This window comes from Pseudorca crassidens, chromosome 20 (assembly GCF_039906515.1).
Source record: "Pseudorca crassidens isolate mPseCra1 chromosome 20, mPseCra1.hap1, whole genome shotgun sequence".
Classification (NCBI taxonomy): Eukaryota; Metazoa; Chordata; class Mammalia; order Artiodactyla; family Delphinidae; genus Pseudorca; species Pseudorca crassidens.
In genome coordinates, this window is record NC_090315.1 from 26,108,684 (window position 1) to 26,212,879 (window position 104,196).

General features: G+C 40.1%; 1 protein-coding gene across 4 annotated transcripts; it reads right to left on the minus strand.

Annotated features, from left to right (window-relative positions):
- Window positions 1-30,200: 30,200 nt before the first annotated feature.
- On the minus strand, window positions 30,201-102,078 carry NETO2 (neuropilin and tolloid like 2). 4 transcript variants are annotated; one of them, XM_067717896.1, is made up of 10 exons: window positions 101,673-102,077; window positions 90,416-90,472; window positions 87,488-87,628; window positions 86,577-86,825; window positions 81,656-81,700; window positions 81,445-81,572; window positions 58,131-58,359; window positions 36,045-36,158; window positions 34,315-34,908; window positions 30,201-32,141 (listed from the first exon to the last, which is right to left on the minus strand). In XM_067717896.1, the coding sequence occupies exons 1-9, from the start codon at window positions 101,704-101,706 to the stop codon at window positions 34,328-34,330; spliced, it is 1,578 nt and encodes a 525-aa protein (XP_067573997.1). In that variant the 5' UTR covers window positions 101,707-102,077; the 3' UTR covers window positions 30,201-32,141; window positions 34,315-34,327. The 4 variants fall into 4 exon arrangements, with proteins under 4 accessions (XP_067573997.1, XP_067573998.1, XP_067573996.1 ...); XM_067717897.1 differs by lacking the exon at window positions 30,201-32,141 and having other exon boundaries at window positions 32,844-34,908; window positions 81,677-81,700; window positions 101,673-102,078; XM_067717895.1 differs by lacking the exon at window positions 30,201-32,141 and having other exon boundaries at window positions 32,844-34,908.
- Between the last annotated feature and the right edge of the window lie 2,118 nt (window positions 102,079-104,196).

A 104,196-nucleotide genomic window follows, 5' to 3' on the forward strand; every position in this document is an offset into this window, starting at 1 on the left:
TCATTCATTATACAGCAAGCATTTACTGAGCCCATGTTTCCACCCTCAAAGGAGGGAAACTTCTAGTGGGGCACCACCTGTACCCCACACAATTCCCTCGAGGGTCTGCATCACCTTGGTTTACAAAGCACTTTTACAGGAAGTTTCTCGTTTGTCCTCTAGGCAGCCGAGGGATGGGATTGATTTTTCTCCATTTTAGAGACAGGAGGCAAGGTCCAGAGACCCCAAGCATTGCTCCAGGTGACCACAGAGAGTGGTCAGACTAACAGCCTCTTTTCAGACTAAAACTGTATAAATGTAGTGATTTGATAAACATATCAGGAGAAAGTGGTCTTGTCTGTGGAATAAATGAGAGAACTGTGGAAAACTGAAGAGGCTCTGTGCCTCCGGCCCACGGGAGGCTGAGCTACTGCTCCCCTTGCTTGTCTGTTTTTGAGGTAATCATGGTGGCTTCCACAACTGTGGGCCCTTTGTGCTCTGCCACTCTGCCAAGCCTCCCACACAGATGATCACTTAATCCCCACAGCAGCAGCACAGGCAAGTGCTCAGGGAGGTTGAGACACCTCCCCAGGGCCACACAGCTGGGGGGGTGAGGGCTCTGAGTGCAGGTCTCTCTGACTCTTGCTCAGCCTGTGAACAGTGCTCAGTGCCTGTGGGTGTTCACGGTGTTTGTGGAAAGGCCGACGGGTTCTTACCCTGCCGGGTCCTGACTGGTTCTCTCTGGGCAGCCCTCCCAAGTGCGAGGCAGCTCAGTGTGTACTGACCTGGCAGAATGCCCACGAGGCCTTGAGTGAGTGCAAAAGGAAGTCGTGGAACTCTGCAGACCAGTGCACTAAGAACAAAATGTGTGGGCTCATATTTTTGTTTATATGAGGGATAACTCTGAGAGGATACTAGCCACCATCTCCAGTGGTCACCTGCAGGGAGTGGAATTGGAGTAGGGGAGGTTAGGGAGAACGTCTGACATTACTCTTTGATATTGGCTGCTGTCTGAGTTTCTTGTAACAAGCCTTATCCTTTAAAAACCTTGGAAATGTAATGTTCGTAACAGTAAAAATGTAGAAACAACACAAATGCCCCCCACCAACCCTGTAGGTCTTCCCAGTCCACCTAGTCAGGCTGCCCTCCCAGCCCAGCCTGGGATGGGGTTGGAGGCTGAGGCACATCCAAGAATGAGAATCAGTCCAGAGTTGAGTCAAAGGAAAGAGAGTTGTGCGTCCGTGTCAGGGCCCCCCGTGGCTGCTGTGTGAGTGCATGCACACATGTACCAGCCATGTTACCTTCCTGCCCGACACACACAGCCTCCAATCTGGCCACTGCTCAGGGCTGGGGGTGCCCAGGTAGTCTCTGCCCCAGGCCCCGTCCCCAAGGACCCTCACTGCCAAGACCTGACTTGCCTGACTTGCCCCTCTGCCTCACCCTGCTGACAGGAATGGGCTAGGAAGGGGACTCAGGATCGTTTGCGTCCTGGAAGTTCAAGGCCCTGGGCAGCCAGCAGTGGTCCTGGGCTTCTTCTCATTCCTTTTCTCAAGGGAAGAAAGTCTTCCTCCAGGCCCCCTCCACAGGCCTCCCTGTCTCTGGAGTAGCTGGGAAGTGTGAGCTTTGTAGGATCCCACTCTGGTGGGAAGCGTGCTGATATGTGTGGACACGTGTGCGTATAAAACTCTGGGGATGTTGTTCACGGTGGTTATCTCTGGGTGGGGGATTGTGGGTGGGCCTCACTTGCTTGTTTCCTCACATTTGTGGTTCGTATTTGTTTAATTTGTTTTTTTTAAAGTTTGTCCACAGCCCCTGAGATAAAATCATCAAGAGAGGAAGCAAGAGAAGGAAAGTAGGAGAGATACACGAAAGGCAAGAAGGAGGAAAGGAGAAGAAGCAAAGAAGAGAGGATAAAGTACAGAGAGATAGAGAGGGTCCAGGGGAGCAGAGGTGAAGGAGGAAGAGGCAAAGGGCAGAGAGATGGAGGTGAGCCCTGCGGGGCCTGGACTGAGGCCTTTGTGTGACCCCCAGGGTGGTAGCAGCTGGTGTCCTCAGAGCCCGCAGCGAGGCCGGCCCAGATTGGCCTCGCCACTGCTCACAGGCTGCCACCAGATGGCACCGCAGTCCCCCCCTCCAGGCCAGCCTCCCAGACCCTCTTCAGCCCCAGCACCTCTGCTGGTGATGGAGGTGAGAGATGCCACAGGTGGCCAGAGCCCAGTCTCCAGGCCGAGCAGCTGGGTGTTAGGAGACGATCCTCTAGGGTCTCTCGCACTTTTGCACCTTTTGTGAACAGAGGCACTGACTGCCTTTATTCCAGATGACCATTTCTAGGATGTTTGAATAGCAAACAACCTTAGAAGTGAGTGATAGTATGGGTTTCCCTGGTGGCGAAGTGGTTGAGAGTCCACCTGCCAATGCAGGGGACACGGGTTCGTGCCCTGGTCCGGGAGGATCCCACATGTCGCCGCGGAGCGGCTGAGCCCGTGAGCCATGGCCGCTGAGCCTGCGCGTCCGGAGCCTGTGCTCTGCAACGGGAGAGGCCACAACAGTGAAAGGCCCACGTACGGCAAGTGAGTGATAGCGTTTCCTTCTGGAGTAAAGATGTGCCCATTGCACATTATAGAATGTTCTGTTCCCCTAAGTTCCAGGTTCCTCTTTTGGAGGTTTACATTGCAAAATACACACAACTTTCTATTGTATACTAGAGTCTTTGTTCTCAGAAACACAGGAAAGCTGTGTTGCCTAGTGGTGAGGAGGTCAGACTCTGAGCATAAGCTCAAATCCCAGCACTGCTGTGTAGCGTGTTCCATAGGCATGTGACCTGCAGAATGTGACCTGAGAGTAGTAGACACTCAGAGGAGACAGTGGGAAGAAAAATATTCGGCAATTTCTATTTTCAATGAACACAGGAATACCTTATGAACCAGCAGTTTTACTCCGAGGTAGATACCCAAGAGGAATACATCCATATGTGTGCTGAAAACATCTACTAGGATGTCCAAAGAAGTGGAAACTACCCAAATGTTCATCAACAGTAGGGCAAGATGCCAGGAGGCTGATTTCTCTTTTTCTGTTTGTTTGTGATTGGCAGTGCAACCCCCCTCTTCCCCCGCCCCATTTTCAGTAAAGACTCTTCCACATAAATGTCTCCCGGGAGCCTCTAGGGAGGGCTGCGTTGCATGCTGAGATCAGCACTGAGTAGACACCACAGCAGCCACGGGGGTGAGACACAGGTGACCTGGAGACACCAGCAGGGGCTGGAGGTGGCCCTGAGCGCAGCCATCCCCAGGGAGTCACAGAAATCTGGGGGAAAAACGTTGGATTTCCTGTTCACAAGGGATGGAGGTCCCAGCCAATTTAATTTAAATTTCAAAGAAGAGCATGACTGCAGCTGGCATCTGGGCTACACACACAGCAACTGTGAGAGATGGGGAGGAAGGCTCTGCACGCCCCATTTCACAGAATAAATTAGCCCCGGAGAGATTCAGAAACTTGTCCACGATCACACAGTGGGTTGGTACTGAGAGATTTCAACCACCTTGGCTAAGAACACCTGGAGAGGATTTGTGCCCTAAAAATACAGTTCCTGTCACCTGGCACCCCAGGCTGCCCCAGCTCTTGCCCTTTCCAAGGCTGGAAAAGTTCACTCAAGTCTTCCTCTTCATCTGTGAGCTGCCTACATGCTTCTGGTAAACTACCTTCTTTGGCCTAAATCCCTTAGCTTGCCGTGACTTACCCAATTAACAGATGGATATGAGGCCGGCCCTGGGCCCAGCTTCAGCCTGGCCCTGGGCATGCAGACCCAGCCGCTGTCCTGGAGGAGCTCCTTGTCAGGAGGGAAGCCTCAGCTGAGATGCCCGAATGACCATCACCCTCAGGGAGCTGGTATGGAAGCAGTAGGGGCTGGGGGAGGAGGAAAAGTTCCCTCATTTTCAGTGACGGGACTCAGATCTATAAATAGTCATCAGAAATAGAGCAGAGAAAGAGAAGTCATTCGTGGGCTTACATTTAATTCAGAGGTGTCCTTTTTCTTCCTTCTGAGATAAGCTATTTGATTCTTTTCAAACTGAAAAAATCAAAAACCATCTTGAATTAAGATTAATCAAAAACCAAAGAATCTATTCAGCCCCCTCAAGGCCTCTTGGGACAGAGAGCCACATCTTCGGAGGCCCTCATCTGGGGGCGTGCACAGGCGGATGGCTGCTGGGTATGGAAGAGGGCCAGTGAGTACCGGGCCCCTTCCCCGCTTCTCCCTCCAATAACGCACCCCAAACTAATCAGCACCAGCAGCCAGAGGGGAGAGATTCATTAGCAGATCTGGTTTTGCATAATTTAGTAGTTGGCATTAGCACATTAAGTCTGCTTGGCTTCCCTCATTGTAATGGCCATTAGAGGAAACGTGAGGAAAACACAGGCTCATAATCCCAGCAGTTTTCTGGAGATGATAATTAATAACAACAGCAATAAAGTGCTAATAAGACTTTGCAGTTCTCTCTTCTCACTTTCTCTTGCATGTTCCTCCCAACTGTAGCAAAGAATTATCGTCCATTTGAAACCGAGATGGGGGTGGGGTGGGGTGCAGCTAGGGAGGGAGCCCTTCCTCTCTGCTGCCTTGGCATGTTCATGGGCCAGTGAGTGACCTTAGGAGGACCAGGGCTCAGGCAGGACCAATAGCTGAGGCCCTGCTCCATCCACAGCCTTCTCAGTGGGAACCTCAGTCCTCACTTGGCTAAAGCAAATCCTATTAACAATAGCAACGATAATAAAGCTAATATTTGTGGATTACTTCCAGGCACCAAACGATTTACTTATGCACTCTCTCATCAATAACTCACAGCCACCCATGGAGTGGTAACCAACAACAGCATCAATTCACTGGTGAGGAAATTGTCTCACAGAGGTGCAACAGACACCAACTGGATTGGCTTCCAGGCCCTCAGTGAGTCTCCTTCTCTGGGAATGATCTGGACACACAGGTGGTCAATGGCTCTGACTTTGTCATGTTGCCCTGCCCCTTTGGCAAACCTGACTGGGCTAGGAATGGGCTACTGACACAAGCTTGGCCAATCAAAGCCCCTCTCTGGGACTTGACAGGCTGGAAGTAAGGCAAGGGAGCAGTCCCCCTCTGGTGATGGCTGGAGCCATGGCAGCCCTATTCTTCCCATGTGGAGGGAGTCAAGAAGGCAGATGACAGGTAGTGACAGGGCAGGGAGGGGTGAGCAGCACCCTGTGGTATTTGAGTCCTTTATTCTAGTTGTCCCTGAGGAACATGGGTGGTGAGAAGGCCCAGTATCCTCCTGATAACCCCCTTTTTCTGGAGCTGGTTGGATTCAGGTTTCTCTCTCTTGAAACCACAAGTCCTAAGCTTGCCCAGGGTCCCCCAGGAAGCATGTGTGTGGCAGGGAATGAAGTCACGTTCCCTCTGCACCAGAGTGTCCAGTGCGTCCTGGGCCTCTCCTCTCAGGACATGTCTGGGGGATGGGGACAGCCCAGGCAGGCCACTAGTTCTTGGTGTCCCCTGGCAGTGGGGCCTGTGGGTCCCTTGCCTGTAGAGGAGCCCCAGGGAAGGGCTAGTGAGCTGAGGCTGAGTCCTCGGCTGAAACCCCAAATCACTGCACGAGGGTGGCACAGGGCTCATTCACACCACCCCCATGCTTGGGCAGCTGGTAGAGCTAGCCTTTTGGGGCTTTGAGATTTTCAGAGAGAGGAAGCCACGGCCATCTTGGGATGAGGGGTGCGGGAGGTGAAGTTGTCCATGAAGCAGCCTCTGTCTGGTCCTTGCTCTGGGCCCAGCCTGTGTTGCCTCTGAAAGCCCCTGGGGGCTCTCACTCCACCAATCAGCCTGGAGTGTCCTCTGCCTTCCCCTGTGCACTCCTGGGCCTCCCTGAATGAATCCAGCAGGTGCTTTTCAGGCTCTCTCCTCCCCATCCCCCAAGCCCCTTGTGAAAAGAAGGCCCTGGGCTCCTGCTGGGCTGAAGGATCCCCTTTCTGGCCTCCTGAGTGGGCAGCCCAGGGGTGTGGGAGTTGCACTTAGACTGCTCAAACCTTGGCTCTAACACCTGCTGGTCTTGTGCCCTGTAGGGCTGTCCTTTGACCTCTCCATGCCTCAGGTGTCTTAATTTGCAACAAAAAAAGGGCAATGACAAAGTAAGTACCTGCCTTAAGGAATGAGTGTTAGGACTCAAAAACAGTACAAATAAAGTGCATTTACAAGTAAAGCCAGTGAATTCAATCAATGCTAATTAGTAAAGATGGGGAAACTGAGGTAAAGAGAGGGAAAGCAATTTGCCCAAGGTCGCACTGCAGCCAGGACAGGCTGGGACCAGAAGCCAGGCGCCTCTGACCAGCAGTTACCTCCTGGAAAGACCCAGAGACAGTGCACTCACCTCCCACACCCGGAGCCCTGCCATGCCCCTGAGAAATGGAATATTGCCTGCCATATCAGTAAACAAAGGATGTCACAGTCATCAGCGATAGTAGCCGCCACAATCACAATGGTGAGCTGGTGAACCCTGAGGAAACTCAGGGTGTGAAAACACAGGATACCAGCCCCAGATAGCCGAGGTGCATATCAAAGGAATGATTTCAGTGAGCCCAGACTTGCATCTTCCCAGACACAGAAAAGCGCTAAATTCCTTAACTTGAGATGTCTGGTTTTCTTTAATTAACAGTAATCCTTTGTTCCTACTACCTGCCCTTTGCTGCAAAACTTCTATGAATCCTAGCTGCCCACCTCGCCTCCTGGGAGGAGTTCTCTCATGATCACTTGAGATGCTGCCTCCCGGGCTTGAAGTCCTCAGTATGTCCCCCGAATAAAACATAACTCTCAACTTTTAGGTTGTGCATATATTTTTTTAGTCAACACCCCCAACCGAGGTGTTATATTTGTCAACTGCCATGGGAAGATAATGACACTGGGAAGGGGGTGATGTGCTTCTGAGGGTTAGAGTTTATAAAGTGATTGAATCTATCCTGGTGAGTCAGACAGAGATTGGTGATTTATTGGCATTTCAGAAAAAGCTGTCAGCGCACCCCAGTCAGCAGCTCCCTCACAGGCACAGCACCAGGAGGCTCCCACCTACATCCCCCGGTGGTGGGCCGTGAGCAGCAGCCTCAGGCGCCCAGCAAATGCCGGTCACCTTGCTGCCCAGATGCGACCGAGGGCTCCCCGAATTCCATGCTGAGGGCGTTGTGGTATGCACTCCACCCCTCCCTTCCCCACCAACATCCGCTGAGTGTGCGTGTGCAAGCCGACTTCGGTGAGTGGGGCAGGATGGGGGTTTGGAGCAGAGGACGATTTATTGCAAGGGCCCTGCAAGGAGGCAGCTGGCTCATGCCCTAAAAAGCCCCGAGCTCCCTGAAGCGTTGTGGCAAAGTATTTTTAAAAGCCAGGTGTGGGAGGGGTGTTGCAGGGTATGTGATCAGCTCATGCACAAGTCTGTGATTGGCTGTTGGTTAGGGAACAGGGTAGTGTCATCGGGGTTAACATTATCAGTCCTTAAGCTCCAGGAGGCCTGGGGCTATGTGCTCATGGTCATCAAATAGTTAACATCTTCCATTTGGTGAGGGGGTTTCACACCTGTAAAACAACTCAGGAAATATGCATCAAATACTACTATCTAGTTACTTCAGAGAGGAGCTAAAGCAGAGGACATGGGGGAAGGCCTGTCCCGGGGAAGGCCCCACACGGTCCTGCTCTGTTACACTGGCACACTAGGAGGCCAGGGCAGGGCCACGGGGGACACTTGGAGGAGGGCCAACATCTTCATGGTTCACAAAGCACTATTAGGTCCCATGTGTCACTGACCCACACCTGCCAAGTGGGCAGAACAAGTATCACTACTCCCCCCAATTTACAGGTATGAAAACCAAGGCCTGGAGGAGATGCGATGACTTTCCTAAGCTCACACAGCTGAGTAATAGCAGGGCCTTGACTGGGGCCCCTACAAGCCCATATGGCACTGAAGCTGAAGCCAGCCTCTGTACCCTGACACCAAATTAATTCTCAGAGACGGAGTTTTGGGTGAAGCATAAAAGAATAACTTAATTGCTTTGCCAGGCAAAGGGGGCCACAGCACACTAATGCTCTTAAAACTGTGTGTCTCATACTTCCCTGGTGGTCCAGTGGTTAAAACTCCACACTCCCAAGGCCAGTGGGCTGGGTTCGATCCCTGATCAGGGAACTAGATTCCGCACGCCACAACGAAGATCCCACATGCCACAACTAGGACCCAGCGCAGCCAAATAAATAAATAATTAATTAAAAATAAAACAAAACCCGACAAAACTGTGTGTCCCTACTTGGAGGGTGTAGTGAGGGGTTTCATAGTAATGGTTCAAAGAGGGCGTGATCAGCTCGTGGACATTCTTCTGACTCGGTGGTGGTGAGTGGGAGTCCGCATCATCAACCTTCTTATTCCAGCCGGTCTGGGGTCAACGTGCGTGTGGGCAGCATACCCTTAACTTCTCCCACCTGGTACAGGTTTCAGTATCTTCAAAACAGCTCAAAGATATTGTTAAGTGTATTCCTTGAGGGGGAACCAGGACCCTGCCCCAAAGATGCACTACTGTTTCGTTTGACTGTCCCTCCCTTGTTTCGGCAGCCCCTCCCTTCCCTGATTAGCAACTGTTTGAACCTGCTCATAGGAGCCCAGGGAAGGTCCTGGAGGCTGAATGAAGCCTATTTCCTGCAATCAAGAAATGGGAGACACAGAAAGGCTTTTGTGCCCAGGAGCCCCACAGGGCCCTGCTCTGTATCAACACCTCTGGGTGAACTCAGTCCTGTAGGCACACAGCTGGCAGCAGAACTCCATCTACCAGTTATCTTGGTGTACAAGTCATACAACTGTACTCACAGCCCTGGCTGGACTGGAACCATGGTCTCTGAACTCCAAAACCCCAGTTCCTTCCACCCCTAGAGCAGCCCAGGAACAATGAAGGGGCAGTAGGGAGGGTCAGAACATCACGATAAGCATGAAGGTGAATGTGGTTTGAGAAGTTTGATCCTCTGCCCTCTGGTCCTGGGGGTGCCTGGTTAGCTCTGGAGGAGGTGCTGTCAGGTACACACTGAGCACTGCCCTGAGGAGGAAACACTTCTCAGCTGTTTGCCCACCCTGACTGCCCAGCCAATGTCCAGAGCTTGGTGGAGACCTTTTTATGCTGTTTACTAAAACAAACAAACTCTAAAACACTCCCATCTCCTGTGTCACAAGCCACAGATGGCCCCAGAAGATGGCTGTCCATGGAATGTGGTACTGTCTTGAGGAACGGGTCCTGCATCCCACCCCCTCCTACTTTCTAGAGCTGGCAGGGGTGAGGAAGTGTCCCCCAGTGAGGAGGACAGGACCCCCTCCTCCACTGCATGAAGCTCACTGGCCCCATCCCTGCGGCTTGACTCCTTTGTTGCAAAACTTCTATAAATGTTAGCGGGAGCTTGGGCCAGGCATGGCTGGGAGAGGAAAGAATGAATATACAGCCAAAGAGATGTCCATCATGGTGAGCAAGGCTCAGCTCTCAAGGCCAGTAAATTAGGGTTAATCTTGCAGTAACTCTTCCGTTACCTGTGTGTCAATCTGTCCCTCTGTAACAGAGAAGAACAAAATCTGACTCCATGTCGGATCTGTTTCTTTTACTTTAACCTTAGCTCTCCATTACTTTTTGTTACTATAATCACTAAAAGGATGTTGTCTATAGCTATTGGCATATATAATGGCCTCCCTTGGGGAACCCTGCCTCTCTGCCTAAATGTTAAAGTGCCTTTGTTCAGCTCACAGGGAAGCATTCTGAACCTGCCCAACTGTGAACGGCTGCAAGAGGAAAAGAAATTAACACATCCCCTCCCCAAGGTTGGCCAAACCAGGAGATGTTTTGCAGGACTTATGGCCTTTTTACTTTACTTCCTCACCTCCTCACCCTCTCTGCTCTATAAAAGAAACTAGTATCAAGACCCCGATAAGATGGTACTCTAGGACATCTTCTCAGACACTTGGCTTTACGAATGAAGTTGCTATTTCTTGCCTCAACACCTCATCTCCCGATTTACTGGCCTGTTGAGTGGCGAGCAGAGGGAGTGAGCTTGGACTCGGTCACACCTCATCTATCTAAAACCAAATACCCACTTTGGGTAGAGAAAGTGCATGCAGATACTGGGGGAGAGGCTGAATCCGTAAGGCAGTTCTTAGTCTGCACCTGGTCAGTATCTTCAAGCCCACGGGACTCAGGGAAGCCAACCCACACCTCCAAAGACATGGAAGACTGAGGCAGAATCATACATCCATTGATGAATTGCCAGTGAGAATTCTAACTGCTGGGCAGAGGTTTGTGTGGCCTGACCAGTGCCTTCCCTCCTGCTGTTCAGTCATGTGGCAGGCCTGGTTATCAGAAGGGGTCTTGGTGTAAGCAAGCAGGACCCTATGGTGCCTTCCTGGGACAGGCCTTCCCCCATATCCTCTGCTTTAGCTCCTCTCTGAAGTACCTAGATAATAGTATTTGATGTGCATTTCCTGAGCTGTTTTGCAGATGTGAAAACACCCCACCAAATGCAAGGTATTAACTACTAGATAACCATGAGCACATAATCCCAGGCCTCCTGGAGCCTAAGGACCGAAAATGTTAATTGCTGTGACACCGGCCTGTTACCTCACCATCAGCCAATCAGAGAACTGTGCATGAGCTGATCACATGCCCTGCGACCGCCCCCCCACCCCACCTTCACCTGGCTTTTTAAAATGCTTTGCCGAAATGCTTCGAGGAGCTCAGGGCATTTTAGGGCATGAGCCACCTCGTCTCCTTGCACGGCCTTGCAATAAACCTTTCTCTGCTCTAAACTCTGACATTTTGGTTTGTTTGGCCTCACTGTGCGTCAGGCACAAGAACTTGCGTTTACAATGGTGGGCGCACAGCGATGATTTGTGCATTGGGAAATGGTGGTCTGAGGCAACTTCCATTCCTAATGTGGCCCTGTTTTCCTCCAAAAGGCATTTCTTTCTTTGATCAACTGAAATGGGGCCACCATTTCCCTTGGGCACTGCTCAGGAGGGCCTGGTCTGTCTGTGATTCCCCTTTCCTATGCTTTCAGAGCTGGCCAAGCCCTGTGATAGAGACAGTCTGTCTTTAGACAGGTTATTAGTACTTGTAACCAGGCTATGGTTGGTCTTGTGGACTGAGGGTCCATCTATCTCTCTAGGGTGACAATGCATAGTTCTGCTTTGCTCTGAGCTAATTTCATAGTTTTAAGTCTCAGAAAGTGACCTTCCTCCTTGCTTTCAGGTCTTTAGGGGCACCCTACTTCACCCACCGTGCACCCCCCTGCCCCACTTGGCGTAGAAATGAATAGCACGCAGTCCCTGCCTTCCTGTAGTTGGGAGGGAATGGGGAGCACACTTGTGACGGATGGGGTCTCTCCCTACTCCCTCCCTGTGCACAGCAGGCATATTGCTTGCTTGCAGGGATGTGGGCAGCCAGCTGAAGCCGTGACTGGGCCTGGTGGGGGAGACTCGGGCCATGCTGCTGGGAGAGAGGTGAGGCCACAGCTATGGCATCCTGGGGTGTGGGGGCCTTTGGCTGGCCTTCCCTTTGGGAGCCCCACACCCCTCCTTGATGTCCCTGTCTCAGGCTGCCCTCCTTAGGCAACATGAAGTCCTGGGATCAGGTGGTGTCGAAACAGGAGGGAAGGGGGCAGGGCACAACTTTTGAAAGAATGACGTAGCCCGAGGACATGGCATAAACTAATTAGAACCAAATGGGTCCAATATGCCGGATAACTTCTACTAGACCTTGAGCCTCAGTATATGCTCACATCAGAAGGCTAAATGACACACCCACAGGTGCCATGACAGTTCCCAGGCCCACCATAAGGATCAAAAAGTGGGTGGTGGCCCAATTCCTGGGAATCCCCGCCCCTTCCCAAAATAGCTGGAATACTCCTCCCACTCATTAGCCTGTGAAATTACCCACCCCTATAAAAATTGACAACCCCATACCCTGGTGCCTTCTCACCTTCTGAGATAGCCCACACTCTGTCTGTGGAGTGTGTTTCTCTCTAAATAAATCCACTTCTTACCTATCACTTTGTCTCTCACTGAATTCTTTCTGCGATGAGACATCAAGAACCTGAGCTTCATTAAGTCCTGAAACCAGGTGTGTGATCTCGGTTAAAAGACCGTGGGTTCAAGTCCCGATCTGAGTTGCACGGTTTCATCTCTGCCTCTGTCTGTCTGTCTGTCTTTAACTCCCCCCCTCCGTAACCCCGGCCATGGGAGCACAGCTCTCCCTTCCTTCCAGAAAGTAAGAGCCTGCAAAGGGCTCTGGGAATATCACTGTTTATGCCACACTGGGTTTGGCTTGAGCTCAGAGAAGGCTCCACTTTATTCTTTTAATTAACTGACATCTCTGCCTCCTGATGAGTTCTTATCAAGAAAATTGCTCTCAATCATTTATAGCTGTTTTCCTTTTCAAGGAGTGCCTGATTCCCAGAATGCTGCCCTAATTGTATTGCAGCTGCTGAGAAGTGATGATGGCAGGGGCTGGTGTGTATACCTGCATGCGTGTGTGTGCATGTGTGTGCGTGCGTGTGTGCTTGCATGAGTGCATACATGCATGTGTGTGTGTGTGCGTCTTTGCTGACTGGGGTCCCAGGACTGGGAGTAGGGAGCTCTTGGTGACTCCTTCTGGGCCAGGCACAAGGCAGAGGTGGGCCCTTCCTGTACCCTCACTCCACCTCAGCCTCGGTGCTGGGTCTGAAGTGGTGCCTGAGAGACCTGGCTGCCCTCCTGAGCCACATCAGCTGAGTCTTTGAGCTCAGGCCTGCCTGTCACTGAACGGAGGGCGAGTTGGGCAGGGGTGGCAGAAGCAGACTGGTTGTGTGAACTTCTCTGAGAGTTGCCTTAATCTGGGCAGGGCAAGGAATGTTGTATTTGTGTGTTCGGTAAGAGGAGAGGTCAAGGGGCATTACCTGAAGTCACACAGAAAGGTGAGAACACAGTCAGGGTGGGAACACAGGCTCTGCCCCCCGTGCTGGCCTTGCTGCCCTCCTCCCTCATTCCCGCTCTGATGCACCCTGCTGGGAGCACAGGTGTGACAGAGCACATCCACTTCTATAAGTACCTGAAGAAGGACAGGGAGCTGTGAAAACAGGAGAGGGGAGAGTGAGCATTGGCGACTCGGTGAGAGACCCATGTCTCAAGACTGAGTGCCTATTTTTTTTTTTTTTTCTTCTGTACGCGGGCCTCTCGCTGTTGTGGTCTCTCCCGTTGCGGAGCACAGGCTCCGGACGCGCAGGCTCAGCGGCCATGGCTCACGGGCCCAGCCGCTCCGCGGCATGTGGGATCTTCCCGGACCGGGGCACAAACCCTTGTCCCCTGCATTGGCAGGTGGACTCTCAACCACTGCGCCACCAGGGAAGCCCCGGAGTGCCTATTGATCAGCTAATATGCGTTCCACAAAGTATAGATAACCACCTACGATGAATTATAGCCCAACATGATTACCTGGAAGTCATCAAGTAGAGCACCCACACGAAAGCGTTCAGAGAGCTCAGAGCCCAGGGTCTGCAAGACAGGTGGTCTGGTCCCTCCACCAGACATCACCTCCACACGACAAGGATACTGTGTTAGATGGAAAGGGACCTAAGGAACGTAACTACCAGATGCAATTTGTGATCCAGGATTGGACACTGATTGGATGAAGTGGCTGATCAGTTGGGAAATCTTGATGTTTGGGTATTACACAACATGAAATTTATTAAAATGGAAGGGAGACTATTGGCTGAACAAAGGAGGCTGGGAAACTCTGTATCAGACAAATCCAAATTGAAGGACATTCCACAAAACAACTGACTGGGCCAGTCAAAGTGTTAATATCCTAAAGGACAAAAGAAAAGCAGGGGAAATGTTACCATTTGAAGGACACTTAAGAGACACAACAGCTTAGTGTAACAAGTGACCCTTGATTAGATCCAAGATTTGAAGGGCACTACAAGTCCATCTCCGGAAGATCAGGAGGCGTGCGTCGCAGACCCCCTAAGCCTAAGACTAACCCTAACCCCTCATGCTGCCCAGCCATAGAGAGTGGCCAGCAGCCAGTGCCTTCAGATCTGCTCCACTGAGAGAGCTGCCTCACCCCAGGTCAGGCCCTTCCCAGGGCAGCCCCGTGCAGTGACTGACCCAGGAGGGGCTGTGGAGCCGTGTTGGCTTCATACAGGATACTCTGATGGGCAATTCTCCTTCCAGAGCTTCCCCACTCGGTAGACCAAGACTTTGCCAGGCCTGTGTGGTTCCACTTCTTCCTCTGCCCAATCCTGCTTCCACCTGCTCCCTTTTACAGGCGTAGATGCCTGATAAGCATCTTGCACCCCAAACTCCATGTCGATATGTGTTGGCTTCCAAAGAACACAACCTGCGACAATAACTATAAAGGTCAGTATTGGGCGATTAGGGAACTATGGTCTGTATATTAGTTAATAGCATTGTATCAGCGTTAAATTTTTTGAGTGTGGTGGTTGTATGGTGGTGGTATAGGTTACTGTCCTTGTTCTTAGGAGAAACGCTGAGGAATTTGGGGGAAAGGGCCATTCTATGTGCAGCATACCCCACATGCTTAACATGTATTTATAGATCTATATTGCTATATTATCTATATAGATATCTGGATAGAGATATATACATATCTATATCTGGATAGAGATATATAGAAATTTATATATTGGGGACAGAGGGAGACAGAGACAAAACAAATGTGGCAAAATGGTACCAACTTACGATTCTAGGGAAAATGTTTACGGATGCTCATTATACTAGTGCTTCAAGTTGCTGTAGGTTTAAAAATTTTCAAAATAAAAGTTGAGAGAAGAAAACCCAATGTGCAATATGACTTCATTTTGGTAACAACAATACATGTACAGATTTGTACATGGAAAAAATCTGGAAGGCTATATACTAAGGAGCTAGAGTGGTATTCTCTGAGTGGTTGGAAATGTGTTCTTTTCATTTTTGCTTGTCAGGATTTTTTCATTTTCTAAAACTCACATGTTTTGCTTCTGTAATAAAAGATTATTAAAACAATGCATAAAGGCCTATGGTAGAGGTAAAGGTGGGCCTCCCCCTGGTCCAGGAGGGCAGTGGTCTGGAGAAGGGGGCTAACTCCTCCACACGCCACCCCCAGCAAGTGAGATTAAAATCTCAATAGTGTCCCTTCCTCCATTGGCTGTTTCAGCCTCAGGCTGAAATGATATTGGCTTGAGAAATGAGATCATTTGTTGGGAGATGACCACTGGGTACCAGATGGGGCTGGCCTACTTGTGGATGTGCTGGCCTGGTTGCAGGTTCAGGGCAGCCAGAGTCTGTCTCTGGCCACTAGCCACATGCTATTTTCATTTTCCAGCGCTGTGTTGGCATGGGGGAAACTTATGAGTATTACTCTGAGTTACATCTCAAATTGAAATTTCCATTCCTCTTGAGTGTCATTGTGCAAATATCAGTTCTGATATTTTTGTAACCTTTTAAAAAAAAAACACTTGGGCTTCCCCGGTGGCGCGGTGGTTGGGAGTCCGCCTACCGATGCATGGGACACGGGTTCGTGCCCCGGTCTGGGAAGATCCCACATGACGCGGAGCGTCTGGACCCGTGAGCCATGGCCGCTGAGCCTGCGCGTCCGGAGCCTGTGTTCCGCAACGGGAGAGGCCACAACGGTGAGAGGCCCACGTACTGCAAAAATAAAAAAAAAAAAAAGCTTTTTCCCTCTCGTCACATTGCTTTTGGTCTGAACAAGTTTTCTCAGCAATACAAGTTTACAGGGAAGATTACATTTAAATGCTTCCCGTGGAAGACTTAACACTTCCTCAGAGCCCCCCTCCTTGTGGCCCAAGGCTCTCCTGGAGGGCTCAGGTGAGCAGGGAGGTAGCACCACCCTTAAGGGAAGGACTTAAGGGAGAGCCTAGGGCTGGGTCTCTCTTCTAGGGAGCCAGGAGGATGCAGGATCAACATCCTCATAAAGAGAAAAGACTGGGCCCTGAGGGGAGAGGGGCGGAAAGAAACAGGAGACAAATTGGCTAATGGAAGTTAAAACCAGGCCAGGGGAAGAGAGGGAGGTGGATGAACGTCTAAGCAGAGTTCACGTGCCAGGGTGGCCCCTCGAGTTCCACCTTCTCAGTCTGGGCATCTCACCCCTTTCTTTGACCCAGTGCTCCTTGAGGGCTGGCCGGCTCGGGTGAAGCCTGGCATAGTCAAGATACCGTCTATTTTGGTGGCCCAGCTCTGGGAACAATCATCAATCAACAAACATTTACCACCCCCTTCTTGTTTGCTAGGTGCTGGATGAAGCTTTCTTTGACAGCTCATCTGACCCTTCTCTAACACCTTGAGGCACCACCAAGCAAAGCACGAGACTATCAGCCCCCAGGAAGCTTCTCTTGTTCCGCAGGGGCCATACTCACCTCTCCAGCTGGCTTGGGACAACCTGGATGATAGGCCTGAATGTGTCTGTTTCACATTCAAGTGAATGTAATGAGGACAGCCCCTGGGGCTGGGGTTATGGGATCCTGGGCACTGGGTTGGGTCTGGCTGGGAGGGTGTTTGCACAGAGCAGCAAGCGCTCCCATGACCCAAAGTGCAAGACAGGTCACCTGGATGCCATCCAGGTCCTGCAGCTCAGCAGGTCATCCAAACAGAGAAAGAGAGTTGTATCTATTAGGGTTCTCTGGTTACAAGCAAGAGAAACTGACTTCGGTGAACTTAAGCAAACACTTAACTGAAGGAAAAGTGGAAGAAGCAATCTTTGGGGCAGATGGAAATCAGCACAGCTCTGGGGATGTGACATCAGAAACAGTGAGGTGTTCCCACCAGGAAGCATGTGCTTCATCTGTCCTCAGTCCTTCTAACACTCTGCTCAGGAGGGCCAGGCCCCATCAAGACTGCATGCAGTGGGCAAAGGGTGGTTCCCCAGAGGAAAGGGTGCAGATAGAGGGAAGGCAGTGTCCACGGATGTTTGCACTCTCAGCCTCAGCTCAACTGAGTGGGAGCCTCTCCTGCACCGGCTGGGCTGTCTCACCTGGTCCCTGTCAGCCCTTCCTTCAACACCAGCTGGTTATCCTTTCCCCGTGCCTTGGAGTCTATGCCTGGAACTTTTTGGTTTCCTGGGCCGCCCTGACCTGGTTCCTCTTTGTTTGGCATTTTGCATCCATGGGTCCAGGCTTCTCACCTAACTTAGTTCCAGAAACTGGTCCCCTTGCTTGCCTGGGAGGGGAGATCAGACAAGGATCTCAGGATATCTGAGCTGTCAGCAGCCATAGATATGATCGAGAACTCAGAGGCCCAGAGCGGGGGGAAAAGAAAGGTTGTTAGGGGTGGGGAGTGAGTTAAGAGCAGATTCACAACTATAGCCCAGGTTTCTCTGTTTTCTGTACAAGGTATTTTTGTTTTTAATTATAGAAGTAATATACATGCATGAAATGAAATCTAGAAAATATATGAAAGTAAAAAGCACTCACCCCAATAACCCACCCATTTATAGTTTAAACCTCAGTCTTTTGACATCTAGTTCACCTGGGGAGGCAATACGGAAAACTGATTGAGAGAATGGGCTCTGGAACTCTTGCATGGTCAGTTAGGAGCTGTGTGACTTTTGAATGTTGATTAACCTCTCTAAGCTTCAGTTATATCACCTGTAAAATAGAGGTGTTGTGAAGAAAAGGCAGAGCAAAGTTTATAACACAGTAAGTACTTAATAAATCTTAGTAAGTGTTCAATAAGTATTAAAGTTTGTTAATATCTTATGCCCTTTCCATGCTGCCATCTGTCTGTCCCAACTCTTTCCCTGAATTCCTTAGGCAACTTCTCATCTCAATTCTGGGCTTCTGGGGTACCATCCATTTATCTTGGGAATAATTTTTTTACCCACTGCATGCCCTAAAAAGTAAATCAAACATCTAGGACGTTATATTGAGCAGTTTGGGTGGGAAGTGTGGGGAGCATAAAAGACAAAACGCACGTAGGAGCAGATAGAGTGCCATGTTGGACCACAGCCACTCAGCTGTGTCTGCTCTCCTCTCCCAGTAATAGCACCCTCACCCCCTTTTCCTTTGGGAAAGACTTCTCCTACTCTGGGTGATTTAAATGGGGCTGTCCATCAAAGCCAAGGGGGAGGGAAGTGACCCAGGCCTAGCCCATCATAATATGCCGACCCAGTGGCCTCAGGAAGTGGTATGGTAATCAGCCCATGTGATTTCTCCCTTCAATATTTTTGATCTTTGGAACAAAGATGCTTGGAGAATGTAAGCATGTACTTGCCATGTGCAAGAAGCCTGCCTGCAGGGAGAGAGAATGAGTTCAACACTGAGAAGCAGATGTGTGCAGAGATGAACCTGGAAGTGTCAGGTCCCAAGTTACAGCATCTGAAGCCCTGGTTCCTGCAGAACTTCTGTATTATGTGAGTTTTCCCAGTATTCTTCCCATCTATGGGAGCCACATAAATTTCCAGTTTTCACTTAACTGAATTGTATTAGGCTGTTGTTGTTTCCAAGTCAGAGTTCTGACTAATACAAACGCTTTGTTTGTAAAGGTGGGAAGGTGGTTGTGTGATCATTCATAACTTTGTCCACTCTGACTCTGATGAGAAGGCACATTCTCCCCAAGTGGGTAGCATTCCCATCATACTGACCAAGATCACGGGAACCCCAATCTTTTGGGGTTAGGGCTCATTGATTTCCTATTCAAAGCTCTCTGGAGATATACTTGGTCTTACTGGTTGCTGATGTGATCTGCAGCATTCACTCCATCAAGCAGAATTTGAGTCTCTCAAGTCTTCAGAGTTATTTGAAGAAATACAGAAATCTCTTCTATTTTCTTTGGCGCTTGTTCTATTCCCTTTCATCTCCAGCTCAGCACTATGAAAAGGTGTGATGTTGTGCAATCCTGGACTCTGGATGTATATGAAAGTAAACAGACATATTCTGAGCAATCAGGATTAATAATGTGGCACCCACACTCTACTCCCTTCATCATCATATAATTTTTTTAAAAAACGTGCCCAGATCGGTGAAACCTTCCAGGGAGGCCCATGCAGTCCTCTCTGCCTGGTGGGGTGCAAGAAGAGAGCTGCTCACGGTTACTCAGACACACAACAGGCTCCCAGTTTATGGTCAGCTTCATGAGTGCCCCTGCAATCTGAGTCTTCCCTTTGTTTGGGAAGTCTGCCCACTTTCTCATCAGGTTGTCTCTCTCCTCCTTCTGAAAAGTGCCCAGAACACTTCAGGAGGTCTTCTGGCTTAATTCCTTTCAGTGCCAGTAAATCCAGCATTTGTTGTTTCTTACATGTGCCCTTTTATTTCTTTGAGTTCTCAGTATAGTACTTGGGGACAAGAACAGTGTATGCTGAGATTTCCTTTAAGAACATCATAGAAAAAAACAAGGAATAAGGGGCTCAAGGGCAGTTTAAAGATGCTGGGGCATGTCTAGCATTTCATCATCAAGTTGAGGAAACAGAACTGAAAGGAATATACTTTGTGGTGTGTACTTTCTAGGATAGAAAGACTGAGAGAGGGGTGACCAAGTTAAGGTTTTTAGTTTCACAAAATTCATAAGAAGAAATAAAAGAGGATTTTTTTCGCTACTATTTCATTTACCTTTGCTCTAATCTTCATTATTAACTTCTTTCTGCTACCTTTGGGTTTAGTTTGTTCTTCTTTTTCTAGCTTCTTGAGGTATAAAGTTAGATGGTTGATTTGAGATCTTTTTTATTTTTTATTTTTTGCGGTACGCAGGCCTCTCACTGTTGTGGCCCCTCCCACTGCGGAGCAGAGGCTCCGGACGCGCAGGCTCAGCGGCCATGGCTCACGGGCCCAGCCGCTCCGCGGCATGTGGGATCTTCCCGGACCGGGGCATGAACCCGTGTCCCCTGCATCAGCAGGCAGACTCTCAACCACTGCGCCACCAGGGAAGCCCTGAGATCTTTTTTAATGTAAGCTTTTATGGCTATAAACTTCCCTCTTAGCACCACTTCTGCTGCATCCCATAAGTTTTGGTAGGTTATATTCTCATTTTCATTTGTCTCAAGATATTTTATAATTTCTCCTGTGATTTCTTCTTTGACCCATTGGTTGTTTAACAGTGTATTATTTAATTTGCCTATTTCTGTGGATTTTCCAGTTTTCCTTCAGCTATTGATTTTTAGTTTCATTCTATTGCAGTTGGAAAAGATTGTTTGTATGACTTCAATCTTCTTAAATTTGTTAAGAATTGTTTTGTGGCCTAGCACGTGGTCTATCCTGGAGAAAGTTCTGTGTGCACTTGAGGAGATATGTATCTGCTCTTGTTGGAGACAGAGGCTCCTTCCTCGACTAAACTTTATTCAGTCTCCTCTAAGATCTCTAGGCCCTGACCTTGGCATCTGTACTTTTTGGGCCTGCATCACCCAGTTATAGCAAGAATCACTATCAGCTAGTTTAGAGAGAATTCCTCCATCCTTGATATCTGATCACCCTCAATCTCTGATCAAATTCCTCACATCCCCACCATTCCCCAGGCAATGTCCGATCACCTTGCCCTGCCTTCACCAAGAATACTGTTTAAGTCTGTTGAATAGGACTTCCCCTTACCCTTGATGTTTCCTTTTAGTAATTTTTCATCCACTGAACCCCAACCTGCTCCTTGGTTATAAATCTCCACTATTCCATGCTGTATTTGGAGTTGAGCCCAGTTCTACACTGAAGTCTCTTTTCCTCTATTGCAATAGTCCCTGAATAAAATGTGTGTTTACTGCTTTAACAATTGTCAGACTCTGTGTTTCTTTAACATTGGGCAGAGGATTTTTTTAATATTCACATAAATAAACAATAATGTGCAGGTGCCCACACAGACTTTTGACTCGATTTGTTGGCATTTGCAAATGTAAATGATGCTGTGACAACTTTACCACAGATGAGTCATTAGTCATATTTAAACAAAAAAGTAACCAAGACTTCCAACTGATGCTCTGCTGGGCCTCTCTGGAGCTCCATAGGGTCAGCAGAGGTGGTGGACCCCACCAGAATGCAATGATAAAGTGATAAAGAGAAAAATCTTAAAAGCAGTCAGAAAAAGAGGCTCATTATATAACAGAAATAATGAATGACCACAGACTTCTGTCTGAAACAATGCAAGCCAGAAGACAATAATAATCCATCTTTAAAATGCTAAAAGACAAGGAAAATCTGTCAACTTAGAATTATTACATAGCCAGCAAACATGTTTTCCAAAAATACTTTTTTTAGACAAACAAATGCCATAAGACCTGTAGTACAAATGGCACAGGAAATTCTTCAGGCAGAAGGAAAATGATATCAGACATTTGGATCTTTAAAAAGGAAGAAAGAGTGCAGGAAATAGTAAATGTGTGGGTAAATATAAGAGATTTCCCTTCACTGAAAAATTTTTATTTATTTATTTATTTATTTATTTATTTATTTTTTTTGTGGTATGCGGGCCTCTCACTGTTGTGGCCTCTCCCGTTGCGGAGCACAGGCTCCGGACGCTCACACTCAGCGTCCATGGCTCACGGACCCAGCCGCTCCGTCCCGGACCGGGGCACGAGCCCATATCCCCTGCATCGGCAGGCGGACTCTCAACCACTGCACCACCAGGGAAGCCCTGAAAAATTTTTAAAAGGTAATTGATTTCAGGCTTCCCTGGTGGCGCAGTGGTTGAGAGTCTGCCTGCCGATGCAGGGCACACGGGTTCGTGCCCCGGTCCGGGAAGATCCCACATGCCGTGGAGCGGCTGGGCCCGTGAGCCATGGCCGCTGAGCCTGCGCGTCCGGAGCCTGTGCTCCGCAACGGGAGAGGCCACAACAGTGAGAGGCCCGCGTACCGCAAAAAAAAAAAAAAAAAAAAAAGAAAAAGATAATTGATTTCTTAAAGTGAACGTGATAACAATGTATTGTGGACTTTATGGCCTAAGTAGAGTTAAAATGTATAACAATAATAGTAGACAAGATGAAACCTACTGGTGTAAGGTTCTGACATTACATCTGAAGTGAAATAAAATTATTTGAAGATAGACTGTATAAGTTAAGGATGTATATTGAAAACCTTAGAGCAAACCACTTAAAAAAGAAGCAAAGCTGTCATAGTTAATAAGCCATTAAGTCAAGATAAAAATGGAATGATGGGGGAAAAAAGCCTAATACAGAAAAGTCAGGAAAAGAGAAAAGTAATAAAGAGCATATGGGACAGATGGACCACACAGGAAAAACTAGCAAGATGGTAAATTGAAACCTAATTTAAAAGTAATTATATTAAATGTAAATTGTCTACATTGTCAGGGTTATAATGTACAGGTCTATCATGGTTATGCTGTCAGGCACAAACTGGGTAGTTTTATAATGATTCAACAAGAAGACAATCTTAAATGAGTATGCTTACAACAGAACTTCAAACTACATGAATGGAGAAATAGATAAGTCTAAGTTATAGTTTGAGATTTCAAAACACTTGTCTTAATAATTGACTGAAAAGCAACAGATATGTAAAAGATTTAAATAATGTAATGAAGATTATAACCATTTAATGATATTTGTTTAGAATATTACACATATATGTATAAAATCTGCCTATTTTTCTGATTGTTTTTAAGATTTAAAATACTACATGCAACTTCAGAACATATATTCTTTTAAATATCACATGAAATGTTTACCAAGAGAGACCATATGCTGGGTCATAAAATGAGTTTTAATAAATTAAAATGACAGAGATCATATAGGATGTGTTTTTTAACCACAAAAGAATTAAATTAGAAATCAGTAATAGAAACATTGCTAATAACAGAAAAGTCTAAAGCCAATGATAAATCTTCCACCTTAAGAAGCTAGAAAGAACAATAAACCCAAATTAAGTAGAAAGAAGAAAACAAAACGACAGAAGTAGAAATCAATAAAATTTTTTAAATGGACAAATAATAGAGAAAATCAAATAAACCAAAGGCTGGGCCTTGGTAAAGATCAGTAAAGTTGTAAATTTCAGCTGGACTGATTTTAAAAAAAGGAGAAAAGATGCAGATTACTATTATCAAAAATGAAGGCAGAGACATCACAGCAGATTCTACATATATTTAAAGAATAATAAGAAAATATTATGTCAATAAAATCAACAACCTAGGGCTTCCCTGGTGGTGCAGTGGTTAAGAATCCACCTGCCAACACAGGGGACACGGGTTCGATCCCTGGTCCAGGAAGATCCCACATGCCGCAGAGCAACTGAGCCTGTGTGCCACAACTACTGAGCCCATGCACCTAGAGCCCGTGTTCTGCAACAAGAGAAGCCACCACAATGAGAAGCCTGTGCACCACAATGAAGAGTAGCCCCCATTCGCCACAACTAGAGAAAGCCATGCACAGCAACGAAGACCCAATGCAGCCAAAAATTTAAAAATTAATTAATTAATTAAATTTTTAAAAAATCAACAACCTAAATGAATGGACTCAAGAAGAAACAGAAAACTAAACAGCCTTATCTCAATTTAAAAAAATAAATTTCCCATTAAAAATCTTCAGACAAATAAGATATCAGGCTTAGATGGCTCCACTGGTGAATTTTATCAAACATTTAAGGATGAAATACCAATTCTATGCAAAATTAGAAAATGCAGGAGAAAGTAAATTACCTCCCAACTCATATCATGAGGCTTACAAACAAATATTCCTGATAAATGTAGATGCAAAAAATTCTTAGCAAGTATTAGAAATTAAATCTAGCAGTATATACAAAGTGTAATACATTGCAACCAAGTAAATTTATCCCAGGGATGCAAGGTTGATTTAACATTTGAAAAATCAGTCAATGTCATTTATCATATAAAAAAGAGGAAAACTATATGATTACCTCAATAGATGCTGAGAGAGTACTGGATAAAATTCAACACCTGTACAAAATAAAATCTCTTAGCAAACTAGGTATAACAGGGAATTTCCTCAACTTGATAAAAAGCATCTATGAAAAATGTGTACCTAAATAATACTAAATGGTGAAAGACTAAATGCTTTCTCCCCTGAGATGAAAAACAATAAAATAACAATAAAAAAAACAATAAAAGGATATCCACTCTCACCATTGCTATTTAACATCATACTGACAGTCCTAGCCAGTGTAACAAGGCAAGAAAAAGAAATAAAATGCATACATAATGTGCAACTGCTTTTATCCATAGATGTTATGTTTGCATATATAAAAAATCTAGAGGAATCTATAAAATGCCACTAGAATAAGTAAGTTTAGAAAGTTTGTGTATAAAGTTAATGCACAAAAATCAACTGCATTTACTTAGTTGAGGCAGCCAGGCTCCTTAGTTGTGGCTTGCTGGCTCCTTAGTTGTGGCAGGAGGGCTCCTTAGTTGCAGCATGTATGTGGGATCTAGTTCCCTGACCAGGGATCGAACCTGCGCCCCCTGCATTGGGAGTGCAGAGTCTTAACCACTGTGCCACCAGGGAAGTCCCTCTTTATTTTGAATTGAAGCACAGTGGATTTACAATATTAGTTTCATGTGTACAACATAGTGATTCAAAATTTTTATAGATTATACTCCATTTAAAGTTATTATAAAATATTGGCTATATTCCCTATACTGTACAATATATTCTTGTAGCTTATTTATTTTATACATAGTAGCTTGTACCTCTTAATCCCCTACCCCTATTATGCCCCTCCCTCATCCCTCTTCCCACAGGTAACCACTAGTTTGCTCTCTATATCTGTGGGTCTTGTTTCTGTTTTGTTATATTCAGTTTTTATTTATTTATTTATTTTTGGCTGCATTGGGTCTTCGTTGCTGTGCATGGGTTTTCTCTAATTGTGGCACTCTGGGGCTACTCTTCATTGGGGTGCATGGGCTTCTCATTGTGGTGGCTTCTCTTGTTGCGGAGCATGGGCTCTAGATGTGCAGGCTTCAGTAGTTGTGACGCATGGGCTCAGTAGTTGTGGAGCATGGGCTTAGTTGTTCCGTGGCACGTGGGATCTTCTCAGACCAGGGATCAAACCCGTGTCCCCTGCATTGGCAGGTGGAATCCTAACCACTGCGCCACTAGGGAAGTCCCTATTCAGTAGCTTTATTTTTTAGATTCCACATATAAGTGATAACACAGAGTATTTGTCTTTCTCTATGTGACTTATTTCACCAATCATAATACCTTCCAGGTCCATCCGTGTCATTGCAAATGGCAAAATTTCATTCTTTTTTATGGCTGAGTAGTTGAAGTATTTCTTTAAAATAGAATTCAACAGCTTTTGGTTGGTGTTTTTTTTGGAAACCCCTTTGTTTAAATTAATTTATTTATTTTTGGTTGTGTTGGGTCTTCGTTGCTGTGCAAGGGCTTTCTCTAGTTGTGGCGAGCGGGAGCTACTCTTCATTGCGGTGCACGGGCCTCTCACTATCGCGGCCTCTCTTGTTGCGGAGCACGGACTCCAGACGCGCAGGCTCAGTAGTTGTGGCGCACGGGCTTAGTTGCTCCGCGGCATGTGGGATCTTCCCAGACCAGGGCTCGAACCCGTGTCCCCTGCATTGGCAGGCAGATTCTCAACCACTGCGCCACCAGGGAAGCCCTTTGGGAACCCTTTAATCGCGTTATAGCAGTGGTTCTTACCTGGGCTGATTCTGACCCCTCCCTCCAGGGGACATTTGGCCATATCTGGAGACACTTTTGGCTGTCACAAATGGGGGTGGTGCTACTGGAGTATAGGTCAGGGACACTGCTAAACATCCTACAATACACAAAGTGGTCTCCCTGTAACGAAGTATCATGCGGCCCGAAATGTTAACAGTGCTGAGCTCGAGAAATCCCATTCTCTAGGATAAGAAAATTCATTTTTTCAAAATTAGATTTTCTCACTCTCCCCTCTAATTAAAAGGAAATGGAACTCCATTTTGTAAGTCATAAGAAGCAGAAATGATGTTATCACATGGTGATGCCAGTCACAATACTTCTGATGTCCATAATTATTTTCAGAAAGTAAAAGTGCTTGATAACATCTTCAGGAAAAACACAAACTTCATATATAGGTAGTATAATTAACATTGTAAAGTATTAAAAATCAACTTACCTTTGGTTCACTGATAAAGTTCCCCGAACATAGCGACTACCATGGGCTGCTTTTGACTGGAGTTTCTTTATGAGATTGAAGTTTCCCCCAAATTGTTAATTGCTTTCAGTTTCCCCATCTCCAAGAAAGGCAAAAAAGGTACCTGAGAAAGAAGTTGTTTCTGTTCTTGTTTTCTTGCTACTGGCACATTAGTATTCGACAGTGGTACTGTACTAAATTCTGGGGCTGCTACTGAAATGTCATTAAATTCCAACTTTACACATCTGGCATGCCGCCAAATGCAGCTCAGTGTGTTAAAGTGTGGATTATGGCCCCAAAAAATCAATGCTCTAGAATTCTGCGTTTATGTAAACCTACAATTAAAAAGTGGGCAATCACTTTCTTTGCTTATCTGATGCGGGGAAGAGAAGCGAGTTGTTTTTCTAGGGTGGAGAGGTGAAAGTGTCAGCTTAAAACAGAAGCATTCCCTGGCACATCCTTTAAGACATAGCTTTTGATAGACAGTTTCTCTGTACACCTCTCAGCCTAGCACTGACCTGCACTGGTCAGGGAAGGTCCCTCATTTTCACAGACAAACTTTGGGAGTTTCTTCAGAGAACCTGGTTTGGTGTTGTAGAATTTCCTTAAGAAATGTGTGAACATTTGTGAGTAATGGGAAAACAAAACAAAACACTGGATCCTCATGAAAGAAGGTAGCGATAGCACGAGAGGACAGTTTTTGGACAGTGCATGTGTGGGTATGCTTATTTTAAATGACAGAGAGGTTATCCACAAGGCTCCCAGTGGAAAGGCAGGCACTTCTCCCAATCCCGCAGAAAAACAACGTAAAGCTTCAAGCAGTATAGTCACTGCCTGCCATCTAGCAATTAAAAATGGCAGGATGGGAAGACTAGAGATTCATTCGGCGCCTCTCTTGCAGAGATCAGGGTATTAAGGTGGAGCTGCCAAAGCAACAGGTACTATCCTACTTCTAGAGGCTAAGGTTTGACGCATTCATATTAGAAAGGGATTTAGGACACAGTTCTACCCACAGGGCAAAACAATGTCAGCAATAGCAGCTTCAAATTCAAAGGAAATATTTATACACAGATACAATGAAAGATACAGTTTATCTTTGTAGCAGGTAGCTGTGGCTGTCAGTCAGCTGCTGAAAACAATTTCAGAAAAAAAAACTGCAGAGTTGGTTTTTCGATCATTTTGACCAAAGCAGAGCAAAGCGAACCAAGGCAAAGCAAAGCAAAGCAAAAAAAAAAAAAAAAAAAGGAAAAAAGAGCATTCTCTTCCAGGAAATCTATTATTTTTCATCACAACAGAAAAATCTCTGTATTGAAATGTTTTGGCTACATTTCTCATTTTGGGGGTAGAGTGGTTCTGGACATGAAAGATTTGTATTTCTCAGTGCAGTCCCCTCAACCTTCTTTTTTTTGCGGGTGGGGGTGTGCTCTATTGCTTTCTTAATCAGCTTTCCCAAGAATCACCTTTTCAAGTGGAGTAATGATAGAGCTATAACTAGCTCTGCAGTCTAGGAAACTGGGTGTTAGTGTGATTGGAAATATGAAAGATTTTGACTGAATTATGGGAATACTATATAGAATTTGAATAGAATTTTATCCTTTATTCATTTTAAGATAATTTTATCTTACTCAAAGGAGACTTGATAAGTGATTTAAAAGGGGCACTATTAGAGAGTTAGGATTTAATTGTAATCTTATTTACATTTCAAATGCAGAATCAAATTTCAGTATCTTTTGCCATACTTGAGAGAGAACGGATTTAGTTAAGTGTCTTTATTTGTGGCTGGGGAGGCTAAAATAGCTGACAGGTACTCATGTAAGGGGAAGATTAGCTCTCCTCATTCCATGCTGCCAGGTTCAAGATGTGCCCACTGCACTGATAGTTCTGCAAACATATAACATCGTGTTAGATTCCATCAATACGTTTACCCCAGGAGTGAAACAGGGACATGCCACTGTCTTTTCTAGCTTCGTATTATCTATGGCTGCATAACAAATTACCCCTAAGTTTAGCAGCTTAATGCAACATATACTATCTTGGGTTTCTGAGTCAGTAATCTGGGTGTGGCTCAAGGTCCCTCACAAACTATAATCAAGGTGTTGTCTGTGGGCATCTCATGGCTCCAGTGGGGGGAGGAACCTCTTCCAGACCCAGTCACGTGTTGCTGGCAGGATTCAGTTCTTTGCAGGTGGTTGTACTGGGGGCCTCTGTGCTGTTGCCTGGAAACCCTGGTTTCTTGTCACATAGGCCTCTCCATAGGGCATCTCAGAACATGGCAACTGGCTTCCATCAGAGCAGGAAAGCACAAGAGTAATAGTGAGCCAGATAGAAGACAGAGTCTTTCTGTCACCTAGTCTCAGGAGAGACGTGTCCTTTTTGCCGTATTCTGTTCATTAGAAGCAGGTCACTAGGTCCAGCTCACATTCAAGGTCAGGGGATGATAGAGGATTGTGAATACTGGGAGGTAGGAATTGCTGGGAGCCATCTTGGAAGCCTCCTACCACTTATTTAAAGCGTTATTCTTTCTTTTTTTATATTAAAAACTAATGACTGAGAAAGTAAGGTTACCTTCAGACGCTGAATGTGACAGGCAGAGGCCACATATTTGAGTCAGTTGCAGCAGGTTACTTGTGCACATTTTCAGAGCTAAATTGTCTCCTGAGGCGTTACACGTAACAGACTGATAGTTACTCAAAGGTAGAGAAAACTCCCCTACGATTCACATGACTATTTTTGGGTTCAAAATTTGTGAATGCTTCTCTGAAACACCACTTAATACAAAGCTTAATACAAATCCTAGACAATGTCATCAATGGAAGAATAGAACAAGATTTGAAAAGCATGTTCAAAACCTAGATTTTTTGATGGAAATTCCTTCTAGCAATCAGCAGGTACTCAAAATGTTTCAATAAAGAAGGTACCGGCTCAAGTGGCCTGCTAGCACCAGATGTTACAGAGTATGACAAAGCTTGGAGGGTGAGACCACTTTTAGATAAAAGCTATTTCTTGATCCTACATAACACAAAAAGTAAAATTGCTCTGTAACTATTTGCAGAGACAGACCAGTGGTAGCTACCTTTCTTTTCTTCTCCTTTTGCTCCTTGATCTGTGTGACTGAAAGACTCAAGAGTTTTTAGCTTTCTTTGCTTTCTCCTCAGGATACACCTTTCATGAGGTCTACCCACCCACCCTTACTAAGCTTGGCTGTGTACCTCAAAAGGACAACGTGTTCTGACAGCCCACTCTGTGGAAGATCTCAGGGCCACTTCAGTGACCAGAGGCAGCAGCCTGGATACTGCAGGCAACCTAAGACCATCTTGTTCTTTTTTTTTTTTTTTTAAGTTCCTCACTTGAAGATTTATTTGAAAACTTAAAATGGTGTAATAGCCTGAGGAAGCTTTTATTTTTTATCGTAACTATGATTATTTTAGTTTGGAAGTGACCAGATAGGAAATGCCAACTTTGCCTGGGAAGGAATTTAGGATTCTTTGCGACTTCTAGAGACTTTGGAAATTGAGGCAAGCAAGGAAATCAAAACACAAGTTTTATTCCCAGTTCAAGGGTCAAATTCTTTACTGTGATATATCAAATCGAGTATTAAGCATATGAGAAGTCTTATATGGTCTGGAAGTTCACCTCTAAAAGAAAAATCATTGCTTCAAAAGAATATACTCAAGACAGTACATACTAAACATGCACCCCAGTCATTAGCTTCCTGGGCTTTTGTAGTCATTAAACCAATCACAGAAATATATGGAAAAGTTGCTTTAAAAAAAGCAAATTCAGAATTACGAGTTTGTTATTAGTAGAGGTATATAAAACATGGACAACTGATTTTGCAGAAAGCTAAAAAAAAGATATCCAAGGTCAGCTTGTCATATTATTTAGCTCAGAACTCAAATCATTCTCCAAATTCAAGAGATACAGCACACACAAGTGTTTTAATTTCTAGAGTATAAGTTTTCCCCTTTAGATTTAAAAAAGATCACAAAAGCAAAACACTGAAAGCTCTTTCTGTCCAGTGTCAAGGATATAAATTGTTAACAAACGTTGTTTATTAAGAATTCACAGTAATTGTCTTGTAGAATTTGCAGGTGACAAGAAATCGTGGCAACAAAATTGTAGAATAACAAAGTGTTACATAAGGAAAAAAAAAAGTAAAATATAATGCTTTGAAAGAAATTGTTGTAGAATAAATTACATTTTAAATCAGAATAACTGACAGCCTTACATGAAACATCTGGGCTGCTGTTTAGAGTGGCTTTTAAAACATATAGCCAGCTAAAGCAGGGAGAGAGCAGAAAGCAAGGAAAGGGCGCTGGACTAGCTCTGAGATGTGGGCACTGCATTCTCTTCTCTGTGCTTCAGTCTTCTCATTAATAAAGTTGGAGCAGATAATCTTTCTTGTATCTTCAAAAAAACCAAAATCTCAAGGTTCCTTCTGATCATGAACAATACAGCAGACACCATTTTGTAAGAGAGCATACTCTTCTCTGATTGAGAATTATTCCTGTAGTCACAACTAGGCTTTTCCTATCCTGTTCATCAGTTGACACACTCCTGAAACAAGGAAGCGTCCTCACCAGACAATAGCAGAACTATAAAAATGTTCAGGCATTTAGGAGGTTCTTTTAATGCCTAATAATCATATGAAAAGTGACAAAGACACTGACACAAGCTATTAACAAGTCAAAATAAAAGGAATGTTTTTGATCTCTTTTGTGATTTGAAATGTGGAAAATCCTTTGCTTTTTGTTAAACCTTTGGGGTGAACATCTCCCCTCACAAAAGGTACATCATACTTTATTCCTACACACTTCAGATGTTGGGATTAGTAGGTTTCCTGAAATTTGAGGGCACTTGAGGATTAATACCTTGTGTTAAATTTGGGATCAATGGTGTCACAAATGACAGTGCTGTACAAGTGCACCTAATGCTGCTTCTGAATTGAAGATATTCTCTCCTCCAGATTTGCCTTTTTTGTTCTATGTTTAACACTGGGTATTATATTCTCTGTGAAGGGTGTAATAACTTCCACAAGATGGCTAAATTTCTTCTTAAATTACTAAAATTTATGGCTTTCACATTAGTAAACAATTTGCAAAGTTTTCTCATTACCTCAAAGATGAAAGACTATATATACAGCAATTAGCATTATTCTGGAAATAATGCCTAAAATTTATTAGTTTCATTCTCTTCTCTTCATATCATATACTGCCAAATGTTTAACTAAGAAATAAATGAGATCTAATACCCACCTATAGTTCAATGAATAATAATAAGCCAGTCTCACAGGTGTAGAGAACTAACATATGGACACCAAAGTGGGAAAGTGGAGGGGGTGGTGGTGTGGTGTGATGAACTGGGAAATTGGGATTGACATGTATACACTGATGTGCATAAAATAGATAACTGATAAGAACCTGCTGTATAAAAAAATAAAATAAAATTCAAAATAGCATAAAATAATAAGCCAGTCTCAGGCTAGCTTAGCTATTGATCGTCTGGTTCTTTAGTTCCTAGCCTACACTGAGATGATGTGTCTTCACTGGGTTAAGATTTACCATTATGGCCTCTCTCTGTATTTTGCATTTTCTTTAAATTATGAGGAAATGTCGGTCAATATGAAGACCCTCCTTTCTTTAGTTTAAGAGAAAACTAGCCTCTTGCAGATAAGTTTGAGTTTTCTACCATGAAAAACAAAGATTTCATTTGTTTTAGCAGCAAGAAAATTTAGAATCAAATTTGTTGTCCAAGCTTTGCTGAGTTGCCTGAAATCATGTACTTCTGTGCTTTTTTAAATGTTAAATGTCTTCTTTAAAGGCTTTGTATTTTGTAGGCCTCTTCATACCCTTTTAAGAGACAGCAAGATACAAATTTCAAAAATAAAAATACAGGGGCTTCCTTGGTGGTGCAGTGGTTGAGGGTCCGCCTGCTGATGCAGGGGAAGCGGGTTCGTGCCCCGGTCCGGGAGGATTCCGCATGCCGCGGAGCGGCTGGGCCCGTGAGCCGTGGCCGCTGGGCCTGCGCATCCGGAGCCTGCGCTCCGCAGCGGGAGGGGCCACAACAGTGAGAGGCCCGTGTACCACTAAAAAAAAAAAAAAAAAAAAAAATACAGTTACAAGTGACTAGTTAAGCATATTGTATTATTTTCTACTATAGATGTTAAAGACGATTTAATAGTTTTTTTTAATGGATATAATTTTACATAGAAAATATGATAATTTTCCTTTCATTAAGAATGAGATCACAGTTATTATTTTATTAAGGATTTACTAAATACTGTCTGGTGTGTTACCTACTAAAATGCCTTTTCAGCTACTGAAAGAATTTAGCTACCTAATCTGGCTCTGGTTCATTAGTTCATTGAACACTACATTCGTTAAGTCTTTTTACCTTCCCAAGTTATATTTTTAAAACAGGAAATTATGCTGACTTTAAAAAAACTTAAATCAAGACAATACTATTTGTAGGCTTTCCTATCTTCTGGATGGTATATACTTTTTTAAAAATAAAAAATGTGATATAAAAAGCATTTTGAAGGAGTATTATACATGTATCATGTTTAAGGTCACAGTTTTCATTAATCTGAGAAAACATACAGATGTGATACTTTAAAAAAATCAGTGAAATCCAGTGAAACTTTAATTTCTCATTTCATTGAGAATTTAACTACAAAAAATATCAAAAAGGAGAATTTATCTTTTAGTTATAATTCAATAAATGGATTCCTTTCTATATATATCTTAAGATCGAAAATCTCAGTGCCATAAATAACATGATTGAAGAATCATGTAACAATGTATATTTTAATATCAGATTTGTGTGGTGATTTAGAACAATAAATATCACACAGTGAAAAATTTATCATAAACTAAATGCAATAACAAGAGGAAACAAATGCTTATGTACACATTACCAAGGTCTTTACAATAAATTATAGTGTACAGTTCCATCACAGCATATTGGTATACAAAGTCACTAACGCAAACATTGGAAGAAATCTGTCATGTAGCTCTTTAATCTTGATTTAATAAAGTTTGTACAGTATCAAATAATATCAAAAGTCTAAAAAAACACAATGAGTTTTTATATCATGTTTATAAATTATTGTTTATATACCATTAAAAAAAAATAAGGTCAAAAGTGCAGTTTAAAAAAAAGTGGAAATTGTTATTCTTGGTAAGAACTAGAAAAACGTACTGTCCCAAGTAAGAAGCAACCTAAAGGCTTATACAGTTTCTTAGGCATTTTCCTTTAACTCTCAAACAACCTTGGTTACCATATCCTACAAGATAAACCAATACAAAGGGAGTGAAATAATCTTTTTATAAAAATAATACAAAACACAGATCTAGTAATGAGAAACACTGGAAATAAATATAATGATAGGCCTCCCCCCAAATGCATTAAATGACTTTTTGCTCACAGGAATGAATGTGCTATCACTGAATGTAATAAAACTTGGGAAATTTCAAAGCATTTCTAAAAATTTTAATCTATGTCAAGTTTTTATGTATAACTGGCAATGGTGCATACATCCCAGGATTATGAAACTTTTTCGTATAACTAAGACAAAATATGACTTAAAGGTGCTAAATCATATCACAGAAAATAAAGACTAAGGATCCAGTAATTAAAAGGCAGCAGTATAGAAACTAGTCAAGAAGAAAGATGGACAAAACACAACTCTGTGTCTTAATTGGCACTTATCACAGTAACTAGTTATATTTTGACAAATTCTAGAACAAATGCCTATATTGAAATACGTGTGATACATGAACCACTTATATAAGAAACTGAAAGGGTAAAATTACTGGCTTATAAACCAAATTAAATTTAGAGAAAAGAAAAAAATAAAAGGAATGTGAAGAAAAATCTTACTTTTAAACTTATTGTGGGATCAAAACATTGACAGAGCTGTATCAATCAGGAGCGGTCTTCCTGCTGCTAAGACCCGCAGGCAGCTGAGCCTGGCGCAACACCACCCCTCATCTCTCCAAATGCTACTATGTAACTGGTGCTTTGTTTGTAGGACACTGAGCAATAGAGGCTTATTTTTTGTTTTTTACTGAATGGAATAAGTTCCCAGGTTGGGTTAACATATATAGACTGCCTGAGACAATAAAAACTTCACCATTACATTAGGTTAATGGGAAATGAAGATCTTCCTGGCTCTGACAGGAGAAAAGGGGTGGCTGCTGAAAACAGTATGGGTGCTCTGTAGGCTACATACGTACATACTTAATAATTAATGTCACCTTCAGTAGAAGATTAAAAATCGATGGATATGGATGCTTGTGCAGAATCTTCCCGCCCTCTGACATAAATTTCACAGGGAATCTCTTCCATTACTCTGTCTTCTAGGGCCTGTTCAGGGCACTCGTGTGCCTGCTTGAAAGTGTAGCTACTCTTTTTGAAGGTGCTATTAAATGTTTTCATTGGCTGCGGTTGTGCAAAATCATTTCGGAAGGGAAGTTCCATGGAACTGAGGTTGGTCCTGCTTTGTTTGATGCTGGGTGCCTGCGATCCACAGTGATGGTCGTGGATGCACCGCGACGCCATGGAGGAGCACCGCGCCTTCTGGTAGCTGTCCAGTTCCTCCGACAGGTCGGCCAGGTCCGCAGACATCTCCTTGTCTCTCAGTGAAAACAGTTCATAATGAGGAGGATCAAACACTTCTTGGAATCCAGTTTTATTAAAAGCAGTTTTGCAAGCCATGACCTTTTTTCGAGGCTGTTTCACTTGTACTAAAATAGAAATAATGAGAAGGACCAAGACAATCCCTGACGTAATGCCAATAATTGTTCCGTGAGTTTTAGTGATTTGTTCAAACAGTCCTGCTTTTTTCTTTTCTGCAGAAAAGAGAAAGAAAAACGATGAGGCTTTTAAAATTTGTTCATGAGTCCTGTCACAAATTGGTAAAGTATTTTTAAGTAAAGCAGAACACTTCTGTATTTTTTTTCAAATACAACACAGAAAATGCAATTTAAAATTAGGTTTTAAAACAAAATAATCCCATTACGACTTCTGGTTAAACTAACCAATCATAACGCAGCTAGACAGACTACGAAAAAGGAAAAGGACTTGGTTCTTTACTCAGAAGGTACGTGAATACATAGCTTGCAGATCAAAGTAATACATGAATACAGAAAACACCAAAACAAAATACCCTTGTTCTATCAAGTTTAGCTTTCTGTTCTATGGTAGTTTTGAGTATACCCATAGTATTTCTACTGATGGCCATAAGCAAGAGAATGATCTGACTAACCCTCTCAGGTATGTTATCATGGTCTACTGTTTTTGAATGATTACCTGAAAATACTTTCTCTCAAGTACTTCAGATACCCATATCAGATTACATTAACTTTCCATAGTAAGATATTTATTGAACTCTTGGGAGAATAAAAGGGAGATAAACTTTAGTACTGAAACAGTGATTTGATAACCAGTTTGTAGACATTCAACTAGTATTACCACAAGCCATATTTATCTTCCAGGGAGTATATACTGGAAATATAGTGTAGGAAATTCATGGAATAAAAAAAGCAGTCCTTATAATGATTCTGTTTTTACATTGTAAGACTGAATCCATCAGTTGATTTTTATTAAATAGTATTTTCATTTAATTTAAAAAATAAGAATACTCTAGGTTACAATCTAAATTATTATGAGAATAAGGTAACTTTACAATAGAAATGACCAAGAAAATAAGGGCAGGAAATACCATGATTGACTTTTGAACAACTTTAAGGTAAAAAACATAGTCTATAAAAAAAATGCTTTTGGTGAGAATAAATATTTTTCTTCACTTTTACCATATCCCAGAAGTCTATGATCCATTAAGGAGAACATTTATTTTATATGTGTTTATTCCAGCCAAAGCAGTTATGCCAAGCACAGTTGTAGAAAAAGACATTTTAATTTTTTCTTAATGAAAGGCAATGGACACTCCTCTCTCAAAAAGGCTGGCCTTTGCCAATAGACTCACCTTTACAATGATTTTCATCCCAAGGGTATGCACAGTTTTGAACCCCATTACAGACTAAAGAATTATTGATGCACATGTTGCTATGGCAAAAGAAAGTGCTGCCTGTGCAGGGAGCTGTAGGAAAAAAGGAAATTTTGTTGCTAAGAACTGAAAGCATACAGATTACAACTCATCCTGATTTATTTTACATTTACTCTTATAAAGTCAATATCTTACCTCAAAGGCTTTTTTGTGAACACACTCTGTACTACACAAACAATAAGACAAAGGCCAATATTCTCTGTTGCTGACTCATGTAAACCTGAACTTAGTTTTGGCACCAAAAGACTGTTTTTAGTGTAATGACAATATGAATATACGGTCATCCCTTGGTATCTGAGGGGGATTGGTTCCAGGACCCGCTGCAGGCACCAAAACGTGCAGATGCTCATGTCCCATAGTAGGCCTCTCCATATCCAGTTCCTCATCTGTGGATTCAACCAACCATAGATCATGTAGTACTGTAGTATTTGCTACTGAAAAAAATCCATGTATAAGTGGACTTGCACAGTTCAAACCTCTGTTACTCAGGGGTCAACTGTATTTCCCATGGTTCTTATGAAACTAGTATATAGCCCGGTATATATATATATATATATATATTTTTTTTTTTGGCTGTGTTGGGTCTTTGTTGCTGTGCATGGGCTTTATCTAGCTGTGGCGAGCGGGGGCTACTCTTCTTTGCGGTGTGCGGGCTTCTCATTTTGGTGGCTTCTCTTGTGGAGCACGGGCTCTAGGCGCTCAGGCTTCAGTAGCTGCGGCCTGTGGGCTCAGTAGTTGTGGCTTGCAGGCTATAGAGCACAGGCTCAGTAGTTGTGGCGCACGGGCTTAGTTGCTCCATGGCATGTGGGATCTTCCCAGACCAGGGCTCGAACCCATGTCCCCTGTACTGGCAGGTGGATTCTCAACCACTGCGCCATAGCCTGGTACATTTTTTCAAAATGTTAAAAGAAAATGTTAGCAAAGACGTGGAGACACTGAACCCTTGTGCATTGCTGGTAGAAATGTAAAATGGTGCAGCTGCTGTGGTAAATAGTATGGCAGTTCCTCAAAAATTCACATAGGTTACCATAAGCTCCAGCAATTCTCCTTCTAGGTATATACTCTTAAGAATTGAAGGCAGAGACTCGAACAGATACTTGCTGTTCATAGCAGCATTATACACAAGAGCCAAAAGGTTAAAGCAACCCAAATGTCTGTTGATGGATGAATGGATTACCACAGACAAAAAGGAAAAAAAACACTCTTCGGAATTTCAAAAAAAATGTTTTAAACAGTAAAGATATATGGAATATATGCCATTGAATTTCATATTTGATATAATTCTTAAAAAAACCTTAATGGTCTCAAAGCTCATCATAAGGACAATAAGTATTAGTTACATAACATAAGCTGTTAGATTAAGGATAGAAAAGCCAAGGAAGACGTATGGTGATATTTTATTCAAGTACAAAATTAGCTAGTGTACCCACTTCTGTTGTGTCATATATATCACAAAATCATATTACACAAATGTGTGTACTTTAAAATAGAACAAGTGTCCTAGAGAACATATAACATTTTTGAATTCCTCATTTCTAAAAACTGGAGTTTTGTTTTTTGTTTATATATCATACCATAATTCTATTATATACTATATCATATTACATGCTGAATTCTTATTTTACCTATTTTATCCAGTTCACAAATGGGGATACAGGGAAGAGAAGCTATTTTCAAGACAGGGTGAGTGAAGTTATAAACAGCACTGTGGCTTCTAGGTATTCTGATTTTCTGAATGAAACTATCATCAGCTCTTAACGTTTATCAACAGAACATTATATGACAGTACTTTGATGGCTCTTCATAGTTCCAAAAGTGGCAAAAAAGACAGGTTTTCTGCAGTGTTTCTTATTGATTGAACAGTGAGTGGAAAATACCCTTAGTTTTTTATCATAGAGTTCTTTTTTTTTTTTTTTTCCGGTACGCGGGCCTCTCACTGTTGTGGCCTCTCCCGTTGCAGAGCACAGGCTCCGGATGCGCAGGCTCAGCGGCCATGGCTCACGCGCCCAGCTGCTCCGCGGCATGTGGGATCTTCCCGGACAGGGGCACGAACCCGTGTCCCCTGCATCGGCAGGCAGACTCTCAACCACTGCGCCACCAGGGAAGCCCCCATAGAGTTCTTTATAACTGTTCTCCACATTATTTAAAGCAATTAGAGAGCAGCACTGATATTGTCAGATTTCGTTTTGTAGAAATGTGAAGTATATTTAAAATTACAAATGTATTAAGCTTTATGGATTTTCAAAGGACAAGCATAGCTGTTTATAATGAGAATCAATGTATGAGTTATTGACATGGGTTGCTAATGACATGCTTCAATTCAAAACTATATAAAATGGCTGAATTATAAGTCTTTATAAATAAGGGACAAAGATAACAGCAAAAATACTGCTGTTATGAACTACTCTCTACTTAAAGCCTGAGGACTTTCTCCTTTCCCCTTTACTCACTATGGGTCATGGTGTGGGAGAGAAGAGGGGGTTAGGATTTTAGCTTCCCTCTACTTCTGATGAGATGTGTCAATGATGGTGAAAGATGGTTCTCTCCTTCAATTAGGTCTGCAGGGGACCCGTAGGGCAGTAAGTCACTGAAAATCACACTATGGATTTATTCTAACAAAAATATCTTCTGCTGCTTTCACAGTTCTAGTCCTGGAAATTACTTTCCTAAAACCATTCCCTTTCTTAAAGAGTGAGGTATATATTAGTATTCAGTGCTTGGGAAGAAGTCAAACATATCCTGGTTGCTATTCTATATCATTCATTTTAGCCAAGTTATACTATTTTAGTCACATCTGCAATCTACAATGAGTAGAAATGAAGTGAATCTCTCATGCAGAATTAGTCCATTTATATAAACCTCAGAAATATTTTCATGGATGGATTAATAATAATTACAAATCATTAACATTTTAGAGAACAAAAGAGTTTAACAATTTGAATTAATGATAAGCATGTAAAAATGTACTGTTTGGAGCTCTCAAATGTGCTTATCAAATGGACATTCTTAAACTGGGACTTTTGTTTTATAAAAATTCACAAAATCCTTTATTTTGATCACACACTTTTTTTGGAGGGGAGGTTTTCTTTTTCTTCTTGGGTAATAAAAGCTACATTTAGGATATGGAGCTAAGTCTACTGCAGCCTTCAATTAGTCTGACCTTTAGTGACTAGTGTAAAGATATCACTTGAAGGAGGCTTGTCACCTGTTTACTTATCAGATTTGTATTAAAGAGAAATCATTAGTGTTTATAGAGAAAACAGCTAAAACACGTTAGAGAAGAATTTTACATATAAGTTTAGACCACTGCCAAAATAAATATAATGTGAGTTAAGAATGTGAACAAGTAGCCATATTTAAAAGTCTTTAAAAATAAACTGGTGGAATTAATTCTGCTGATAGTTTACTTAACCTAATATATCTGTGCAAAAAGTTAATGCAGCAGGACCAAGGCTGCTACCTTTAGAAGGGTCCGTGTGCAAGGCTGGCCCTTAGCTGGCATCTGGGAACTTGGCTTTCCTCTATTACCTGACTGATAAGGTGGTTCACGGTGCCTAGAGTTTGTGTTAACAATGTCATCTATGCCAAATACTTGCTTTCCTTCTGTGAATCTAGAATTTCGGTATATGCAAGGCAGACAGTGCCGATGTGAACAGCCCCCAATATAAAACCTTGGGTGCTGAATCTCTAAATGGGCTTTTCTGGGCAGAAACATTTTACATATTACTGCATTTTCTGGTTGCTGGAGAAATGAACATACTCAGTGTGCCCCACTTGGGAAGGAGAGAGCATAATGAAGCCTGTGAAAGGACTTCTCCAGATTCAGACAATCTTTTTCCCTTACTGATCCTTTCACTGTAATAATCTTAGCTGTTAGGACGAATGTATGTTGGTCCTAGCAAATCACCTATCATGTGGATGGTGTTGGGGAGCCCTGAAACAATATCCAAAATGGTATCATTTTAACATGTAATCAATATAAAACATTATTAATGAGATATTTTACATTCTTTATTTCATACCAAGTCTTTGAAATCTGGGATCTATTTTTGTAATTATAGCACATTTCAATGTAGACTGGCTGCATTGTTAAGTGCTCACCAGCTACATGTGGCTGATGGACCCTGTACTGGGCAGCATGGGTAGTACAGATGTTGGGAGTAAATGTACTGAGGAAAAAAGTAAGAAGCCTAAAAGGCTTTCTTGCTAACTGCATCTTTGTATCAAGCGCTGATTTGAATTATTTGAAACAGTAAAACAGCCTTTGTAGGGTTGTTTTTTATTTTTCAAGTTTGAAAAGTTTTCAAAATAAAACAATTTTTAGAAACAAACTGAGGTTATATCTATAGATCGATAAAAAGCAACAGCACAGTCTACTTGTGGCAAATACCACTGCTGAACTCTTGACATTTCCCAATGCTCGAGGAATTCACTACACCCAAAATAACTCAACACTTTCTTTTATCCATTCAGTTTTCATTTTCCAAGTCAGTCGGGCCCCAGAAAGTGACTGTCACTTTGCATCCTTGTGGAGTCTGTCTCCACAACTCTTCTTTCTCCTCACTGTCACTTGTTTGGTTCAGACCTTCCTGGTTTCCCACCTCAATCATGGAAGTAACCTCCTAAGTAGCCTCCATGCCCCAATAAAAGTACAGCTCTGATTATATCATTTTGTAGTATAACATGCTTCAAAACTCCCCAATGCCTGTCTAAATAAAGCCTTTAGTTTAAAGGTCTTCAAATTCTAGCTTTAATCTACCTTTCCTAGTTCATTTCTCTCTGTTCTCCTTTCCACTACTTCTTGTGGGCCAAATTAACTCTGATTCTATACCTTTTTCATTATAGTACCTCTGCTGGAATAATAACCTCAATTAACATTTCTACCTTCTAAAATCTACCTACCCTCAAGGATAAATCCAAAGGACCTTCCTTCAAGGACTACTTGCTTCATAAACAATGCTGCCCACTAGAAGTAACTTTGATATTTAATAAGAAAGCACTTTGTTTTCTGTCTTAAATGGTCTTTGTCATAGTCAATCCTGTATTTACTTCATTTGCATATATGCCACCTCACTTAAGTGACTGTAAGATCCTTTAGGACAGGGACTGTATCATCCATTTTCGTATCTTCATAGCAAACACTTCATATTGTAAAAGTTAAATAAATGAATGGAAGGCAGGTAGGAAGACTGGTTGGCTAAAATTAACTTCATAACCCAACTGACCATCTGGCAATTCAAAAAGATCTTTAAAATTAAAGATAGAAGAGTTCAGCTACAGTAAAGACTGTATATGGTCACATACAACCACAATTTTAATATAGAATCCAAGGAATAATAATATAATACTTTGAAATTATAAGTAAAGGGTAAAATTAGTAATTTCCAAATTTCTCAAGAAAAATATCTGATAATATCTTACTGTTATATTGAAATATTTACTAACTTTGGATTTGCAAAAATCATATAGCTTATCATTATACCATACTCATCAGTCAGGACATAAAAGCTAAAACATTTGTCTCATGAGGACAATAGATATTATATACCACTTATTTTTTCAAATATATGTGATGGGAACATACACATGCAAGTGTATCCAGGAAGTCTGGGTGAGTCTTTAAATGGTAGTTTTCTTCATATAGGAGATGACTGTGAGGAAAGGAACCCATTAAACAGGCTAATCAGCCCTACCCAAATGTAGATTAAAGTTAAGGGCCATTCAAAACCAAGTCAAAAACATGATGGTGTAAAAGCAGTTTTTTGTCAAGCTAATGCAATATGATCTGCACTTACAATAAGCAAAATCAACAAAATAATTAGGAAATACTGACAAGTCACTTGTACTTTTATAGGAGAGACAAAAGCAGTGAACCATTTCGCCTTGTGAGGATTTGTTCACTTGAATTACCAAGGGTTTAAGGGAAGAATTCTAAAATCTGTTCTCAAAGTTTCTCCACCTATAAGCTGGGTCAGTGTGTCTACACATGAGCTACAACATCCTTTAATACTAAAAAGTTCCCACATGCTCATAAAACAGTAAAGATACCTTTAAAGACTTAGGCAATCAGAAAAAGACAAAATCCCCATTGTAACCACAAGGAAGATGTCTAAAGGATATGCACAGAAGGAAATCTAAATGTGTCACTACAAAAATCAACCAAGCACAAAAGAAGGCTGTGATGAAGGAAATAAGGGATAACAAAACTGTTAAGACATATAGAAATCAAACAGCAAAATTGCAGAAGTCCTTCCTTATTAGTAATTACTTTAAATGTAAATGGATTAAACTCTCCATTCAAAAGGCAGAGGTTAGCAGAAAAGATTAAAAAAACCAAGATCCAACTATATGATATTCTATAAGAGATTCACTTTAGATCCAGAGACATAATTAAGTTGAAAGTAAAAGGATGGAGAAAGATATTCCATACATATAGTTACCAAAAGAGAGCTGGGCTGGTGATACAAATACAGGCATATGTTGGAGATATTGCTGGTTTGGCTACAGGCTACTACAATGAAGTGGGTATTCAAGTACTCACATGAATTTTTTGGTTTCCTAGTGCATATAAAAGTTACATTTACATTTTACTGTAGTCTGTTAAGTGCGCAAGTAGCATTATATCTAAAAAACACAATGTACATACCTTAATTAAAAAACACTTTATTGCTAAAAAATGCTAACCACCATCTGAGCAAGTCTTTTTGCAATAGTAACATCAAAGATCACTGATGACCATAACAAATGCAATAATAATGAAAATATTTGAAATATTGTGAGAATTATCAAAACATGACAGAGAGAAATAAAGTGAGCAAATGTTAGAAAAATGGTGCCAATAGACTTGTTCAACACAGGGTTGCCACAAACCTTCAATTTGTGAAAAATACAGTACCTATAAAACGCAATAAAGTGCCGTGCAATAAAACAAGGTATGGCTATTATCAGACAAAAACAGACTTTAAGTCAAAACTGTTACAAGTGACAAAGGACACTGTACATTGATAAAAGGGTCAATTCACCAAGATATAATAATTATAAATGTATATGGACCAAAAATCAGAGTCCCAAAATATAAGAAGCAAACATTGTTAGAATTTAAGGGAAAATTAGACAGTTCTATGATAACAGTTGGAGACATCAATACTCCACTTTCAATAATGAATAAAACCACACAGAAGATCAATAAGGATGGAATTCCCTGGCGGTCCAGTGGTTAGGACTCTGCACTCTCACTGCCAAGGGCCTGGGTTCAATCCCTGGTTGGGGAACTAAGATCCCACAAGCCAAGCAGGATGGCCAAAAAAAAAAAAGGCCAGTAAGGAAATAAAGGACTTGAACAATACTATAAACCAATTGGACCTAACAGACATGTATAGAAAACCCCACCCAACAACAACAGAATATATTTTTCTCAAGTGTGCATTGAACATTCTCCAGGACAGACCATATGTTAGGCCAAAAAAAAAAAAAAAAAAGAAAATCTTAATTGTAAAAGATGGTCATAATACAAAATGTCTTTTCCAATAACAGTGAAATGAAACTAGAAATCAATAATAGAAGGAAAACTGGAAAATTCACAAATATGTGGAAAATAAACTACACACTCTTAACCAACCAATAGGTCAAAGAATATATCACAAGGGAAATTAGAAAACACCTAGAGACAAATGAAAATGAAAACACAACATACCAAAACTTACAGGAAGCAGCGAAAGCAGTGCTAAGAAGGAAATTTATAGCTATAAATGCCTACATTAAAAAAAGGAGACAAAAAAGGGAGAAAGACCTCAAATCAATAACTTAAAGAACTAGAAAAAGAAGAGCAAACTAAATTAAAAGTTCCATGCCTTTGTCAGAAGCATTAAAATAATAAAGATTAGAGCAGAGATAAATAAAACAGAGGAAAAAAGACACCAGAGAAAATAAAAACCACCAAACTTGGTTCTTTGAAAAGATCAACAAAATAGGCAGACTTTTAGATACAATGACTACGAAAAGAGAAAAAAGAGATTAAAAAGACTCAAATTACTAAAATCAGACATGTAAGTTGGGACATTAGTGTACATTTTACACATATACAAAGGATTAGAAAAGAATACTAAGAACAATTTGTATACCAAAAAAAAAAAAAGGCTAACCTAGATGAAACAGACAAATTCCTAGAAACACACAAACTACTGAAACTGAACAAAAAGAAAAAAATCTCAATAGATCTCTAACTAGCAAGGAGACTGAATCAGTAATCAAAAACCATTCAACAAAGAAAAGTCCTGGACCAGATGGCTTCTCTGGTGAATTCTACCAAACACATTAGAAAAATTAACACCAATCCTCAAACTCTTCCAAAAAGTTGGAGGAGAGATCACTTCTTACTCACTTATTGGCCAGCATTACTCTGATATCAAAGCCAGACAAAGATACTAGAAGAAAATAAAACTGTAGACCAATATCCCTTATGAATATCAATGCAAAAATATTCAACAAAATACTGGCACTGAATTCAGCAACATTTTAATATGATAACCAAGTGGGACATAAGGATGGTTCAACATACAAAAATCAATCAATGTAATACACTGCAATAACAGAATGAAGGGGAAAAATCCACATGATCATCTCAAGTGAATCAGAAAAAGCATTTGACAAAACTGAACACCATTTCATGATAAAAACACTCAATAAAGTAGGAATAGAAGAACACTTCTTCAATGTGATAAAGGTTATATATGAAAACCCCACAGCTAGTATCATACTCAATGGTGAAAGGTTGAAAGCTTTCTCCCTAAGATTAGGAACAAGACAAAAATGTCCACTTTCACTTCTATTCAATATAGTGTACTAGAAGTGCTAGCCAGAACAATTAGGCAAGAAAAGGAAATAAAAGCATCCAAATTGGAAATTGGAATTGGAAATCCAAATGATAAAGTTATCTCCATTTGCAGATGATATGATCTTACAAGTAAAACCCTAAAAGACCACACACACACACACACACACACACACACACACACACACAGATTCAGAGCACATAAACTAATTTAGCAAAGTTGTAGCATACAAAATCAACAAAAATTAGTTACATCTCTACACACTAACAAGGAACAAATGGAACATTTACAACACATTGAAAAGAAGAAAATTCTTAGGAATAAATTTAACCAGGGGGATATAAGATGTACGATGAAAAGTACAAAATGTTGCTAAAAGAAATTAAAGAAGACAAATAAGTGGGAAGATATCCTGGGTTCATGGATTGAAGACTTAATATTGTTAAGACGACAGTACTACTCAAAGCAATCCACAGATTCATTGTGATTCCCATCAAAATTCCAAAAGTATTTTTTGCAGAATAGAAAAACTTATTCTAAGATTCATGGAATCTCAAAGGACACTGAATAGTCAAAACAATCTTGAAAAAGAACAAATTTGGAAGACTCTTCCTAATTTCAAAACTTACTACAAAGCTACAGTAATCAAAACAGGTGGTACTGGCATTAGAACAGACAAATAGACCAACGGAATAGAGTAAAGAGCCCCTCAAATAAACCCTCACATATATACAGTCAATTGATTTTTGACAAGGATAACAAGACTATTAAAAGGGGAAAGAACAGTCTTTTCAAGAAATGGTCCTGGGAAAACTGTATATTCACATGCAAAAGAATGAAGCTGGGCCCTTATCTTATACCATATTTAAAAATTAACATGAAATGGATCAAAGTCCTAAATGTAAGAGTGAAAACTATAAAGCTTTTAAAAGAAAACAGAGAAAAGGAGTGACGTCAGCAAGATGATGGTGCAAGTTCTCCCTTTGTCTCTCCCCTTCAGTCTACAACCAGTAAAACAACCATAACTCAACTCTGCCCAATAGACCAGATGCTGGAGAATTGCAGACATCTGTATATCTAAAGGTGGGTGGACTGGAACACAAAGAGGAGGCAGCACTCAGGGAACAGCAGAGTCACTGCCTGTGATCTCTGCCACTTTGTTTCTATGGCTGAGCCTGCAACCCCAGAGAACCTGGTAGCGGCAGGGGAGGCGGCCATACAACACCCGCCTCCTGGCTGCAGTGGTACCTGCAGCCACAGGGAACCAACGTTACTGGGACCTGCAACCCCAGCTCCCTTCTTCCCCTCCCCCTACTCCCACGGTAGCAGAGCCTGCAACTCAGTAGACCCTGGACGTGCTGGAGGTGCCCGCAATCCCAGTGTCCCAGGTGGCGATGCCAACAGCAGCAAGGCACCAACAACCCTGGAGGCACAAGCGATGACAATAAAGAAGATGCCAACGAACAAACTGCCGATCCTCAAATGTATAACCGGAGGCAGCTCCAGTAAAAGAAACCAAAAACTTGTGTTATAGTGCCACCTACTGGAAAACTAAAGAAAGGCCTCAAATTACTAAACTGTTGAACCCTTAGAATCAAGTGGGGTGGGGGGCGGGGTCCAGTGGGTAAGGCTCTGCACTCCCAATGCAGGAGGCCTGGGTTTGATCCCTGGTCAGGGAGCTGGATCCTGCATGCACGCTGCAACTCGGAGTCCGCATGCCTCAACTAAGAAGTCCGCAAAAAAGCCTGCATGCCGCAACTAAAAGATCCCACATGCAGCAACGAGGGTCCTGCGTGCTGCAACTAAGACCCGGTGCAGGCTAAATAAATAAATATTAAAAAAAAAAAAAAGAATCAAGTGTTGGGGGGGAAGCTTTGTTACTTCAAATGTGCGATCAGAGGAACAACTCATCAAGCACAATGACGAATCACGGTAACACCATATCACAAAAAGAAAACGAAAGTCCTCCAGAAACCAAACTTAAAGTATCAAAATAATGTGATCTGACAGAGGATCCAAATTAGCCGTCACAAAGAAACTCAACCAGCTACAAGAAAACTCAGAAAGGCAGCTCAATGTACTCAGGAATAAACTAATGAACAGAGGTAATACTGTATCAAAGTGACTGAAACTCTAAAAAAAACCAAACAGAAATTCTGGAGTTGAAGAACTTAATAAATCAGATGAAGAAAGCACTGGAAAGACAGCAGACCATATGGAAGCTCGAAGATAGAAATCTAGAAATGAAACAGGTAGAAAAGGAGAGAATTAAGACCAAAAAATGAGGAAATTCTATGAGAACTATCTAACCCTATTAGGAAGGGCAACGTTAAGATAATGGGTATCCCAGAAGGAGAAGGAGTCAGAGAGTTTATTTAAATAATAGCTGAGAACTTTCCAAACCTGGAGAAGGAACTGTACATACAAGTCCATGAAGCTAAAAGAACATCTAATTACCTCAATACAGAAAGATCTTCTCCAAGACACATTGTATTAAAACTGTTGAAACTCAATGACAAAGAAAGAATTTTAAAGGCAGCCAAAGGGAAAAAAAGATGGTAACCTACAAAGGAACCCCCATCAAGCAAGCTATCAGCAGATTACTCAGTAGAAACTCTACAGGCCAGGAGGGTGTTATGACCCACTCAAAATATTGAAAGACAAAAACTGTCAGTCAAGAATAGTCTTTCCAGCAAAATTATCATTCAGATATGAAGGAGAAATATAGGCTTTTCCCCAGACAAACAAAACCTAAGGGAGTTGATCAACTCTAGACATGCTTTACAAAAATGTTGAAAGGAACTCTTCTACCTGAAATGAAAAGGCAAAAGTATACAAAACTTTGAGTAAGGTGATAGACAGAATCAGAAAATTGCAACTCTGTATCAGAATAGGTTGTTAAATACTTGATCATAACATAAGGCTTAAAGGAAAAAAAACTGTAAAAATAACTATAGCTACTTCAATTTGGTAACAAACTCACAACATAAAAAGAAATAATTGGGACATCTAAAACACAAAAGGGGAGAAGGAAAAGGTCAGGACTCATATAGGCAAATGAAAACAAGATGTTATCAACAGAAAAAAAGAGTATTTTAACTATGTGATATTTTTATACAAACCTTATAGGAACAACAAAACATAAAAACAGAGGAAACTGAGAAAACATACTAGAAAATGACCAAACTAAAATAGCAGACAGAAACACAAGGAAAAAAACCACAACGGAGATACAGACCAACCAGAAAACAAAAAATAAAATGGCAGTACTATGTCCTGATTTATCAATAATCACCCTAAATGTAAATGGACTGAATTCACCAATCAAAAAGCAGAGTGGCTGGACTAATTAAAAAGCAAGACCCAACCATATGCTGCCTCCAGGAGACTCACTCAGCTTTAAAGACAAACATAGGCTCAAAGTGAAGGGATAGAAGATGATACTCCAAGCAAATGACAGCCATGGAAATCAGGTGTAGCCATACTCATATCAGATAAAACAGACTTCAAGCCAAAAAAGGTAACAAGAGACAAAGATGGACATTATATAATGATAAAGGGGACAATTCATCAAGAAGATGTAAGTTATTCATATATATGCTAACATAGGAGCACCAAATTATATAAAGCAATTAACAGACCTAAAGGGAGAAATTGACAGCAACACCATAATAGGGGATTTTAACACCCCACATACATCAAAGGATAGGTCATCCAGACAAAAAGTCAACAAGGAAAAGTACACTTAAATGAAAAGTTAGACCAGAAGGACTTGATAGATTTGTACAAAACATTCTATCCAAATGCATTCTTCTCAAGTGCACATGAAATATTCTCAAGGATAGACCATATGTTGGGACACAAACAAATCTCAGCAAATTTAAGAATGAAATCATATCAAGTATCTTTTCTGAGCACAACACTATGAAATTAGTTATCAACCAGAAGAAGAAAGCTGGAAAAATCATAAATTTGTGAAGAACAAATGCTACTGAACAAGAATTAGATCAGCAAAAAAATCAAAGGAAAAATTTAAAAATACCTGAAAATAAATGAAAATGAAAATACGACATACCAAATCTATAGGGATGCAGCAAAAGCAATACTAAGAGGGAAGGTTATAGTGATACAGGCCTGCCCTGAGAAACATGAAAATTCTCAAATAAATCTAAACTTACATCTAAAGGAACTAGAAAAAGAAGAATGACCAAAGCCCAAAGTCAGTAGAAGGAAAGAACTAATGAAGATCAAAGCAGAAATAAGTGAAACAGAGACCAAAAAGACAATAGAAAAGATCAATGAAACTAACAGCTTGTCCTTTGAAAAGATAAAATTGACAAACTGTTTGCTAGACTATGAAAAAAAGAGAGAAGGCTCTGATAAAAGGAGAAATAACAAGGATACCACAGAAATATAAAGGATTATAAGAGAATATTATGAATAGCTGTATGACAACAAATTGGACAACCTAGAAGAAATGGACAAATTCTTAGAATATCCAACCTTCCAAGACTGAACCATAAAGAAATAGAAAATTTTAATAGACTCATCCCCAGTAAAGTGGTTGAAACAGTAAACAAAAATTCCCCCAAAACAGAAGTCCAGGACGAGACGGCTTTACAATGTGAATTCTACCAATCATTCAAAGATTTAATACCTATCTCTCAATCTCTTCTAACAAATTAAAGAAGAGGGAATACTTCCTACTCATTCTACTAGGTCAGCATTACCCTGATATGAAAACCAGGCAAGGACACCACAAAAAAATTATAGGTTCATCTCTGATGAACACAGATGCAAAAATACTCAATAAAATATTAGCAAACCATACATTAAAAGGATCATATACCATGATCAAGTGGGATTTACCCTAGGGATGCATCCATAAATTAATGTGATACACCTCATGAACAAAATGAAGGATAAAAACCATGATTATCTCAATAGATGAAGAAGCATCTGACAAGATTTAATACCCATTTATGACAAAAAACTCTCAATAAAATAGGTATAGAAGGCATGTACTGAAAACATAATAAAGGCCATATATGACAAATGCACATCTTACATCATGCTCAATGATGAAAACTTAAAGCTATTCCTCTAATACCAGGAACAAGGCAAGGATGCCCAATCTCGCTACTCTTATTCAACATAGTATTGGAAGTCCTAGCCAGAGCAATTAGTCAAGAAAAAAAAAATAAAAGGTATCCATATTGGAAAAGAAGAGGTAAAACTGTAACTATTTGTGGATGACATGATTTTATATATAGAATACTCCAAAAAATTCACTAGGGACTTCCCTGGTGGCACAGTGGTTAAGAATCCACCTGCCAATGCAGGGGACATGGGTTCGAGCCCTGGTTTGGGAAGATCCCACATGCCGTGGAGCAACTAAGCCCGTGCACCACAACTACTGAGCCTGCACTCTAGAGCCCACGAGCCACAACTACTGAGCCCACGCACCACAACTACTGAAACCCGCATGCCCTAGAGCCCATGCACTGCAACTACTGAGGCCCATGCACTCTAGAGCCCATAAGTCACAACTACTGAGCCCATATGCTCTAGGGCCCATGTGCCACAACTACTGAGCCCTCATGCTGCAACGACTGAAGCCTGCGTGCCTAGAGTCCATGCTCCGCAACAAGGGAAGCCACGGCAATAAGTCCATGCACCTCAAAGAAGAGTAGCCCCTGCTCACCGCAACTAGAGAAAGCCCACATACAGCAACGAAGACCCAATGCAGCCAAACAAATAAATAAATAAAATTCAGGGACTTCCCTGGTGGCACAAGGGTTAAGACTCCACGCTCCCAAGCATGGGGCCTGGGTCGATTCCTGGTCAGGGAACTAGATCCCACATGCATGCTGCAACTAAGGAGCTGGCAAGCCACAACTAAGACCCAGTGCAACCAAATAAAAAATAAATATATTTTTAAAAATTCACCAAAAAACTTTTGGAAATAATAAATGAATATAGTGAAGTTGCAGGGTATAAAATTAATATTCAACCATCTGGTGCATTTCTATACACTAATAACAAACTAACAGAGCAGTTAAGAAAAGAATCCCATTTACAATCACAACAAAAAGAATATAATACTTAAGTGTAAACTTAACTAAGGAGGTGTAAGACCTCTACAGTGAAAACCATAAGACCTGTTGAAAGAAACTGAAGACACAAATAAATGGAAATATATTCTGTGCTCATGGACTGGAAGAATTAATATTGTTAAAATGTCCACATTACATAAAGCAAGCTACAGATTCAATGCAATCCCTATCAAATGCCCCAAGAACATTTTCACAGAAACAGAACAAAAAATTCTAAAATTTATATGGAAACACAGAAGACCCTGAATAGTCAAAGCTATGCTGAGAAAAAAGAACAAAGCTGGAGGTATCACACTCCCTGATTTCAAATTATATTACAAAGCTGTAGTATTCAAAATAGCATGTTATTTGTAGAAAACAGACACAGAGGTTAATGGAACAGAACTGAGAGCCCAGAAATAAACCCACAAATATATGAACAAGTAATTTACAACAAAGAAGCAAAGAATACACAATGGAGAAAGAATAGTCTCTTCAATAAATGGCACTGGGAAAACTGGACAGCCACATGCAAAAGAATGAAACTAGACCACTACCTCACACCACACACACAAATCAACTCCAAATGGATTAAATACTTGAATGTAAGACCTGAAACCATAAAAATCCTTGATGAAAATAAGCAGTACACTCTTTCATCTTGGTCTTAGCAACATTTTTCTGGATATGTCTCCTCAGGCAAGGGAAATAAAAGCAAAAATATAAAGTGAGGGCTTCCCTGGTGGTGCAGTGGTTGAGAGTCCGCCTACCGATGCAGGGGACACGGGTTCATGCCCCGGTCAGGGAGGATCCCACATGCCACGGAGCAGCTGGGCCCGTGAGCCATGGCTGCTGAGCCTGCGCGTCTGGAGCCTGTGCTCCGCGACGGGAGAGGCCACAGCAGTGAGAGGCCCGCGTACCTTAAAAAAAAAAAAAAAAAAAAAATATATATATATATATATATATATATAAATATATATAAAGTGAGACTAAATCAAACTAAAAAGCTTTTGTACAGGAGAGAAAACCATCAACAACATGAAAATACAACTTACTGAATAGAAGATATTTGCAAATCATATATCCAAGAAGGGGTTAATATCCAAAATAATAGAAATAATTCATACAACTCAACAACAAAAAACAAACAACTGGATTAAAAAAATGGGCAGAGGTATTGAACAGACATTTTCCCAAAGAAGATATACAAATGGCCAACAAGCACATGAAAAAATGCTCAACATTACTAATTATTAGGGAAATGCAAATCAAGACAATGAGATATCACTCACACCAATCAGAATGGCTATTATCAAAAAGACAAGAGATAATAAATGTTAGAGAAGATGTGAAGAAAAGGGAACCCTCATACAGTGTTGGAAGAAATGTAAATTGTTGCAACCATTATGGAAAAAAGTATGGAGATTTGCCAAAAAATTAAGAACCAGAACTACCATATGATCCAGCTATTCCACTTCTGGGTATTTATCCAAAGAATAAGACTAATTTGAAAAGATTTATGCACCTGTGTTCATCACGTCATTATTTACAATAGCCAAGATATGGAAAGAAACTAAAGCCCTACTGATGGATGAATGGATAAAGAAGATGTGGCATATATATATATATTCAATTGAATACTACTCAACCATAAGAAAAGATGAAATCTTAACATTTGCAACAACATGGATAGACCTTGAGGGTATTACGCTAAGTGAAATAAGTCAGATGAATAAAGACAAATACCATATGATTTCACTCATATGTGGATTAAAAACAAAGAAACAAAGAAACACACAAAGAACAGATCAAACCAAACCAAACCAAAACCACAGATACAGAGAACAGAGTAGTTAATGGGGGGTAGGGAGGGCAAATGGGTAAAGGGGGTCAACTGTATGGTGACAGACGGAAACTAAACTTTGGTGGTGAGTATGCTGTAGGGTATACAGAAATCAAAATATTAACACTGTACACATGAAACATATGTTATGAATCAATTAAAAAATTGTTACCAAATTAAAAAACATAGAGGAAAAGCTTCATAACGTTGTCTTTGGCAATGATTTCTGGATTATGACACTCAAAGCACAGACAAAAAAAGAAAAAATAGACAAACTACTTCAAACTTTTGTATCTCAAAGTACACAATCAAGACAGTGAAAAGATAATGCACAGAATGTGAAAAAAATACTTGCTAATCATGTATCTGATGAGAGATTAATAATCAGAATACATAAAGAACTTCTACAACTTAACAAAAAAACAACTACCAAGTCAAAAACTGAGTAAAGGACTAAATACAGGCATACCACACTTCCAGACCACCACAATAAAGCAAATATTGCAATAAAGCGAGTTATATTAAGTTTTTGGTTTCCCACTGCATATAAAAGTTACTTTTACACTATGCTGTATTATACTATGTAATAGCATTATGTCTAAGAAAACAATGTACATAAATTAGAAATATTTTATTGCTAAAAAATGCTAATCTGATCCTTTAGCAAGTCATAATCTTTTTGCAACAGTAACATCAAAGATCACTGATCACAGATCACCATAATAAACATAATGAAAAAGTTTGTAATGTTATGAGAATTACTAAAATGTAACACAGAAACACGAAGTGAGAAAATGCTGTTGAAAAAATGGCGTTGATAGACTTGCTCAACGCAGGGTACCCACAGACCTTCAACGTGTAGAAACTGTAGTATCTGTGAAGTGCAATAAAGTGCAATAAAATGATGTATGCCTGTAGACATTTCACCAAAGAAGGTATACAAGTGGCCAAGAAGCGTGAAAAGATGCTCAACATCACTCATCATTAGGGAAATACAAATTGGAATCACAATGAAAAAAAAATCACACTTTATAGCCATTAGGATGGTTATTATCAAAAAAACAAAAAATAAAGTTTTGGTGAGGATGGGGACCAACCCTGCTGCATTGCTGGAGGGAATGTAAAATGGCACAGCTGTGAAAACGGTTGGTGATCCTTAAAAATTTAAATATAGAATATCCATATGATCTAGCAATTCTACTTCTAGGCATAGTATATACAGCAAAGAACCGAAAGCAGAGACTCAAAGAGATAACTGTATACTAATGTTCATAGCAGCTTTATTCATAATAGCCTAAAAGTAGAAACAACTCAATTGTTCATCAACAGATGAAAGGATAAACAAAAATGTGGTATTATACGCATATGGAATATTATTCAGCCTTGAAAAGGACTGAAATTATTAGAAACGTTATGCTAAGTAAAATAAGTCAGATACAAAAGGACAAATATTCCATTTATATGAGGTACCCAGAATAGGGAAATTCATGGAGATAGAAAGCAGACTAGAGGTTACCTGGGGGTGGGGGAATAGGGGCATGGGAATTATTATTTAATGGGTATGGAATTTCAATTTGGGATGTTACATAAGTTCCAGAGATGGATAGTAGTGATGGTTGTATGATGTTGTGAATGTACTTAGTGCCACTGAATTGTACACTTAAAAATGGCTGAGAGTGCATTTTATCATAATTTTAAAAAATATACAACCATTCTGGAAGGGTATTTGGCAAACTATGAAAGATTTACATCCTTTTACATCAGTAATCCCACTTCTAGGAATCTATCCAGAGGATATACCTCCAAGAATATGAAAATACATATGCATAACATTATTCATTGTAACAGTATGCTTGTAATTGCAAAATACTGTAAATAACCCATATGCCCATAAACTGAAAGACTGAATAAAGTATGTACATACAATGTACTACAGGGTTGGCCAAAAGGTTCATTTTTTTCTGTAAGATGGCTCTAGTAGCACTTAGTTGTCTTTAACTTCATTTGAAACAATTTTGTTAGATTGTGACAGCTGTCATATCAGTGTGCATTTAAAAAAAGACTTAACAAAATTGGTGAATTTTTGTGTAGCCATTTTAATATTGAAGATGAAAGAAAAAAAGCAACATTTTTGGCATATTATGCTTTATTATTTCAAGAAATGTAAAAACGCAACTGAAACGCAAAAAAAGATTTGTGCAGTGTATGGAGAAGGTGCTGTGACTGATCAAACATGTCAAAAGCGGTTTGTGAAGTTTTGTGCTGGAGATTTCTCACTGGACGATGCTCCACAGTCGGTAGACCAGTTGTAGTGATCAAATTGAGAGATTAATTGAGAACAATCAATGTTATACAACGTGGGAGATAGCCAACATATTCAAAATATCTAAATCAAGCACTGAAAATCATTTGCACCAGCCTGGTTATATTAATTTCTCTGACATTTGGGTTCTACATAAGCTAAGCGAAAAAACCCTTCTTGACTGTATTTCCACATGTGATTCTGTACTTGAATGTAATGAAAACGTTCCGTTTTTAAAACAAATTGTGATGGGCGATGAAAAGTGGATACTGTACAATAATGTGGAACAGAAGAGATCGTGGGGCAAGAGAAATGAACCACTACCAACCACAGCAAAGGCTGGTCTTCATCCAAAGAGGGTGATGTTGAGTATATGGTAGGATTGGAAGGGAGTCCTCTATTATGAACTTCTTCCAGAAAACCAAACGATTAATTCCAACAAGTACTGCTCCCAATTAGAGCAAATGAAAGCAGCACTCGACGAAAAAGCATCCAGAATTAGTCAACAGAAAATGCATAATCTTCCATCATGATAATGCAAGGCCGCGTGTTTCTTTGATGACCAGGCAAAAACTGTTACAGCCTAGCTAGGAAGTTCTGATTCATCCACCGCATTCATCAGACATTGCACCTTCGGATTTCCATTTATTTAGGTCTTTACAAAATTCTCTTAATAGAAAAACTTTCAATTCCCTGGAAGACTGTAAAAGGCAGCAGGTACAGTTCTTTGCTCAAAAAGATAAAAATTTTGGGAAGATAGAATTATGAAGTTGCCTGAAAAATGGCAGAAGGTAGTGGAACAAAAGGATGAATATGTTGTTCAATAAAGTTCTTGGTGAAAATGAAAAATATGTCTTTTATTTTTACTTAAAAACCAAAGGCACTTTTTGGCCAACCCAATAACTATGGAGTTGTAAATAATAAAGATGATCTCTATGAACTGATATGGAGTGATTTCCAGGATATACTGTTAAGTGAAAGAAGCAAAGTGCAAAGAGTATAATATGCTTGTTATGTAAGAAAAAAGAAGCTATGAGAAAATACACATGTATCAGCTCTTTTGTGTAAAAAGAAATGCATGATGGATACACCAGGGACTAATGTGATTAGTTACCAGCAGAGAGTTGGTAGGAATGGAGTGCAAAGAATTGGGGGTGGGACTGGCACAGGAGAGGTGAGAAAGGTACAATATTTGAGTGTATCTTTTTGTAGAGCTCTCTTTGAATAATGGCAATATTCCAGGTACTCTGAAAATAAAAACAATTTAAAGTAACCATGATGAAGGTGGGGGGGACACAAAACAAAATATAAACAGTCACAACAGTCACAAATGAACCTAAGTGTACTACAGATGAACCACACGCAAAGGAGAGAGGAAGACAACTAACCTAAGTAAATGGAACACCATATTTTGACAGCATGGCTCAAGATAAAAAGAACTGCACACAAATAGTGTACTCTGTTAGGAAATTTCTAACAGGGATATGGGTTAGCAATCCTAAAATTACTTTATGTGTATCCTAGGATTGAACAAATAAATATACCATGGATAATTAGAGCCAGATTTCTCACTAGAAGAGAAGGAAAGGGCTTTTTGGAAACATGGTTGGTTCTAAGGCTTGGGCAAGGAAAACACAAGTTGAGCCTGGTTCAGCCTGTGGAACAGAAAGTAAGGAAGTGATTTAAAAAAATAATGGGCTTATTATCCAAAGCGTACAGGAGGCAACCTGAAGGAGCTCCCAATGGCCAAAGCCGGGACTCTGAGCAATAAAGTAACTTTTATTATAGAGTAACATATATATATTATATATAAAATAATAGAGTAAAATGAGCTCATACTGACACAAATAACTGAATAAATCAATGAAGGAAAAAGAACAGCTCTTCTTCACAGAATTATAATTAAGTGTAGAAGGAATGATGGAAACAGAAAACCACCATTAGGTAAATACTGCAGCAATAACTATTACAGGCAGAAATCATTAACAGATGCTAAAATTAGTGAGCAAAAGGATATTTGCATACTCTCAAAGAAACTTATTAATTAGAAAGGAAAAATTATTGTTTATAGCGGAGAAATGTGGCAGACAGTACCTTAAGGAAGTGATCCAAGTTAGTGTAAGGCAAACCACATTACGTACCCTACCTCACTGGTATGATGTACTGAGAAAGGTGGAATGTGATTTCTATGGTATTCTTGACAGAAATGCATAACCTCAATTGAATCCATGAGAGAACATCGGACAAACCTAAATCAATGGGCATTCTAAGTAGCTGGTCAGTGCTCTTCAAATGCATCCAGGTCATTAAAGACTGACGAAGTGTCACAAATGGAAGAGACTAAAGGAGACATGACAATTAAAGGCAATGTGGGATCTTGGATCAGAAAAGGACATTAATGGGAAAACTACTGATTTCTCAGTAAGATCTCTATATTGGTTAATAATATTCCATCAGTGTTAATATTCAGTTTTCCAACGGTTTTGTAAGATGTTAACATTAAGGGAATCTGAGTGAAGGGCACAGGAGAACTCTACTATTTTTACAACTTTCTATAAGCTTAAAATTACTTTAAAAGTTTAAAAAAAAAACCAGTCAATCTAAATCTCTGGGGAACATGGTTTGGTGGATTCACATTATTCACCAAGCTGAATTCATACTACTGATAATTATTTTTAATTTTGAAAATCTTGAGAGGTCTCTACTTTTTGCACTATCATATGTTTATATCTTTATAATAGGTAGTGTTTCAACTTATGCATTACCATGTCTTTTTTCACGCCTGACAGTCAGTTCCTTAAGAATACATACTAAGACCTAGTTACTTCTACATTCTGTGACTAGCAGTCTTTGTCTAAAGGAAATGCTCTGTAACTGTATTCTGAATAAATGATTAAGTAAAAGATCTCAATGCTATAGGAATTATTTACTTACGCTCCACAAAGGAAGTAAAGAGCATTCTGAACCTGCTAAGCCGACTACCTTCATCAGCCCACATCCGTATCACCCCAACTCCTGTTTTAAGCATTACATCGTTGGCCACAGTGCTGCAAAACTTGGCCTTCAGATTTTCAATAGAACTGCTCCCATCGTAGACTGCAACGAAATTTCTCTTGCATTCATTTGAGTGCTCCATCTGATAATCTAGGAACCTCAAATAAATCTGTAACATGAAAACAAAGAAAAAGTGCTTTTAAAAAGATACATTAAATTTTCTAGTTCTATTATCCAATCAATATGTAAGTTAAAACTGCATTGAGTTATAACACCTGACAGAAAAACAACAGCTAAAAGGATGATGCCTAAGTAGGTAAAAGAACTAAGACTAATGGTCTGTTTCTTTGGTTGTCTTAATAATGAAACCAAGCATTAAGGAACCTAGTTTGTGTTGTGTCTGTAAAGAGAAATTTTTTGCTCCATGACTATCTTACATGTTTTCCTTGTTATAAAAGCAAACTCGTGGTACTGAGAAACTGGGAAAATAAAAGAAACATAATTCTATTACTCTAACAATTATTGTGATAAACTTTTTTTTCTTCACATCTAATAAAAATTTATTTTATTTATTTTTGGCTGTGTTGGGTCTTCGTTGCTGCGCGCGCTTTCTCTAGTTGCGGCGAGCAGGGGCTACTCTCGTTGCAGGGCCCGTGCTTCTCATTGTGGTGGCTTCTCTTGCCGTGGAGCATGGGCTCTAGATGTGCGGGCTTCAGCAGTTGCGGTGCACGGGCTTAGTTGCTCCGCGGCATGTGGGATCTTCCCGCACCAGGAATCGAACCCATGTCCCCTGCATTGGCAGGTGGATTCTTAACCACTGCACCACCAGGGAAGTTGCTCTTCACATTTTCAAAACCTAAGTTTAATTGTAAGATACACACATCCTGCTTTTGCTGCAACACATCAAAACTTACCTATACTCTTCATAACTGTAATCGTTCCCATGTCTTGTCATTTATTTACCCACTATCTCACTGTTGCACATTTAAGTGGTTTTAAGATTTTACTCCATAAATTAACAATTTCTACACTTTCAGTCAGAGAGATTTAAACTGGAGTTTCAAAATACGCACTATTATAGTTTTCTATTTTGCTTAGTATCCCCCTTCCTCAAATTTTATAGGCAGCTTGCTACCTGGCACTAAGTTACTCTTAAAATGTGCCTGACCCATTCTTATTTGAAGAGTTCCATTGGATTGTAGGCTTAGAAAGACCTTGAGCATAATCTCCAAAAGAACAGAATGAAATAGGTATTATTCTTTATGGGCTGGAAGGAAATTAAGGCTCACAGGGATTAAGGAACTTGCCCAAGGTTACTTAGGGCGAGGATTTGAACCTAGGTTGCTCTGACTCTTAAACTGTACGTTCTTCCCATTCCCTGGGATGCCTTCTATGTGTGCAGGCACACACACACACACATACTCTCTCATACACAGTTCACCTTTTGGCTCTACTTGTTCATAGGTAACTCTACAATTAAATACAATAATATTTTAGTGAATGAAGAATGAAGACTTCTTTGATTGCCTTTGGAGACATCTAGTGGGTATTCACCTGCTGGTTGCTATCCTGGAGGTAGTAGTATGATGCCACACCCATTCTTTATTTTAAAGGGCTTCATAAAACAAAAATGTCAGATATTTTTCCCCTTAAAATACCTTGAGGACATAAAACTAAGAACAAAAACTCAAAAATACAGCTCAGAGTTAAATTTTGACTAGTAACTTTGGCTTATTTGAAATGACCAATTAGCCACTTTCAAGAGACTGGTGGAAAATCACCAGTAATGGATTTCCATTTCAAAATTTCATAAAACCTCCAAAAATATATTTTAACACAGAAGCAATGTGTTTGCTTAAAATATATCATTTGTTTTCATTACTTTCTTCTTCATTCATATAACCAAAACATACTGCCCATGGTTCTCTGGCAGTATCACTACTACTGTAATTATTTGTCTTCTCCATTAGATTGTACGGTCTTCTAATGAGTGTATCACATGCTAATTCTATCCAGTACAATTCTTGCTGACAGCAATTAATGAAAAAGTGACTAGGTTTATAAAACCTAGTTTGGTAGAGCTAAATACCAAGAAAATAATCAGGAAGTCTGAAGTATTTACTTTTTTTTTTTTTTAACTGAAGAAACATGGTACTTGTATAAGGCCATAGTAAATGCTCTTTAAATATATAACTTTTAAAAGTCAAGGTTTTAAGGCAAGTCATATGACAAGAATGACATTCTTTTCTATTGTGAATACAGTTAAATACTGGTTAATAGTTTAATTCAACTGATCTTCAGAAAATATTTCTAACAATATGAGGCTGACAAATTGCAATGGGTGGAGGGGGACACAAACTACTCTACTCTCACCTAAATTACAGGAGACGAGATCTTTTAGTAAACATAAGCACTCTTGGCCTCTTACCCACTCCTATACCCTCCCCAGGGAAGTGGAGAGAGTCACTTGGATGGGGGGGAATTTGGTCCCTTTTTCCTTCCCTCTTTCCCTGGACCAGCGAGTACGAGAAACAGTGACCTGGGTAAGTGGGTCTCTTCTGCAGATGCACTTTCCCTGGATGGGACGGTTCAGTCTTGACTGAGGTAGGAGGTGGATCTAGTGGGTAGGGAATAAGCAAGTCTAGTTTGATTCTCTCACTAAGTTGCTTCCCCTAGCCTTTAGTGTAATAAAGGGGCTAGTCTGAATCTCCATGTTCTCAATTGGTTCGTAACTCTAGTGGGGAAAAAAACGCTTTTTACTAGAGCCCCCAAAGGCCCCAAAAGAAATGCAATGAAATCCTCAGAAAGCTGTTATTTTTATGGAAAGGCCACTGATAAAAACAGACTAAAACACTACTTACATACTCAACACCAATGACTTCTTTTGTATATATAAGTGAATATTTCTTCAACATCACCCATGAAGTACTTTACCCCATTTTGAGTACTCAAGGGTTATGGTGGTCTTTCATATTTTTTCTTTTAAAGTACTCAAATAAAATCATCTGCTTACTTTCTTATTTAACACAATTTTAAAAATTTGACCCACTTTTTACAAAATAAATTTATTTATTTTTGGCTGCACTGGGTCTTCGTTGTGGCACGTGGGCATCCTCTAGTTGCAGTGAGAGGGGGCTACTCTTCGTTGCGGTGCGAGGGCTTCTCACTGCAGTGGCTTCTCTTGTTGCAGAGCACAGGCTCTAGGTGTGTGGGCTTCAGTAGTTGTGGCACACAGGCTCAGCAGTTGTCGCTCACGGGCCCTAGAGCATGCGGGCTCAGTAATTGTGGCTTGTGGGCTCTAGAGCGCAGGCTCAGTAGTCGTGGCACACGGGCTTAGTTGCTCTGTGGCACGTGGGATCTTCCCAGACCAGGGCTCGACCCATGTCCCCTGCACTGGCAGGCAGATTCTTAACCACTGCGCCACCAGGGAAGTCCCTTGATCCACTTTCCATGTCAACTGTGAACAGTACTTTTTATGTTAACTTTAAAAAATCGACTTACTTTTATTAATAAAGAGTAACATTCTCCACTATTCAACATTCTAGGTCACATTCCTAAAAAATTTACGAATATAGAATCATTTCTTCATTAAGTATTTCAAGAAAGAGCAAGATCTAAAGTATTAACTTCACTTAAGCATTTAAATACTTAACTATTAAATATGGTCAAACCCCCCCACCTCTGTACATTCATCCCTCAGTATCCATGGGGAACTGGTCCTAGAAAGGACCTGATCTGGATACCAAAATCTGCAGATGCTCAAGTCCCATAGTCAGCCCTCTGTATTTGTGCTTCTGCATCTATAGATCCAACCAACTGCAGATTGTGTAGTACTATAATATTTATTGAAAAAAATCAGTATATAAGTGAACCTGTGCAGTTCAATTCTGTGTACAACTGACCCTTGAACAACGTGGGTTTGAACTGTGCAGGTCCACTTATATGGATTTTATTCAATAAATATATACTACAGTACTACACAGTCTGTAGTTGGTTGAATCTGAGGATGCGGAACCTCAGATACAGAGGGCTGACTATAAAGTTATACTCAGAATTTCAACTGCAAGCAGGTTGGTAGCCCTATCCCCTGTGTTGTTCAAGTGTCAACTGTACAGCCAAAGCCTTCTATGTTCCCATTATCTTTTCTACACATCCCATCCTAAGTATAATTTTTATAATTCCTAGGTACAGTTTTAGATTTTTAAATTTATGTATCTATAAAAATATATAGTATTTTTTGTATATTTTACTTTTTTGTATATTTTAAAATCTTGGATCAACTGTAGAAATGAGTCACTATCCCTTTTCCTTTTGGACATTTAGCTTGCTTCCACTTTTTAAAATATTAAATACTGCTGTAAACATTCTTGTATTCTCGTTATGCTCTCATACGATGAGTATATGGGTATTTATCTAGAAGCAGGGTTGCTGTATTGTAGTACATAACAATTTTCAGCTTTACCAGAGCATACCAAATGACTTTCCAAGGTGGCTGTAGCAATTTATTCTTCCAAAGTAAGTTAAGAGAATTTCAGTTCCTCAATCCTTGCTGACACTTGGTCACAAGACATTCAGTCATGTCTCAAGTAATATATAATAAAATCCTCTGACAAATGCAGAGTCAAGCGACAGCCACCACAATCAAGAAGTTCCATCACCCCCCAAATTCCCTCCTGCTGCTCCTCAGCAGTCAAAATCCATCTTCAATCTTGTTTCCTGGCAACCAATGACCTTTTGCTGTCGTTCCACCTTTCCCATATAAATAAAAATTTTTTTTTTTGGCTGTGCTGGGTCTTCATTGCTGCACATGGGCTTTTTTCTAGTTGCAGTGAGCAGGGGCTACTCTTTGCTGCGATGCGTGGGCTTCTCTTGTTGTGGGCCCCAGAGTTCACAGGCTTCAGTAGTTGTGGCGTGTGGGCTCAGTAGTGGCTCGTGGGCTCTAGAGCACAGGCTCAGTAGTTGTGGCACACAGGCTTAGTTGCCCTGCGGCATGTGGGATCTTCCCGGACCAGGGATCAAACCCATGTCCCCTGCATTGGCAGGCAGATTCTTAACCACTGGACCACCAGGGAAGTCCTAAGTAAAAATTTTATACAAATAAAATCACAGTATGCTGAGTCTGGATTCTTTGATTAGCACAATGCATTTGAGATTCTTCTATGCTACTGCATCACCAATAGTTCGTCTCTTTTTATTCCTGAATACATTTCACTACATAGATGTACCAAACCTTATTAACAACTGAGGAACACTTAAAACTGTTCCTAGTTTTTGTTCATTATGGATAAAGCTACCATAAACATTCACATTCATGTTCTTTGTGTGTAAACATATTTTTCCTTCTCCTGGGTACCCAGTCAGGAGACTGCTGAAAAACATGGTAACTTTATAGGAAACCATCAAGCTGTTTTCCAAAGTGGCTATATCATTTTGCATTCCTACCAGGAATGTTATTAGATTCTCAGTTGCTCTACATAGTTCCCAGCATCTGGTATTGTTTTTATTTTAATAGAGGTATAGAGCTATCCCATTGTGGTTTTAATTTGCAGTTTTGAAATGTCTAAATCTTCTTTGGTGAGCTGTCTGTTCCAACCTTCTGCCCATTTTTAAACTGGGTACTTTTCTTATGGTTGCGTTTTGAGTTCTGGGTTAAAGAAGTCTTTTGACAAATGATTTACAAATATTTTCTCTTAGTGCCTTTTTTTTTCACTCAACAATGTCCTTCACAGAGAAAAAGCTTTAATTTTAATGAAGTCCAATTTATAAGATTTTCTTTTATGGATTCTCCTTTGATGTCATACCTAAGAACTCTTTCCCTAACCCAGAGATTTTGCCTATGTTTTCTTCTAAAAGTTTTGCAATATACTTGTTTTTATATAAGATATTAAGATATAAGTATAGGTCAAATTTTTTTTTTTTTTTTTTTTGCAGTACGCAGGCCTCTAACCGCTGCGGCCTCTCCCGTTGCGGAGCACAGGCTCCGGATGCGCAGGCTCAGCGGCCACGGCTCACGGGCCCAGTTGCTCCATGGCATGTGGGATCCTCTCGGACTGGGGCATGAACCCGTGTCCCCTGCATCAGCAGATGGACTCTCAACCACTGCGCCACCAGGGAAGCCCCTGGGTGTTGAGTTTTTAACAGACTGAGATAATCATGTAGCTTTCCTTCTTAATTTATATAATGAATTACATTGATTTTTCAAATGTTGAATTGGCCTTGCATTCCTGGGATAAACCACACTTGGCTGTGATTATTTAAGTGTATTATACTTTTCATATATTGCTGGATTAGACTGGCTAATACTTGAAGGATTTTTGCATCTATTTTCTTATCAAAAATTTTTTTTGACGTGGACCATTTTTAAAGTCTTTATTGAATTTGTTACAATATTGCTTCTGCTTTATGTTTTGTTTTTTTGGCTGCAAGACACGTGGGATCTTAGCTCCGTGACCAGGGATCAAACCTGCACCCCATGCATTGGGAAGCAAAGTCTTAACCACTGGACCACCCGGGAAGTCCCCTGCAACTATTTTCTGGAATAACAATTATGATACCAATTCCAACATGTGGGTCTTTTTTGCCCCCCACACCACCAGTAATTCTCAAACATCAGCTGGGTGTCCTACAATTCAATTCAATTATGACACCATCTACCCAGAGACAGCATCCGATTCTGAAGGTTGAGGGCTCCCAGGGGACTGGCCTCCACTTCAGATGCCAAACACGAGTCCAGGTTGTCACATGATTCTGACTGACTGGCTATAAATCTGACGTTCCTAAGATCTCATTCTTGGGTTCCTTTAATTTGCTAGGTGGCTTACAGGACTCAGAAAACCAGTTTACTTACTAGATTATTTGTTACCCTGGTAAAAAGCCTCCATCTCTTGGGGATTTCCAGAAGTCACCTCATTAACATAAACTCACTTGTGGTTGAAAGGGGCTTGTTATGAATAACAAGACACCCATATCAACTTTATGGCTCTGAAACATTTTCAGGAACTGGGGACAAGAGACCAAATATTGTAACAATAGATGCTCTCATTGCTCTTATCACTCAGGAAATTCCAAGGGTTTTGCGAGCTCTGAGCCAGAAATGTGCATGAAGACCAAATATATATATATTTCTTATTACAGAGCAAAACCTCACAGGGGGAATACTGATCAGTAATTTCCTTATAATGTGTTCGGTGGTATCAGGGTGATGCTTGTCTTGAGTTTAGAAGTGTTCCTCCCCTTGTACTTCCTGGAAGAGATTGCAAAGAACTGGCATTATTTCCCCTTTAAATGTTTGTTGTAATTTGTCAGTGTATCCATTTAGGAGCTTTCTTTGTAAGAAGGTTTTTAACTATGAATTCAATTTATTTCATAAATATATGGCCATTCAGGTTACATATTTCTTCTTAGATGTGTTTGGGCAGCTTGTGGTTTTTAAGGAATTTGTCCAGTTCGTTTGAGTCATCTGATTTTGGGGCACAGAAAAGTCCATTGTTTTATTGGAGGGTCTACAGCGAGGTCCTCTGTTTTATTCCTGATGTTGGTAAAATGGTTTATATTCATCCAGATATTTACCATTTCTGTACCCTTTCATGAAATTCCAAGATTCTTTCTAGTGCCATTTCTCTTTTATCTAAAGAACTTCCTTTAGCATTTCTTTTATAGCAGGTCTGCAGGCAATGAATTCTTTGTTTGTTTTCATTAGGGTATGTACTTACTTTGCCCTCATTCCTGAAAGGATATTTTTGCTGGATATAAAATTCTTAAGTTCAGGGCTTCCCTGGTGGTGCAGTGGTTGAGAGTCCGCCTGCCAATGCAGGGAACACGGGTTCGTGCCCCGGTCCGGGAAGATCCCACATGCCGCGGAGCGGCTGGGCCCGTGAGCCATGGCCGCTGGGCCTGCACGTCTGGAGCCTGTGCTCCGCCACGGGAGAGGCCACACGGTGAGAGGCCCGCGTACCGCAAAAAAAAAAAAAAAAATTCTTAAGTTCACAGTTCCTTTTTTCAGCACTTAAAGGTTTTGATGCTTGGCTTTTATGATTTCTGAAGAGAAATCCATAGTCATTCAAATTGTTTCTTTATACAAAATACATCATTTTTCTGTGTCACAGCTCAAAGCTTTCAATCTTAGGTTTCAAGTAGCTTGATTTGATATGAATAGGCTTTGTTTTATGTTTGTTTTTATACTGTTTGGTGTTTGCTATGCTTCTTGAATCTGTAAATTTGTCTTTCAGCAATTTTTTTGCAGTTATTTCTTCAAATTTTTTTTCTACAACAAACTTTTCTCTTTCTGGTACTTAAGTGACATAAATTTTAGGCCTTTAGAAACTGTTCCACAGGTCCCTGAGGCTTTAGTATAATTTGTTTTCAATCTTTTTTTCTCAGTACTTCAAATTAGGTAGTTTCTACTGAGTCACCTTCAAGTTTACTGACTTTCCTCTATAATCTCCACTCTCCTATTGGCCCATACAGTGAATATATTTTAGAAGTTTAAGATATATTTTTTCCATTCTAAAATTTTCACTTGGTTCATTTTTATAGTTTCTATTTCTCTGCTAAGATCTATCTTTTCAGGCTTCCCTGGTGGCGCAGTGGTTTAGAGTCCGCCTGCCGATGCAGGGGACACGGGTTCGTGCCCCGGTCCGGGAGGATCCCACATGCCGCGGAGCAGCTGAGCCTGTGAGCCATGGCTGCTGAGCCTGCGCGTCCGGAGCCTGTGCTCCGCAATGGGAGAGGCCACAGCAGTGAGAGGCCCGCATACCGCAAAAAGAAAAAGAAAAAAAAGATCTATCTTTTCACTCATTTCAGGAATGTTTATCTTTACCTTATGGAACATGGTTATATTGTTGCTTTAAAATCTACAATTCATCTGAGTCCTGTTAGGGTTGGGATCTGCTGCTTTCTCCTTTCAGAATTAATCACATTTCCCTGGTTCTTTATATTGCCAGTAATTTTAAAATTATATCCTGCACATTTTGGATATAACACTGAAACTCTGGGTCCTCTTAAAAATCTGTGGACAATGCTGAGTTCTGTTGCTTGTTTTATCAGGCAACCTACCCAGAAACGTTCAGACTGCATGTACTGCCTCTTTTTGTGGGTGTGGGTTCCAGTGTTGGTTCAGTTTGAAGGCCTTTGCTGTGCTATGTAGACTTGCCCAGGACATGCCCTACTCAGGCACTTGGATAGTGTTTATAATGTAATTTGGTCCTCAACACCTTTGCCATGCTTCTGTGGGCCTGTTCCACGCATATGCAGCTCAGGAGGAAGCCAGAATTAGCACCTGTCTCTACCTCCCTGTTCTCCAAGACTTCTCATTCTCTGGGTAACACGGTTTCCTCTTCTCAGTTCCTCTGGTGGCCAGAAAGATAAGTTTTCCTCAGAGTTTTTAGTCTCTTAACCTGTTATGAGTCCTGAGTGACTAAGAACAAAGAGAAAAAAAAAATAATGGGGATTCCCTCCGTACTCTCCAGACATCACCATATCCTTTTCCAAGTTCTACTGGTTAAGGAGATGGGGTTTCAGTTGCTGCTGTAGCTGCTGTGACTGGTGCTGACCTTGGGCAGAGCTAGTAAAGGGGAAAAAACCAACCAGGGACGCCCCTCTGCCCTCAGTTTGTAAGGGCCCCTTTCTCAGTCTTCTGGCTAGAGCGCTTTCTTCTGTCTGTACCTGCTTTCAGTTCCACAAACCAGCCCAAAAGACAAAGGAGAAGGAAAAAAAACTGTGATTCTTACCCTTTTGGGGTGATTATTAAAGTTTTTACTTCCTTCCCAAACCCATCTTCTAATGGTTACTTTTCAGAATCCTTATGCAGTTGCTTTGTGTGTTCTATCCAGAGTTCTCAGTTATAGTAAGTTAAGAGCAATAAGCTGTAGTGGGCTTACTCTATCTTGGCTGGTTCTGGAAGTCATTTATTTTAATGTAGTATAATTGATAAATCTTATCTTTATGGTTTACACTTTGTGTCTTGTTTTTTTTTTTTTTTTTTGCAGTACACGGGCCTCTCACTGTTGTGGCCTCTCCCGTTGCGGAGCACAGGCTCCAGATGTGCAGGCTTACTGGCCATGGCTCATGGGCCCATCTGCTCCACGGCATGTGGGATCTTCCCGGACCGGGGCACGAACCCATGTCCCCTGCATCGGCAGGCGGACTCTCAACCACTGCGCCACCAGGGAAGCCCTGTGTCTTGTTTTTAATAAAACATTTCCTAACCAAAGGTTATATTTAGAACTATACTCCTGTATTTTCTTCTAAACGTTTTAGTTTTAACATTTAGGAATGAATTTTATGTCAAGTGCAAGACAGGGATCTCACATCAATAGTCAACTGTTGTAACATCAATTATCAAGTGTCTCCTTTTGATCTGGCATGTTATACATTATATACCAAGCTTCCATACGTGTGTAGTCCTACTTTTAGAAACCTTACTCAGTTTTATCAGTTTGCATACCCCAGTGATAAATGCATTCTGTCCAACTACCCCAACTTTATCTCGAAGGGTAAGTACTCCACTTTGTTTTTATTCAAAATTGTCGTGGTTCTTCTGGACCCTTTCCTCTTCTTTGTGAATTTTAGAATTAGCTTGCCAAGTTCCCCAGAAAGCCGTGCTGGGATCTGGACTGGAATTTTAAATTGATAGATTAATTAGGGAACAAAAAACATTTCCATCTTCCCATCCATGAAAATGGTGCATGTCTCTCTCTTCCCCCATTTCTGTAGGCCTTCTTTTGTGTATTTCAATATAATTTAAAAATTTACTTCCTGGTACCTTATGATTTGTTCTTTTCAGTTTTTTTTTTTTTAAGTTTTACTTTCAAACTGCTTTTGGCTGTTGTACAGAAAACCAATTTATTTTTCTAGCTCATGAACATTTTTTCTTTCTCTCATCTTGTTGCATTGACCACCACCAATAAAATACTAGCAATAGACATAAGTCTAAAGAAAATGATTTTAAGGTTTCACCATCAACTATGACGTTTGCTTTAAGGATTTCAGTAGATATTCCTCATCATGCTGAAGATACATCCTATGTTGGAATTACATATGTGGTAAACTACATCATTTGATTTTCTCATATTAAACTGTCCAAAAATTTTTAAGATAAGCCCATCTTTGGTTATGATTTCTAAAAAATATTTGGTAGGTTTAGTTTGTTTATGTTTAGTCTTTTGGGTCTTTTTTTTTCCCTCCTTCATTTTATAATTCTCTGGCTTAAAATTCTCTCATCCTATTTATTTAGTTTTGATAAAACAGGCTGGGGAAAGTTCTTTCTTCTTCAGTTTTCTAAAACAGTTTATATAACATGTTCCTTGAGTATCTGGTAAAATCTAATTTGGCTAGTTTTTCTGTTAACATACTTTAAGTACAAAATCAATTTCATCAATTTGGTAAGAGTTTATTTAGGTTTTCTATTTCTTTGATTTAATTTTGATGAATTGTATATATATACACATACATTATATATTTCAGGAAATTGTCCACTTAGACTGTTTACAAATGTATTAACAAAGAAGTCTGAAGCACTTTGATTATGGAAAATTTCAAACATGCATAAGCAGAAAAAAGAGTATCATAAACCCATTTCCCATCCCCTAACTTTAGCTTTATCTATACCTCTCCCCACTTCTGCCTCTCATGTATTATTTTGAGACAAATTCCAGAGATATCATTTCACATGTAAATAGTTCCATATGTACTGTTAAAGACGACTTTAAAAAATAACCTCATATTATCACACCAAACAAATGAATAATTTCCTAATATAAAATACCAGTGTTCAGACTTCTAATTGTCTCTTAATGTTCCCACCCTTTTCTAGTTTGTTTGAGTCCAAACTCACTCACTCGACTTACATTTTTTAATCATTTGACTTACATTTTTTAATCTGTAGGGTCCCCTGCTGGTTTTCTTTTTCCCTTTGTAATTTATTTATTGAGGAAATGCTTTTTTTTTTTCTTTTGTTCAGCAGGTCTTCTTCATAGTTTGTCTTATAATGGTTTCTAATCTCAGCTGTAGTTGATTTACCACCTTTTCCACTTCTAACATAATTTATGTCTTTTTTTTCTAGGTCAATCTTGCCAGAAGTATGTCCATTGTTATTATTATTTTTAAACAAAGGGCCAGCTTTAGCTTTTGTTGACTCTTTCTTTTTGTGAATTTTTTTTTTTTTTTGTGGTACACGGGCCTCTCACTGTTGCAGCCTCTCCCACTGCGGAGCACAGGCTCTGGATGCGCAGGCTCAGCGGCCATGGCTCATGGGCCCAGCTGCTCTGCAGCATGTGGGATCTTCCCAGCCTGGGGCACGAACCCACGTCCCCCGCACCGGCAGGCAGACTCTCAACCACTGCGCCACCAGGGAAGCCCTCTTTTTGTGAATTTTTAAATTCACTTATTTCTGCTCTTTTATTACTGCCCGTTCTTTGGATTTTTTGGTCATTCTTTTAGCTTCTTGAGTTGAATTTTAGCCATTAAGTTTAAATCTTTTTCTTCTCCTAAAAGATGCATTTATGATCATAAATTCCCTAAAGTACTTTTAGGAGTATCCCACAAGTTTTGATATGTAGTATTTTCACTATTGTTAAGTTTTTTATAAATGTGTACAAATTTCCATCCTGATTTTTTTATGTGACCTATCAATTACAAGGTGGTATATTATTAAATTTCTAAACATATGGGTTTTTTAAAGTTGAAGTTTAGTTGATTTATAATGTTAATTTCTGCTGTAGAGCAAAGTGATTCAGTTATATGTGTATGTGTGTATAGACATACACACACATTTAAAAATATTCTTTTCCAGTGGTTCTGAAGAACCTAGGGGCAGGACAGGAATAAAGACGCAGAAGTAGAGAATGGATGTGAGGACACGGGATGGGGGAGAGTAAGCTGGGATGAAGTGAGAGTGGCATGGACATATATACACTACCGAATGTAAAATAGCTAGCTAGTGGGAAGCGGATGCATAGCACGGGGAGATCACCTCGATGCTTTGTGTCCACCTAGAGGGGTGGGATAGGGAGGGTGGGAAGGAGATGCAAGAGGGAGGAGATATGGGGATATATGTATATGTATAGCTGATTCACTTTGTTATACAGCAGAAACTAACACACCATTGTAAAGCAATTATAGTCCAAAAAGATGTTAAAAACAAAAAGATAAAAAATAAAACATTTAAAACGGTTTTAAATTGTAAAATAGTTAGAGATCGACAACAATGAAGACACTACATATCAAAACTCATGAAACATCTAAGGAAATACTTCATAGCATACTGATAGCCCTAAGTACCTGTTAGAGAAAGAAGAACATCTGAAAATTAATTACCAAAGAATTCAATACAAGGAGCTGCAAAAAGAATCACAAGGTAAATCCAAAGAAAGCAGAAGAAATAAAAGCACAAATTGAGAAAATGGGAAGCAAAGAAACAAGAGTTGATTTTTTAAAAAAGCAGTTCTTGAAAACAAACCTCTGGCAAACTGATAAAAAAAAAGAGCAAAGGCCCAAATTTAAAATGGCAAATAGAATTGAGGTTTTAAAAACTGTAAAAGAATACCATGTAAAATATTATACCAATAAATGTGGAACCAGAAAGCATGAGCAATATTCTAGAAAAATAACTTTAAACTCAAAAAGAGATTGAAAATCTAAATAAACCTAAAATATTAAAATAAAGAAAACTATATTCTTTTCCATTATGGTTTATCTCAGGACATTGCATATAGTTCCCTGTGGTATAGAGTAGGACCTTATTGTTTATCCATTCTATATGTAATAGTTTGCATCTGTTAATCCCAAACTTCCAATCCATCCCTCCCCCACCCTACCTCCCCCTTGGCAACCACAAGTCTTTCTCTATGTCTGTGAGTGTGTTTCTGTTTCGTAGATAGGTTTATTGTGTCATATTTTAGATTCCACATAAAAGTGATACCATATGGTACTTGTCTTTTTCTGACTTACTTCCCTTAGTATGATAATCTCTAGTTCCATTCATGTTGCTGCAAATGGCATTATCCTATTCTTCTTTATGGCTGAGTAGTAGTCCATTGTACATATGTACCACATATTCTTTAACCATTCATCTGTCGACTGACATTTAGGTATTTCCATGTCTTCGCTATTGTAAATAGTGCTACTATGAACATAGGAATGCATGTATCTTTTCAGACTACAGCTTTGCCTGGATATATGCCCAGGAGTGGGGCTGCTGGATCATATGGTAATTCTTAGTTTTTTGAGGAATCTCCATACTGTTCTCCATAGTGGCTGCACCAACTCACATTCCCACCAACAGTGTAGGAGAGTTCCATTTCCTCCACACCCTATTCAGCCTTTGTTATTTGTAGACTTTTTGTTGGCCATTCTGACCAGTGTGAGGTGGTACCTCATTGTAGTTTTGCTTGGCATTTCTCCAATAATTAGCAATGTTGAGCATCTTTTCATATGCCTATTGGCCATCTGTATTTTTTCTTTAGAGAAATGTCTATTTATGTGTTCTGCCCATTTTTCAATTGGGTTGCTTGTTTTTTTGTTGAGTTGTATGAGCTGTTCGTATGTTTTGGAAATTAAGCCCTTGTCAGTTGCTTCGTTTGCACAGATTTTCTTCTATTCTGTAGGTTGTCTTTTCATTTTGTTTATGGTTTCCTTTGCTGTGCAAAAGCTTGTAAGTTTGATTAGGTCCCATTTGTTTATTTTTGTTTTTATTTCTATTGCCTTGGGAGACTGACCTGAGAACACATTCATATGATTTATGTCACACAACGCTTTGCCTATGATGTCTTCTAGTAGTTTCATGGAGTCATGTCTTATGTTTAAGTCTTTAAGCCATTTTGAGCTTTTTTGTGTGTATGTATGGTGTGAGGGTGTGTTCTAACGTCACTGATTTACAAGCAGCTGCCCAACTTTCCTAGCAACATATGGGGTCTTAAAGTTATTGTTTGGTTGCTGGTTCCTAATTTAATTGCATTTTTGTCAGAGGATGCTCTGCATGATACTAAGCACTGGTATGTACGGCAGACTTCCTTTTTCCATTCAGTGTATGGATCAGTTTCCATAAATGTTTCAGGCATGCTTGTAGAGAATGAAAATTCTCTGGATGTTGCAAGTCAAGATATCATGTTCCATTAGGCAAACTGTGTTGTTTAAATCTTCTAAGCCTTGACATTTTTTTTTTGCATGCTTGATTAATTACTGAGAGGCAAAAAAAATTACATGCTATAATTGTGGATTTGTCAGTTTTCCTCAGAAACTGTCAATTCATGTTTTGTACATTTTGAGGCTATATTAATACATAAAATTTAAAATATATCCTCCTTGTGAATTCGTGACGATCTTGATTTCAATTTTAATAGCTGTATCAGCTCTTTTAGTATCTATTTTATTCCTATTTGTGTATTTTCAAAATTTCCTTTAGTTAACCTGAAACAGGATTTACTTGGATTTTACATATAGCAGCTGGTCCAATTATTATTTTTGCCCCCAAATACCTTAATTTTGCCCTCATTTTTTTTTTTATCCACACGCTGTTTCCAGTTTTTATTTCAATTTTACCATTTGAAACATTTATTTTGGAATAAATTATGTTTTATGGCTGTATTAATGCTTTTCTGTGAGGGAACCGTAACTCCTCAAATTTTAACATAATTTTGTGATACATATCTGGATATATGTAAATGACCTTTTGAATGTTACACTGTCATTGTTGAAGCATTTTAATTGTTTTTTTTTTGAATTTTATTTTATTCATTTTATTTGAATTTATTTTTTTACACAGCACGTTCTTCTTAGTCATCCATTTTACACATATTAGTGTATATATGTCAATCCCAATTCCCAATTCATCACACCACCCCCTCCACCCCACTTTCCACCATTGGTGTCCATACTTTTGTTCTCTGCATCTGTGTCTCAATTTCTACCCTGCAAACCGGTTCATCTGTACCATTTTTTTAGATTCCACATATATGCGTTAATATATGACATTTGTTTTTCTCTCTTTGCCTTACTTCATTCTGTATGACAGTCTCTAGATCCATCCACATCTCTCCAAATGACCCAATTTCGTTCCTTTTTATGGCTGAGGAATATTCCATTGTATATATGTACCACAACTTCTTGATCCATTCGTCTGTCGATGGGCATTTAGGTTGCTTCCATAACCTGGCTATTGTAAATAGTGCTGCAATGAACATTAGGGTGCATGTGTGTTTTTGAATTATGGTTTTCTCTGGGTATATGCCCAGTAGTGGGATTGCTGGGTCATATGGTAATTCTATTTTTAGTTCTTTAAGGAGCCTCCAAACTGTTCTCCATAGTGGCTGTATGAATTTATATTCCCACCAACAGTGAAAGAGGGTTCCCTTTTCTCCACACCCTCTCCAGCATTTGTTGTCTGTAGATTTTCTGATGATGTCCATTCTAACTGGTGTGAGGTGATACCTCATTGTAGTTTTGATTTGCATTTCTCTAATAATTAGTGATGTTGAGCAGCTTTTCATGTGCTTCTTTGCCATCTGTATGTCTTCTTTGGAGAAATGTCTATTTAGGCCTTCTGCCCATTTTTTGATTGTCTTGTTTGTTTTTTTAATATTGAGCTTCATGAGCTGTTTACATATTTTGGAGATTAATCCTTTGTCCGTTGATTCATTTGCAAATATTTTCTCCCATTCTGAGGGTTGTCTTTTCGTCTTGTTTGTAGTTTCCTTTGCTGTGCAAAAGCTTTTAACTTTCATTAGGTTCCATATGTTTATTTTTGTTTTTATTTCCATTACTCTAAGAGGTGGGTCAAAAAAAGATCTTGCTGTGATTTACGTCAGAGTGTTCTTCCTACATTTTCTTCTAAGAGCTTTATAGTTTCCAGCCTTACATTTAGTTCTCTAATCCATTTGAGTTTATTTTTGTGTATGGTGTTAGGGAGTGTTCTAATTTCATTCTTTTACATGTAGCTGTCCAGTATTCCCAGCACCACTTATTGAAGAGACTGTCTTTTCTCCACTGTATATCCTTGCATCCTTTGTCATAGATCAGATGACCACAGGTGTGTGGGTTTATCTCTGGGCTTTCTATCCTGATCCATTGATCTATATTTCTGTTTTTATGCCAGTACCATACTCTCTTGATTACTGTAGCTTTGTAGTATAGTCTGAAGTCAGGGAGTCTGATTCCTCCAGCTCATTTCTTTCCCTCAATACTGCTGTGGCTATTCGCGGTCTTTTGTGTCTCCATACATGTTTTAAGATTTTTTTGTTCTAGTTCTGTAAAAAATGCCATTGGTAATTTGATAGGGATTGCACTGAATCTGCAGATTGCTTTGGGTAGTACACTCATTTTCACAATATTGATTCTTCCAACCCAAGAACATGGTACACATCGCTCCATCTGTTTGTATCATCTTTAATTTCTTTCATCAGTGTATTATAGTTTTCTGCATACAGGTCTTTTGTCTCCCTAGGTAGGTTTACTCCTAGGTATTTTATTCTTTTTGTTGCAATGGTAAATGGGAGAATTTCTTTAATTTCTTTCAGATTTTTCATCATTAGTGTATAGGAATGCAAGATATTTCTGTGCATTAATTTTGTACCTTGTAGTTTCACCAAATTCACTGATTAGCTCTAGTACTTTTCTGGTGGCATCTTTAGGATTCTCTATGTATAGTATCATGTCATCTGCAAACAGTGACAGTTTTACTTCTCCAATTTGTATTCCTTTTATTTGTTTTTCTTCTCTGATTGCCACAGCTAGGACTTCCAAAACTATGTTGAATAACAGTGGCGAGAGTGGACATCCTTGTCTTGTTTGTGATCTTAGAGGAAATGCTTTCAGTTTTTCACCCTTGAGAATGAGGTTTGCTGTAGGTTTGTCATATATGGGCTTTATTATGTTGAGATAGGTTCCCTCTATGCCCACTTCCAGGAGAGTTTTTATCATAAATGGGTGTTGAATTTTGTCAAAAGCTTTTTCTGCATCTCTTGAGATGATCATATGGTTCTTATTCTTCAATTTGTTAATATGGTGTATCACACTGATTGATTTGTGTATAATGAAGAATCTTTGCATCCCTGGGATAAATCTCACTTGATCATTGCATATGATCCTTTTAATGTGTATGTTGGATTCTGTTTGCTAGTATTTTGTTGAGGATTTTTGCATCTATGTTCATCAGTGATATCGGCCTGTAGTTTTCTTTCTTTGTGACATCTTTCTCTGCTTTTGGTATCAGGGTGATGGTGGCCTCGTAGAATGAGTTTGGGAGTGTTCCTTCCTCTGCTATTTTTTGGATGAGTTTGAGAAGGATGGGTATTAGCTCTTCTCCAAATGTTTGATAGAATTCACCTGTGAAGCCATCTGGTCCTGGACTTTTGTTTGTTGGGAGATTTTTAATCACAGTTTTAATTTCATTACTTGTGATTGGACTGTTCATATTTTCTATTTCTTCCTGGTTCTGTCTTGGAAGGTTATACGTTTCTAAGCATTTTTCCATTTCTTCCAGGTTGTCCATTTTATTGGCATAGCGTTGCTTGTAGTAGTCTCTTAGGATGCTTTGTATTTTGATGGTGTCTGTTGTAACTTCTCCTTTTTCATTTCTAGTTTTATTGATTTGAGTCCTCTCCCTCTTTTTCTTGATGAGTCTGGCTAATGTTTTATCAATTTTGTTTATCTTCTCAAAGAACCAGCTTTTAGTTTTATTGATCTTTTAGTTTTATTGTTTTCCTTTTTTCTATTTCATTTATTTCTGCTCTGATCTTTATGATTTCTTTCCTTCTACTAACTTTGGGTTTTGTTTCTTCTTCTTTCTCTGGTTCCTTTAGGTGTAAGGTTAGATTTGAGATTTTTCTTGTTTCTTGAGATAGGCTTGTATTGCTATAAACTTCCCTCTTAGAACTGCTTGTGTTGCATCCCATAGGCTTTGGATCGTCATGTTTTCATTGTCATTTGTCTCTAGGTATTTTTTGATTTCCTCTTTGATTTCTTCAGTGATCTCTTGGTTATGTAGTAACGTATTGTTTAGCCTCCACGTGTTTGTGTTTTTAAAGTTTTTTTCCCCTGTAACTGATTTCTAATCTCAGTGTTGTGGTCAGAAAAGATGACTGATATGATTTCAACTTTCTTACATTTACTGAGGCTTGATTTGTGATGCAAGATGTGATCTTTCCTGGAGAATGTTCCATCTGAACTTGAGAAGAAAGTGTAATCTGCTGTTTTTGAACGGAAAGTCCTATAAATATCAAGTAAATCTATCTGGTCTATTGTGTCATTTAAAGCTTGGGTTTCCTTATTAATTTTCTGTTTCAATGATCTGTCCATTGGTGTAAGTGAGGTGTTAAAGTCCTTTAGTATTATTGTGTTACTGTCAATTTCCTGTTTTATAGTTGTTAGCATCTGCCTTATGCATTGTGGTGCTCCTATGTTGGGTGCATATATATTTATAATTTTTATATCTTCTTGGATTGATCCCTTCATCATTATGTAGTGTCCTTCCTTGTCTCTTGTAACATTCTTTATTTTTAGGTCTATTTTATCTGATATGAGTACTGCTACTCCAGCTTTCTTTTGATTTCCATTTCCATGGAGTATCTTTTTCCATCCACTCACTTTCAGTCTGTATGTGTCCCTTGGTCTGAAGTGGGTCTCTTGTAGACAGCATATATATGGGTCTTGTTTTTGTATCCATTCAGCGAGCCTGTGTCTTTTCGTTGGATCATTTAATCCATTCACGTTTAAGGTAATTATCGATATGTATGTTCCTATTACCATTTTCTTGTTATGGGTTTGTTTTTGTAGGTCCTTTTCTTCTCTTGTGTTTCCCATGTAGAGAAGTTCCTTTAGCATTTGTTTAAATGTTCCTTTAGCTGGTTTGGTGGTGCTGAATTCTCTTAGCTTTTGCTTGTCTGTAAAGCTTCTGATTTCTCCATCGAATCTGAATGAGATCCTTGCTGGGTAATCTTGGTTGTAGGTTCTTCCCTTTCATTGCTTTAAATATGTCATGCTACTCCCTTCTGGCTTGTAGAGTTTCTGCTGAGAAATCAGCTGTTAACCTTATGGGAGTTCTCTTGTATGTTATTTGTCGTTTTTCCCTTGCTTTCAATAATTTTTCTTTGTCTTTAATTTTTGCCAATTTGATTACTATGTGTCTCGGCGTTTCTCCTTGGGTTTATCCTGCCTGGGACTCTCTGCATTTCGTGGACTTGGATGGCTATTTCCCTTCTCATGTTAGGGAAGTTTTCAACTATAATCTCTTCAAATACTTTATCGGGTCTTTTCTCTCTCTCTTCTCCTTCTTGGACCCCTATGATGTGAATGTTGTTGCATTTAATGTTGTCCCAGAGGTCTCTTAGGCTGTCTTCATTTTTTTCATTCTTTTTTCTTTATTTTCTCCTGCAGCAGTGAAGTCCACCATTCTGTCTTCCAGGTCACTTATCTGTTCTTCTGCCTCAGTTATTCTGGTATTGATTCCTTCTAGTGTATTTTTCATTTCAGTTATTGTACTGTTCATCTCTGTTGGTTTGTTCTTTAACTCTTCTAGGTGTTTTTTCTTTAATTCTTCTAGGTCTTTGTTAAACATTTATTGCATCTTCTCGATCTCTGCCTCCATTCTTTTTCCGAGGTCCTGGATCATCTTCACTACCATTATTCTGAATTCTTTTTCTGGGAGGTTGCCTATCTCCACTTCATTTAGTTGTTTTTCTGGGGTTTTATTTTGTTCCTTCATCTGGTACATAGCCCTCTGCCTTTTCGTCTTGTCTATCTTTCTGTGAATGTGGTTTTTGTTCCACAGGCTGCAGGATTGTAGTTCTTCTTGCTTCTGGTATCTGCCCTCTGGTGAATGAGGCTATCTAAGAGGCTTGTGAAAGTTTCCTGCTGGGAGCGACTGGTGGTGGGTAGAGCTCTCTGTTGCTCTGGTGGGCAGAGCTCAGTAAAACTTTAATCCACTTGTCTGCTGATGGTTCGGTCTGGGCTCCTTCCCTGTTGGTTGTTTTGCCTGAGGCGACCCAACACTGGAGCCTACCCAGGCTCCTTGGTGGGGCTAATGGTGGACTCTGGGAGGGCTTACGCCATGGAACACTTCCCAGAACTTCTGCTGCCAGTGTCCTTGTGTCACTGTGAGACACTGCTACCCCCCGTCTCTGCAGGAGACCCTCCAACACTAGCAGGTAGGTGTGGTTCAGTCTCTTATGGGGTCACTGCTCCTTCCCCTGGGTCCCGACGTGTACACTACTTTGTGTGTGCCCTCCAAGAGTGGCGTCTCTGTTTCCCCCAGTCCTGCTGAAGTCCTGCAATCAAATCGTGCTAGCCTTCAAAGTCTGATTCTCTAGGAATTCCTTCTCCCATTGCCAGACTCCCAGGTTAGGAAGCCTGACATGGGGCTCAGAACCTTCACTCCAGTGGGTGGACTTCTGAGGTGTAAGTGTTCTCCAGTTTCTGAGTCACCCACCCAGCAGTTATGGGATTTGATTTTATTGTGATTGCGCCCCTCGGACCATCTCAGTGCAGCTTCTCCTTTGTCTTTGGATGTGGGGTATCTTTTTTGGTGAGTTCCAGTGTCTTCCTGTTGATGACTGTTCAGCAGTTAGTTGTGATTCTGGTGCTCTCAAAAGAGGAAGTGACAGCACGTCCTTTTACTCCGCCATTTTGAACCCTTGCCCTCATTCTTGAAAGACAGATTAGTTGGACATGGAATTTTCAAATTTTAGATTGCCAGTTAATTTTTTTTCCTTAGCACTTTGAAAACATAATTCTATTGTCATTTCTTCCAAGTTTCTTAATAAATTGCCACTGTCTCCCATCCTCAAACTACTTTCTGGGTAATTTTCTCAAATCTGTCTTTCAATACTATAATTTTTACTTGAGTAAGTTCCATTTGGTTATTTTTAAAGCATACTTGATACTTTTCTTTCTCATTCTTTTGATTACTAATGTAGGATATTTAAGACTTCAGTTCTTGGGGATCTAAGAAACTTCTGCTGTTATGCCTGTTAACTCACTCATGGTGGGTTGTTCACCTATGTTTTCTAATTTTAGGTTGTAAGCTTACTTCAGCAGTGTTTTAGCTATAGCAATCCTGTAGCCTACATGGTTATTTTGTATTTATCTTTTCAGGTGCCTCAAAAGGTTTAATAAGCCCAGGACCATTTTGTTCATTTTGGGGCTAAGTGGTTCCTGGGCTGAGCATGGAATGTGAATTCACATCCCAAGCTGTAATAAAGATATAGGTATAAACGGTTAGGGGAGACCTCAGCCTCACCCGCATCTTAAAGACTGAGCCCAGGATAAGCTTCTTTTTTACCAATTTGCGCTAGTGGAAGAGTTTTTCTAATCTACCATTTCATGGCAATAATCTCCCTTTGAGGGTTCCAGCTTCATGTGGCAGTCCTCTCAAAGGCCACACGAACCCTAGGCCTTTTATTTGTCTCAGTGTGGGTGATGCCAAGCTCCTGCAGTATCTACCCTTGAGTAGTCATAGGTTACTGAAATCAGCAAGGGGCATTTGTACCATCGATTTCAGTTTACTGCTCTGATTTATAGCTCTTTCATTCTAGTTCATAAGAATTATCTTCTTTTTTGGAGCTTATCTATGGTTTTAAAAGGATATCTGTTATATTTTATCCAATGTTTCTAAGTGTTTTGTAATAGGTAGGTTTTCAGGTTATCTCATCCATCATATTACCAGAAACTTTAAATTTGATTTTCTTAATTCTTTAAATTCTCCTACGCTTTCTTTTCTGTTTACATATATAAACAATAAATATAATTTTAACTGTTACTATTCCTAGAAGTACAAACTAAAAGCAAAAAGCAGAAGTAGTCAGCAACCAGTCTCAACCTGTCAGAGTTATTTAAAAACATCCTTCCCTGTGGTACTTTCCAATAAAAACTCTATATGATTAGCAGAGGACAGCATGGTAAGAACAGAACTAAGATGCTACTTAACTTTAACGTCTATGGCCTATTTTACCTCCTCATAGAGGTGTTTATGAATCTATGATCACACTGATCAATACCTATACTCTCCAAATAGGAACACACAGATTTTAAGAATCTTAAAATAAGAATATTAATGTATGCGTGACATTCCTGAAGTTTATGTTGTAGTTTATTTAACTATAACAATGCTGAGATGCTAGGTGTTCAATAATGTGACTGAAATAAAATTTTTAAGAAGTTGTAACGTCAGTGTAAATAATAAGTATCTGCATGAACCAAAATAATACATTATACAAATCACATCTTATTATGTTCTTCTTAGAAGTGACTGCATACTTAATACTACCTTAGCTTTTGGAGTAGCTTTAATCGTCCAGATGCAATCAACTGCTTGGCCAGGTTTTGTTTTTTCCTCTTGTTCTACCTGACTAGAACGTATTATTCCGTCAGCTCCTGACAGCTCAAACTGGCAATCTAGAAAGAACAGATGAATGATGTTCAAAGGAAAATAAGACTGATCAAAGATGCCATGAGGAAAAAGAGGTAATATACTAAACCTGGGATGGGATTTAAAATACCTCCTAGGTAAGTAAAGTCTGGATCTGTAACAGAGAAAAGAAGAAAGTCATTGGCATTGAGGTAGTTTAGAGTTACTTTAAGGCTTAATATCTTACGTTATGTCTAATGCTATACTTAACAAAGCAAGAGAAAGCTTTCATTTGTGTAAACTACAGACCACTGGCTATTTATGAGCATATTGAGGTGCTCATTTATAGGATCGATATTGTAAAAATGATAACCTTTATACTTTTGATCCAATTATGAACTAAAAACTTATTTATGCTACCTGAAAACTCACAACTCTATGTCAACTGCAGTAGCTAGTCCATTGATGGATGAATGAGTAAACAAAATGTAGTATAAATAATACAATGGAATATTATCCAACCTTAAAAAGGAATGAAATTCTGACACACGCTACAACATGGATGTGTGTGGAAACATTATGCTAAGTAAAATAAGCCAGACAGTTAAGGACACTATATGATTCCCTTAACTGAGGTCCCTAGATTAGTCGAATTCAGAGACTGTTTTCACAGGGCTGTAGGGAGGGAGGGATAGGGAGTTAAGTGTTTAATGGGGACAGAGTTTCAGCTTGGGATGACAAAAAAAGTTCTGGAAATGCACGGTGTGATGGTTGCACAACACTGTAAGTGTACTTAATGCCACTGACTTGTACACTTAAAAGGTTTAAGATAGTGAATTTTATGTTACATATAATTTATCCCACCACAGTAGCAGCTAGTAAGTTGTTTTTTTCACAATGGCAGGAAAAAGAGAGATGACTAGATGATATATAGGATAGTCTGCCCTATGAAATAGTTCATAGAAAACTGACAACCAATAGTTTATATCAAAATAACTGATTTAATGAAGCTGGCCAGGTATTTGATTTTTATGAACTAAATCAATTAACTGAATTGATTGACACTTTAGTATCAAAAGACATTACAAAGTCCTATATAGAGTCAGATTTTTGCAAATAAGTTTAGACTGCCTGAAAGAAAAAACAAACATCTTAATCATTTGAATAATGCTTTAATGCTTTTAAAAATATTAAAAAACAAAGCCAGGCAACTTTATATGTAAAGATTGTTTGAAGAAATGCAGTTCTTTTTCTTCTATTAGTTTTATGTATCATGAGAGCAACTTCATATGGCTTATGGTTAAAATATAAATTATAATAAAATGCTAAGGATTTCTATACTAAATTACCTTATATTTGCATTTTATAGTACTTCAGAGTTTCTACAGACCTTATATTTAATATTATGCTAATGACAATAACATCAAGAAGATCATGTACTATTCTGTTTTATAGATGAGGAAACTGAATCAGAGAGATTATGACTTTTTTAGACCATATAATGGCAACGTCAGGACTAGATTCTAATTCTCTAGACAGTTTTTCTTACTGTAACATTTTTCTTTCTTACTCTTTCTTGCCTTTATAGTGTGGGTGATGATACCACAATTTTACCACTAAAAGAAAAAAAAAGTCAAAATAAATAGACAAGTCGTAAATAGCTAAATCATGGCTGTCTAGTTATTTAAAGTCATATAAAGTAAATTTTGTCTAGGTATTTGTAAATAGGGATGAAACTTACTAACGATGATGAGAAATTAGTATCTTCTAAATAAATGAAATTATCTGAGCTACTGGTGATATTTGTTGAGGGAGAGGCTCTTAATGGATTGCTACGTCCTGGAAGTAACTGGGATAATTCTGGAAATTTTAGTGCAATAATGACAATGTCCTAGAATTCTTTCCTACCTGTGAAGAAATTCTGATTCACCTGCCAGACAGTTGCTATGACTTTCTACTCTAATGCTGTTTAAATTTAGATTTCTCTTTGACATTTCTCTGCAAAATTGCTGAAGTGTCGTCACTCCCTTTTATTTAGGGAGGTTGGGTTTAGATTATTAAGTTAAAAAAGAACAGTCTCTGTGATGTATGCTAGATTAAGCTAAAAATTTTACTCTTACTTTTTTTCAACATGTACTTTGATAACCATGCAGAAAGTCAGTGGTTAAGATTCTGCGCTTCCACTGCAGGGGACACAGGTTCGATCCCTGGTTGGGAAGATCCCGCATGCCACATGGCGTGGCCAAAACAACAAAGAAAACAATTTTAACAAGAATTGAGCAACCAGTTACATACAATAAACTGTGAATTAAAATAGGTTTAAACAGGCTAATTAAAAATTCTGAGATCTTTTAGACTAGCAATTTTTTCATTCTGGTGGGTTGATATATATGTCTTCTATCTGAATTTTCAAATTAAGCTTTTTTAGACTCCTGTTTGTAATTTTTAAAATTTATTTTTATTGTAGTAAAACATATAATATTTATCCTTTTACTCATTTTTAAGTGTACAATTCAGTGGCATTAAGTACATTCACAATGTCCTGCCACCACCAGCACAATCCATTTAAATAAAAACTAAAGACAAATTTTAATATGATCCAGCAATTGCACTCCATGGTACTTAGCCAAATGAGTTAAAAACTTGTCCACACAAATACCTGCATATGGATGTCTACAGCAGGTTTATCTGTGGTTGCTAAAACCTGGAAGCAGCCAAGATATCCTTCAACAGAATGGATAAACAAACTGTAGTACCTCCATACAACGAAATATTATTCTGCACTAAAAAGAAACAAGCTACCAAGCCATGAAAAAACATGGAGGAACGTTAAGTAAATATTATTAAGTGAAAGAAGCCAATCTGAAAAGCCTACATACTGTATGATTCCAACCCTATGACGTTCTGGAAAGGGCAAAACTATGGAGACGGTAAAAAGATCAATGGTTGTCGGGGTTGGGATGGGAGGGATGAATAGGTGGAGCCCACAGGATTTTTAGAGCAGTGGGAATACTCTGTATAATACTGTAATGGCAGACATATGTCACTATACATTTGTCCAAACCCATAGAATGTATGACACTAAGAGTGAACCCTAGAGAACAGAGGTATGGATACCAAGGGGGGAGGGTGGTGGGATGAATTGGGAGATGGGGATTGACATATATACATTATTGATACTATGTGTAAAATAGATAACTAACGAGAGCCTGCTGTATAGTACAGGGAACTCTACTCAATGCTCTGTGGTGACCCAAATGGGAAGGAAATCCAAAAAGGAGAGGATATATGTATACGGATGGCTGAAAAAAAAAACCCCAAAAAAAGAGTGATGTAACCCTAATGTAAAATATGGACTTCGGTGATGATGTGTCAATGCAGGTTCATCAGTTGTAACAAATGTACCCCTAGTGCAGAATGTTCATTTTAGGTTTTGGAGGTAGCTGTGTGTGTGTGGGGGTGGTTAGGAGGTATATGGTAACTCTGCACTTTCTGCTCAGTTTTGCTGTGAGCCTAAAAACTGTTCTAAAAAAAAAAAAAGAATAAATTTTACTTTTTGAAAATGTTATCGTTTTGACATTGAGAACATAAATACTTAAGTAACACTTAAAAATACCACTAACACATTTACTAACAGGGAAAAAAAAGGTGACTACATTGTTCAGGCAAAAAAGCTGGTAACCTAGCTGAAAGAATAGCATGATCTCTGTTATATAAAATAAACAAAATAAACAGATATAGAAAAACATCTGAAGGGATACACACCATATTGTTAATACCGGTTTTTTATTTATAGGGTGATAAGGTTATGGATATTTTCATTTGGATATGATTTAATTTTTTTAAGTTAGCAAATTTCTTGCACGAAAACATAAATAAAAGCAAAAAGATTATATAATTATATAATCTTTACATAAATAAAAGCAAAAAGATTATATAATTTTATAATTATATAATTGTTACATTAAGTCACTTTTTCATCTTATTAAGTTTGTAAACTCTTGGAAGACAGGAGCAATAACTAGTGTATCTTTGTGCTGCCACATTAGGGATATGCATATCTTTACAGTAGACAGGCTTTGAGGACTATAAAGTGTTCCCACATAACCGTGTGGTAGGTAAGATAGAGTATGCTGATAGGTGGGCGTGCTCTCCCACCACCCAAATATATGTCCACATCCTAATCATCATAACCTATGAATACTACCTTATAAGATTAAAAAAAGTCAATATTACATTTTAAGGCAAAGGATGTGATTAAGCTAAGGATTCTGAGAAGACAGGGAATGTGAAGATGGAGGCAGACATTGGAGTGATGAGGCTACATGTCCAGGAATGCTGGGGCAGCCACAAGAAGCTGCAAGAGGCTAGGAATGGATTCTCCCCTGGAGTTCCCACAGGGAACATGACCCTGCTGGATTCTGGCCTCCAGAACTCTGAGAAAATAAAGTACTGTTGTCTTCAGCTGCCCAGTTTCTGGGAATTAGTTATGGTGGCCTCAGGAAGATATTCCCATCTTAGCAACAGCAACTCTTAGGCACAGCTCTGTGCTTAATAGTAAATTTTATAGCTAGTAGGTGGCAGAGAAAGGATTCACACCCAGATCTTTTGCCTCCAAGTGCAGAGCGCTATTCTTTCTATTGCTCAGTATTTTCTAGAGACTGTTTATTCAAATGAGTAATTGAATCATTCCAATGGAAAAAACCTGCCAAAATAATTTTTGGTATAGATCATGAAAATAAGACAATTTGTTGAATTATTTTTTAAATGTATTTATTTGTGATATCTTTGGCATTTGATATATGCTATAAAACATACAGAAATCTAAGAAATAATGAGACACCATCTATGATATACTTCAAAATTCAAGTGACATAGTTTTAGTTCTAATTTTTTGTTAAGTTTTTATTTATTCATGGACTGATTTCCCTTTGACCTTTCTAACTTCTTTAAAGCCTTGATTTGATTACCTTGACTGAATTATCTCTTTTCTAGCCTTAAGATTCTAAAACCAGAGTGAGACCTAGCCACTGAAATAATAACTTCTTTACCTGGAATAAACGAGTATTTTGCTCGAAATCCTAGTCCTTCAAGTTCTTCATCAGAACTGAACTTAATCCACATGAATCTCCCTGTTGATCTAATTAATGGAGGGCTTTTCACACCACAGTAACGATCTACAAGTGGAGAGAAACCAAACGGCCCATCTCGAACTTCCAAGTTATCAAACCGACATTCAAATGATGGTTCTATATAATAATGTTCATCAAAGGTCAACTCTATTCTTTGACGTGGAGCAGCTAGAAAATAAGAGTAAGCAAATTAGGGCAACGCAAACAAGAAAAAGTAAAAATGGCCTGACACAAGTGAGAAAAGCACAACAACTGCTCTGTTACTGTTTCATAGATGAGGATCATAATGAGAACTGTTATATATAAAATTCATGATAAATGTTACATTGTATATTAATAATATAATCATAATGCTACTCCGTAGAACTATAGTAATCTTTCCCTTTGGCATAATGTTATTTATTAAATTGAATGTACTTAATTGATTAAAATTAGAGTTGAGAAGCTAATGCTTAGTTCATGAGATACAATGTACCATGATGAATAGAAAAACAGAAGAAATGAAAGAAACATATAATGTAACTATGGACATAAATTTGCAGAAAGGCTAATAAGAGATACCAGTAAGCTTAGGTTTCTTATCAGAGAAGTTTCTCATATATACTGATGCATCTAGTTAAATTATATTTTAGGAGATCCAAAATTCCTATAAAATTTCAACCATTATTTTTTTAATGTCAGTATTAAGAAATATTTATAATGACTACAGTTTAATTAAAATACATATTTAAATTTTGTTCAAACTGGTTTAACCAGGGCACTTAACCAATATATTTAGTTTTACAATAAGTAAAAATTCATCCAACGAAAGACAGAAATTGGTCAAATACCTTCCAAAATGTAGATACATTCCTTGTTTGGTGGATATGAGTCAGGATAATTTGGTGAAGCAAAATGACCTCCATTGCTGGTTCGAACCCAAATGCCACACTGGGTTGCAGGAATGTGCTTGATTCCAATATTTTGTCCATCTTAGGGAAACATGTAAAACATCACTTATAGTTCCCCCCACAGCTTCCCCAAACAACTGCCCACTCTGTTACACACACATATATATAATTTTTAAGAACCACTGACAAATTCAGCATAACAAATTGAATATAGAAGTGAAATGAAGGTGAAGATGGTATGCTGTGCTGGCTAGAAGCATTTGCTCTAGAGGACAAGTTTGCCATGTATAAGAACGGGGAAATAAAATGCGTAGATTTTACAAGGGCAAAACCATGTGGGAGAATCTGATAAATCAGTAAAACTCTATAAAATTCAATTCTGACATAAAAATAAAAGGACCCCAGGAATTTATCTCTGGTGTGGTACCTCTACATTTAGTTTAGGATGAAGTCAAATAAGATTCAAAGATTACCAAGGGATTTTATTTTAGTTAAAGGTTGTAGATTGAACACATGCATTTGGCTCTGCTCCTTCTTCAAAGTCCACTTAAACGACAGTAAACAATTTTTTTAAGGGCGTAAACCCATAAGTACAAAGAGGTGGATGCAATAATAACAACTGGCAGCACTAGGTATCTCTGGCAGTGGGCGAGGAAGTGGTGAAGTTGGGCTTTTTAAAAACATGAGGCTTGGTTAAAAGTCTCTTTGGAATCAATTTGATTTCTAATACCCTCCCCTACTCCACAAATCTAAGTAGCTGCTGCTCTATCACCATATCAGAAAATGAGACTATTTCTTTGGAGAAGGTACACAGGGTTGCTGGACCAGGGGACACCAGGCACAGCTGAGGGTAAAAATACCAACCTGAAAACAGGGAGATGAGGTGAATGTTAACATGCTGAACCACACCTCCCGTCTCTTCCCCCACTCAACTTCCCAAAGGCCTCTTGATCAGATGTAGAGCCTCTAAGCAGGAAATGGAATCTTAATCTTTTCTGGGGAATCTAATAAGCCCAAAGAAAAAGACTCAAGGATGTGGACTTGGTCACTCACCAGGGAGGGTGGCAGTAAAGAAGCCCTGTCTACACTTGCAGACAGCTAACGAGCAGATCTGCATGCTCCTCTCATAACTATGAAAGGCATTCAAGGAGCACCAGACATTTGACGAAAGCCTCTAATATGAAAAACAGATTAAAAACAAACAAAAAAGCAACTCTGAGGATACAAAGATTATAGAATATTAAAAAAAAAGCACTAAACAAAACGATCATTTAATCTCCTCAGAGAACAAGAGAGTACAGTTGACCCTTGAACAACATGGGATTGAACCGCGTGGGTGCGCTCACTACTTGGTCTGCAGTCAGCTGAATGTGAGGATGCGGAACTGCGAATACAGAGGCAGGTTTTGACTATGTGGGGATCAACACCACTCAGCCCTGCATTGTTCAAGGGTCAAATGTATATCGATAAGACAAGAACAAGGCATACTCTAAAAAACAGAATATTTAGAAAACAAATGAAAGCTTTTAAAAATAGAAGAAATGAAAAAAATATCACGTTTAGAGCAGAGGTCCATAAACTATGGCCCTGGACCAAATCTGGCCTGCTGCCTGTTATTGTAAATCAAGTTCACTGGACTATATCCATGCCCATTCATGTGCGTACTGTACTGTCTATGGCTGTTTTCACCCTACAACTACAGATCTGAATAGGTGCTCCTTCGACTACAAAGGTCTTCAAAACCTTAAATGATTACTATCTGGCCCTTTATAGAAAAAAGTTTTCCAATTCTTGGTTTAGCAGATAAAGTTGAGGAAGTCTCAGTGTAGACTACCGAGAAGAAAACAGTTAAAAGAGAAATGGAAAACAGAAAAGATTTTTTAAAAAAGTAACTTAATAATAAGAGTTCCTTGAAGACAGAAGAGAGGAAAATGGAGAAAAGGGGATTTTAAAAATTAAACAAGAAAAAAGGGAAAGAAAAATTTCCTACATCCAAAGACAAAATTTTCATATTGAAAAAGCCCAACGGGTGAATTGACGTAAACCCTGAAGAGATGTAACCAGAATTATAACAATACTGATGCGGGTGCTGTGGCACAAAGTTAAAAGAACACTTGTATGTGGTAGGTGGTGAAGAGGAGGTGCATGAAACAGATCAATTCTCATCCCGCATGGTGGGAAAATTATTTTCTACTACCTGAAACTGAAATAACCAAGAAGAGCTGTATGGTATGTTATTTAGAAGTATGCAGGAAAATACCAAAAGAATCAGCTATGAGTGGCTATCTCCATGGAGAAATGGGGTGATAGGCTGGGGGACTGATTTTTCCTAATTAACTTTATAGAATGCTTTGACTTTTGTCATGTGTATGTATAACTTTGATGAAAATAAAAATAAGTCAGGTTATTTAGGAAATGTACTAAACTCTGACATGAATATCTGGCTCAAAACTCACACTAGCTAATCCTCTTTCATAAACAAGGACAATTAGAACAGGTCCCCAGGGCTTTGAATAAGCTATTGATGGAAACGTTTCATTTGTCTACACTGGAAAAAGGGATTTTAATTTTTGCTTAGTGATAAAGCATGAATCTCATTTGATTTTTGGACATAATCCATAGTGTTCTAGGAGTCACTAGTTATGCCAATTTTTTAAATTTATCAATGCAAGACTTTATGTTAACAATTTACTCTGGCTAACTGCAGCTGAACCTAGCCGAACTGAGGCTGACAGGTTGATGGAAAGCCTCAGGTCACTGGAACACCCCAGAGGGATTATGGAAATAGTACTCAAAAGTTGAAATCCTTCCAAATAAGCCATCCCACTGTCCTGAACATGCAGTAAATTAGCACTGTAAGGTCTTTACCTTGGGTCTTTTGGGCCACAGCAATCCCTTCCACTACAAGTATTGTTATTAACAACACTAGAGAAATAAAAGAGAAGAGAAGTTAAAAAGTTGAATCTACATTAGATTTTACCAAGTTTATAAGAAAAATCAGGTGACAAAAAAAGATGAACTAAAACTCCCTATTTCTTACTAACATTCACTCTCAAGATTTTTAAGTGTTAAATGTTATGTTGAGTTACTATTTGACACTTAAGAGAACCCAAGAAAAAATGTAATTGGTATTATACTCATTTATACAAGCACTAATAGTACATTTTCAATTTATGATGGATTAAAAAACACATACTTTTTTTAAACAACAAACTAAGCTGACCCCAATTATCCCGTATTTATTTTACTGTCTCCTCAAAGACTTTACATGCATAATGGCTAGCTTTGCAATGTATTATGCCAGTAAAAGTTCAATTAGATTATTTGACTTGTGAGAACACTCATAATAAAGACAGAAGTAAGGGGGCAGCAGTTTCCTAGAAATCAATTTAAGACACTCTATAGCTGTGCGGTACAGCGCTGTGTCCTGCATTACGAAAGCTAGCATTATTTAGAAAATGGAGCTTCTGCCCACCCCCCGCCCCCAAGTTTAACATTTCTGATACCCAATGAACAATATATTGTTTTGTATATGTTTGTGTTTTGAAGATAACATGTTATTTTTAAGAATGATGCACTGATATCTTTTACTCTCCCTTTCAATGGAAACCACACCATCAGCCTCCTGTGTAAACGGGAGTTTTTATTATTCATTCGGTCAGCAAGCACATACAGAGTACCTACTGGATACCAGGCACTGAGGATACACAGATTGAGGCAGGGGAGAAATACAGCAAAACAGTTAAAAGAGAATGGACTTCAGGAGTTAGGTGGATCCAGGTTGGGGTTCAAGTTTTGCTCTGTACCAGCTGTGAGGCCTTTCCAACTCAGTTTACTTATTTGTAAAACGGGGATGTTGTGCTAATAACACCAACATCACAAGGTTGTTGCGAAGATTAAATGAGGTGATGCACACTGCACAAAGCCCTTTATATGTGCCAGGCATTCTGCTAAATAAATGATAGATTTTAGGACAAACTGCCATCCTTAAGGAGTCAACCTATTGTCAAAGACAACCCACAATACAAGGTGAAAGGAGTTTAACAGGGGTCATAACAGAAAGCACAATTGAAGCAGAAAAGGGAACCATTCATTCAGCTGGGGGTTAAGAGGAATAGAGGAAAGCTTTAGAAAAAAAAGGTATATTCTAGTGGGACTGGATAGAACTTCTACCCAGGAGAGGGAGAAAGAAACAGCTTAGACAAAAACATGGAGCCATGAGCACTTATCTATAGGCGATATTAGTGAAATTCTGAGTACAATAGTACAGTTAGCATGTGGAGGGGAAAGTGGTACATCAGGTTAGAAATAGTAGGATGAGATCCAACTGTAAAAAGCCTTGAATACCATGCTAAAGAGTTTGGACCTTTGACTACAAGGAGAAATCACTGTGAGTTTTTAAACTAGAGAGTGACATTATCACATCTGTGTTTCAGACCACTAATCTTCATGGCTGTGTGGAGTCTAAATTTTTAAAAAGAGAGGTCATTTAGGAAGCAAAGATGATATGGTCTTGAAGCAGAGCAGTGGTAGTGTAAATGGGAAGGAGGAGATATTTATAACATGATTCAGATATAAAGTCAACTGCAATTGGTGACTTAAAGGATGTCTAGGGGTGAGGGAGATGGAGGCACTAAAGAGATTGCTAGTTAAGTGACTGGTAGATGGTCAAGCCATTGTTCACTCAGTAGCATGTACCCAGCATCTACTACCCAAAGTCACCAATATACAAAGAGTTCTTGTCATCTTACGCTGTTTACATCTTATAATCTAATCATACATCTTCATCTTTGGTTTCCTGTATCCTTGTTGACCTTTGTTTCCTGTCTTCTCTCAACAACTTTAATTTCCCCTCCCTTTCTTGGGTTGCTAGCAGTGTTGAAGATCTCATGCTATGTAGGAACAATCCTTCCTTCAAACTCTTAACATCCTGGCACTGGATCAGAGTTAGAGGAATGGATTTTGAACCGTTTTTAAAAAACAAAAAACCCAGAAGATTTCTGATCAAAAAGAAAAACTAGGGACTTCTCTGGTGGCACAGTGGTTGGGAATCCACCTGCTAGTACAGGGGACACAGGTTCGAGCTCTGGTCCAGGAAGATCCCACATGACGTGGAGCAACTAAGCCCGTGTGCCACAACTACTGAGCCTGTGCTCTGGAGCCTGCGAGCCATAACTACTGAGCCTATGAGCCACAACTACTGAAGCCTGCACATCTAGAGCCCATGCTCCGCAACAAGAGAAGCCACAGCAATAAGAAGCCCACACACCGCAACAAAGAGTAGCCCCCGCCCATCACAACTAGAGAAAGCCTGCCCGCAGCAATGAAGACCCAACACGGCCAAAAATAAAGATAAATAAAATACATTAAAGAAAAAGAAAAGAAAAACTAGGGAATTCCCTGGCAGTCCAACGGTTAGGACTCAGCGCTTTCACTGCCAAGGGCCTGGGTTCAATCCCTGGTTGGGGAACTAAGATCCTGCAAGCCATGAGGCACAGCCAAAAAAAAAAAAAAAGGCTTCCCTGGTGGTGCAGTGGTTGAGAGTCCGCCTGACGATGCAGGGGACACAGGTTCGTGCCCCGGTCCGGGAAGACCCCACGTGCCGCAGAGCGGCTAGGCCCGTGAGCCATGGCCGCTGAGTCTGCAAGTCCGGAGCCTGTGCTCCACAACGGGAGAGGCCACAACAGTGAGAGGCCCGTGTACCGCAAAAACAACAACAAAAATCTAGGGTAATGTTAGATATTTGACAATTCAGCAAATATCACAACCATCTGTACCAATGTATCTTGATAGAGGACACTATTCCCCAACGCATATCATCCCAGTCAGGTGATACAGAACTGGTCAAAATTTTGTGATTATACCTTTCCTCCTGATTCACGGGCATAACAATTTACCAATTTTTAAATTTATAATTCACAGTATTTAAGCAAGTAATACAAAACCAGGCAGAAAGGGAAAGTAAGAAATCAACAAACTGAAACCAGGAGAGCAACAGTAAAACTACGGTAAAAAGATGAATTGTGCCTAGAAAATTATTCTACATAATGACTAATAAAAATTTGGCTTTGTAAAACACTTGATTTATGGAATTTACACAGAATATACAACTGAGGTAGAAAAAATCACATTAAAAATAAAATTACAAGACCAAATAACCCTATTAAATCTTCTCTACTTTATTTAGGGTGTTGCTCACAATTTCCCCCTGCCAAATGTTTAAAATAGCTATTCACAACTCTTATCAACCAAATGAACTGTTGCCACTGAATTAAAAAAAATGATATATAAATAAGGCAAATTTGCACAACAGTTAGGGACAGAAATATTTAGTGATAGCTATGGTGATATAGTGGTGACTATTAATCATTCTAAATTCGGTATCATAAGAAACAGTTTTCGCTTAGTTGTATAACAGGATCTTTGTAAGCTGCTTGCTATAATCAGGCTGAGACAGTAAAACAAACTCTACTGATGCCAAACATTGGAATTACCTAGTACATGAAACAGTGCTGTCGTGCTCTGTTCTGTCCTTAATCCCTATCTATGTGCCACTTGTTCCCTTCTTTCTCTTACCAAAAGGGTCAATAATTTCTCAAATCCAGAGATACCTCACACTTTGAATTCAAAGACAACGTACCCAGGAAGGCACTAATTCTTTAAGGCAGAAATATATGCCAAAATAAAAATTCTAAACTCCACAACCACAGAGTTCGGTTATGCAGAGAACCACCTGTGATCTGATGCTTGGAAAAAGGTACTGTCCACCACTTATGACCTCACCTCTGGTTCTGGAGTTTAATGTAGTGTAGTTTAATAACCAGTGTACAGATCTGACTTAAAAATGAAGGCTTAAATGATAAAGACAGGTGATAGTCAAGGTATTAAATACAAATCCTCCAAGGTACTCCTTTTAACCCTGAATCATGGTTATCAGAGTTCTCTACTGCAATCCTGTCCCCAGACCTTCCAGTTTAAGGCCGTACTTTCCAATCAACTAAAAATCAAGGTCAGGTTTATTCTTTCCACTGTTACTTAATAGTGGCAACTCTGGCCAATGCAATAAATACTGGAAAGGAGACAAAATTATTATTTATAGACAATGTTATTTTAAAACCTAGAAGTCCCAAGAGAATTACTTGGAAAATGATTACACCTATTAAAGGAAGAGAGTAAGGCCAAAATAAATTAAACAAACAAGTAAGTAAATAAATTTAATACAATGGAGAATATGTTTTGGATAATAAAACAATGTAAAAGTAACATTTCTTCCCAGTAAGTCATACAATATTTAATGATGTTTTAATAAAAATCTTAGTGTGTTTTTTTGGTACTTAAAATGCTTCTGATGGTCATCTTAAATACTTTTTTATAGTGGCCAAGGAAAATATAAAAATAAAAGACTAAAATACATAAAAATAATATACTTACTATAAAGCTACAGTAATTATAAAATGTAGCCACGGTAGAGGAAGAAATAGATGATCTGTCAACAAACATTACTAGCGTCCACTGTATTTCAGGCAGTGAGTCAGTCCCTGGAACTACAATGAACCAAGAAGACATGGTCCTTATTCTCAAGGGGCCTTTAGATAAGAAAATGGAAGAGGAAAAGCTCAGAAACAGACATACATATCCCAGAATTTATTAAAATATATGTGATATTTGAAACACTTGGTGAGAAGACAGTTTTAATAAATGGTTCTGGGATAACTTGTTAATTATTTGGAAAAAAAAAGTAGGTCCCTACTTCAAGCTATCAATAAGTAGGAAAATAAATAGCAGATTGAAAAAAACATTATATTTATACTTTTGGGAGAACACCTTCATTTACAAAAGACAGGAACATAAATAAAAACTACAAACAGATGGGATAAAAGATTATGCCACCAGGAAAATGTGCCAAAAAAATGCAGAAATTCTGCCTTACTAATATTAAAAAGAATGTAGATTCTAGTGTTGGTCAGGATATAGGAAACTGACTTATTCTGCCACTGGATTGTAAACTGGCACAGCTTTTGGGAGGTTAATCTGGTAATGTATATCAAGGCTTAAAAATGTACAAATCCTACTCAGCAGTTCTTCCAGATCTGAGAAATGAATCATTGGGACAGTAGTTCTCAGACTTTAGTGTGCATCATATTCATCTGGAGGGCTTATTAAAATAGACTTGGTGGGGGGTTACTTCCAGAGATTTTGATCCAGTAGGTCTGGGGGTGGGGCTTGAAAACTTGCATTTTAACAAATTCCCTAGTGATGCTGAAGCTGTTGGCCCTGGCACAACACTTTGAAGACCACTACAACAGGAGAGTGACAGTACACTGAAAGAAACAGAAACAAGTTGCCTGTTTTCTCCTTTGGTGACAGTAGGAGCACATGTGGGTCAAGATGGATGGGGCGGGGCAGAGGGTGGGCACAAGGAGTTGATGAGTTGATTTTGGAAATGCTGGTGAATGCTCTACTACATATATGTATGTATATGTATTCTTATAATGTCCCTACAAATATCTCTTGTTTCTGAACATCTGCACTTGCCACGGACCTCCCTCTGCTTCTACAAAATAATGTTCACACTGCTAAAAACCTGCTTTTTCTAGGAACTCTCCCAAGGTTAATTTTATTAGATAGCATTCATACTTTTCACTTCTGTAACTCTCTATCTCTGTATGGTTTTGTTTCTTTCACTGATTTTGCACACTCCTATTATGTTAGCATAAGGTTTGGCATGAGTAATAAAAAACCCAAACTAGTAGTTTAAACAAGATAGAGTATATTTCTCTGACAAGTAAACAAACTGTGCAGGTAGGTAGTCAAGGGCTAGAGTGGTGGCTATACCATTACTAGGGACCTAAGCTCCTTCTGTCTTATTGCTCAGTTGTGCGTGACTTTCATTTCCAGGCTCATCTTATGGTCCAATATAGATGCTAGAGTGCCAGGTTCCATATCTTCTTTACAGCTACCATGTCTGCATTACAGTCAGCAAGAATGAAGAAATGACACAGGGCATTCCTCCTTCCTTTAAAAACTTTTGCCCAGAATCCACAATGATATCAAAATAAAAATTTTAACTGAACAACAGATATACCACCACTTCCCCAAAGTTGAACCCACATCTAACTGGTCAGACTTATTTAGTCACATGGCCACACTTAATCCTAAGGAAAGCTGGAAAATCTAGTATTTATTTTGGGTGGTTGTGTGCTTAGTTAAAATTCAGAGAATCACTGAAAGGTAAAATGGATACTGGAAGAAAACTGGCTATTTCTGCCATAGTCCCCTATAGCCTACTCTGTCCCCGGCAGCCAGAGATCCTTTCAAAACATAAATCAGATCACATCACAGCCTTTCATAAAATCTTCCAACAGAGTCCCATTACATCTAGAATAAATCCATACTCCATATTCTGACTTCAGAGGTCCTATGTGGTGTGGCACCTGACCATCTATGGCTACACAGGTCTTCTTCCCATTACTTTAACACACCAAGCTAATTCTAGCCATAGGGACTAGTTATTCCTTCTGCCTAGACTCTCTGTGCATGGCTGGTTCCTTCCTGTTATTCAGGTCTTCTGAGGCCTCTCCGACTGCTAAAGAAGCTCTACATTTTCTTCTTCATCTTGTTTTATTATACAAATAATATTTTAATTATTACTTATATTACCTGCTATTTTCTTGCTTATTATCTGTCTCTTCCTACTAGAAAGAGGGACTTGTCTCTCTGAACCACTGATGCATCTCTAGCGACTAGAAGACTGGCTGGCCCATAATAGCACTCAACAAAAATTAGATGAATACATGAAGTGACTAAGCAAAATCCTGATTATACTTTCTTTGTAACTATAACATATAGTACAGAGCCCCACTAACAAATTAACAAGCACACATCTTGGTTAACAGCAGGCACAGAGATGACCCAGCTTATTTGAGCATAAATCAGGGGACAGAAAAAGAATTTTTTTTTCTTTTTCAGATATGCTACTACTCTTACTTTTCTCAAGCTGACTCAATTTACCTTTGTTAGTAATTAAATGTACCTCTTTCTCAGCCTTCCTATTTTTAGCATCTAAGCAGTAAACATAAGGTTTGGTAAACCTATCATGAGACTCCATAACTTAAGAACCGCCTAACTGGTCTCCCTGCTCCTATTTTCTATAATGAAACCAAAATGGAGTTCAATTAAGAGTCCATATACTACTTGAGGTAGTAGTAACTTGTTTTCCATTAGCTATGTTCCAAAGAACAGAGAAGTACCCTAATTTAATCAAACTCAATTTTACTTTGTAGTTAAGAAAGAAGATGGATCTTGGTGAACTTTGGGATCACTCCACCCTCCACGTGCTACTCACATTGCCAATCACTTATAAGAAAGAGTAACTGCAGAAGTGTTTTCTCTTTCCTGCAGAATGTGACAACCTTCTTGTTAGTCAAATGCTCTTGAGATGGCCGTTTTGTATGCTCTAATTATACAGGAATCCTCAGACATACACAACAACTATCATCAGACTTTAACACGACCAGGTCACATTTTGAAGAGTATTTGATATCTTCTCACCCACTAAGGCTATAACTTCCAATACATTACTCTAGGCATATTTAAACCAACATGTTTTAATGTCATTTTGACTAGGACGAATTGAACTTTCAGATTAGTACACCCTGTAATTTTGTGAACAAAGATGCTAAAAAGTGTTAGTTCTTCGGGGGCCACTCTGATTAGTGACTGAGAGGGTGAGGGCCCTCAGCAATCAGAGCAACCTTGTTCTTATCTGTTCTTTGTTTAGTTTTTAAGTACCCACTCATAAGAGTTCCTCTGAGGGAGTTCTGTTAAGGAAAGTTTGGAAACCCACTGGATTAGATCACCTTTTAGGATTCCCCTTTCTAACCCAAACACCACAATAACTAGGATCTCAAAGGGCCCCAGGGACACATTAAAAAAAAACCCCAAACCAACAGGGACTTCCCTGGAGGTCCAGTGGTTAAGACTCCACGCTCCCAATGCAGGGGGCATGGGTTTGATCCCTGGTCGGGGAACCAAGATCCCGCATGCCACAGGCAAAAAAAAAAAAAAAAAAATTACTGTGCAGGATCATAAATTTTAAAATGACAGGAGATTGTGCTGAATGGGTAGTAACCAAGGGCAGAACTTGGATTATTTTTTAGAATTTTAAATATGAACTTTACTTATAGTTTATCTTTTTTCTATCTTATTCCTAAAAGGACTGAAAATGGCTTTGATTTGAACTTGTTTTGTAATGCACATGTACGTGTATTACAGGGCTGCATGTTTTTCCTAAAAGGTGAGTTTGGTTTCAAAACACAGATAACTTTTCAACTGTCAGTATTAAAATATTTTCTCCAAATGGGGGGAAAAAGTCAAAAAGTTAATTTTTCCCAAGGCTATGTTTAAAAACTTCACTATTAAAGGTATAACTTCTCATTATGGTACTTATTTCTGTACGGTTTAATTTCTTGTAAGAGGCTTAAGGATGAAGGACAGGAGTTAATATTTGTCACAGTCTCAGATAAGATTTTTAAAATATAGTGCCAAGGGATAGTTATGCACTGTAACACCATAAATTTAACCACAGTTTATACAGATTTAAATGTAACTGCGTCTAATAGGATTCTCCTGAAGCAAGTGTGCAGAATGAATATGAACAGTGAAAAACGGGTTTATAAAACTAATGTAATATTTTCATGTGACTATGATACTAAACTTTGATAGAAGGCAAATCAAATTTTATAAGACCTGGAGTGATCATAAACAGTTAAAAGTGAATTATTCAGATTTAACAATATATGAAAGGTTTAAAAGCCCAGCAGAGTTATCCTTTTGTTCTCACTGCTGGAAGTAAAACAAAGAATCAATGGCATCTTAAAGTTACCTTCTGCTTAAAATTTCACACAGTCATTATGGCTGATTTGTTTTAGTAGAAACTGACCATAATATTCCAAAGGCGGCTTTTGGTAGGTAATATCCATAATTATGTAAATGTTAAGTAACTGCTTCTGATAAGAACCTCTTCAATGTTGAAACAATTTACACCTTACAGGATACTTAAGGGCTACTTTTTCATGCATTGGTGCACACAATGAATGGTAGCACTGGGAAAAGCCAATATTTTTTAAAAGGTAATTTTTAAAAATTAAAAATACCAATGTTTATATAGGTAACAAATGCATTTGGTTTAAAAAAAAATCAAGTGATACAAATGGGTGTGCAGTGAAACAGAAGTTTTCCCTTTACTCTTGTTTCTCAGTCTCCCAGATCCCTTTCTCAGAATCAACTTTTGTTAATTTCTTGAATCTTTCCAGACCAATTCCCCATATTTATAAGCACATATACATAAACTTTAGAAGACTTAAAAATAGCTGGCTTTCTCTCTAGTAAGCCTAACAGTAACAAGTTAGCTTGAGCTTTTAAAAATACACCAGCATGTAAAAATAGTGTAGGTTGGGTAAAATTAAAAAAAGAAAAGCCAGATACTACATTGTTTTCACTGTAGCTCTGCCATCAACCACAGAATCCTTTCCTGAAAGGTGCAACAACTAAATGCTTCACCACGGTGGCCAGAGAGGGCAGTGTGTACCAACGACAAAGGCAAAGGCAGAAAAGCTGCAAAACCCTTCACCATTCCAGGAGTATCAGAGATTCCGTCCTATCCAGTTCAGTTTCAAGTTCAGCAGGTAAAGCTGTATAATAGATCTACGTGATTTCTCCCCAGAGGGGGCTACTCAGATGGAATGTCATTATTATTGAACACCCTAAGGCAAAGAGGACAACGAAGCAATTCAGATAAGGAGCACTATCAGAAACCCTACTATGCATAGAATTTATTTTGAAAAAGTAAAACAAAATCTTAATTTCCAAGGAATGGTGATATAAATTGAGAGTTACAGAAAGGAAAGACTACAGAAATTGATTTCAGAGATATAAAATTTTAATACAATGAGGAAATCATTAATAATTTATGGGGTGACTGCGAAACAATCACCAGATAGAAAGTCTTAGGTTACCTTAGCACAAACTGTACATATAAGTATACAGTGGGTAGTTAAATTGCTGAAATATCAATTATGAATTTAGGAATATCTGAACAGTAGATAATTTGTGCAATTAAAATTTAAAGCAAAATTATACAGAATTTTCCAGTAAAACAAATTTGAAAAGTGTTAATATGGAGTGGGAAAAAACCCAACATTTTTCACTGTACAAATATCAAGATACAATGAAAAGCGCTAATCAATGCCTTAACTCCCTACCCAATATTTAAAAAACGGGAATATTTCATAACATTACAAATACACAGCTATTCAGTTTTCAATCGAAGTCAGTAGCGGAAAAGGGAAGCCCTTTATTGGTGGTGGTGATTTTCCTCCGAGGACCGAAAACAGGATTTATTCATTCCGATTTTCAGAAACAACTTTCTATCACCATCTTGATTATCTATGTATATAAATTTTAATCTAAAATAACACCTCCTGGAAAATGCAAAGCAGCTGTAGTATGTTTTGGAGCTTTGTGTACTTGGCAAGCCGACTGTTTTAATTCCCGGTACAACAAATCATAAAGAACCGGATACCGGCGGCAGGGTATCCTGAGGTCCCGGGAAGCGCCAAGGCACAGCCGCGAGAAGCGGCGCCCGCAGTGGTGCCGCAGCCTCCGCGGCCGCAGCAGGTGGGACCCGGCCGGCGGGGAGGCCGTTCCGCCGCACGCCACCGCGGGGCTTTTCAAGAACAGCTCCGCGACGCCTCAGCTGGGGTTTTCATTGTTTGCTCGGAATGACTTTGTTACTAATGCTGAAAAAGAGCGGCCTACGCTCCACTCACACAAACCCCACAACTTTGCAAAGCGATGTGCGGAATTTCGAGGAAGAGGCGCGAGGGCACAGCTCGGAGGGCCGGCCGAGCCGCCGCGTCCCGTTGAGCTCCCCGGTTCCCCCCGCCACGGCACGCAGAAGGCTGGGGAGAAGCGCTCGGGGAGCGAGTCGATCCCGGCGGGAGCGGGGGCTCCGCGATCCGCTCGCGCCAGACAAAGGGGCGCGTCGGACGCCCGGCGCCGGGCAGGGACACGAAGACGCCGGCTTCGCCCGCAGGGGGCGCCGTCCGCAGCTCTGGGCGCTTACCTTTGAGGACCGAGCAGAGCTGCTCCAGGGCCATGTTCTCGAGCTGCCCGGCTCTTCGCGAGGGGCCAAGGCGGCGACGAAGAGGCGGCGGCGGAAGCGCGGCGCTCACGGCTCAGCGCGGCGGCAGCCCCGCTCCGTCCCCATCGCCCGCCACCAGGTTGCTACCCGCAGGGTAGGACTCAGGTCCTGCGGCCCGCCATGCCCCAACCTCCAGGCGGGCTCTCGCGCTGCCCCAGTCCCCCGACGGGCGCCGCCTCCTGCTCCGCGGCGCTCCGTCCCATCGACCGCCTCGCTGCCGGGGAGCGCGGACGCGAGGGATCGGACCTCCGCGGGCCCGTCCGCCTGCAGCCGCGGCGCAGGCCCCGCTGAAGTGGCGGGCGCGGCGAGCCCACGCTCATTTAAGCAGAGAGCGCTAGCGCCGCGTGCCGGCCGCACAGCCGGCGCGCATGTGCCCGCCCCCCGCCCCCGCCCGCGTGCCCCTCGCAACCCTCCCGGCCAATCGCCTGGCGAGCCCGCCCGCGGCCTCGCACCCTGGGTGGGCGGTGCTCCCCTCTGGCGACCGTTTTGTTGGGGGCGGGGCGAGAAGGTTCGGGGCGCCGCCCTCTCGCACCCCGAGAGGCCGGCGCAGAGGGAGAGCCCGGCCTGCGCCCCGCAGCCCCGGGCCGCGGGGTGGGCGGGTCCGAGCCCTCGAGGCCTGCCTCCTGAGGGAGGGCTGGGGCCCGCCGCCCACCCGGTTCGGCGGCCCTAGTCCGTCTGCCCACCTCCGTCCGCCCTCGCAGACGGAAGGGGGGCACCGATCCCATGGCCTCTTAAGACCTCAATTCAAGGTCAAAACTCTGCCCTGCTCAGCCCTTCTCTACTACCTGCCTCGGCAGGGGGCGCGGATCTGGGCGGGGCTCAGGGCAGAGCGGGTCTGTTTAGCGCCAAGGGAGTTAACCTGACCAACGGTAATGATTACTAAGATTTGCGGACCGCTTCCCAGATTGCCAGGCACAGCACCAAACATTTTCCATATCAATTCTGTAATCCTCGATTCACTTCCTGCGGGATAGGTGTTGGAGGATGGGAAAAAGGAGGCCAGGAAGGTTAAGTCATTTGTCCAGAGCCACACAGTGAAAGAGGGAGGCAGGGCTGTAAACCCAAGAAATCTGCCTCCAGAGACTGCCCTCTTTACCACCAAGCCATGCTGATGGGGTCACCTGACTCCGCTGATAGCAAATCTCCAAATTTGCAAACAACTGCGTGGTATTGTTTTATTTTCTCTATAGTGATTATCACGCTCTGAAATTACCTTGCCTATCTACTTCTTTATTTTTGTTCATCGCCTGTATCTCATTTACCCCCACTATTAAAATATAAGTTGCTTGAGGGCAAGGAGGCTACATTCATATATCCCCTCAACACATACTTATTGAGCATTAATTATGTGCAGAAAACAGTGATGGGTGCTGGGGAAATATCCGTGATTGAGGCCCTATCATAACAGAATATTTATGCCTGTATCTGACACGTAGTAGGAACTCCATACATATTTGTCTAACGAAGTTAAGGACAATTTGCAGCAACTGAAAATATCTCTTTCCTTCTATCCCTCCAAAAGTAAGTATTAACAAGGTTTGCAAGTGAAAACATACTTAACATCAAATAATATTAAGGTATTTAGCCCTTTACCGAGTGTGCTGTGGAAGGTATACGAGATGTGTATGAGGAAAATCACCTACAGTTAAATTGAGATTGCACACGAGAACCAACTAGTAAATAAAACATTTAAGAGGCTTTTCCACAAATATAATAAAGTGACTTATTGGGAGACCAGGACAGTATTACCATTATTAAATCTAAGTCACAGACAATGGTGGCCAAAAAGAATTGGGAGGAAGGAGCCCTCTCAGCTTCTGGAATAATGGTTCTTAATGCATAATTGTTGACTGAAGGAAGAATCCATGTGTATATGTTGTTATCAGAGAATGCTTCATGAAGGAGGTGACACACAAAGAATAAAAAGGCTGTGGATGCCAAGTGGAGAGGAGAGAGAGCAGAAGAACTTTCACATCAGGCAAGGAGCAGGGGTGAGCCTCACATTTGGGGCAAGTGTTGTGACTGGTAGTGAAGATAAAGTTGAATATGGTGGGTTTTGACTATGGAGATTCTTGCTTGATTGCTAGGCAAAGGAGTTTGTACTTGACTCAGGAGGCTAGAGGCAGTTTTTTTGTTTTTTTTTTTTTTTGCGGTACGCGGGCCTCTCACTGTTGTGGCCTCTCCCGTTGCGGAGCACAGGCTCCGGACGCGCAGGCTCAGCGGCCATTGCTCACGGGCCCAGCCGCTCCGTGGCATGTGGGATCTTCCCAGACCGGGGCACGAACCCGTGTCCCCTGCATTAGCAGGCGGACTCTCAACCACTGCGCCACCAGGGAAGCCCTAGACGCAGTTTTTAATAGTGGAGCAATGGAGTTCTGGAAACATTAATCTGGCATTTGAGTTGATACAGTAAAAGGGGAGAGATTAGAGCAACCATACTCACAAA

Coding starts and splice junctions, on each gene's coding strand:
- NETO2 (XM_067717896.1), bottom strand. CDS start 101,706: ATGGCCCTGGAGCAGCTCTGCTCGGTCCTCAAAG. Junction 81,701..86,576: donor AAAATACTCGTTTATTCCAG/GTAAAGAAGTTA, acceptor TCTCTGTTACAG/ATCCAGACTTTACTTACCTA. Junction 81,573..81,655: donor TATTTTAAATCCCATCCCAG/GTTTAGTATATT, acceptor TGTTCTTTCTAG/ATTGCCAGTTTGAGCTGTCA.